The following is a 144,179-nucleotide window of genomic DNA, read 5'->3' as shown; positions in this document are numbered from 1 at the left end:
CCACACACACAATAAATAACCTATTAAAAGTTGGTCAAAAGATAACAAATGCTGGTGAGAATGTAGAGAAAATGGAGCTCTGGTACAGTATTGATGGGGATGTAAATTGGTGCAGCCACTATAGAAGATAGTATGGAGGTTCCTCAAGAAATTAAAAAGATAACTACCATATGACCCAGCAATCCCACTTCTGGGTATATATCTGAAGGAAACAAGATCACTATCTTGAAAAGATTATCTGTACTCCCACGTTCATTGCAGCATAATTCACAATAGCCAAAGTATGGAAACAACCTCAATGTCTGTTGATAGATCTATGGATCAAGAAAATGTGAGATATACTTCAGCGTTTAAAAAGATGGAAATTCTGCCATTTGCACCAACCAACTTGGATGAACGTGGGGGACATTATGCTAACTGAAATAAACCAGTCAGAGAAATATAAATACTGCATGGTACCACTTAGATGTGGAATCTAGAACAAAGGTCAAACTCGTAGAAACAGACAGTGGAATGGTGGTTACCAGGAGCTGGGGGATGGGGAAAACAGGGAGAGACTGGTAGAAGGGTACAAACTTTCAGTTATAAGATAAATAGGGTCTGAGGATCCAATGTGTAACATGGGGACTCTAGTTGATAATAATGTGTTGTATAATTGAAAATTGTTAAGAGAGTAGAACTTAACTGTTCTCTCACACACACACACAAAAGGTAATTATCTGAGATAAAGGATCTGTTAATTAACTCAATGGTGGGAATCCTTTCATAATGTCAAACCACCACAATGTACACTTTAAATATCTTACAATTTCACTTGTCAATTATACATCAGTAAAGCTGGGGGCAGGAGGGGAAATGAAAGAAACTGGGGACAAGTTGATTGTTCAAGGTCAGATAGCTAGTAAATGGTGGATCAAGGCTTGAATGCAGAAAGTCAAGGTTTGGTATTTGGATTTTCAAAGAGTATGTTCCACTGTGTATATGTCTCATTGGGACGACTGTAGATCTACATAATTCTTGGGAGGGATTGTGACAAGTGGAGCTGGGGCTGAGAACAACTGGTCATGTGAGCAAAGGTACTATGTTTTCCTTCCAGGGCTGAGGGCATGGAGATGGCATGGGACACACTGAGTGGACAGGTCTGGTCCAGCCCTGGTGCTGGTACTTCTTGGTTGTGTCATCTTGAGTTGGGTATTCAACCTCTTTAAACCTTAGTTTCCCTTCTGTAAAAGGGAATGAAAATAATACTACCCACCTCATACAGGTTATTATAGGTAAATAAAAGAACACAGTTGCAGAGTAAACCCTCTGAAACATGGAAAGGCAGTGGGGGAGGGATAAAGTAGGAGTTTGGGATTAGCAGATACAAACTACTATATATAAAATAGGTAAACAACAAGGTCTTACTGTATAGCACAGAGAACTATATTCAATATCTTGTAATAAACCATAATGAAAAAGAATATATATATGTATAACTGAATCACTTTGCTGTATACCAGAAACTAACACAACATTGTAAATCAACTATACTTCAATATAAATAAATAAATAAGTGAATATATAAATATTCTGGAAGAAAAAAGTGGATATTATTATTATCATTATTATCCCCATTTTACACATGGGAAAGCTGAGACTTAAAGAGTGTAATCTGCCCAAAGTGACGCAGCCTTTCAATGACAGAGTTGTGAGCTGAACCCACCTGTCTGATTCAAGGCCATGCTCTTCAGCACTACGCTGGCTGAGACATCAGATTAAAGCTTGAGCAGAAGTGAGAATATGAAGACAAAACTAGTTTCTCCCTCCTCTACTTTCCAATCACATTTTTCCTATATATTTTTTTATTGTATCTTGTATTTGAGTGACATTTCATTTCCCCTTCTAGATTATAAACTCTCTGAAAGCAGCCTCTGAAAATCTTAAATTCTCAGTGCCTTGGACATAAGAGGTACTCTCCTATCCAGTGAGTGAGTGAATGAATGAATGAATAAAAAGCTAGAAAGAGTCATCAGGACCAGGCAGAAAGATTTTGAAGCCATTTGTACAGATGTAACATTTCACATATTCATAAAAAGAAAACTGACAATAAGGTAGCAAATGGTATCAGAATAGTTTAAGGAAAAAGCACATTCAGACTGAGATGCAACCCTGTGGCCTGTAAGCCATCTCTTACTATTTTCTCTTTAACTTTTCACAATTGTATTAAATCTCTCTGTGTTTATCATTGAATCTTATGAAAACCAAGTTTAAGGGAAATGTCCGTCATTTGTCAAGATGCCTTTTCCTGCAACTGTTCTTTTCATTTCTCTTTTTTCTTTTATGTCTGTTTTGCACTCCCACCTAGGAAAGTTCAAACAATGTTTTTTTCTGTGATATTTGAACTTTTAGTTGACTGTTGGCATCACCATTCATCCATTTGCAACAGTCATTTTCCTAATCAGAATTATAGCTGATGAAAAACTTGACTTCATTTTTACTACAATCAAAATTACTAGAAACAAAAGAAAGTAGTAGTACAGAGTGGGAAATTAGGCTTTTTATTCACACAATAGTAATCTGTAGATTCTTCCAAGGTAGTTCAAATAGCCTTTTATGTTTAAAACCAGAAGAGGGGGAGTAAAGCGAGGGAGAAGATTGTGTGCCAGGAACATTCCTCAGTGGGAATCTGACTTGAGAACCAACTTGCCCACTTGCCTGGGAATGGCTGATCATCTTGGGTAGATCTGGACCAAGCTTCCATCTTGAATCAGGGCAGAAAAGGCCTTGTCTTCTAGAGTAATGACTCCGATCCAGAGAATGAAAAATAAATGTGATCTTTCACAGCACCCAGGCCATTTACTGGCAAAACAGTACTTATATGCAAAGAACTGAATGCCCCAGATAAGCCCTGCCTTTCCAGACATCTTCTTCAGAAGCGTGATACGAGGATACCCTCTACCGACCTGGAGCTACCTGGACATCCTAAGTTAGGGTTTCTCCTTTGGACCAGGGGGGAGTGCTATGCCTTTCATAGGTCATGACACTAATTGACATAAGCTGCTGGATGGCATGCAAGATTTTCGTTCCACCCTTCCTTCCAGATTAAGTAAAGAAATATTTTCTATCATTGGAACACAGGCCCATGAGAGTCAGGACCTTGTCTGTCGTGTTCACCTTGAGTTCCCAGATCTTGCCACAGTGCCTGTCAGAAAGAAAAGATCCTCAAGGAATACTGTGGACTCATGAATATGGAACAAACAAATGAATGAGTGAGATAATGCTTGAGCACCCAGTGTATACCGTCTAGTGTATACCTTCCGTGACCAATGCTATTCATTGTAAGACGACATTCTGTGAAGGGCACTGCTGACCTATTTTTGCCCCTTCTGGATGCCAGAATCTGACTCAGGTCCACCCACACCAGGTATCCCCTTGTGAGCACACCTGAGAGGTTCTTAATTTAAGATTTATGACAGAGATAAAAGCCATTGATAAGGATTGAGGATGACCAATCCCACACCCCTAATGAGAACAAGTTCCAGTGTCTTAAACACAGTCATACATGGGAAACCGTGAAGGAGAGACAATGGGTTCTTTATTGGTTTTTAGTTCCTTTTCACTGAAAAGCTGGTGTCCAATTTAACTGGGATAGCTAAAGCCTCTGTATGGGTCCCATCTACTTCCTTTCCTGAGGGTTCCATGTTGCTTTTTTTTTTTTTTTTTTTTTTTTAGCCTCACCCTGTGGGATCTTCATTTCCCGACCAGGGATCGAACCTTGAGAGGGCAGAGTCCTAACCACTGGACCACCAGGGAATTCCCTCCATGTTGCTTTTGTCTTCCAAGCTTCCCTTCTTGTACAAGAGCCCTGAGCATGATCACAGAGAGTCATGAGTCTTTATTTAACCTGCACTCTTTGCCCTGAAATCCTGTCTGCTCTTTCTGTGCCACCCACAGCCTGGTCCGGGGGATGCCTAATGGGGCTCCAGCTGGTGGGAAAGGTTTCTGAGCCCCTTTGCATGGAGGCAGGGGGAATCGCTTCCTGCTCAGAGCCCATCAGTGATTGCACTCCCTATTTGTCAAAAGCACGACCTCCCCTGACCATCAGCACTGAACATGTTTTGGACGAGAGCCACCAGACATTACTATTTCAGGCTTACGTGCCCAGAATCCTTGCTGACACTTTCACATATTACTTCTTTAAATCCCTGTGATCACTGTCATTATCCCATTTTTCAGAATTTGCTAAAGGCAGACTCTCCCAAAGTGTATTCCATAAAACATTAGCCATCCAGATGCTTCGGTTGGAAAAGAAGTATTTTAGGGTGCAACATGTTTGAAAAAAGATGCATAAATCCCCTTCTTGTATATTCCCAGTGCACATGAATCCCACAGTAAAGAAACTAATTTACCTTATTTTAACCCGGCATTTCCCACACTTTGATCTCTCAGTTCCTATGTAGCACCTTTGGAAATACTGGCTTAAATCACAGAACCAGTAAGAGGGAGTAAGAAAGAGGGCAGAGATGTGAATCTGTGGCCTTTGACTCTTACCCAGCCTACCACATGGTATACCTTCTTTTACTAGTTCATTAATATGTATGTTTTTCATAATATGCATGTTTGCCACAATATACATAAGTATACCACACAGTATATCACAGCTGCCTTCTTTCTTTTTACTAGTTCATTGATATTCATAAATTTATCTGAATATTTAGGTAGAATACTGAAGGGAGAAAATGTGAACTTAGAGGAAAATATATAGGACCATTTTGGAAAGGAGACTAGAGACAAACACGCAGGACTGAGAGGGATTATGTCCAGGCTGAGTGACTTAGCGTAAATAGGGGAAGGTTAAGGAAGCAGCCCAGCAGTTTGCAGGCTTTGGGCATCACCATTAATAATATCCTTCACATTTACATGGCACTCTATAGTTTGCAAAGCACCTGTAAATGTACCATGTAATTTGATTCTCAGATCCAACATGGCTGCTAGGTGTGGGGATTCTGCTTTTATGAATGAGGGAAACATCCAGAACTCACCCAATGTCTGTACAGTTTGTACTCTAGTTTGGAGTTGAACCCAAATCTTATTTTAATCCAGGGTCTTTCCAGGTCAGTGCTGTGTGATTGATGAGGGATGAGCCTCCAGTGGACAGGGAATAAAACCTGGGGACAAATTAAGATGCGAGAAAAAGTCAAAGGTCACTCATTTCACAATTTACCCTGGAAGTGGCCGCCCATGGTCAGTCCATTTAGGGAACCCCACCCTAAGAGCAGGCACCCTATTCCAACCCAGGAAGCACACTTTTCAGCTCTGCCCTTTACAGGTGTTGCCTCAGCTGACATTTGGGAATGTTAAGAATTAAATAGTTTGGAGCAAAGATTTTCATGGGTTGGTATTCCTTCCCACCAAGTGGACATGGGAGCATAGGAGAAATCGAACAGGCTGGTGAGTCAAGACATGGTTAGGTTTCCTGGGTTCAGAAGTGGGAGGACTTGAGGAAATCCTGAGCTAAGAGGAAAGAGGCAGCTTGGCGAGTGGTAAAATTAAAAGTCGGTATGTAGGACTTCCCTGGTGGCGCAGTGGTTAAGAATCCGCCTGTCAATGCAAGGGACACGGGTTCGAGCCCTGGTCCGGGAAGATCTCACGTGCCGCAGAGCAACTAAGCCCATGTGCCACAACTACTGAGCCCGTGTGCCTAGAGCCCGTGCTCCACAACAAGAGAGGCCACCTCAATGAGGAGTCTGCGCACTGCAACAAAGTGTAGCCCCTGCTCTCCGCAACTAGAGAAAAGCCCTAGCGCAGCAACAAGGACCCAACGCAGCCAAAAATAAATAAATAAATAAACACATCTTTAAAAAAAAAAAAAAAAGTCGGTATGTAAAAGGGTAAGAATTCTTCACAAGAATGAACACCAAGTGTTCAGACATCCCAGAAGGAGAACTTCAAGGGAGTCCTAATTAAATCATGATGATTGAGTCATAAATTATTTCCAGTGAAATACAATGTATTTCCTTCTCTCATGCATCATTTTCTTAGAATTTCTTTGGTATGCATTTTCCTAAAATACCAAGCATTGTGGTGAGATTAAAAAGTGGCTGGTCCCATTGACCATTACATGAAATGAAGCATAATCACTGAACTTTACCATGAAAAAGAAAAGAGTAATGATGCCTATCTTTCTGGGCTCCTGTCTCCTATGTACCATCCAAACCCCCCAAATACTTTTTTTTTCCTGGAAAAATGAAAGACGAGTTTCTAAAATCCTGGCTTTTGAAGTAGAAATAAAATTTTCCCTATATTAATCTTAACCAGATTTCTTCCTTCACCTCTATGGAGCACTAAGGTGACAGCTCCCCTATCTTTTCTGGGGCCCCACTTCTCCTGGCAGCTTGCTTTCAGGACTAGCAGACCTAGAAATTTCCTGACCGTCCTCCAGTGGCCTGTGATGCAAGGCAGGATCTACACACCATCTGAGAGTGGAGCATGTGTGTTCATGCCTGTGTTCTACCTAAAGCACTTCGATGGCTGCCCCATCACCTGCTGGATAAAGTCAGGACGTTTCAGCACGGCATGCAAGGCCTTCATCGTGTGTTCTCAATCTACATGTCTAGTCTCAACTGGCTAGTTTCCAGTCTCCAACTTACACCCTGTACCTCAGACTCCCTGAGATTTGTGCCTTTACACAAACTGGTCAGCCACGATCTCACCCCACTTCCAATGTTTGGCTCAGGATGTCACCCCAACCTGGAAGGCTGTCACCACAAGTTCCCACCCCTGTGTTCTTTGCTGGACCACCTCCTCACAATCTCAGTTCAAGTGTCATTTCCAGAAGTTTTTCCTTTATCTTATCCACGCAACAACCCTATCTGCATGGGTTTACGCTGCCATCACGCTAAATATTGTAACCATCTTCTGACTTGTCTACATTTATTACACACTCATTTTTTGAGTGTTTGCTAGATAGTCAATATTCTATGGAGCAAAAGAACATCCAGCCTATAGTCTAGTGGGGAAAACCAACAAATAATCACGTATAAAAATAGAAGCATCGACTGTGTTAAGTGCTATTAAGGAAAAGAAAAAGGATTCTGTGAGTGCATAAAATTATAGGCTGGGGAAGGAATCTTTGAGGAGGTGATAACTGAGCTGAAGTCTAAAGAGTGAATAAGAGAAGAGAGGAGGAAGCATTGCAAACAGGACAGGAAGTCCTGTCTTTATCTCTAAGACCTAAGGCACAGAGCGATGAAACATGTTTGTTGGGAGGTTGAAGGCATGAATGAAGGAGGGATTTAATAAATGAATGATATCAGAGACACTGGAGCTCTGAGAATCACCTCATGTCCCCATGTTATCCACTGAAGAACTTAATCTGAAAGTCACTGGATCTGTCCGATGAGTCTGATGTCACACACCCTCTTCCCACTGCTCTAGGATAAGGAAAGTTGATTCAACGGTCAATCCTCAAGGACCACCTGATACCAAAGGATGGTCAACAGGAAGTCAGAAAGAAAACAGCCTCTCAGAAGTGGAGACCAAAAGTCTGGGGACAGATTATCTGAAAAATAAGGGCAATGTTGGGAAAGAGGAGAGGAAGTGCAGATGAAAGAAGAGAGTAGGACTCATGCAAAGATAATTCTGGCCACAGAAAAGGCAGCAGCTGAATTCTTTAGTTTGGTCAGAAGCCAGGCATAATTATTAAGAACAAAATCCTATTCTAGAAATGGTGAGAGGAAATCTGAACCCTTGGGCTCTGCATAAGTAAAAGTTTGTTTGTTTTCTCTGTCACAAGTGTGTGTTTGCTCTCGAGCCGTAGGGCTATTTGTCGCTGTTAGACCCCCCGGGGCTGAAGGAGGAGTTTCCATGGAGAATAGGTCTCAACACTAGAAGTCAAGCTGGGACCAGTTCTACGTGAAGAGTGTCCTCAGAGGGAAACTTAGGGAACATTTGTTTATATTTTTGATAATAAAAATGGTGTTATTGTTACCCTGATCTCCTTAAGTGATTTTCTCTTTCATTTTGCTAATTCACTATGCAGGGAGCTTAGTAATTAATTTTTTTTTTTTTCTCTTAAACCTCTAAAGTATTGCCAGGAACAGATACATAACCGTTCCTCTCAGGAGGGAGTGTTACTTTCCAATCTAGAAAAACATGAAAGAGCTGGTCTGTATTGATTTTTGGTCAAAGCCATTGTCACTGGCATAATCATAGGTGGTTGCCCCACATTGAGGGGAGCCTTTTGTCCAAATACCTGCTCTCTCATGCTGCTCTGGATGCAAGTACTAATCTGCAAATCCACATTTAGTTTTCAAAAGGGACCCTCCCCCCGCCCCTCCCCCCCACTCACATCTCCCAGAAACAAGGGCATATCATCAGCATATGCTATGAAATGTCTTTGACTAGAACCCAGCCACTGACACCTCAATTTTATAAAGAAGGTTAAAAAAAAAAAAAAACAGAGAAAAAGGAAGGAAGGAGAACCAGGAAGTAAAAGTAACACAGGCAGCCAGGAGACATAGTGAAAGTTTCATGAATGGAATTTTATACACACTACTTGACGGAATACATTTCTAGATCTTCACAGAAGCAAAATGATGGTAAGGAAAGAGTACTAACTCTGAAACCAGGCAGACCTCGGTCAAGTCCCACCCCTTTCACTGATCAACCATGTGAACTCAGATCCATTTTGGTTAAGAGGCAACCCCCTAGTCCTCATTTTCTCCATCCATAAAGGGGTAACATGAAATTTAGCTTAAAAGATTGTTATGATTCGAAATTAGAAAATAAGATAGCAAAGGTAACTCTTACCTTCTTTCTAACACAAATACGGCCAGTTTCCTTCTCTGGATTTTCCCAAGTCCACCACTGACTAGCCCAAGAATTCGAAGCAGGAAGACACTCCCCTAGATGGTGGTGAGAAAGGACCTGGGGTCATCTGGTACCAAAGGAAACACTGACACCAGAACTCAAATAGTGCATCTATCTGCAGTCTTGTAGGGCCCAAAGTAAGAGAAAATAGTCCTATTCTCCTATAAAAACTCAGTAAAGTAAGAATGGTTTAGCATGACAACACCTCCACACCCCACAAAAAAGTTTACATTCTATTCAGAATATTGTAGTTAAGAAGACAGGAAGCAAGAAAGATTTTGGAAACATTTTCATCCATGATTTTTCAAGTTTCATTCATTTAATGTCTTCCAAATCTTTACTGAGCTCCTATCACATTCCAGGCACTGTTCATTACTTTGGAATACATCAGTAAACAAAACAGACAGAAATCTCTGTCCTTGGGCAGCTTAAATTTTTGCAGAGAGAAACAAGCAATAACCAATGAATACAGCAAGGAAGTAAACATATACTGTGTTCAAAGGTGCTAAGAGCAGTGAAAGAAATATAGGGCACGGGCGATGGAAGTCGGGAGAGGTTGGGGAGGAGAGGAACAGGTTACAATTTTAAGTAGACTAGTCAGGGAGGCCTCAAAAAAAGTTTTGTTCTAAAAGGAAAATCCCTCCGATGTTTGAAAAACCCAAAAGGGTTCCAGGAAAGCTAAAAAAAAAATCACAACTCTTTTTCCGTTATTAAATTCCTAAATTGAAATTTGACTGTACATCTCACTGCCCAAGTAGACTTAAATCCTTTGAGAATGAGCTCAGACGTGTCCCCCACAGACATTTACATGCCCAAGCTAGTTTGATGAATGAATGATGAATAAATGAAACACTCTCCTCTGAGAAATCATGGCTTAACATGTTAACTCATTTCTCTAACAAACTGAGTCCCTACTGCCTTCCAAGGGGTTTGGTCATCTTGTCCCCCAGAACTAGCATACGTACCTGTTTCTCCCTACTTCTCTCCCCGGTGAATTTCCCACTCACTGAACCCAAGAGAGAAGACCTATTGGGGCCAATACGGCACCTTTCACTATGGAACTCTACTCTTAGGCAGCATCATCCCAAGCTACGTCATTGTTGAATTTCCTTATGGTTCCATTCTGTCATGACAAAGACCAGAGAACCAGTCTGTTGTGGTCAGGGTGACAGAGTCCCTGGCAGTAGTCAGGGAAAAACTATAGACTGAGCCTCCCCAGACACATTCTGCAAGAAGGAGGCTGCAAGAAGAGGTGGCACAAACTGTTTTGTGAACCAGCAGGTACACGTAATTTCAAGAACAAATTAGAAAATGGGGAGAGTGAGGCTGATGTTATGAGATAAGCCCCTGACTTGCTGTGGGAATCTCCGTGTTTGTTTTTTTTAAATTAATTAATTTGTTTACTTATTTTTGGCTGCGTTGGGTCTTCGTTGCTGCGCGTGGGTTTTCTCTAGTTGCAGCAAGCGGGCGCTGCTCTTCCTTGCCGTGTGTGGGCTTCTCATTGCGGTGGCTTCTCTTGCTGCGGAGCACGGGCTCTAAGCGCCCGGGCTTCAGTAGTTGAGGTGTGTGGGCTCAGTAGTTGTGGCTTGTGGGCTCTAGAGCGCAGGCTCAGCAGTTGTGGAGCACGGGCTTAGTTGCTCCGCGGCATGTGGGATCTTCCCGGACCAGGGCTCGAACCCGTGTCCCCTGCCTTGGCAGATGGATTATTAACCACTGCACCACCAGAGAAGTCCCTCTCCATGGTTTTTTTTTTTTTTTGAATTTTATTTTATTTATTTTTTATACAGCAGGTTCTTATTTGTTATCAATTTTGTACATATTAGTGTATATATGTCAATCCCAGTCTCCCAATTCCTCTCCATGGTTTTAATATTGATTCCTTTCACTGCAAGCAGCAGACATAACTTGAGTAGGTTCACAAGGCTAGACAAAAGCTGGCCCTTAGCCAGGAAACAACCAAGATACTAAATTCTCAAATGTGGAATGCTTTCTATTATATACATTTAACATACAACAGTGCTTCTCATATTTAGACTTATCACTTTCTTATGTCCTATCGCCCATCTGCAAAATCTCAAAAGTTAAGGGTCCATATCATAAATAAATCCTGGGACAAAGGCCATACTTCAGGAAATTTGTCCAAACCAAAACCAAAACCCCAGGAACAGAGTTTAATGGAAGTGTTTGCTGACCCATGTGGCTGGGCTTCAATCAGTTCTCAAGCGTCTGAACCATATCTACCTTTTCATGCCTTGCGTGGAGGTCCTTCATGTCCGAACAGGCATTTGTTTCCTCTTTGTAACCAACTCAAGGCCCCAGAGAAGGCCTTGGGCAGAGCAGCAAGTAGCCTGGTAGGAATGAGCTGAGATGTGCTCTCATTACCAAGGGAGTGCTTAGTAGGGTGGCCTGGTGAAAACCAACCCGGTTTAAAACGGAGATGAACACCAACTGTGGTCCTCCAGCTTTTCATTTTTGAGCCGTGGTGCACAGTAGGCCTGTGTGTCTGATAACTGCCCAGCTCCTTCACTAGCGAGAATAAAGAGGCATTATTTGCAGCAGGCTTGCAGTGGAGACTAACCAACCACACCCCTCCGTGAAGGTGAGAACTGCTTCTCCTCCCCTGCGGAGACCTTCCTAGGCGCGTCTCCTTCTCAGACCTCTGGGACTGTGTCTGACTGTGTCCGTCAGCACTGACAGTCTTCTGGCCCATGGGCAGGTCGTGAGCCACAGATATATTTTGTTGGGGCTGCAGTGAATTAAAAAACATTTTTTTTTTGAGATAGTTTCCATTTGAAAACTTGGAGGTTTTGTCTAAAAGTCTTGATATCCAGCTACTCGATAAATCAGAAGCGCTGGCAATACGGACAAGAAGGGGGTGGATGTGAGGAATGGCTGCCTGTATGAGCCATTCATGCGCTCTCCATTTCTCTCCCTGATTTCACTCACGAGCCATACCTGCCTCACCCTTGAAAGCGCTTAAATTGCTGACAAATTGCTCTGACCATCTTGACAACTAGTCCGAAGCAGAGAACAACAGCCACCATTTATCGAGTGCTTACGATGGGCCTTTCTGAGCTCTTTTCCTATGTGACCTCATTGAACCCTCCACCAACTCCAAGAGGTGTACCTTGTCACTCTCCACAGATTAGAGAAGGGGAAACTGAGGCAAGAAAAGTTCAGTGATTTGCCGGAGGTCACACAGCTGTAAGTGGCAGAAATCCAAGAAAAGCCAAAGACGGTTGACTCTGGAATCACAAGAGTGACCTGACTTCCGATCTAACCCCGCCTTTAAGACTGGCCAAATACGCTATCTCTTTAGAACGTTTCCAATTTTGTAATCTCGCTTCTGTTTGATTACCTGGTTCGGTTCTGGCCTCACAAGTTTTTCTCACCTTATGGACATGCACATTGTACCTACAGGTCCATACTATACTATAAATAATGAATTTCAGTGTAATACATTGCATAAGCCACATGTTATATGTCTATTAGCAGGGGTATATATATATACACACACACACACATATATACACATATATATCAAATATTTATTCATCTGTTCAAACTCTGAGGGTCCTAAAGGAGCAGAAAAACTAAGCTACAGACACTGGCAGCCGTTGGGTGGAAATGAGCCATGGCTTGTTGCACGAGGCGGTGGCTGTGAAGGCCCTGGGGCGGGATGGATGTAGCTGTCCCAGGCAGACAAGCTCCTAAACCTCACAGGCTGCTTGGCCAAGACTGTGCTCAGGCCCAAACCACACACTAAGTCAAGCTTCTCAGATTCCTCTCAGAACCTTCTTTCTCTGCTCCGTTTCCTGGCCCTCATTTCAGGCCAGTTCCTCCCAGACCATCTTCCATAGCCTCTGCTTCATCCAAGCTTGGATTCCCCCGACTCCTCCCCACCCCCCGAACAGCAGCTCCCTTGGGTTCACTGCCTCCTTCCTGCTTCTTCCGCAATATCTTTTTTTCTGACGGCTCCTTTATTAACAAGGCCTGAAGGCTGGAACGATTTTTGTGGGTTCTTTTTTAATCAGATAAACTACTTCCATGTTATTTATTTTATTTTGTTTCTGAATACTCCCACTTCAGCGGTGGTTTTTGTTGGTGTTTTCAGAGTAGGTTTTGGTTATTGTTTGTTTAAGGAAGTCTAGGCTGAAGACACTGTGGTGTCCCCCAGGCCCTGCCTCTGGGCTCTGGAATTTTCCTTCAGCCCTGGCCAGCCACGCCCTCGGCTTCCTGTGGGCCCTGGCCTGGCCGGAGACGTGCAGCTGGAGCCTCCCGCTCTGCAGGCCTCTCTGGGAACCTTGAATACCCAAATTCCCATGCCCCTCCCCAGCCACGCTCAGGTCCCCAGCCTCCTCAGAGTATTTCCTATCTTTATTTTCCAGCACTTCATAATTTAAAGAGGTCGTTTTTCAGGGGAGGTGCAATTGATATCTTCCAAAATCAAAACCTTCTGGGGGAAGTCTATAAAATGAGCACTCCTATAATACGGTACTTCCCCCTAAAATTTATTTTTTCCTTTAAGGACAAGGTACTGTTAACAGCACTAAAAACCCTTAATGATGGGGAAATCCTCTGGATTTCAATATGCTGGAATGAAGTACCACAAAAGCAGGGCCCTCTGCTTTCTACTGATATATCCCCAGTGCTTCACATTTAATAGACACTCAGGAAGAAGTTTCCCGAAGGGAGGAAAGAACTCATTATTTAAGAGCCATTAATATAGACTAGGAAATATATGAGAGACCCACTGACATAGCTCATTAAGTATAAACACTGAAATGGTATAATCTATACCAAAGTCCTTGCCAAAAAAATAGAATTTTCTCTTCAACCTGTTGTCACACTGTGAATTTTGGTTATTTTAAGATCTATCCCACTCCTTAGTGGACTGAATTCCAACCAAGATGCCCCAACAAGGAAAAAACCCACAAGAATACAAATTTTAAGGGTGCTAATTATGAATCTGAACATTAAATTCTTATTATATACATACTCTTATAGTGCAAAAGTTACCTGAGTTTTCAAGATGAAGGCTTTTGTCAATGTTTAGGTCAGGTCTATACATAATAAAATATGTTATTTGCTTAATGTCACTAATTCCAATGTCACTAATTCCAAGTCACTAATTCCAAGTCACTCCTAATTGCCAAGTCAAGTTTTCTGGCAATAAAGTTCCCTTCTTTCTTCTAGTAAAGCTGATGTTTACACAGAAATGTTGTGTTTAATATCTTTATGTTTATAGAACCTGGTACATAACAGATACTCAATAAATGTTTGTTAAGGGAATGACTTTAGTCATACTTTGCCATAGGGTTAAAAGTACGATCTTTTGAAGGCTAAATTTGACCAAATGGTCAGTAACATTGGCATACAAACACCATGGAGCTATAATCTGTCCCTGAAGCACCCCATATTTCAAAAAAGAACTAAAAAGATAGGCCTAGTTTATCTTATTTTGCAGAAAATGGGTTATAAGTCTTTGCCTACTTCAACATCTTAGAGAGGGAAAAGGTTGTGGGTGAGATGGAGTAGACTAGAAAGTTCCCTAGGTTTTCTGAAAGCACTGGATGGGAGTGGTATTAAACAGGATTGACAAGCTCACTTGGTCTTAAGAGGGACAATGATACCTGGGGGAGGGACCTAGGAATCTACATTTTTAAACATGTTCCCTGAAGTGGATTTTTTTTTTTTTTAATTTGCACAGGTGGCCAAAATCCTCCACCTTTCCCTGTATCCATGCCACTTGCCATCTTGCAAAGTGGTACTGAAGCTCCTCCCATGAAGATGTGAAGTCTATTTCCCCACCTTGAATTTGGGCTACTCGTTTGACTTGCTTTGACCAAAACAATAGACTTGCTTTGACTTGCTTTTTCCTTGTGGCAGAAGGAACAATGGGCCAGTTCTGAGCCTAAGCCTCCAGAGGTCTTGCTTGTTTCCACTCGTTCTCTTGTTTCCTGCTACCATGTGTGCAAGCCCAGTCTGGTCAGCTGGGTTATTAGAGACACATGGCCCCTGTCACCCCAGTTGAAAACCACCAACTGTCAGACATAGGAGTGAGAACATGCAGTCTACCTGAGAGCTGACTGCACACGCACAAGTGAGCCTCCCCAAGATCAGCCCAGCTGATCTGACTGGCGGAACCACCCACCAGCCCACAGATTTGCAGGAAGTTAAGGGATGACTGGTTTAAGCAACTGAGTTTGAGGGTAGCTAACATATGCACATCTCTGCTTCTTATAATCAAGCAAGCTTGGAAATGTTAGTCTGCAAGATCTGCAGCTTTCTTGGAATAAAGAGATAAGTCTGAACGCCAAGCTCTGTAAATCCCTTGATATTTGCCCATTAATTGAACACAAATGAAAATATAATTAGGAAAAGCCTACATTAACTTTAAATAGTATAAAACTATCCACTGAAAGTTGTCAAAAAATAGTCAAGAATTATGACCTCCTGGGGAGGCTTAGGGTTAGGTTATGGAAATAACCACTGGTATTCAGGTATATGATCTATGATCATCACAAACCCTCTAAAAATATATATTTCAGTTTCTCTATCCCCTGACCAGAAATGAAGGGCAGAATTGATATCAAAGCAAGTAATGGTTCTTAATTGTGTTAATCCTAGAGTGACAGGCTATGGTGCAATCATGATTTTTCAAGTGCAGAATTTGAGCATCTGGAAATAGGTACTGAATTCTTTGTTTTCTAGCAATGGACACATTCTGCACTCCTTCTGATCCCTGGCCTAATAACAACACTGTGTATTAGTATAATGATGAATGCTTATTTTGGTGTATGCAGCTTGATGGCTTGATAACTGGATGGGAAATCCTGTGCATGTCGACAGGCAAGTTGCCTTAGTTTGTTATTAATCATCAAAAAGTGAACTGCACTGAGTCACAGCAGCAAATGAGAAAGAATAAAGGCTTAGTTATATTGATCATTTTTAATTTACCTTTAGGTCAGCTAGAACGCATAGGGCAAGGCATTATGAGTAAGTTATATCTAGTGAGGATACCAGGAGTCGAGATACCAGCCCACGTTTCCTTCTTCTTTGGAGGCTGATCAATGAGCTACAACATGATCCTAACGACCTGACAACAACAAGGAAATAGAACTTCTTTTTCAATTAGCACATGGATTAAAGATTTCACATGTACTTTTATTCTCCTTTTATCTGCTAATAAGTTTGCTTATTGGAGAAAAAGGCAGCCAAGGTTATTTAAAACCCACTCAACCACACTGGGAGGGTCCAGAAGACATGCCTTTCACCACTACTGTAAGAAGTGTTCATGAGGGGAGCATACTTTTTATTTTTTTAATTGACGTATAATTGATTTACAAAGTTGTGTTTGCATTTCAGGTATACAGCAAATTGATTTAGCTATATATATTAATTTATATATATTTTGTATATATTTTATATATAGATATAAGACTGTGCTATACAGTAGGTCCTTGTTGTTTATCTATTTTATATATAGTAGTGTGTATCTGTTACTCCCAAATTCCTAATTTATCCCTCCCCCTGACCTTTCCCCTTTGGTAACCATAAGCTTGTTTTCTATGTCTGTGAGTCTGTTTCTGTTTTGTAAATAGTTCATTTGTATCATTTTTTTAGATTCCACATATAAGTGATATTGTATGATATTTGTCTTTCTCTTCCTGACTTATTTCACTTAGTTTGATAATCTGTAGGTCCATCCATATTACTGCAAATGGAATTATTTCACTCTTTTTTTATGGTTGAGTAGTATTCCATTGTGTGTGTGTGTATACACATATACATATACACACACACATACATATATATATACCGTGTCTTCTTTATCCATTCATCTGTCCATGGACATCTAGGTTGCTTCCATGTCTTGGCTATTGTAAAAAATGCTGCAATGAACATTGGGGTGCATGTGTCTTTTTGAATTACGGTTTTCTCCAGATATATGCCCAGGAGTGGGATTGCTGGGTCGTATGGTAGTTCTAGTTTTAGTGTTTTGAGGAACCTCCATACTGTTCTCCACAGTGGCTGCACCAATTTACATTCCCAGCAACAGGGCAGGAGGGCTCCCAGGGGCGCATCCTTGAAGAGCTCTGTGATCACACTTCTCAGTTACAATGGGAACTGTGATCACTTAGTTGGGAAATCTAAATGCAGTGGGAGTAATTGTATGGCAGGGGTCAAGTGTCAGCACTCGACTGACAAGGGCAAGGTGGAAGTGGTTGCTGCATTGACCGCAGAGTGAAAGCAGCATTCAGAATGGTCTGACTCATACAGACCTAGAGTGTTGGCTAGTTAATCATGGCATTTCTAGACATAAAATAGATAGGAAGGCTTCTAAATTCTTATTTGATCTGTATAAGCAGAAAAGTTCTAGGTTAGGAGAACAAAAGTCTAACCTGAATCATAAAAATATAGAGTTACAGCCCCTCAATCAATTCCCAGACCTGAGCCAGTTTACAGACCCAGAACCCCTTGAATGAAGGAGAGGCTGCGTCCCCCTGGGGAAAGACCCTGGTACACTGCCAAAAATTTATACTGTTAACTTTTCTCCAGCCTACTTGAAAGGGACCAATGGGTTTTTACCACGGTAATGGTACATTGGGGAAATAGAAATAATCAGATCTTTTGGGGGACTGCTGGACACTGGTTCTGAACTAACACTGATCCCAGGAGACCCAAAATGTCACTGTGGTCCACAAGTTAGAGTAAGGGCTTAAGGAGGTCACGTCATCAATGGAGGTTTAATTTCAGGTATGTTTCACAGTGGGACCAGGGCATTTCTGAACCCACTCTGTGGTTATTCCCCAGTTCCAAAATGCATAATTGCAGTAGACATAATCAGCAGCTGGCAGAATCTCCACATTGGTTCCCTGACTTGTGGAATGAGGGCCATTATGGTGGGAAAGGCCAAGTAGAAGCCACTAGAACTGCCTCTACTTAGGAAAATAATAAACCAATAGCAATACCACATCCCTAGAGGGATTACAGAGATCCGTGCCACCATCAAGGATGTGAAAGATGCAGAGGAGGTGATTCCCACCACATCCTCATTCAACTCGCCTATTTGGTTTGTGCAGAAGACAGATCTTAGAGAATGACAGTGGATTACTGTAAGCTTAACCAGGTGTTGACTCCAATTACAACTGCTATACCAGACATAATTTCATCGCTTAAGCAAATTAACACAACCCCTGGTAGTATCTGGTATGCAGCTATTGATCTGGCAAATGCTTTTTCTCCCATCCCTCTCCATATGTTTGCTTTCAGCTGCCAAGGCCAGCAATACACAGCCATTGTCCTACCTCAGGGGTATATCAACTCTCCAGCCCTATATTATAATTTACTCTGATCACCTTTTTCTTCCACAAGACATCACAGTGGTCCATTACATTGATGACATTATGATGATTGGATCTAGTGAACAAGAATTAGCAACTACTCTAGACACATTGGTAAGACATTTGCATGTCAAAGGGTGGGAAATAAATCCAAAGAAAATTTGGAAGCCTTCTATCTCAGTGAAATTGCTAGGGGTCCCGTGGTGAGGACTATGTCAAGATATCCCTTCTAAGGTAAAGAATAATTTGTTTCCTCTGACCCCTCTTACATCCAAAAAAGAAGCACAACACTTAGTGGGCCCCTTTGGATTTTGGAGGCAGCATATTTCCATGATACTCAGGCTCATTTACTGAGCGACCCAAAAGCTGCTGGTTTGGGAAAGGGCCCAGAACCAGAGAAGACTCTGCAACAGGTTTAGGCTTTTATGCAAGCTATGTTGCCACTTGAGCTATAGGATCCAGCAGATCCAATGGTGCTTGAAGTATCAGTGGCAGAGAGGATACTTAGGCAGGCCTCTATAGGTGAATCACAGCTCAAGCCCTCAGAACTTTGGAGCAAAGTCCTGCCATCCTCTGCAAATAACTACTCCCCCTTTTTTTTTTTTTTTTTTTTGTCACATTCTAAGGTAACTGTGTGTTAGGGCTTCAACATAAACATTTGGGGAGGGGGCACAATTCTATCCTTAACAGTGGCATGTACTCTGCTCTGTGCTGCTGATGTCTTAGCAGTTCTCACATTTGAGCCATCCCATTTATTTTATTTATTTATTTTTGGCTGTGTTGAGTCTTCGTTTCTGCGCGAGGGCTTTCTCCAGTTGCGGCGAGCGGGGGCCACTCCTCATCGCGGTGCGCGGGCCTCTCACTGTCGCGGCCTCTCTTGTTGCGGAGCACAGGCTCCAGACGCGCAGGCTCAGTAGTTGTGGCTCACGAGCCCAGTTGCTCCGTGGCATGTGGGATCTTCCCAGACCAGGGGTCGAACCCGTGTCCCCTGCATTGGCAGGCGGACTCTCAACCACTGCGCCACCAGGGAAGCCCAACTACTCCCCTTTTGAGAAACATCTTGTGCCCTGCTATTGGTCCTTAGCAGAGACTGAACACTTAACCATGGGCCACCAAGTTACCACGTGACCTGCCCTCCCCATCATGAACTAGGTTTTATGTGAGCCACTAAGCCATAAAGTTGGGTGTACACAGCAACACTCCATCATCAAATGGAAGTGGCATAGATGTGATGGGGCCTGAGCATGCCCTAAATGCATAAGTAAGTTACATGAAGTTGTGACCAAAATTCCCATGGTCCCCACTCTTGCTACGCTGTCTTCTCTCTCCCAGCCTGCACCTCATGGCGAGTCCTCACTATCAGCTGGCAGAGGAAGAGAAGGTTCGGGCCTGTTTTACAGATGGTTCTGCTTAGTATGCAGGCACCACCCCAAAGTGGACGTCTGCAGCATTACAGCCCCTCTCTGGGACATCCAGGAGGGAAGGCAGTAAAGGGAAACCCTCCCAGTGGGCAGAACTTTGAGCAGTGCACTTGGTTGTTCACTTTGCTTGGAAGGAGAAATGGCCAGATGTGGGACTGTATTCCAATCCATGGGCTGTAGGCATTGGTTTGGCTGGATGGTCAGGGACACAGAAGGAACATGGTGGGAAAACTGATGACAAGGAAATCTGGGGAAGATGTTTGTGGATAGTCTTCTCTGAATGAGCAAAACATGTGAAGATGTTTGTGTCCCATGTGAATGCTCCCCAAAGGGTACCTCAGCAGAGGAGCATTTTAATAATGCAGTGGAAAGGATGACCCACACTGTGAATCCCATCAGCCTCGCTCCCCAGCTACCCCTGTCATGACTTAACGGGTTCATGAGAAAAGTGGCCATGTTAACAAGGAAAGAGGATATGTATGGGCTTAGAAACATGGGCTTCCACTCACCACAGCTGATCTGGCTTTGGCCACTGCTAACTGCCCAATCTGCCAGCAGCAGAGACCAGCTCTTTACCCAATATGGTACCATTCCCTGGGATGATCAGCCAGCTACCTGGTGACAGGTTGATTATATTGGACTACTTCCATCACAGAGGGGACATTTTTTTGTGTTCTTAATGGAATAGACTTTTACTCTGGATGTAGATTCCCTACATGCAATACTTCTGCCAAACTACCATCTGTGAACTGATAGAATGCCTTTTCTACTGTCATGGTACTCCACACAACGTTGCTTCTGATCAAAGAAGACACTTCACAGCAACTGCAGTGCATCAGTGGGCCCAGGCTCATAGAATTCATTGGTTTAACCATGTTCCTCACCATCCGGAAGCAGCTGACTTGATGGAAATGTTGTAAGGTTTTTGAAGATGCAGTTACAGCACTAGCTAGGTGGCATTCCCTAGCCACCTAGTTACCCAGAAGGCTGTGTATGCTCTGAACCAACACTCAATATATGGTGCTGTTTCTCCCATAACCAGGGTTCAAGAGTTCAGGAATTAAGAGGTGGAAATGGGAGTGGCACAACTCACTATTACCCTTAGTGACACACTAGCAAAATTTGTGTTCCCTGTCCCTGTGATGTTATGCTCTTTTGGCCTAGAGGCCTTAGTTCCAAAGAGAGGAGTGCTTCCACCAGTAGACAAAACAATTATTTCATTGAACTGGAAGTTAAGACTGCCACCTGGTCACTTTGGGCTCCTCGTACTTCTGAATCATCAAGCAAAGAAGGGAGTTACTGTTGGTTGGGGAGACTGATCCTGAGTGCCAAGGGGAAATTGGACTGAAACTCCACATGGAGGTGAGGAAGAGTATGTCTGGAATACAGGAGCTCTCTGAGGACATCTCTTAGGATTACCATGCCCAGCGATTAAAGTCAATGGAAAACTACAACAATCTACTCTAGGTAGGACTACCATTGGCTCAGATCCTTCAGGAATGAAGAGCTGGGTCACCCCTCCAGGTAAAGAACCATGACCAGCTGAGGTGTTTGCTGATGGCAAAAGGAATACAGAATGGGTAGTGGAAGAAGGCAGTACAAATACCAGCTATGATCACATGACCAGTTACAGAAATGAGTACATAATTGTCATGAGTATTTCCTCCTTACTTTGTTATGAATATGTTTGTGTGTATATACTAATATTTCTTTGTTTTCTTCCCTCTCTTATTCTCTTATCATGTAACATAAGATGTATTGACTCTATATCATAATACTTAAGTATACTTATCATTGTAATTATTAATAGACAAACTTATCATTGTAATTTTCCAAATAAACTTCAGAAGAGTTTGGTTAAGCTCTAAGGCAAAATCCCGTGGAAATGTTTCTTTGCTTGCAGATGGTGTAAACATCTTATTAGTGTATACCATTCACATAGAAAAGTATACAAATCACAAGCGTACACTCAAATTTTCACAAAATTAGTACTTCCCCAACCAGTTCCCAAATCAAGAGCCCCTAAAAGCATAGATTGGTTTTGCCTGATTTCAAACTTTATACACACGGAGCCATACAGTATGTACTATTTTATGTCTGGCTTATTTTACGTAGCATTATGTCTGCAAAATCCATCCGTGTTGTAATTTGCAGGTGCTGATTCTCATTGCTGTATAGTATTCCATTGTGTGAATCCACAATTTATTTATACATTCTGCTGGATCATTTCCAGATTTTAGTTATAGTGAGTTGTGTGTCTATAATCATTCTTGAAGACATGTTTTGGAGAACATATAGCCATGAGGATTTTAATTAGAATATTTATCAACTCCTTACATAACTTCAGCAAGAATTGAATACTTAACTTTCCTTGATCCAGGAACTTGATAGATCTATCCATTTATTAAAAATCCAAGTCTCTTTCAGTAATGCTTCTTCTACACTCACCTAGTTTGTTGTCCATTGGCCCTGGTCAAAGAGATGGAAAGAAGAGAGGGGCAAGGAAATTCTGACCTCTCTTTTACCTGCTAATGATCACTGTCTTGCCAAAACATTGTTCTGGGCCATTTTTCTCATGTTCTGTTCTGGGAATAGATATTATGCCTTTTGTTTCCTTTACTTTTCACAAGTGTTCATTGAGGCCAGTCATTCACTTTCACAACATCCTCTTCACTTTCAGTCTTGGTTATCTCTTGCTCATTCAATTTTTTGTACATGACCTTTTAAAATGTACACTCACTGGAGAGCTCCCTGGGGGACTGTTTGGGTTGTTTTAAAGACTTCCTTTTCTGCCTCCTGCACTTTTAGAAATGCCCTTCCCTCTTGAGTCATACTCCTGTTTAGAATCTTTTCTTCACATTTAAAAAATATCTGCTACAGTAAAATCTTGGACACATGTCTTACTATGTCTATAATTCCTTCCAGATAATGAAGTAGTCATCAAGAAATGCCAGAAATTGACCAGATATCCTGCTTTAGGCAAACAAAGCTTCTAGCTGATGGTGTAGTACTAAAACCTACTGTCACTATCATATCTTACTTTGAGCTGAGCTGGTTTCATAAATCTTTGTTAGGAAAACATCTGCTAGACCAAATAGTCTGTAAGTGATGGGGTCTCAACATGAACTGTGGGCATGTGTTTTGGGACACTCAGGCCCTTCCAACACTCTCCAGGTGGGCATCACCTCCCTTGTCACCTGGTCAGGAATGCAACTCTGTTCTTTCCTCCAACCTCTGTGCTCCTTGATCTGGAGCAACAAGAACCCCCGTGATCCTCTTCCGGGCCCTTTAAGAGCCATGGGAAATACGACTTCTCCCAGGTACACCAGACCACAGCCCAAACTCACCCCTTGGGCCCAATCTGCTCCATTAAGCATCCTACCTTCATATAATTCCAGGTGAGAAGTAGTTAATACCCTCCATGTTTCCTGATGACCCCAGGCTCCCCAGAACACTTATTAAATGTGTACAGTATCTCCCTCACCACACTCCGCTCCACTCAGACAGCTGCACTAGGGTGAACCACTCTGCAGCTCTGTCAGTCATCTCTCCAGGGAGCCAGTCTCCCCTCAGATAAAACCCCCAACTCTAGAAATAAGTCTCTTGCAGATTCCAGGGTCACTTGTTCAGGCAAGATGGTGGTGGGGGTGGATGAAGTAACCTCCCATCATTAACACAAGACCAGTGGTCCCTGACTCTCTCTCTGCCTCTCTCCGCCTCCCCTTCCTTTTCCAGAACCTCCTCCCACCATCTCCTGAGGGTAACAGGGCCATATCTGCAGCTATTTAGTTAGACCCAGGGGAGGGACCAGCCCTGATTTTTTATGGCAATTTTTAGAATTCAGGTGTATATAACAAATGATTTATCCTCAGCTTTGAACCTTAGTCAGCTATTTAAAAATAATATATAAGGTCTCACTCAATGACAGGTTACAAAGGAAACATATAACAATGATTTTGGATGGTTATAAGTGCTATGAAGAAAATGAAATAAGGCAACATGACAAACAGCGACAGGGAATCACTTTAGATATGAAGGTCAAGGACAGCCTCTTTGAGAAGGTGGTACCCGAGTACCCACCAGAATAATGGAAATCACTGAGCCCTTTAGAGATATGAGAAAAGATGATTTCAGGCAAAGGAAAGAGCATGTGCCAAGACTCTGAGGTGGGAGTAAGCTTAACTATTTTGAGAAACAAAGAGAAAGCTAATGTGCTTTACAATATGAATTTTGCCTGGATTGGGCAAGACTACACCTCCATCCTTAGTCTCCTACCCAATGACACAATTTTCTTTTCAACAAGAGCACATGGCAGTGCTTCTCGCAATAATAAAGACAGGGGATAGGTGATGTTCAGTGAAGCTGTTCTTAGAAAGAATGACCAAGAAGCAAGTTTGACATAAACACATCATTAACACTTGGACTCTTAGATATCACTAATGCAAAAATTATTCTTGTCTACTTTTAGGTAATATGTCTACTACTGGAAAGACTACACTGGAGTAATTATCCTCTGTTGGTGTCTGGACGTTCTTTAAAATAAAGAAACTAATTGAAGTCTTCAGAAAGGTCCCTGGTACATGGGAAGCAGCTGTCTGCAACACAGTAATATCATCAGGATGGCTTTAAACAACTGGATGAACAAGACAAAGAAATGTGTTTCTTGGGATGCAATTTATCAGCAATAAAGCAAAATAACATTTCATTACAACTTCTAGGAAGGAAACTGATAAAAATATTTCCAGGAGTAAAAGGTGGTAAAATAGAAATTAATTTCACAATTCCCATTCTTAGCTGGGATTATAAAATGTCATTGATAAGTCCTTAAAAATAAAATTTTTATTTAAAAAGAAGATTTTTAAAAAGCCACTCAAACTTATCTCCCAAATGTGGAGCTATCACCAGGATTCACAGTCAATTCACAGTGGTGGTGATGGGAAGCACAAGCTGAATTGTTCTTTTAGCCTCTTCCTCCACTCTTGGACACCCACTGACAAAGACAAATGAAAACAAAAGCTCTCCTCTTTCCTCCTTCAGTCAAAACAACAAGTCTCTGAGCCTATCAGCTTGTAGTCAAGTAATTCTCAAGCATAGTCCAAGTAGACTGCTTAATTGTCTAGCCTTCCTGCTCCACAAAGAGCAAAGTCTTTCAAAACTCGAATACTTACAAAGTTGTGGTACTGCTCACCACAATTCTAAGACAGTCCCCAAGGTCCTCTCCCCCAAGCCCTGTGTGCACCCTTTGCCTAGTTCCTGGGACTGTGAATACGATGGATTTTACCCTCATGATTAGATTACATTATATGGCATAGTTGACCTTAAGGTAGGGAGATTATCTGAGTGCGCTTGATCTAATCACATGAGCTCTTTGAAAGCAGAGAGTTTCTCCAGCTCATCACAGAAGAGAAAGTAAGAGGTTGGAAACTGGAAAAGGATTCCATGCACCCTTGCCAACAGGCAGATGGCAGAGATCATGAGGCAAGGAATGTGGGCAGCTTGTAGGAGAAGCCTTTGGCTGAAAAAGCCAGCAGGGAAATGGGGACCTCAGTCCCACAACTGTAAGGACCTGAATTCTGCCAAGAATCTGAATGAGCTTGGAAGTGGACTCTTCCTTGGAGCCCACAGATTAGAGCTCAACCTGACTGATGCATCGATTTCAGCCCTGAGACTCTTAGCAGAAACCCCAGCCGCACCGTGCCTTCTGACCTATATAGCACTGTGGACTAATAAATGGGTGCTGTTATATGTCAATTATATCTCAGTTTTTTTTTTAAAAAAGAAACAAATACATTATTTAAATGTTTATATTTTTCTCAAATCTTTTTCCTTCTATTCTCTGATATGTAGGTAGGTATCTCTCTCATGGTCTAATTAGATATTTCCCTCACTTATTAAATATTTCCTTAGACATAAGAATCTAGCCTGTATTCCTTCTATGTGGGCTCAATATAGGAGGACAGAATGAACAGTGATGTTGTACGGCAGAGAAGAGGAAAGAAAGATAAGAGAGAAAAGAGAAAGAATAAAAGATAGTAGGAAAGGAAGGAAGGAAGAAGAAAGAGAAGGGAAGGAAGGAAGGGAGGAAGGAAGGAAGGGGGGAGAAATGAAAGAGGGAATGTTCTGGTTATCTCTAGCTGCATAACAAATCACTCTAAAACTTGCAACTTAAAACAACAGTTATTGTATTATTATCTCATGATTCTGTGGATTGACTGGCTCTGGTGGGTGGCTCTTCAGCTCCTTATGATACTGGCTAGGGTTGCAGACATCTAGGGACTTGGCTGGGCTGGAAAGTCCAAGATGGCGCTGACACGTCTCCATGCCAACTGCTGTCTGGGAGCTCAGCTGGGGCTGTAGACCGCAGCCTCATGGTTTTCCTCCTTGTAGTGTCTCCATGTGCATTGGGTTCCTCATAGCATGGCTGCTGAGTTTCAAGAGGCTGGAAGCAGAAATGATCCATCTTGTTTAGGTCTGGGAGCAGCAGTCCAATACTGTCACATCCCCTGCATTCTACCCTGCACTAGTTTTTCTTCATATTCCATTGTATATATGTGCCACATCTTCTTTATCCATTCCTCTGTCGATGGACACTTAGGTTGCTTCCATGTCCTGGCTATTGTAAATAGGGCTGCAATGAACATTGTGGTACATGACTCTTTTTGAATTACGGTTTTCTCAGGGTATATGCCCAGTAGTGGGATTGCTGGGTCATATGGTAGTTCTATTTTTAGTTTTTTAAGGAACCTCCATACTGTTCTCCATAGTGGCTGTATCAATTTACATTCCCATCAACAGTGCAAGAGGGTTCCCTTTTCTCCACGCCCTCTCCAGCATTTATTGCTTGTAGATTTCTTGATGATGGCCATTCTGACTGGTGTGAGGTGATACCTCATTGTCGTTTTGATTTGCATTTCTCTAATGATTAATGATGTTGAGCATTCTTTCATGTGTCTGTTGGCAATCTGTATATCTTCTTTGGAGAAATGTCTATTTAGGTCTTCTGCCCATTTTTGGATTGGGTTGTTTGTTTTTTTCATATTGAGCTGCATGAGCTGCTAGTAAATTTTGGAGATTAATCCTTTGTCAGTTGCTTCATTTGCAAATATTTTCTCCCATTCTGAGGGTTGTCTTTTCATCTTGTTTATGATTTCCTTTGCTGTGCAAAAGCTTTTAAGTTTCATTAGATCCCATTTATTTATTTTTGTTTTTATTTCCATTTCTCTAGGAGGTGGGTCAAAAAGGATCTTGCTGTGATTTATGTCATAGAGTGTTCTTCCTATATTCCTATATTTTTCTCTAAGAGTTTTATAGTGTCTGGCCTTACATTTAGGTCTTTAATCCATTTTGAGTTTATTTTTGTGTATGGTGTTAGGAAGTGTTCTAATTTCATTCTTTTACATGTAGCTGTCCAGTTTTCCCAGCACCACTTACTGAAGAGGCTGTCTTTTCTCCATTGTATATTCTTGCCTCCTTTATCAAAGATAAGATCCTTTATCAAAGATAAGGTGACCATATGTGTGTGGGTTTATCTCTGGGCTATCTATACTGTTCCATTGTTCTATATTTCTGTTTTTGTGCTTGGAAATTCTTACAAACTAGGTAAGCCCATCTCCTCCTCTTCCATGTTATTACTCCTTTTCAACCTTTCAGTCACTTTTGAGCAATCTTCTCTTGTTCTAAGTTGTGGTGTTTTGATTCGGCCAACAAATTCTAAAGGTCTAATCTAATCATAGCAAATTCCCTGTGAGCACTTGTACTATCAAATGAGAAATCCCTCCTTGTGTCCCCCTTTGAGTTTCCCTGATACAATAAGACTGCTGCTCAAAGCATCGCCAGGCTCTTCTAGTGTCCTCTGAATCATTAAGAGAATCAATAATGATCAGTCAAGTTTAGATGCTAAATACATTTCCCCCTCTGCCAATTTCACAGAAATGGCAAGTCTGCATGTTGTTGGTAAGATAAAGCTCATGGACTGTAACCATGAATCATAACTCATGATGTTGATAAGCTCATTTGCTCTGTTCCCTAGTCCTCCTAGATGGATGAATGCCACTATTTTCTAGGATCATTCTAGTTGCTATTACTTAAATCTTGCCTCTCAATTTAGGGTCAAGACAGGGGCTGCACACTGATATCTCATGTAACTAATGCAGCTCCCCATCTCCCCAGTAAGTTTTGTTTGGAAGACATAGTATAAAAACCTTTTTTTTTTTTTTTTTTTTTTTGCTTTTAAGTGATCAAGTGCTCCCCGCTTCAACATGGTTCCTACCACTCTCCTTTTCATTTTTATCCACTTATGCCACTGCCTGAGGCATCTGAATTGTTGAGCCCTGGAGAGATGTAGCAATTTCACTGGAAGATGTTCAATAGTGTTGGCTAATAGATCCACTGAGGGTTCTTAACGACTCCTAGTCTGCTAGGCACACCCATGCAGAGCTGGCTTGGTCATCCTGACTCACGGATTCATATTTCAAGTTTACTCAGTTAATTGACAGATTGTTTGACTCCAAGAACCAGACGCTAAATTGCATTGAGTTATGGCACGTTGGCATTTCCTAAGTTGTGCCATAAAAACACCAGAAACAACGTGTTTGAAATTTTCCCTCAGTCGAATATTTATTTTTTAATTTAACATTTTAAACAAAATCTAAGCAGGCCCAATAAATCCCAGGGCAAAGTGAAAACTGTACCCAGGAGCTTGAGTTCTTGTGGCAGAGCAAACACTAAACCAATATATCAGTCTTTCCCACGTGGGAAACTTGGTCTCAAGTTGGTGGGTGTTCTACAGAGCAAGGGTTCCTTGGTCAAATATACTGGGCAAACTGTCTCATAAATATAGGCAACTAATTTTTTTTTTACTGTAGGACCCGTGTTGTTAGTATGTTCCAAGAGAAGTTACAGTACATGTTATTTCCTAAATTTATTTGTCGAGCAAAATCTATGCACAGAACAGCTGTTCACCAGTATTGCAAGACACATCGTTTTAAAAAGGCCAGGGCAGGCTAGTGGGCAGAATTTGTTACAAATACTTAATACTTCAGCATCATCCCTGTGACTGAGCCACCCCCCAGAATTATAAGACCTTTATGAGACCTTGAGCAAGTCTCAAAACGCCTGTGAGTCACTCTTTCTTCATCTGGAAAGTGAATAGTTTAACTTCTCTTCCAGCTCGAATAGTTTCTGATTTGCCCCAGAACTTTATGATGTTGTATTTGGTCATTTTCGCTAAATGACTAAAGGGGATGAAAAAAAGGAAAGCTAGTCTATAAAACAGAGTTCTAGGACTTCCCAGACCCACCTGACTTTGCAGAAATACAGTTAGGATTCCGAGGTTAAACAGGTTTTATTTTCCCAGAGACCCACTGCACTGCTCCTTAAGTGGCATTTCAAACCTTTGAGTGTTAAGAACACCAAAAATGTCTGCTGATGGCTGCTTCAATAGTCCAAGAATTTTTATAGAATTATCACTAGAACTCTTACTCATTTGAGTAAGGAAAATGAGAGAGGCTAAAAGACTTTATTGTTCAGTTTCTTAAATGTGATAGAAGTAGGTCTGAAGTTAGGACCCCTCCAGTGTTTCCAGTTTACCCATGTGTTGGGTTTTCTTTCTTCAGTACAGTGAACAGGGATGGAAAAGGAGGTCACATCTCCTCTCCCTCTGAGTCTTCACTTCCTGGGGTTTAAATCTAATGACTCATCTTCAGGATTGGTTTAAGTGGCCTGGCGACAACCACACTATTTTCAACATTGATTTGTCTTTTGATGGTTCAGGAAGAAGTAGAAGCAGTTTGTGCAAATCACAAATACAGGTCACCAACCTCTCCAATTTATGACTCTTCTTTCTAAATCCAAGAAATAGAAACAACTATTTCTGCTTGTTTCTCAACCTAAGAAAAAAAATTGGTTTCTGGTTATGGATGAGAACAGAGCTTTTGCCTAATGTCTAATTAGGTAATAAGGTTGTAACAAAGTACATTCAAAAGGGAAATTAATTCCCATTATGCAACTCATTCTTAGCACTGTTTGTTCTTATCACAGATGCAAACACATGCTTTGATTTTTCTACTGGATGATAATCTGTACTTGAAGAGTTGAAAGTCTTCTGTTACAAATTTGAATGAGTCCAGGAAAGCTACCTAACTGTCCTACATGAGAAATTGCCAATGTTTGGTGGTGGATGGAACACATGCATGAATGTACACCTAATTTTTCTATCAGGGTTTGGTGAAAATGAAAAAAAAAATTCGGAAGTCCTATTAATCCCTGTCTTTTGGCTGCAGGAGATGGAAATCCAACTCAAACTAGCACTTCAGCCAAAAAGACAATGTGTTGGCTGGGAAGTCTGAGACATGTATCTTGCTTCAAGTATAGTGAGGTCTGGGACTCAGTTTGTCACACCTGAACTCTCTCCCTCTTCATCTCTCCACTCATCTCTGCTGGGTTTTAATCTCAGGTTCTTTCTCCATCGGACAGCAAGACATCTGTTCATAGCCCCAAGCACAATTTGTCCTTCTATCTCCTGATTCTGGAAGAAGAAAGAGACTCTCTTCCAGTTTTCCCAGTATCAAACCTCATGGAAATGCTCTGGTGGGACTTGCCTGAGTCATGTGCTCATAGCTGAACCAATCACCATGACCGAAGTAAAAAGCTACTCTGATTGGCCAATCGTAGGTCACGTGCCCACACTAAAGTCAAGGCAAACAGAGCTGATGTTCTACCACCATGGTGGGAGGGACAGTTTTCCAAAAGAAGAGAGGCTGGCAGGCACCCAAGGATGACTAGCACAAAAGACACTCACTTCCTGAAAACCATAGCACTGGAGAGCTGAAGGGAGCTTCAGAGCTCAGCTAGCCTCCTCTTCCTACACAAGACACTGCTAAGGACTCCTAGCAGTTGTGATATCCTATAGCTATGTGATAACCTATAGGTTTTACATTTGTAAAACCTCTTCCCCAACTATCTCCCCTCTCTGAGATGCCTGCTGACAGGAGACTTGAGACCCAGACACTCAAAAATGTAATAAGAATGAAAAGAAGTTTAGTGAGACAAAGTGCCTAGAATTGAAAGAAAACATTTTTTAGATACACTTATTGAAAAATTATGTTTCATTTAGACTTCAGGAATTTCCTTTATCCCCCCACCCTCTAGTTTTTGATTGCTTAAAATAGGTCAAAGAAAATATTTTAAAAACACTATCCTCCTGTCCTACTCAAATGTCCCCCAGCCCAGGAAATAGTCAACTGGTATGAGAACTATAAATCACTTGAGAGTGAACACTCAATGCCTGAAAGCATGTGCTGGAGATTTTAGATAGTGTCAATGATTCATGGTTTAACATTCTTCTTAAAATTCCAACTTGCCCTCTGAGTCATGGTTTTCACACTTCCTATTTCCCTGCCTGGAACACCCATCTCCCTTCTCCCTTTCCTTTTCACCTCCACAAAGAAGCTCTCCTGCCTGATCTATAACAATAGATCACTCATCAGTTATTCTCTATCATAGAGCTTCATTTGCTTCCCTCATGGAGCTCATCACACCTGATTACAGTTTTATTTATTTGCCTGTTTCCTGTTGGTGCTAGATTTTAAGACCCATGAAGGCAGGGGCATGCTTTATTTGCTAACACCCATCCAGCAACTAGCACAATGCCCGGCACATTGTAGAAAAATAACTGAATAAAGTAAAAAACAGAAGAAAGAAGTAACTTAGGACTCCTTGGTTGTTGTCCAGGCTGAGAAAAGTAGGGGGAGGCTAACCTAGAAGGCACCAATCATTTCTTTCTGGCAGAAATTGAGAAGGTGATGAGATGGAGAATAGGGAGGGGACTGGAGGCTCTGCCTTATCCATCGTGTATGATTCCTCCCATCTTCCATTTCCCATTTCAGTATATATTCTCCACTCTCTGCACCAGCAAAACTTGCTCTTAGGAAGGAGTAAATAAACTCCTTCACTGTATTGCATGACTAAGAACAGCTTAACGTCAGAACTTTTTAATACAAATTAAGCCTCAAACTCTTATCTATAGATTTCAGCCATGGAGGCAGGGGAAGGTAGGCAATACATGAGGTGTCCTTGATTCCGACTCTGAATTGTTCCTAAGATGAGTCTCCCTTGCCCTTTGAGAAGTGGAAAAGTTGAGGGCCGGGTTAGCATTGACGTGAAAGCCGCCCTGAGCAGGCTTCTGATCACAGCTTTCCCATCTCCAAGCTCCTCTACATCCTCCTCCAGCAGTTAACAGTGATACTGGCTTTGGAGCCAGACCACAAGCTTGGAAAACAGCATCATTCCCAGGAGGTCAACAAAATGTATACGTCAATCGACATAACTGAAAGCAGCATTAGTCACTCCTGGCAAATGCAAGATGACAAATAATTTTTGATAAATTTTTTATTTTGGAAAAGCTCTTTCTACTCATTGCAACTGTTACTGGAGCTTTATAGGTTATAGCAACATTGAGATAAATTTGTGATAAACTTTAAAAATATAAATTTTGGGTTGTTTGGCCTGAGGCAATCCAGCAATGGAGGCTACAGGCTCTTTCTTGGGGCTAACGGTGGACTCTGGGAGGGCTCATGCCAAGGAGTACTTCCCAGAACTTCTGCTGCCAGTGTCCTTGTCCCCGTGGTGAGCCACAGAAAACCCCACCTCTGCAGGAGACCCTCCAACACTAGAGCCGTGTGGCTGACAGGGTCTTGGTGCTCTGGCCGGGTGTTAGGCCTGAGCCTCTAAGGTGGGAGAGACGAGTTCAGGACATTGGACCACCAGAGACCCCCTGGCCACACATAATATCAATTGGTGAGAGCTCTTCCAGAGATCTCTGTCTCAAAGCTAAGACCCAGCTCCACTCAACTACCAGCAAGCTCCAGAGCTGGACACCCCATGCCAAACAACTAGCAAGACAGGAACACAACCCCACCCATTAGCAGAGAGGCTGCCTAAAATCATAATAAGTTCACAAACACCCCAAAACACACCACTGGACACAGTCCTGTCCACCAGAAAGACAAGATCCAGCCTCATCCACCAGAACACAGGCACCAGTGCCCTCCAACAGGAAGCCTACACAACTCACTGAACCAACCTTACCCACTGGGGGCAGACACCAAAAACAACAGGAACTACCAACTGCAGGCTGAAAAAAGGAGACCCCAAACACAGTAAGTTAAGCAAAATGAGATGAAAGGGAAATAAACAGCAGATGAAGGAGCAAGGTAGAAAACCACCAGACCAAACAAATGAAGAGGAAATAGGCAGTCTACCTGAAAAAGAATTCAGAGTAATGATAGTAAAGATGATCCAAAATCTTGGAAATAGAATGGAGAAAATACAAGAAACATTTAACAAGGACCTAGAAGAACTAAAGAGCAAACAAACAAGGGTGAACAACACAATAAATGAAATTAAAAATTCTCCAGAAGGAATCAATAGCAGAATAACTGAGGCAGAAGAACGGATAAGTGATCTGGAAGATAAATAGTGGAAATAACTACCACAGACCATAATAAAGAAAAAAGAATGAAAAGAATTGAGGACAGCCACAGAGACCTCAGGGACAACATTAAACGCACCAACATTTGAATTATAGGGGTCCCAGAAGAAGAAGAGAAAAAGAAAGGGTCTGAGAAAATATTTGAAGAGATTAGAGTTGAAAACTTCCCAAATATGCGAAAGGAAAGTCAATCAAGTCCAGGAAGTGTAGAGAGTCCCATATAGGATAAATCCAAGGAAAAACACGCCAAAACACATATTAATCAAACTATCAAAAATTAAATACAAAGAAAAATATTGACAGCAGCAAGATAAAAGCAACAAATAACAAACAAGGGAATCCCCATAAGGTTAACAGCTGATCTTTCAGCAGAAACTCTGCAAGCCAGAAGGGAGTGGCAAGACATATTTGAAGTGATGAAAGGGAACAACCTACAACCAAGATTACTTTACACAGCAAGCATCTCATTCAGATATGACAGAGGAATTAAAACCTTTACAGACAAGCAAAAGCTAAGAGAATTCAGCACCACCAAACCAGCTTTACAACAAATGCTAAAGGAACTTCTCTAGTCAGGAAACAGAAGAGAAGGAAAAGACTTACAATAACAAATGCAAAACAATTAAGAAAATGGTAATAGGAACATATATATCGATAATTACCTTAAATGTAAATGGATTATTAAATGCTCCAACCAAAAGACATAGACGGGCTGCATGGATACAAAAACAAGATCCATATATATGCTGTCTACAAGAGACTCACTTCAGACCTAGGGATACATACAGACTGAAAGTGAGGGGATGGAAAAAGATATTCCATGCAAATCGAAATCAAAAAGAAGCTGGAGTAGCAATACTCATATCAGACAAAATAGACTTTAAAATAAAGACTATTACAAGAGACAAAGAAGGACACTACATAATGATCCAGGGATCAATCCAAGAAGAAGATATAACAACTGTAAAAATTTATGCACCCAACATAGGAGCACCTAAACAATATGCTACTAAATCACCAAGAGATCACTGAAGAAATCAAAGAGGAAAGAAAAAAATACCTAGAAAAAAATGACAATGAAAACACGATGACCCAAAACTTCTGGGATGCAGCAAAAGCAGTTCTAAGAGGGAATTTTATAGCAATACAATCCTACCTCAGAAACAAGAAACATCTCAAATAAACAACCCAACCTTACACCTAAAGCAATAAGAGAAAGAAAAACAAAAAAACCCAAAGTTAGCAGAAGGAAAGAAATCATAAAGATCACATCGGAAATAAATGAAAAAGAAATGAAGGAAATGATATCAAAGATCAATAAAACTAAAAGCTGGTTCTTTGAGAAGATAAACAAAATTGATAAACCATTAGCCAGATTCATCAAGAAAAGAAGGGAGAAGACTCAAATCAATAGAATTAGAAATGAAAAAGGAGAAGTAACAACTGACACTGCAGAAATACAAAGGATCATGAGAGATTACTACAAGCAACTATATTTCAATAAAATGGACAACCTGGAAGAAGTGGACAAATACTTAGACAAGCACAACCTTCTGAGACTGAACCAGGAAAAAATAGAAAATATAAACAGAACAATCACAAGCACTGAAATGGAAACTGTGATGAAAAATCTTCCAACAAACAAAAGCCCAGGACAAGATGGCTTCACAAGTGAATTCTATCAAACATTTAGAGAAGAACTAACACCTATCCTTCTCAAACTCTTCCAAAATATAACAGAGAGAGAAACACTCCCAAACTCATGCTACGAGGCCACCATCACCCTGCTACCAAAATGAGACAAAGGTGTCACAAAGAAAGAAAACTACAGGCCAATATCACTGATGAACATAGATGCAAAAATCCTCAACAAAATACTAGCAAACAGAATCCAACAGCCCATTAAAAAGATCATACACCATGATCAAGTGGGGTTTATCCCAGGAGTGCAAGGATTCTTCAATATACACAAATCAATCAATGTGATAAACCATACTAACAAACTGAAGGAGAAAAACAATATGATCATCTCAATAGATGCAGAAAAAGCTTTCGACAAAATTCAACACCCATTTATGGTAAAAGCCCTCCAGAAAGTAGGCATAGAGGGAACTTACCTCAACATAATAAAGGCCATATATGACAAACCCACAGCCAACATTGTTCTCAATGGTGAAAAACTGAAACCATTTCCACTAAGATCAGGAACAAGACAAGGTTGCCCACTCTCACCACTATTATTCAACATAGTTTTGGAAGTTTTAGCCACAGCAATCAGGGAAGAAAAATAAATAAAAAGAATCCAAATTGGAAAAGAAGAAGTAAAGCTGTCACTGTTTGCAGATGACATGATACTATACATAGAGAATCCTAAAGATGCTACCAGAAAACTACTAGAGCTAATCAATGAATTTGGTAAAGTAGCAGGATACAAAGTTAATGCACAGAAATCTCTTGCATTCATATACATTAATGATGAAAAATCTGAAAGAGAAATTAAGGAAACACTCCCATTTACCATTGTAACAGAAAGAATAAAATATCTAGGAATAAACCTACCTAAGGAGACAAAAGACCTGTATGCAGAAAACTATAAGACACTGATGAAAGAAATTAAAGATGATACAAACAGATGGAGAGATAAACCATGTTCTTGGATTGGAAGAATCAACATTGTGAAAATGATTATGCTACCCAAAGCAATCTACAGATTCAATGCAATCCCTATCAATCTACCACTGGCTTTTTCCACAGAACTAGAACAAAAAATCTTAAAATTTTTATGGAGACACAAAAGACCCCGAATAGCCAAAGCAATCTTGAGAAACAAAAACGGAGTTGGAAGAATCAGGCTCCCTGACTTCAGACTATACTACAAAGCTACAGTAATCAAGACAGTATGGTACTGGCACAAAAACAGATATATAGATAAATGGAACAGAATAGAAAGCCCAGAGATAAAGCCACGCACATATGGTCACCTTATCTTTGATGAAGGAGGCAAGAATATACAATGAAGAAAAGGCAGCCTCTTCAATAAGTGGTGCTGGGAAAACTGGACAGCTATATGTAAAAGAATGAAATTAGAACACTCCCTAACACCATACACAAAAATAAATTTAAAATAGATTAAAGACCTAAATGTAAGGCCAGACACTATAAAACTCTTAAAGGAAATCATAGGCAGAACACTCTATGACATAAACCACAGCAAGATCCTTTTTGACCCACCTCCTAGAGAAATGGAAATAAAAACAAAAATAAACAAATGGACCTAATGAAACTTAAAGGCTTTTGCACAGCAAAGGAAACCATAAACAAGATGAAAAGACAACCCTCAGAATGAGAAAATATTTGCAAACCAAGCAACTGACAAAGGATTAATCTCCAAAATTTACAAGCAGCTCATGCAGCTTAGTATCAAAAAAGCAACAACTCAATCCAAAAATGGGCAGAAGACCTAAATAGACATTTCTCCAAAGAAAATAGACAGATTGCCAACAAACACATGAAAGGATGCTCAACATCACTAATCATTAAAGAAATGCAAATCACTACCATGAGGTATCACCTCACACCAGTCAGAACGTCCATCATCAAGAAATCTACAAGCAATAAATTCTGGAGAAGGTGTGGATAAAAGGGAACCCTCTTGCACTGTTGGTGGGAATGTAAATTGATACAGCCACTATGGAGAACAGTATGGAGGTTCCTTAAAAAACTAAAAATAGAACTACCATATGACCCAGCAATCCCACTACTGGGCATATACACTGAGAAAACCATAATTCAAAGAGTCATGTACCACAATGTTCACTGCAGCTCTATTTACAATAGCCAGGACATGGAAGCAACCTAAGTGTCCATCGACAGAGGAATGGATAAAGAAGATGTGGCACATATATACAATGGAATATTACTCAGCCATAAAAAGAAACGAAATTGAGTTATTTGTAGTGAGGTGGATGGACCTAGAATCTGTCATACAGAGTGACGTATGTCAGAAAGAGAAAAACAAATACCGTATGCTAACGCATACGTATGGAATCTAAAAATAAAAATGGTTCTGAAGAACGTAGGGGCAGGAAAGGAATAAAGGCGTAGACATAGAGAATGGACTTGAGGATGTGGGGAGGAGGAAGGGTAAGCTGGGATGAGGTGAGAGAGTGACATTGACATATATACATTACCAAATGTAAAATAGATAGCTAGTGGGAAGCAGCTGCATAGCACAGGGATATCAGCTCGGTGCTTTGTGACCACGTAGAGGGGTGGGAGGTAGACGCAAGAGGGAGGGGATATGGGGATATAAGTATACGTATAGCTGATTCACTTTGTTATACAGCAGAAACTAACACAACAATGTAAAGCAATTATACTCCAATAAAGATGTTTTAAAAAAAATGCATGGGGTGTCCTTAGAGTCTGGGGGAAAAAAAGGCAAATATGCAAAATGTTCTCTATGAGATCCTCAATTTATAAAGAAATAACATAATATTATCTATGTTTCTTTACTTAATGGACATCCTGTATTTCCTATCTATATACATATTTCCTATAATATGTATATGAAGGGCAGGGCATCTTTAAAGCTAACACTTTTAGAAGGTTCTGGGGCTGAGAGAAAATAGATTCTTCTTGACTAAAATTCAGTAAGAAGCAAGGAAAATAGTCTAGCACCTGCAGAAATTTTCATAAAAGTCTATGGGTTAAGGGAGTGAGCAAAGTGCGAAAACACAAGACAAAGGGGAAAGAGGAGGAGGAGCACAAAGCCCTCTTAATCTTGATGAGTTCTAAAAGGAAGGCTGGAAGGAGATATTTTTGCCTGGAGCAGATCAACCAGAGTTTAAAGTGTATTTACTTACATGCTGGAACATTTTTTTCCTTTGATCTTATGGAGACTTGAATCTGAGGTCTGAATAAATCCATCCTTAACCACTGGCTCAAAGAATTGTTTAGCCAGTATCAATGGAATTCAGGTTTCTAAAAAAGTCTGCTCCTTCCGGGACACGCCCTATTGGTTTATAGGTTTTGTTAATCCCTTTTCAAATGCAGAAATATATTGAATCTCTCTCTGGGTGTGAGTCCAAACTGAAGGCCCTATCATAGTGCACTATTAATAAAGGCACTAAGTCATCCATGTTCATGTGGATGAAGTCTTTACACAGTAGCCTGGCCAGTGGTGTAGGGAATCTCATTTCCAGACAGCCATTCTCAGCTAATGTGGTCTTTTGAGTCCTTGCAGCTGAGCTCACTTCCACCCTGTTACCTACCTCTCCAACTCAGCAGTTCAGTGCGCTGAGTACATTCATGCCAGTAAGTCAACTAAATGCTTGATTCCAACTTACTGAGGAAAATGTAAATAATGCTACTAACCATGATAGATGTTGGGACTTGCTTTTCATTTTTTCCTTCTGGAAGCCACCACTAGAGTTTTAATGGTGATGAAATGAATAGCTGGGTCCTAGCAAACATCTCGATGCCAGAAAAGACTTGCTGATACCACAGACACCAAGAGAACCAGACATGATTTCCTTCTACTTGTGGTACTGATGCAAATGACATTGATCTGTACAAAGGAACCTGAACCTGATGCTCAACTGGCAACTTGTGTCTGGGTCATGTGTTTCCGTGAACCCTGATGACCACTTCTCTGTGGTCAAAGTATAAATATAGTGGTAATTTTATGCCTTTGTCCTCATCAGCAAGTCTGTCAAAGGGATTTCTTAACTCTTCAATACATTTGTTTTTAACATGAAAGAACAAGTTGTAGATACCTTAGTAAATACTGCCATTGCTTCAAGCATTTGAAATATTTTGAACAGACCACAAAAGCTTTGAGTTTCCTGTATATTATTTGTAACCATTTTGAATGGACCCTACTGCTTAATTTAATTTGTATTGGGAATTTCTACACTGACTGACCATATTCTCTCTGTAAAGTGGTTTTAGAAATCGTGAGTACTGGAATTTAATTACATGAACGTTTTTTCCAATAAGGGCTTGTTCAGTTTTGGATATAGATATGCCTTGGGTCAAAACAAGCTGCGCTATGAAAAATAAGGTATATAAATCAGTTAGAAAGAGAAACTCCTGAGGTGAAGCTACAGTGTAAACTAACACACTCATAAAACTCCAAAATGTACCCAATCAGCTTCAGTTCTAGTCACATCACTGTGGAGTCAGAATGAACCTCTTCTAACCTTTCATTTTACAGACAAGGCCCAGAGAGATTGAAAGTTGTATCCAAAGTCAGGGAGCTGATTAATGGCAGAGCCAAGACCGACTCTATACCTTGGCACTAAAATGAAGCACTGCCTTTGCCTTAGGATCCTTTTCAAGCCAAACCTGTTCATTATGATTTATTCAATCGATGTAAGTTTATTGGCTGATCACGAGGTACCAGGCACTGGGATTTGACTGTGAAATAATGCAGAGTTTGTCACTGCCCTCATAGAGCTTACATTCAAGTGGTTGAAATAGATGAGCAGATAAATAAGATGATTACAAAATTAGGACATAAGCTCTAAACAAAAACACTTAAGGGGCTGAAAGAGAATAACAGGGAGGTATCAACTTACCTACCAAATAGTAACTCCCACCTTTGGACAGAAGAGGCATTTAAGCTCAGAGATCTAAAGGAAGAAAAGGAGATAGCCAAGAGAAGAGTTTGAAGGGGCATGAGAAGAAGATTCCAGGCATACAGAGGTGCTTTCAATGTTGCTGAGCATGAGGTTAGTCTAGACTCTTCTCTGATAAAGGACATATTTATGATGTCCAAGGATGAACCATGCCTGACCCCCATACATACCTGGTTCAACTCTTCACTCAACTCAACACAATGCTTCTTGTATTCATAAGAAGGGGTCTCCTCTTTTTATCTAGAATGAGACTCACACGCTTATCCATCCTCTCCCCCATCCCAACCATCTGCCACAAACAACAGAAGGAAAGAGGCTGAGGTTGCTCAGATTCCTACTCCTAGTCCTGCTCAAACAAGCTAGGCTTCCTCCTGATTAGACTGAGAGCAGATCTTCCTGGCAGGGGCAAACATAATCAAATATAGGACTTAGGAAGTTATTCACATAGTTCATGAGCAGATGAGAATCCCACCCGCTCTCATCAGTTACTGTATGCTCAGGCCACTCAAGATGGCTGTTTTCTTGCTCTTTGTACATCCCTGCTCGACCAGCCCCTGCTTCACCTGCACCCTACTCACATGCACATGTTTGCCCCTTGTCGCTTAGACCAGAATAGCTCTACCTGCTAGTTTGTTAAAGGGAAACATCTGGCCTCGTGATGGTCATTAACCTGAGGGGCTGTGAGGGACGTGACCCTTCTGCTGATTTCCCTGGTAGCTGATGAGCCAATCTGATGTCAATTCCCCCTATAAATGGTAGTCTCCTTCTCCCCCAGGTAGCGAAGACTTCTGCTGTGTCCTGCCCGCTGTCTGCTGCACACAGTGTGGGGTGTTTCTCCCGGACTTGCCTCAGCTGTATAAGATCCCCATCTATTAAATCATTTGTGTCTCTGTCGCTGTCTCAAGGCTCTTTCTTCAGTCTCGAGGCTGGGCAACTGCAAGGCTTGCAGGTCTGCAGGGTGCAGCCCAACAGTTATATTTATCACATAATGAGCTTGGTTTTCCATATTTTACACACTAAACAGATGTGTAACAAAAATGATGCCTAGAAAGTATAGTTGCATTGGACTTGCTCATTTGATAACATGGAAGTTTCTGATTGCATCTGAATCCATTGATGTTCTTCAGATTTGTCCCATTAAAATATCCCAGTCACTTATGTTCATTTAAAAAAAAATCTATTCTCCCATTTGGGCATAAATAGGATTACTTCCTCAAAGTTTCAGTCAAACCCCACTAGACTGCCTAGTGTCCGACCTCACACACTATGATATAAAAGTTTTGTAGATAACAAGAATGTGAACCCACCCTGTCTGTCTGACTCAGTCAATAACTTGACCTCCCAGATAATCTTGGATTTGACTGCTGCAGCTTGCCCGAAGCCCAGTTGCTCTCCAGCCAGTTGATTCAGCTGGAATGGAAGTAATGAAGCTGGGGCTACAGATTCGGCTCTCCTGAGGACTAATTAGTTTCACACAGAGAAAAAATTCTTCCAAACTTCCCTCATAATCCCAGCCATCTATTTTGGAAGTGCACTTACTGGGGAAGGAAGGACATTCTGACTCACTCTCTCCAAATCTACAGATTCCCTCTTCTTCTCAACAAAGTTTCTTGCAAGAGATGTTTAGACTCATTAGCTCAGCCTCCTTTTCTCAGTTACTCCTTAAATGTCTGGATTCCTTCCTCCTCCCAACAATCCATTGAAATAATTCCTGCTAAAACCACCGACAATCTGCTAACTGCTCTGAGTAAGGACCATTCAGAGCCAATCCATTTCTCCAGGGAGGAAAAACAGTGGCAAACATAGTCTCACTCATGGAAGACAAATGAGCCCTAGTGGATGCTCTGTTGCCAGATCCTTCTCCAGCTGCTGGCACCGTTGGGGACTGAAGGCTTTCAGCTAGATTGCTCTTTGGGAATCTGCATCAGCTGAAAGCAGCTGTCTGTCCCAAAGTCTTTACCTTTCTGGGGACAGCCAGCATGCAATGACTGGTTGGTAGGGGGCCGTGAATATAAAGTTTCAGCCCTTTTGCCTTAGATTAAGACAACCCTAAGGGGTCATCCTTTTCCCAAGCTCCCTGTGGGATTGACTGAAACCTTTGTTGCAAATGCCGTGACATGACACCATCTCCTGATGAGAACTACATTGGACTCCCCACCGTAGAAGGGACAGAGATTGATTCTGACAGACATATAAACATATTTTGTGGGGTCTGAGTTTGCCATTTCTTCCCACAGGACCTCAGCCAACAACGCTGTCTGAGCATCTGATCCACTGACATGGGTCCTACATAACATCATACTGGACCAAAGAACCCACTTTATTTTATTTTATTTTTTATAAATTTATTTATTCATTTATTTAATTTTTGGCTGCATTGGGTCTTCACTGCTGCATGCGGGTTTTCTCTAGTTGCGGCGAGCCGGGGCTACTCGTCGTTGTGGTGTGCAGGCTTCTCACTACAGTGGCTTCTCTTGTTGCGGAGCATGGGCTCTAGGCATGCGGGCTTCAGTAGTTGTGGCGCACAGGCTTCAGTAGTTGTGGCTCGCGGGCTCTAGAACGCAGGCTCAGCAGTCGTGGTGCATGGGCTTAGTTGCTCCACTGCATGTGGGATCTTCCCGGACCAGGGCTCGAACCCGTGTCCCCTGCATTGGCAGGCAGATTCTTAACCACTGTGCCACCAGGGAAGCCCAGAACCCGCTTCAGAGCAAAGAGATGTTGTAGTGGTCACGTGACCATGGGCTCTACTGGTCCCATGACTTACTACACCACTCAGAAGCTGCTGGCCCGATAGAGCAATAGGATGGATTTCAAAGATAAAATTAAGGCACTGTCTTGAAGATGATACCCTGAAAGGGTGCTGCCTTCCCTCCCCACCCCACGCCCCAGGATTCAACATATACTCTAAATCAGTCACCATTACATGGTGTTGGCCCACAGAAGGTAGAACACAAGTATCCATAACCAACGGGGGTAAGTAGGAGTGGTCCCATCCACCATCATGCCCGGTGACTTGCTCTTGGTCTTCAAAACTCTAGTTCCTATGAATTTAAAGGTCCTAGTTCCCAGGGTAGAAACATTTGCACCGAGGGACAAAGCAAGGGTCCTATTAAAATTTAAGCTACTGGGCTACACCCAGTCACTTCAGTCTTCTGGTGCCAAGAAACAAGAAAGTAATAGAGCAAGTTGTCCACCCTGGCAGGAGTGATTGATTCTGTTACTCCGAGGAGGTGAGGCTCCTGTTACACAGTGGGGGGAGGGAGGATTACGTTTGGTACCCAGGTGAGCCACGTGAGCCCCTCTTGGTACTCCCCTGCCCGGTTTTGACAGTGAATGGATAAACATAGCAGCCACAGCCTGAGAAGGGCAGATTGACCAATGTTCAGGCTTCTCAGTGTTGAGGTTCTGGGTCATCCCACCAAGTAAACCACCTGAACCAGCAGAAGTGACAGCTGAGGGTGAGAGAAATCTCGAATGGGCAGATAATTTGCAGCTTTAGGAGCAGTTCCACGTGTAGATGTATTTCTGATGTATCTGTGGGGAGGAAGGTGATCTCCGCGTCTTACTCTTCCACCATCTTCTGAGGGGTCTTCCTCATTTGCAGCTTTGAGATGAGCTACAGTGATGGGTCCCATAGTTCATCCCACTATCCATTTTCTTATAATCCTGGGAGAGTTGGTCCCAGAATGTCTTATATGAAAAAAACTGGATCCAAGCGGTGTCAGGGGTAAACAGCAGTGCACGTTTTAGCGCACCACGCAGATCCTCCCTCTCAAGAGTCTGGTAACCTTTCCTCCAGTTGCTGCGAGTGTTGACAGCAGAGGACTTTCAGATGAGTTGTCCTCCAGAAATTGCCCTCGATTAAGTAAAGCCACCTCACACAAGACCATGTCTTCTTCTGACTGGCAGCTCATGTCCAGTGACTGGACAGTTCTGGGAGGGTATAAAGAACCACCCCCTTTGCCTCAAGGCAAGATGACCCTGGAGGACCACCTCAGTTTCTGAGCTCCCCATAAAACAGGATGAGGTCTTTGTGACCGTATTACAGCCCAACTTCTCCCTCTGGCCAACACTGCTTTTGTCAATCCCCCATGAGTACTGATATTGGTGACACTCCCCAATGAACTTTCTACAGACCAGTCTCCAACTCAGAGTCTGTCTCCTGAGAAACCTAAGACAGAAGCTTGACTATAGGAAGAAGGTATCACATAGGGTTTAAGGAGAGTATGGATTTCGAAGTTCCATAGAGCTAGTTCCAATCCCAGCTTTCCATGTACTACTACCTGTGAACTTGTAAGCAAAGGCTTACATTCTCTAAGCTTCTGTTTCTGCATCTGTAAAGTGATAATAATAATATGGCCCTCAAATGGCTATGGTTGCATAACAGAACTCCTATATGTTCTCTGATGTTAATGATTATTGTGATTTTTATGATAATTACATCTTTGCTTTTACTAAAAAAAAAAAAAATGGCTATGGTTGATGTGTAAATTAGCTATGATAAAGTTCTTAGCCCAGTGTCTCGCATAATAAGCACTCAAATGAAAGCAAATATACTTAAGTGTGTCTTCTGCTGGGTTCCTCCTGAAGCAGACCCTGAGCCTAGTATTTGAATGCAGGTAGTTTACTGGGGAGGTGACCCACAGGAAGCACTCACAGGGGGAAAAGGATATGAGATGGAGAAAGGAAAGAAGTCGATCCTGGGTATGTTAATGAGAAAGTTAAGGATGTGGGCAATTAGGACTCAGTCTCACCAGGGACCTCTGAAAGATTGGGTAGAACTTGCTCTCCTCAAGATGGGTAAGGAAATTGGGGTATTTGCCCCAAAATCCTACCCATCATCTGTTGAATGCTTTTCCGCAGAGGATTAATTCCTTGATCATTTTAGTTCTGCCTCACCTGCTCTGGGGGAAACACAATCCAGCAATGAGAGAAAACTCTAAGGCAGAGACGGAGAGGTGCCTTCAGGTAGGAGCCATTGGTTGTGTGGGAACGGCAGCTCTGTGGGGATGCGGCCAGGGCAGTGAGAACATTTGTTGCCGGCTGTGTTTGCACATATTATACACTAACAGCAATCTCCTTGCACATTTTCACTTTATTCATACACTTCCATTTTCCCTTGATCCTCTCACTGTTTTGTGTTTTGGAGAGTATAGTGGATTGTATGTTGTCCCCCCAAAAGATGTGTCAACATCATAACCTCTGGGACCTGTGAATGTGAATTTATTCGGAGAAAGGGTCTTTGCAGATGTAAGTAAGTTAAGGATCTTGAGATATGGATCATCTGGGTGGGCCCTAAATTCAATGATAAATGTCCTTATAAGAGAGGCAGAGGGCTTCCCTGGTGGCGCAGTGGTTGAGAATCTGCCTGCCAATGCAGGGGACACGGGTTCGAGCCCTGGTCTGGGAAGATCCCACATGCCGCGGAGCAACTGGGCCCGTGAGCCACGACTACTGAGCCTGCGCGTCTGGAGCCTGTGCTCCGCAACAAGAGAGGCCGCGACGGTGAGAGGCCCGCGCACCGCGATGAAGAGTGGCCCCCGCTTGCCACAAGTGGAGAAAGCCCTCGCACAGCAACGAAGACCCAACACAGCCATAAATAAATAAATAAATAAATAAAATTTTAAAAAAAAAAGAGGGAGGTCAGAATAAAGACATTTCAAACTCACAAGAACTCAGAAATTTAAAAAAAAAAGAAGAGAGGCAGAGAGTTTTGAGACAGAGGAGGAAGAGGCAGTGTGACCACGGGGTCAGAGATTGGAGTGATGCTGCCACAGCCAAGGGACACCTGGAGCCATCAGAAGATGGAAGAGGCAGGGAAGGATTTTCCCCCTAAAGACGGGAGGGGCCACAGCCCTGCCGACATCTTAGTTTTGGACCTCTGGCCTCCAGAACTCTGCAAAGAATCAATTTCTGATGTTTTAAGCCTCCCAGTTTATAGTAATTTGTCATAGCAGGCCTAGGAAATGAAAACAGGGAGTGTTCCATAAATTTGTTTCTGGATGTGTTTGGCATTCTTCAGAGAATGTCAGCAGCCATGGCCTTAACTTAGCTTTTCAGTAAAGAAGAAAGAGGCTTGAATGCAGACCAGTCCTCCAGCCCAAACCAGCCTCTCACTTGGAGGACCTATGCTGACTGCATTTCCCAGATTGGCAGATGCGCTCCAGGCCTTGGGAACCAGGGGATTCTCACCTCTGGTCCCCTCTGGTCCCCTGGCTCCAGACTATAAGCACAACACTTCTCTGAGGTTCTCTGGCTGTTTCAGAGAAGCCACAGGGCATGAGATCTCTTCTGTACTCACTTAGGCAGTCTGTAAAAAATGAAAACTAGATTAAATTAAAGCTAATTGAGGAAGCTGATTACTCTATTAGAAGCACTTCAAAATGCATTCTGCAAGTTGATGTGCAAGTTGGATATTTATTCCACAAACATTTATCAGTTTTTCTGGCGTACCAGGAATTTTTCTGGGTGCTAACAGAGATAGGAATCCTTAGGGAAAAGCAATGATTGTTTCATAAATTACACATTTATTGGAGTTCATATTCCCACTCCAGACAAGGTCTGTGCATGTGGTGTGTCAGCGTGGCAAAGATCCGTTTTTGACTCTGTTCAGAGTTCTGGCCCTCTGACTTGTTAGTTGGGGATTGATGATCCTCCTGTGATCCATTTTGTTCTGGATGTGCTGTCTTGGCATGATGTAGTGGGGGAGAACTGTCCCTAGGGGACACTGGATGCAGAGGCTACAATGCCCCCCTAAGCTCCTTTCACATTCTAGAGAACAACATCTACAGGTTTGAAACAGGAAAATATGATCCGGGACTTCCCCTGTGGCGCAGTGGTTAAGAAACCACCTGTCAATGCAGGGGACATGGGTTCGAGCCCTGGTCCGGGAAGATCCCACATGCCGCGGACCAACTAAGCCTGTGGGCCACAACTACTGAGCCCGTGCGCCACAACTACTGAGCCCGCATGCCTAGGGCCCGTGCTGTGCAACAAGAGAAGCCCCCGCAATGAGAAGCCCGTGCACCGCAACGCAGAGTGGCCCCTGCTCACCGCAACTAGAGAAAGCCTGCGGGCAGCAACGAAGACCCAACACAGCCAAAAATAAATAAAATTTTAAAAAATAATAATAAAAAAAAAGAAAAGAAAATATGATCGTTCCCACCCATCCTTCCTGGATCATTTAGTCCACCTCCTCCAAAATGCTTCCCAGACTTTTCTGGCCCAAGTAATCCATCCACCTATGATACTCTGGGTTGACCCACCCATGCCAACCCAAATGTCTATATTGTTACTTACCACCTTGTTAAGTGTTATCTCCTTGGAAATCAGGGACAGGATCCAAACATTGTCCTAGCCCAGGAAATCTAATAGATATTCAATAATTTGTTTGAATGAGTATTGAAGAAATTCATTAAACAATTGGAAAAAATGAATGAATCTTGACACTTCTGCTCAAAGCCTCCTGCTGACTTCCTATCACGCTCAAAGGCCAAAGCCAAAGTCATTATAGTAGCCCAAAGGCCCCCTGTGACCCAGCCATCTGCCACCTGTAGGACCTCATCTCCTATCAGTCTTCCCCTTGCTCATATCTCTGGTCTTCTGTTTCCTTGAACACACCAAGCATACTCTTTCTTCAAGCCCTAACATGGCTTCCCAGATTTAGCAAATAAAATACAGCATGCTTAGCTCAAGTTTAATTTTAGAATTTTTTTTTAGTATAAGTATGTCCCATGCAATATTGGGGATATACTTATACTAAAAATTTTTTTTTTATCTCAAGTTCCACTTGAACTGGGCATCCTGTATTTTATCTGGCAACCCTATGTGGTGATTCCTCTGCACGGACCACGCTTTCCCAGGGCATCTACATGGCCCAGTCCCTCACTTCCCTCAGATATCACCCCATTAGAGAGGCCCACTCTCGGCACTCTGTCTAAAAGGGCATGTCACCATCAACTCCATCCCTCTCGATCCCCATTCCCAGCCTAATTATTCTTAGTACTTATGACAACCTGACAGAGAGTATTTTTATAGGCTATTGTTCATCTTCCCCACCTTGCACATCCACCCCATATGAGTGGGAACTTGTTTCATTTACTGACATTTTTCTCATTCCAGGGACAGAGTCTGGCACAGGATAGGCCCTTAGTAACTACTTGTTAAATAAATAAATTTTAATAGCTTATAATTTGCTTTAAATTGTTGATTTCTATAGAGACGATTTGCAGGTAAGAATTTAAGTTTTAATTTTTAATATTGTTCTCCTTCAAGAATAATACTCCCTCTCACCTCCCCTTCACTCATCATGACAGACCCTCTCAATATGAAAATGTCTCAAGCAAGAAGGGGATTTACCTTGATTCTTGGGCTTCTTCACTTGAATCTTTTCCCTTCTTTGTTCCATGCTGAATGCCAACTTAGAAACATGGAAGTTTTTTTTTTTTTAAATATAGTTGATATACATTATTATGTTAGTTTCAGGTGTACTACGTAGTGATTTAACATTTGCATACGTTATGGAATGATCACCACAGTAAGTCTAGTAGCCATCTTTCCCCATACAAAGTTATTACAACATTTTTGACAGTATTCCTTATGCTGTGTATTACATCCCTGTGGCTTATTTATTTTATAACTGGAGGTTTGTACCCCTTAATCCCCTTTAATATTTTGCCCACCCCATACCCATCCTCTCTGGCAACCACCTGTTTGTTCTCTGTATCTATGAGTCTCTTTTCATTTTGTTTTGTTTTGTTTTTTAGATACTGCATATGAGTGAGATCATACCATATTTGTCTTTCTCTGTCTGACAGTCAAGTCCCACTGATACTTGAATTAGAGGACTCGTTTGACCTTGAGTTTTCCTGAGGTGTCCTGTGGACCAATTTACCTGTTATTGACAATCTGGGGAAGACAAAAATGAACACTAGTAATTAAGGGGATGACCCATGTTATTTCATCCCATGTTCCACTTTTCTATTTGTCCCTTGCCTGGGGATAGGGAGAGAATTGTCTTTTGTTTTATTATAGAGTTCAGGTAGAATGAAAATTGTAGCTGTTATACCAGCTGCTGGCTAAGGCCTACTGTTCTCATTCCTATTTGTCTAGCACTTGAAGGATGAGGCATTGTTTGGAAACATCTAATAGGCAGGTACCCTGGGTTCTGCAAAGTTGACAACAAGGAACGAGAATCTCAGTTCATCTTTCTAGTACCCAACAGGACAGCTTTCACCTTCTGAATCTTTACCCAAAGCAGATATTCGAGCCAAGATCACACTGGTGGTCAGTTGACTAAATGGGGCTCAGAAGAACCCAAAACTCCAAAGCTCTCCAACACTCCAATAGTGAAGAGTCTCTGTGACTTTCTTCTGCCCCTACCACCACTACATTAGGCAGGGTTCCATCATCATGTACCTGACTCCCTGCCAACTGACACTTGATTCCAGGCTCTGCCTCAGGAATCTGGAGGTCCCTGCCAGGCACTAATCTTCACGATTTCTTTCACTTGTTCAGAAATTGTAGTGATAATTTAGCCTTGGCCCCAACAAGGGTCTTCTGCCTGGCTTTCAAAACCTTCCATCATCTACTTTTTCCCCACCAGATCAGCCTCCACCCACCCATCTCTCTAATTTCTACCTTCTTTTCTGGTCTACATCCCCCTCCAGGGGCATTCTTTTAGATGTTCCCTTTGCCATTTCTATACCCTGAAGCTCGCCTCACTTTCAAGATCCTCTTAAACCTTTATTGATCTTTCCTTAAAGGCCCCAAAATTCCAAATTTAGCATTTCATTATATACTTACTGCATTTTAAACATTTCTGTTGTCTTTTTTTCCCAAGTAAATTGTAAGTGCCTTGAGATCTTGAACATTTGTATGGAAAATGAAAACTAAAGCTGATGATTTATTTGTAAATGGCCCCAGTGGCATAACACTTAACACTAACTCCTAAGTTCATGGCTATACCTTTGGTTCTCTCTTATAAGCAACTAGAAGAAGAGGGGTCTTTGTTGGTTCAGTGACTTCCTGACACTGGACTTTAGACAAGTTTATTTGACCAAAGTTGGGAAATCTGTAGTATCTTGACACTGGCACAATAAGACCTGGTTTGTAGTCTCTTTCTGAGGAGTCAAAAATAAACATGTATGTGCTTAACACTGATAATACATTATCTTTAATCCTTACTACAAACTTATGTAAAAGAATTGTTATCCTCATGTTAAGAGTTTAGAAAAGCTTAGTCAGGTAAGAAATGTGCCCAAGTTCATGTAGTTAGTCAGGATTTGAATTACAGGCTGGGCTAACTTTCAAAGCATCTCCAAGTCATTCTGTAGGTATTAGAGATCATAAGCACCAACACCATTATTATAGACATGGGTGAACAAAAGGGCGTGGGCTCAGAGGAGCTGACTGTCAAATGATCAAACAAGCTGGCAGCATCATACGACTAGGAATTAGTCAATACATTATTTCTTTACATTCCCATGGATATTTGAAAAAACTCAAATCACAAAGTTTTCAGAGAACACCACATTCACTCAAAATTTTGGCTTGCTGAACCTAAGAGTGCTCAGGAGATATTCAACATCGAAATATGATTGATTGTCTTCTCTGGGGGGGCAGGGGAGAGAGAGTAATGTTTTACTTTTCCTCTAGTTTGATAGAGCCTTTTTTTTGTTTTAAAGATCTTCCTTTAGAAGTCTAAATGCTTAATCAAAATAAGTCCTGGGACCCCGCAGAGCTTCATCTTACACAGTTGCATTTAAAAAATGCATGGCTCAATAGGCAAAAAAAATCACTTAATGGAAATTTCATTCTTTACTTGCATCTCTTATAGAATATCAAAAGAGATCAAATTCCTAAATCATGGGAACACATATCCAAATCTTATTTCCTCTTACACCGATTTCTCTTCTACTCTGAAGCTGTTTTGAAGCCTCTCATTTACCAAATCCTGAAATTCTTTCTGACATTCAACCCACATGAACTCTCTTTCTCTTCCACCCTCCTCTCTGGTCCACTATTCCTCTCCACCCATTCTTCTCATTTGACACCACACACATACACACACACACACACACACAAAACCAGACCAGCAGAGTTGCAACATTCCTAAGTGTGGGAAATTAAAAATGGCCACAACTTTTAAAAAAAAGTATTTTATTTATTTATTTGGCTGCGCCGGGTCTTAGTTGTGGCATGAGGGATCTTTTATGCCACATGTGGGATCTTTAGTTGCGGCATGCAAACTCTTAGTTGCAGCATGTGGGATCTAGTTCCCTGACCAGGGATTGAACCCGGGCCCCCTGCATTGGGAGCATGGAGTATTAACCACTGGACCACCAGGGAAGTCCTGGCCACAACGTTTTATGCCTCTCTATATCTGTACCTGTTGCAATGTGATTTTGTAGCTCCTCTTGTTGAGGTAGAAGTGACTGTGTGCCAATTCCAAGTTTAGACTTCAAAAATTACCTTGTCTGTTCCCTCTCTCTCCCTCTCTCTCTCTCTCTCTCTCTCTCTCAGCCCTGACATGACTATGTGAACAAGCACAGGCTAGCCTTCTGGAAGATGACTGGAGGAGAGCCTTGTTGTTCCATCTGAGAACATCCTAGACAAACATACAGCCAACCAACCACCAAACATGTGACAGTATAGCCAATATCAGCAAAGCCAGCCAGCAGCCAGCCCACCAACCCATCACCTACGCATGAGCAAGCCCAGCCAAGACCAGAAGAGCCACCCAACGAACACACAAATTCATGAGCTAATTAATGTTTGCTGCTTTAAGCCACTGCCTTTTGGATTGGTTTGTTACACAGCAATAGCTAACTGATGCATTAGTGAAAGAGGGAAATCAAAGCTGGAAGCAGAAGGGAAATAGACAAGACTCATAAATAAATTTTGTTTCCTTCTGGTAGAAGCTGATATTTATCAGTGAGAATTTCTAACAGTCAGCGATACTGGCTTCAGTGTTATCATTTTCTTTTTCTTTTGGTCCAATCTACCAAAATAACTCTGGTCAAAAAGAAGTATCCATGGACTTCCTATTACAAATGTAAAAAGCTTCTCTAGCCTCCACTTGATCATAACAATTTAATCTGCAATTTTCCTTATAATCCAAAGCAAAGGTCTTTTTCTATCACACACATGGCTTCTGGTCAGAGTCCGCTGCTTGAGGGTTTTGCTGAGAGTAGTGCCTACATATCAAAGAAGCATTTATCATAATCTGCGAAAGGTTCATGTGTGAGCAACAGCAATGTATAAGTCATTGGTTCCTGACAGAGCTGTAATAAAATCTACATATTGGCTGCATCCACTTAGGAAATATTCCCCTTCTAAGGATATTTGTTTGCTTTCAGACATTTTGGACATAAATTATTTTGAAGTTAGGGTACATACCTCTGAGATATTGCCAAAGAACTGCTTCCATCACATCCAAATTCTATCCCCACGAGATATTCTATAGCTAGTTTTTTTTAAAAAAAAGCAGAGCTATAACATAGTAATGATGATAAGGCATTTCCTCAAGATTTAACAAACACACATTTCAAGTTAAATTGGGTTAGAAAATAGTATGTAATGTCACCATCTGGTGACTTCCTCAAAATGTTACAACTATCTCCATGCCAATAATCAACATTTTATTAGTGCCTTAAAGCAAGAAAAGATGATTTTTTAACAAGACATATGGGAATTGTTTTGTAATATTTGATAATCTATTAAAGAACAGTGTATTGGAGTGTCTTTGGGAGTTCTTTGCTTACAACACAGAAATCAGCTGTAACTAAATTAAGCAAAAAGGAACTTGTTGAGAAGAATATGGGATGACTCTCACAATCAAAAGTAAAGCTAAAACAAACAAACAGAAAAACCCCACAGACACCTGAAAGGACAGGGAACAGAGCAGGCTCCAGGTATGAGGTGTCAGGCACTACTTAATGAGTCACCTGTTCAAATTGCCATTGTCATGATGAACAACCTCTGGCTGTTTTCGTCTTTTTGTGCCATTTTCTTTATGATTTCATTTCCAGGAAGAGAGTATCTACTTGGCCTAACCTGTGTCACCTACTCAATCTTGCCCAAGGGAGGGCTAGGCCATGTCAATTGACAGTCCCATCAGGACTGCATCCAATGGGACAGAGTATGTGTAGAAGGAAAGGAGGTAGGTCCCCAAAGCAACATCAGGGTTCCATAATCTGAAGAATAAAAAATAGGTGCTGAGAGATCAAACAATAGACGTCTACACAGATGTCCATGCTTAAAACACTTTGGGAAGCTGAATAAAACCTAAAGATCCCTCCCCATTGCTCTATCCTCTTCAGCTCTATGTAGAGGCTTACAAATATTGTTAAAAACATTCCATAGACAAGGCCTGGGGTGAAGGTGGGAGATATAATATTTTAAGGGCAATTTGAAAGGAGAGAGGGTATTAGCTTTCAGCTTAATTGGGCATAAAAAAGATCTTGCTTTAGTCACTAAGGCAAAGTGAAAAAGGGAGGAGAGAATATGGGGAAGCAAAAACACACATAAACAATGAGAATCGGGGCTTCCCTTGTGGCACAGTGGTTGAGAATCTGCCTGCCAATGCAGGGGACACGGGTTCGAGCCCTGGTCTGGGAAGATCCCACATGCCACGGAGCAACTGGGCCCGTGAGCCTCAACTACTGAGACTGTGCGTCTGGAGCCTGTGCTCCGCAACAAGAGAGGCCGCGACAGTGAGAGGCCCGCACACCACAATGAAGAGTGGCCCCCACTTGCTGCAACTAGAGAAAGCCCTCGCACAGAAACGAAGATCCAACACGGCTAAAAATAAATTAAAAAAAAAACAATGAAAAGCGAAGTAGATAACAAAAAAGAAGCAGACTCATAGATATAGAGAACAAACTAGTGGCTACCAGTGGGGAGAGGCAAGTGGGGTTACCATTGGGGTAGGGCATTAAGAGATACAAACTATAAGGTATAAAATAAGCTACAAGGATATATTGTACGACACAGGGAAGATAGCCAATATTTTGCAATAACTATAAATGGAGTATAATCTTTAAAACTTGTGAATCACTATATTGTACACCTGTAACTTATATAATATTGTACAGCAACTATAATTAAACTTAAAAAATAATTTAATTTTTAAAAAGCAGAGGGGAAGGAAATAAATCTGTTATGAAGGAAAAATATGCCATGATAGTTACTCCTTCCCTATGCGACCACCCAGAATGGGTGCTTGCCTGTGGTAACATTGCTGTACTCTGCTGCCTAAATGTGACTTCAGAGATACCTAGAACAACCATGAGTTTTGTATTTTCTAAACTGATTCTCCTAGAACTATCTCTGTCCTCGCTTCTTTGTACCTAAACTGACTTTTTCCTCTTATAATTAATTTAACTTAATCTTGTACTATTATTAGTGATGGTAGAGAATAATATGTTACTACCCTTCCTAGAAACATCTCCTCATATGCTTACCATTCTTAAACCAATCCCAACCCTGCTGTGAACCAAGCCGAACGATCAAACGACATTCTCCCATCAGTCCTATGTACTCAGCCCTAAACAAGCTTTTCTGAAAGAAGAGGTGTCACCTTCACTGGGTTCTCAGAAGAGACAGAGGTCTATCTGTTCTCCGTTCAGAGTGGAAATGATTGTTTTTTAAATATTTATTTATTTGGTTGTGCCGGCTCCTTAGTTGTGGCATGGGAACTCTTAGTTGCAGCATGCACATGGGCTCTAGTTCCCTGACCAGGGATCGGACCCGGGCCCCCTGCATTGGCAGCGTGGAGTCTTATCCACTGCACCACGAGGGAAGCCCTGGAAATGATTTTTTTAAAAGGAAGAATCAGGGTTTCCCTGGTGGTGCAGTGGTTGAGAGTCTGCCTGCTAATGCAGGGGACACGGGTTCGAGCCCTGGTCTGGGAGGATCCCACATGCCGTGGAGCAACTGGGCCCGTGAGCCACAACTACTGAGCCTGCGCGTCTGGAGCCTGTGCTCCGCAACAAGAGAGGCCGAGATAGTGAGAGGCCCGTGCACCGCGATGAAGAGTGGCCCCCACTCGCCACAACTGGAGAAAGCCCTCGCACAGAGATGAAGACCTAACACAGCCAAAAATAAATAAATAATAAAATAAAAAAATAAAAAGGAAGAATCATACTGAACTGATGGAATTTGATCCCCATCCTTCCTTTAAAATCTATGCATGTGAATATCCTCTCACACAAATGCAATGGCAGAGCTTCTCTAGAGCACATTAAGGCATCTCAGCCTGAGATATGTTAGCATCTCAGCATCCTAGTTTGGTGGAGAAAGGACAGAAGCCATAATAAGAAGGAGCCGGGGCAAGGGCAGCAAGCAGCCCCAGCTGTAAGACCAGCCCCCAACCAAATCAGCCAATCATGAAATATAATAATAATATCAGGTAGTATTCACATGTGCTGGACCTCAGGTCAAGTGACTTACATGCATGGTCTCATTTAATTCTCTTATCCACCCTGGCTTTCAGGTTATTTTTCTCACCTACAGATGAAGAAACTAGGGCTCAGAGGGTGAAGAAATATATTCAAGATTACACTTTGTAGGAAGTATCAGAGCCAGAATCCAGACCAGGTAATCTGGCTCCAGGACCCAGATTAGAAATGGCTGTCCCCACAAGGGTGATACCCAATGTTGGAGGTGGAGACGGAGTGCCTACTATGGCGTGCAGCTGCCTGAGGGTTCTGGGGGAAGGAGGTGAAAGGCCAGCACCACAAGAGGAGGATTTCTGGACTGGGCAGGCTATGGGAAATCCTGCAGGGAGGAGGGTCAAATGGCTGGGGGGCCTGGTGTTAAGTCTCAGCAAAAATCCATATGCCAGGGTCCATGTATGACTGCCACAGGAAAGTCCAGGATGAAGACCAGAGACTTGTTACCTGATGGGTGTGGTTCAGGCCAAGCTCACAAGCCAACGAGAGACGAGCCTGGCAACATATCCAGTTGCCAAACCATTAGGGCCATGCTCAGTGTCTGGCCCCGAGCCTAGATAAACAGTCACCTAAGAGACCAGAGCCAGAACCAGAACCTATGTACTCCCTCCAGCCCTGCTCACAGCCAGTACCGTGTGTGCCCAGTCACCGTATCCAGCCAGGTCCCGATCCATTCCCTGCTGACCAGAACCCTAAAAACCTGCTCAGCCCCTTCCTGTCCTCTTTTCTCTCCAGTGAGCTGAACTGTTCCTTAACCCAGCATCTATTTGTCAGTAACACTGTTTCATTCCAAATACATCCCCCCCGGATTCAAAACACTACTAACCATTGATGCTGCTTCCCACGACTACTCAGAGATCTTATTACTGTACTCTCAGTCCCCAAACTGGACCAGTTGGCTGCTGATGCCAGGCGTGATTAAACCCAGTCTTTCTGGTGATTAAGATGGCTGGCTACCTTCTTGGGCAGGAGCTCCCAAATGGTCACTCCCAATTGTATCCATCCCTGCAGCTCTAGCCCAGTCTGAGTCTGCTTACTCCCCTTCCCTACCAGCCTATGGATGGGGTCCCCACATACTTGGGAACCAAGCTGGAACACGTCATCATAACGCAGGTTGCAAAACAGAAGCCCGGCCTGATGCCCTCTCCTGCAGCACAGGTCACCAGGATAAAGGCCATGGTGAGCTAGCTGGCTCCACAAAAGCAGGGCTGTGAGTCACGGGGCCTCACGTGACCTCACTCCCTCTTGCATGCCCTCCCATTTCTCGGCATTTGTACTGGATGTTCTATTATTGGGGACCTGCCTCCTCTTACCCTTGCCCAGAACTCCCCTAGATGCCCACCGGCTTTTCCCATTTTGAAACTGCATTTCTTCAATGAGTATTGTTTCTGGAAAAAGAATAGTTATGAAAACCCTTTCTGTGGCTGTCCCCTTGGACAGGGTCTCCACGCAGGTGGGGCCCTGGTACTTCAGGCACCGGGCTATTAAAGCTGATGGCTTCACTCATGTCAGGCAACATTGAACCACTCCAGGCAAACCTCACAAAGAATAACGTCAGCTTGGCTGTTGCTTAATAGCTATCAGAAGCTCGGATGAAGGAAGTAGTTTTTCCAAAGGTCTGTAACTCTTCCCCTTGAGCCAAGACTGTTAACCTCAGGAATGAGAGTGGGTTTCAGGAGTCTGCAACAGGAATAATTGTATTTATATAAAATGTTTTGAATGCGCATTTTCCTGAAAACAGGGTCCACAGCTTTGATCAGATTCTCCCCATCACCCATCCTTCCTACGTCCTGTCAATATTGTTCCTGGACTATACCCGCACCTGCATTCCTTCTCCATCACCCTAGTCCAAGCTATCAGAACTGCTGCAATAGGGGCTTCCCTGGTGGTACAGTGGTTAAGACTCTGTGCTTCCACTGCAGGGGGCATGGGTTTGATCCCTGATCGGGGATCACGCCTGCCACGTGGCATGGCCAAAAAAAAAAAAAACAAAACCTGCTGCAATAACTTCCCAGTGGCCTCCTGACCTATGGTCTTGCCCACGCTCAACCATCAGACTCAAGCTAGGGCCAGAATGATGCTTTAAAATGCAGAGTTGATGGGGGCAGCCTGTTAACTTAGAGGGTTCTACCCTTCCATTCCCAGTCATCCACTAAAATATTTTGCTTTTGCTGCTTTATTTCTTCCCTTTTGCTCTACCCTCTAAGGGTGTTCTCCTTTTGCCAGCCCAATTCTGGTGATTATTGTGATCCTGAATCAAGATGAATATTTGGAGAGATGGTACATAGAGAGTAGGAGAAAAAGGTGAGGTCATGGTAAAGCCGTGGCCCTGTAGGCTGAAAGCTGGGGAAGAATAAGGGTGAAAGAAGGAAGGGGGAATGAAGAGGTGAGGGGTTCCAGAGCTGCTCTGGAATTGTGGAGGACAGACACGGTGGTTTTAAGAAGGGCTGCTGTGTGTTATAAATGACACGATGTATTAGTCATTGTGGTGGGTTGAACAATGTCCCCCCAAAATGCATGTCAATCCAGAACCTCAGAATGTGACCTTATTAGGAAATAGGGTCTTGGCAGCTGTGATTAGTTAGGATGAGGCCATGCTGGATTAGTGTGGGGTCTAATACAGCACTGGTGTCCTTATAAGAAGGCCATCTGAAGACACAGAAAGATGCAGACACACACAGAGAAAGAGACCATGTGAAGATGGAGGCAGAATTTGGAGTGACGAGCTACAAGCCAAGGAGCACCAAGGATTACCAACAGCTACCAGAAGCTGGGAAGAGGCAAGAGAGAATTTGTCCCTAGACCCTTCAGAGGAAGCCTGGCCCAGCTGACACCTTGATTTCATACTTCTAGCCTCCAGAGCTGAGAGTATAAATTCCTGCTGCCCCTGGGTTTGTGGTACTTTGTTACAGCAGCCCTAGGAAGCTAATACAGTCGTATTACACTGCGGCAAGAAACAAACCCTGAAGCCTCAGGGCCTTAAAAGGGGGGTGATTTCTCACTCACCCAAAGTCTGAGGCAGGTCCCCAGCCCTCTTCCATCTTACATTCCAGAAAGATGACCTCCAAGATCATTGTTGCTGGTAAAGCGAGGACTGAAAGATCACACAAAATGTTTTTGAAAACCAGACCTGAAAATGACTTCCATCATTACTGCCAAATCCAGTCTCATGGTCCCAGCCAAGCTGCAAGACAGGCTGGAAAATGGAGGAGAGCATATAGATACCGGATGACCTCTAATGCTCTGCCAAAGATCCCCCTTAAAGGCACAAGTAATGACTAGAAGAACCTTTGGTTGCATTTCATTGACAGTGTGTTGCATTTCATTGACAGTGATTTGCATTTAAATGAGGTGCTGTGGCAAGACTGAGCCCTAGGGTGCCCAGAAGAGACTGGTTAGGTTATATAATCACGTCATTCCCAGATTAGAGCCCTTTATTTTCTTTCTTTTTTTCTCTTAGGAGAAAGAGAAAAATCATTATGCTCTCCAAGATCTACCCTATGCCATCTGGACCCTGCCGACCTCTTTGGTCTTAGATGTGACACTTTCTCCCCCAGTCTCTCTCCCGCATCCCATAGATCTTCTTCAGTTTCCTCCAGGGCATTATGCTGCTGCTTTGCACACACAGTACTCCATCCCCATACCTTCCTCCTTCTACACCTGCTTTCAGACCTCAGTTCACACACACCACTTGCTAAGTAAAGTCTTAACCTTAATACCACTCCTTCCCAGTCTAAATTGTATCCTTCAGTTATTCTCACATAGTTTCTTATACTTTCCCTTCTTATTACTTATCTTAGTTTGTCATGCTATGTGCATGTGATTATTTAATCAATCTCTCTTTTTTGCTGCCATTTCTCAGTAATATTGTATTTATTAAAAATGAATGAATGAATGGGTAAATTCTGAAAAAGACTTTGGATTCCCCAAAAAGTTAATTGCTTTAAAGTATTCTAAAAGATGTATTCATTATGATGCTTTTGGCTGCAAGTAAAAGAAATAACAATTCAAAATTCCCAAGACAACAGGGGCTATTTATTATCTTATATAATGAGGGTTCCCTAGATAGGGGACTGCCTGGGTTGGTTAATTCAGCAGCTCAGTGACATCATCAAAGACCCAGGTTCTTCCCATCTTTTGTCTCTTCCACCCTCAGCATGTAACTTATTTCTGCCCATAGTCACAAGGTGGCTGCAATAGTTCTGGGAAACAAGTAGAAGAAGTGATCTCCTCTTTCAGTACGAACCTCTTTTATCGTCAAGACAACCTTTTTCAGCTGCTTCCCTGCCAACTGACTTCCCTACAGGTCATTTCTACCTCTAAACCAAGCATTGGCAAAGAGAATAAAATTATTATTACTGGTCAAGATTAATGAGGATTTACTCCTAAAACAGGTATCAGAGAGATGGATGGGTGTCTGACCAAAATCCAGATTCTGCTAGCAAGAAAGAGGGATGGCATTAACAGAGAACCATATCTGCTACACATTGGTTGGCAGCTTTACAGATGTATTGCCAAATTTTGATCTGAGTATAGAATGTATTATATGAATACTTATCTTGATATATTAATAGGTGTCAGATAAAAATGCTATGTTGAGCTAATTGTCTTGCTGTGGTACGGTACAGGGTATATTTTCACATGAATAAGAGTCAGGAGGCATCAAATGTTACAAAGATATGTGTGCTGGAACACATGAAAACCTTTTCTCATGAGTAAATCAGAGTAAATGTCCAGGACAATGGAGACATAGGTCTAAAGAGGCACCAAGTGGATTATTTCATATCTATGGTGTTGGGCTGCACCCCACAGGCCTGCAAGCTCTACTTGCCCAGCCTCAAGACCGAAGAAAAAGCCCAGAGTCAGCGACAGTTTAATGGATAAGGAGGATCTTACACATTGGAAGCAAGGTCTCGGAGTGACACTTCACCCGTGTGTGGCAAATGGTGGGCAGGACATGGCAGTAGTCTTTGCTGGGGAGTGGGAGAAAGGGGAGAGGGAAGGTACCAGTTATAGAGAGAACTGATGCCAGGGAAACCAACAGAGAGGCACGCCCCTTTGATAAACTATCCTGGTGGAGATAGTTCTGATCTAAAGTTTAGAACAATCACTAGCTGAGGCCAAGGGCAAGTATGTTGGCATTCACTGATTAGGCTCTATGATTAAGAGGGAAGGTCAGTCAGGTGAGTAGAGAGTAGAGTGTAGGTGAAGCAGGGGCTGGTTGAGCAGGGGATGTACATTGAGCAAGAGAACGGCTATCTGGGTGGCCTGATCATACATATGGATATAACTTATGCACTAAAACTTCAGCATAGGGGCTCTGGGAGTGTCCCATGCCTCAGTAGCAACAAACATACACAGTAACCAGATCTTGGTTTCTACAATAAATGCCATTCCCTAATAAAAGGAATCAGGGCTCCTTCAAGAAATGACTGATTCTAGGGCTGTGGAGAGAAAATATAAGATGAGCCTACAGCATCCTGTAATTCCAGAAAGCAAAGAAGTAATCAAAAAACAAAAAGATGGAGGCATATCAAAGGGGCACAGGAAAAGCTCCCAGGAGCTAAGTCTGGAGCAACAAAATGACTAGTGTGGTATTGCATTATGATCCAAAATGTAAAATAAACATACATAAGTTCATTTGATATAAATAAGTAAATGAATTAAATAAATACCTGGGGAAGAAAAGATAAACCTTCCCTTCACAAGAATCCCATTTAATATAAGGAGACATTCCCACCTCCAGAAGGTGGACTTTGACTTCCTTGAGTGCGAGTTGGACTTAGTGAATTGCACCCTAATAGTACATGGAAAGGGGGAAAATAGTAACTTTTCAGTGGAGAAAAGGCAAATAACACCTTAACCACATAATCAAGGTTAACTTCACTGATGATATTGAAGAATGCAGCCCTGATCTAATGTGATGAGAAGGGAACTTGGCCTATGTGTTCCTCTTCCTCCAAACCCATAATTCCAATCTAATCATGAGGAAAACATCAAACAAACACAAGAAGAAGTATATTCTACAAAACACCTAACCAGGGCGCCTCAAAACTGTCAAAGTCATGAAAAGTAAGGAAAAACTGAGATCTGTCACAGACTAGAAGGGACTAAGGAAACATGATAACTAAATGCAATGGATATCCTGCATGGGATCCTGGGACAGAAAGAGGAGGTGGGGGGAGGTGTGAAATCCAAATAAAGTCTGGAGTTTAGTTAATGATAATGTGCCAGTGTTAATTTCTATGTTTCCACAAATGTAAGATGGACTTTCCATATTATCTCTGCAACTTTTCTGTAAACCTAAAATTATTCCAAAATTCAAAATTAATTTTTTAAAAGTGTAATTAAAAAACCAAGTTGAGGGCTTCTCTGGTGGCGCAGTGGTTGAGAATCTGCCTGCCAATGCAGGGGACACGGGTTCGAGCCCTGGTCTGGGAGGATCCCACATGCCGCGGAGCAACTGGGCCCGTAGGCCACAATTACTGAGCCTGCGCGTCTGGAGCCTGTGCTCCGTAACGGGAGAGGCCGCGATAATGAGAGAGGCCCGCGCACCGCGATGAAGAGTGGCCCCCACTTGCCGCAACTAGAGAAAGCCCTCGCACAGAAACGAAGACCCAACACAGCCATAAATAAATAAATAAATAAATAACCCAAAAGTTTAAAAAAAAAAAACAAGTTGAGAACAATTGCTCTAAAATCTATGCTTGGATTAAGCAACAATATCAAAGAACTGGATTGCCTGGGTTCCTGAAGCAAATGGTGTTGCTACTCTGCCTTCACTCTCTCCGTTATACAATTTTCTGATGGTGATTTGGTATAATTCCATCAACTCATATTAAAGGGTATTGCTGTTGTCTGAATGTTTGTGTCCCTCAAAATTCATATGTTGATTGCTAATTATTAGAGAAATGCAAACCAAAACTACAATGAGGTATCACCTCACACCAGTCAGGGTGGCCAGCATCAAAATCTCTACAAATAATAAATGCTGGAGGGGGTGTGGAGAAAAGGAAACCCTCCTACACTGTTGGTGGGAACGTAAATTGGTGCAGCCGCTATGGAGAACAGTATGGAGGTTCCTTAAAAAACTAAAAATAGAACTACTGTATGATCCAGTGATCCTATTTCTGGGCACATATATGGAGAAAGCTATAATTCAAAAAGATACATTTGCCCCAATGTTCATAGTAGCACTATTTACAATAGCCAAGACATGGAAGCTGTGTAAATGTCCACGGATGTGGCACATGTATACATATATATATTATATATATATATATATATATATATATATATATATATATATATATAATGGAATATTACTCAGCCATTAAAAAAATCATGAAATAATGCCATTTGCAGCAACATGGATGGACCTAGAAATTAGCATACTAAGTGAAATAAGCCAGACAGAGAAAAACAAATATCACATGATATTGCTTATATGTGGAATCTAAAAAAAAAAAAAAAAAAATGATACAAATGAACTATTTACAAAACAGAAACAGACTCACAGACATAGAAAACAAACATATGGTTACCAAAGGGGAAAGGTGGGGGTGGGGGAGGGATAAATTAGGAGTTTGTGATCAACATATACACACTACTGTACATAAAATAGATAACAAACAAGGACCTACTCTATAGCACAGGGAACTATACTCAATATCTTATAATATAATGGAAAAGAAGCTGGAAAAGGACACACACACATATATCTGTGTGTGTGTGTTTATGTATAACTGAATCACTTTGCTATACACCTGAAACTAACACAACATTGTAAATCAACTATACTTCAATAGAAATTCCTTCGAGGTTCAGTCACTTGTTCCTATATCATTTAGGGTAGAAGTGTACAAAGTGTAGACTGGAGAGACTAAAGAGGGTTCTCCAGTGGCCCTTTATGGAATTATTGCTTAAAAAGTGACAATGGATCTCTATGTCTGGGCTTTGGCTTTTTCTTTAATAATAACCAGTCTTTTCTCAAGGTTTCATAAGGATGGGGCATGGTTATCTTCATTAACTCTAAAACGGTGTGTAAGGAGAGGCGATAAGGGGAAGCTGAGAAAGGGTGGAACACAGGGTCCTTCCCCACAATGGAGATGTTGGGGGCCTGGAACAGCGAGAACCACTCTAAGGGGAGACAAGATGCAGAGCATATCAGCTCCTGTCCTGTAACCACCACAAAGATGATTAAGCAGGGACTTCCCTGGCAGTCCAGTGGTTAGGATGCCGTACTTCCACCGCAGAGGGCATGGGCTCAATTCCTGGATCCTGCACGCCGTGCCGCGTGGCCAAAAAAAAAAAAAAAAAAAGATTAAGCAACCTGTGATTTAAAACAATTTTTTTTTTTCTTTTTCACTCAGAAGCCATTCTTGAGATTTCAAAGCCTGGTTATTCTCACTCTGCAATCTGAGCCGCCTTTGATAATTCAGCGGTCTTCCTGAGCATTTGAAGACAGCTTTCTAACCTGGTATGAAGTTGGGAACCTAAACAGACAAATTCATTCCTTCTGTTTAGAACTGGAAATCTCAGAACCCTTGTCTTTACTTTCCACTCCCCCAACATCTGTCCATAGGGACTGGGAAAACAATAATAAATGCTATTAGCTATTGATAATAGATAATAGCATTTCTATGATGTGCCAGGCACTACAGAAGGCCCAGCAGAGGGGTTGGTATAGAGCAGAAGCTGCAAGGAACCAAGATAGACCAATGAAGATCAATGGTGTGCTTCAGAATTAACAACAGTAGTGTTATGGCTGAATGTTTATGTTCCCTCAGAATTAACAACACTAAAGTTATGGAATGAATATTTGTCCCCGCAAAATTTATCTGTTGTAGCCCTATCCCCCAATGTGACAAAATTTGGAAACAGGGTCTTTATGGAAGAAATTAAGGTTAAATGCATGCAGGTGGGGCCCTGATCCAATAGGATTAGTTTCCTTATAAGAAGAGACATCAGAGTTCTCTCTTCCTCTCTCCCATTCATACACACGAAGAAGAGGTCATGTGAGTACACAGTGAGAAGGAGGCCATCCAGAACCAAAGGAGGGGAGAGTCTCTCCAGAAACTGACCGTGGTGGCACCCTGATCTTGGATTTCCAGCCTCCAGAACTGGGAGAAAATAAATTTCTATTCTTTAAGCCATCCAGTCTATGGTACTTTGTTAATGACAGCCCCACTAGACTAAGGCAAGTAATAATATCTGTGAAGCTCTTTGGATTTCACAAAGTGCTTTCACCTAAATATCATACTCCTTCCTCATGACAACCTTAAAAAGGTATTATTCTTCTTCTATCAGACTGAGCCTTGGAGACATCAAATGACTTGCTCACAAACACAGTTAAGAGGTGGCAGAATGGGACAGTGACCTAGGCATTTTGGCTCCCAGTGTCCGGTCTTCTAGTTCTTCCACGTGCAGTTGTCTAGAGAACCGGAAGAGGTGGAGGACTGCGGACACAGAAGAAGCAGTGAAGTGTGCAAACTGCCCAGGTGCTAAACCTAGTTGATCTGTGAGTGGCTGTCACTTTGGGGAAGAGTAAAATTAATTGTATTTTTCTTCATTCAATAAACATTTATTAGGGCCCCCTCTGTGCAAGGCACCACATGAAAACTTAAAGATATGAAAAAAAAAATGGCTACTGCCTTGAGGTTAGAGCCTAAACCAAATGCTTACATCCAAGGAAGGATGTGGTCGTGTGAAGTAAACAACCCATACTTAGAGCTACAGGAGTGCCGAGTGAGGAGATATCAACACCGGCGAGGCTGAGAGGGGAAAATTGTGAAGCATGAAAATTATTATTTCAGTGGCAGAGAAGGGTGGTGAATTAAGTCCAGAAATGGGTGCAATGATCCCTCCCTTCCTGCAGCCCCTTCTGTAATGTGATTTTTCTACTCCTCTTGTTATAGACTAGACTGTGTTCCTCCAAAATTCATATGTTGAAGCCCCAACCCCCAATGTGACTGTACTTGACAATAGGGCTTTCAAGGAGGTAATTAAGGTTAAATGTGGACAAATGTGTGGGGCTCTTCTCCAGGAGGACTAGTGTCCTTATAAAAAGAAACGACACCAGAGATCTCTCTCTCTCTCTCTTTCTCTCTGTGTGCACATGGAAAGACCGCATGAAGACACAGTGAGAAGGCAGCCGCTTACAAGACCGGAAGAGAGGTCTCACCAGAAACCAACCCTAAGGGTACCTTGATCTCAGATTTCTAGCCTTCAGAACTGTGAGAGAATAAATGTCTGTTGTTTAAGCTACCGAGTCTGTGGTGTCTTATTATGGCAGCCCTAGGTGACTACTACATGTCTCATCAAGAGGTAGAGACTACATCTCCTTCCTCGTTTGAGATAGTTCTGTGACCTGCTTTGAATGCAACAGATATGACATTATACTAAATCCAAGGCTAGTCCTTAAGAGGTCTTGCAAGTTCTGGTTTTACCCTCTCAGAGTCTTGAGCTATCCTGTAAAGAAGTCTGTGTAGGGACTTCCCTGGTGGTCCAGTGGTTAAGACTTTGTGCTCCCAGTGAACGGGGCATGGGTTTGATCCCTAGTTGGGGAACTAAGATCCTGTATGTTGCACGGCGTGGCCGAAATATAAATAAATAAATAAAACAGTGGCTATGTAAATTATACTGAGAAGATTCTCAGTTTATACACTGTTGGAAAACCAATGCAGAGAGAATCTTCTCAGTTTGAAATATGACAAGGGGGGAAAAGGCCCATAAAGATGAAAAAACTGGAGCAAAGAGAAGACAGAGTTCCAGCCATGCCTGCTCAGGGTCCACACATGTGAGTGGAGCCATCTTGAATCCTGCAGCTGTGCAGGTCAGACAACACTGGGTGAATCAGAGATGAACCATCCCAGCTGAACCCTGCCCAGCTGACCCATAAAATCATGAACAAATAAAATAGTTACTTTAAGCCATTAAAATTGGGATAGTTTATAATGGAAGACTAGATATTGATACAGGTGGAGTGAAAGAAGGGATATTTGGGGCAGAATGGTCTAAACAATGGCACAATAGTAGAAGAATACAATAGAAATTTTGATGAGTAATTCTGGTTGGTAAAGCCTTTATGAACATATTAGAGAAAATGAGAGGACAAGGTTAGCAAGGTAGGTTAGAGTTAGACTGTGGAGAGCTTTCACTGTAATAATTTTTTATTGAGCACCTACTATTTACATTCAGCTAAACCCTTTTCACAGATTAACTAATTGTCACATAACTCTATGTGTAGGTTATACGATTAGTATCCCCCATTTTACTGATAAGGAAACTGAGGCTCAGAGGTTTAGTTAATTGAAAAAAAAATTATGTAGTGATGAGGCTGGTATTTGAACCCAGGCAATCTAACTCCAGAACCTGTGACCCCAACCTCTACAAAAGACTGCCTAAGCCAAGGAATTCAGACCTTAGTGATAAACATGAAACTATTTTAAGCCTTGGAGTGGCATACTGAAGCAATGCCTTAGAAAGATTAAGCTGGCAGGGGTGGATAGAATCTGGAAGCTGAAAGAATAGTTAGGGTATATTGCAGTGGTCCAGGGATGAAGTGATAAGGGTCTGAACTAATCTGAAAAAAACAAAATAGGAAAGGGATGAATAAGAGGGACTTAGGGAAGGAATTATTAATAGCACCAGGTAATGGCTGGATATAGAATAAAGGGAAGAGGAGTCATCAGAACTCATTCCCATCCTTCTGGTTTCAGTGACTGAGATGGCACTCCTCCCTCTAAAATCCTTATGGAGTTCAGGAGGAAGAATTGCTTCAGGAGGGAGATAATAAATTGCTTTAGACTTGTTAGGTAGGAGGTGATGGTGGAATATTTATTTATTTATTTATTTGTTCATTTATTTGTTTATTTGGGCTGTGCTGGGTCTTAGTTTTATCATGCGGGATCTTCGTTGCCCACGCAGGTTCTTTTAGTTGTTGCATGCGGACGTCTTAGTTGCGGCATGCAGACTCTTAGTTGCGGCATGCGTGCGGGATCTAGTTCCCCGACCAGGGATCGAACCTGGGCCCCCTGCATTGGGAGCATGGAGTCTTACCCACTGGACCATGAGGGAAGTCCCTGACAGTGGGATATTAAGTAGAAGTATCTGCCAAGCATTTGGAGATATGTGAGTAGGAACTTGAACAGGGGTCAAGGCCATCTGTAAATACAGGCTTGGAAATCATCCAGAACTAAGCAAAGTTACATGCATCTAGGATGTATCTGTTAAAGATTCTTGATTACAAGCAACAGAAACCAAATCTGGCTAGAAAAGAGTCCAGTGTGGACTTCTACTCAGAAGAGGCAGGGACCATGGTGGTTCTGGGGATCCAGATGGGAAGAATTCATAAACAATCTTATCAAGTTAGGATGAGTCAGCTCCAACTACTTTCCCCATTCCCTTCAAGTATTCAGAGTCCTGGGAGGGGATCCAGTGAGCTTGGTCATATGCCCATCCCTTGACTAGAAGAAGTAAAGACACCTTGTCTTCCATTCCCAACAGGGTGACATAAAGCAGGAGAAGTGATTCTCCAAAGGAAAACAGATCTTGCAATCAAAAGACAGGGAATAGATGCTGGGAGGCCACAAACCAATCAGTGGTCACTCCACTGGGAGAGAGCGTGTGAAGGAGAGGAGAGAGCTGAGGGCAGACAATAATATAGCACCCACATGTGGGAGGAGGAGGATTTGATGAGGGAAAGATAAAGGCTGGCTAAGGAATTGGAGAAGAGAGAAAACAGGCAAAGGAATTTCAAAAATGGGCAAAACACCAGAGTTATATGCTGCCAAGAGATCAAGGGTGATAAAGAATGATGAAAAACCACTGGGGTTGGCGTTGGACGTGATTGGTAACTTTTGAGAGAGAGAGAGGGTGGGAGGGGTGGAGGAAGAAAGAGAGGGAGGAGACACAGTGATGCAGGTAAGAAGCGAGGGCAGAGAGAGGATAAAAGAAAGGGAGGCGGCATCCGTGTTTGGTGGTAAAAGGAAGAAGAGCTGGGTTGTTGTTTGAAGGGGTCAGCATCACAGTGATCCTCAGCACCTAGGGCTTTGCATCTTCTTTGGTCAAATATAAGCAGAAAATAATCCTCAGCCCAGCACTTACTGACGTCTTTTCTCGGAAGCCCTTGGTGAAAAGTAGCGACGATAGTGGGAAAGTGTGAACTGATGCTCTGGTTGAATCTGTTTCAGAAGTTACAGAAAGAAGAAACTGGATTTATTTGAAAGCCAACTTGAAAGAGAAATGAAAAGACAAAAAATACCTATTATAAGCTTAAAAAAAAAAATCATACCAATGCAACAGTCCCAGAAACTAATTGTCTAAGTGAACTGTTATAACCAGTCTCCTTTCCCCTGGTTGAAACAACCTTACGAAACAGCATTTGCATCTATAAAGTTGTGTAACAAGTCGTCTTGTGGTGAAATGTATTTTAAATAGGGGTTAGATAGGAGAGGAGCAACTATTATTATCTTATTATAGAAATATCAGTACCTCTTCCAGACAAAACACCATCACCCATTGGGAGCTAAGGATAGCTTTTACTTAAATACAAGGTCATACTGTTTGGGTGTATGAGGGAGTAGTGGGGGTGGGGTGGGGGGATTTTCATCTTCTTCCAAAGCACTCGAAGCTGGACCTCTTCCAAGAGAGGAAATGAGACTAAATAGATCATTTGTTTTATTCTGTTTGGGCATTTCTTGCGTTTCTCCCAACTGCGGCTTATGGACACAAAGCCAAACTCAGAGACCGGCTGGAGCTGGCTAAACTCCAGGTCACTTAAAAAAAAAAAAATTAAGGAATAAACAATTTGAAGCTCTATCAGAGGATTAAGGCAAGCCACACAATTGAAGGACAAAATGAAATTCTGCTGTGAATGTGAAGTTGTAAAAAAAAGAAGCAGGTAGGAGCGTTAAACGATTTGGATTTCTCAAACAAGACAGGAGGGAAACACCAATTGAAAGCGCACACCTATGACAAATCCATTTCACCAAGGGTCAAACACCCTCTGGTGTTTGAACTGCCGCTTAGGGGCACCAAGTGAGGTAGGAACACAGCTTCTTTGGGGCAGCCCCTAATGATGGGGGTCAAAGTGCCTGGTCACTTGAATGTCGTGGAAAGCTTGGGAGATTGCTTCTGTACCCTCTTGCTGGCATCGGGAAAGCCGGTCAGCAGTCGCCATGCACATTCTGTAACAAGCATAGTTGGTATTCCCAGCATAGCCCACTGGCAGAATGGGTCTTTGTCTTGAATCACTTCCCTCTGGGAGACACTCAGTGGCAGTCCCATCCAATGTCCAAGGAGAGAGAAAGGCCCATTAGTGGTTAGGCATAGTTTAGCATATTAGTTAACACTGCATCCTGTCTGATTTCAGAACTGACAAGTCATGTAGAGTATTGCTCAAAATGTTCCTTCAACAGTACTGGGTAGGGCAGGGAAGTGAACAGTCAGAGGTAAGTCCCAAAGATTTCTGACTGTCTTTTACAGATGAAGAACCTGGACCCTCATTATGCTCTAACTGGAAAATAAAACATCCTTCCCCTTTAAAAAAAAGTTGGTTCCATTAAAACAAGAGACTTAAACCCTTTCACATAATATTTGTTCATTTCTGGGCTTCCCTGGTGGCGCAGTGGTTAAGAATCCGCCTGCCCATGCAGGGAACATGGGTTCGAGCCCTGGTCCGGGAAGATCCCACGTGTCGCGGAGCAACTAAGCCCGTGCACCACAACTACTGAGCCTGCGCTCTAGAGCCCGCGAGCCACAACTACTGATCCCACGTGCTGCAACTACTGAAGCCCATGCGCCCTACAGCCCATGCTCCACAACAAGAGAAGCCACTGCGACGAGAAGGCCGTGAAAGGCAATGAAGAGTAGCCCCCGCTCTCCACAGCTAGAGAAAGCCTGAGCACAGCAACAAAGACCCAATGCAGCCAAAAACAAATAAATAAAATAAATTTATAAAAATAATAATAATATTTGTTCATTTCTTTCAAAATTTTAGAGTAACTTTACTAAAAATTTAAAATGGCAAATAATTACCCAAAGTGTTTGAGACATGAATCAATGTATACATGTTGATATACTGATTGTGATATTACACAGTAGTCTTGCAAAATGCTACCCTTGGGGCACACTGGACAAAGCATACAAGGGACCTCTCTGTGTTATTTCCTACACCTGCATGTGAACCTACAATTATCTCAATAAAAATGTTCAATTTAAAAAAGTGATAAAGATAGAAGTGGATGCAGGGAATCGGGCAGGCTTTCATAACTTGGCTTCACCCACTTCTTGGTTCTATAATAGTTTGTTTCTCCACTAGTCCCCTGAATGACTCCCTTCCATCTGGAAGACGCTGATCCTAGCTTCTCAAACACACCAAGCTCAATCCCACCTCTGGGCTTTCTCCTGCAGCTTCTCCCATCCCCACCTCATTCTTCCCAGCTCCAGCTTGCCTTCCCAGATGAGAACAAATGATAACACTCTCCCTGGAGCAGTACTTACCATGTTAACAGTCACTTGGCACTTGTCCACAAATATTTCTTGAGCAAAGACTATAGGTGGAGTATTGGCTCCAGGCACTAGGAACCAGGTGAGTTAGAAACCGCATTCAACTGGTTTCTCTTCCTTCCTTTCTGGGAGCATACATTCTAATGAGGAAGTGTGGAAAAACTAGTCAAGAAACAAGTAAAAAAAAAAAAAAATCAAATCATGCTGAGGACTATGAAGAATGTCATGGGTTGGAGAAAGGCGGAAGTGACTTTAGCCCAAGCGACCAGGAAAGGGTTTCTAGAGGTGACATCTGAGTTGTTGACCTGAAGTAAAAGGAAGCAGTCATCAGGAAGATGGTGGGGAGAAACAAAGCATTTCAGGCAGAGGGAACAACAAGGAAAAAGGATTTTTATCCTGCCTGTAACTGAATATGAATACTGGGCATGAGTGTAAAGCAATGAAATGGGTTTTCTTTCTGTGGGCTGTGTTTCCTTTTAATTTTAGGGCCAAAACTCCCATAGCATGTTTTCCTATATGAGAGGCTGTGAATACCCTTCCAAGATTCCAAGTTGCTTTCATGAGTAGATGCAAGCTTAATTCAAGGCTGTGTTTTAGGAGATTTACCATATTTCTTTCTCACAGTCGGGGCCGTGGGCCTGTTGGTGAGGGTTCTGCACTGTCTAAGGGCAACATAAATTATGTCATTAAAGTTGGGTACCTACAAAACTAAGCTGATGCAAAGGCGGGCCGCATACGGGAGATCTGGGTCATACAGCTGGGAGCAGGACGGTAATTTGCCGCCTGCCTCTGGGGTCTGTGCTTCTCTGCGGCGCACGAGGTCCCATCGGCTGTAGTAACCGGTTGGGAAGGGCCGGATTCCCAGGTCTCTGCGGGGTACCTCACGCTGTCACCGCAACCAGGAATCCAGTTTTCTGGATCCCCTGGTCTGCCTTTTGCCTAAGGCGACCAGCTGCGGCTCCTCTGTTCGCGAGGCCGGGAGAAGTCGGCTCTGGGGCACCCGGCGAAGCGCTTCGAGGGGTGATCTGTCCCTCCCCGGCCGCGACCTGGCACCGTTATCCCCATCATCCGGACCGGTAGGCACTGTCCCGGGGCGTCCCCCTGTTTCTCCCTGGGAGGGGGTCAGCCCAGACGACGCGTCCCATGGACGCGCCGCGAGCCCTTGGGTCCCTCCCCCCTCCCACCCCCCCACCCCCCCCCCCCCGCCTCGCCTCCGAGCCCGGCGACCCACGTGCAGCTCGGGCCGGGCTGGTGCCGCAACTCGGGGTCGGCGCGTCTCCCGGCTCTTTCTGGGAGCAGCCCCGGGACGGGGACCCGCGGGGGGCGGCCTCGGCGGGACGCCGGCGGCAGCGGGGGCGCCCCGGAGTGCGGGCGCGGAGACGCGGCGGCCGCTGGCACACAAAGGAGGCGGCGGGAAGGCGGGGCGGGGCGGGCCGGGGGCGGGGGCGGCAGGAAGGGGCGGGGGCGGCGCGCGCCGCGATAAAGCCCCCGCCGCCGGGGCCGGCCCGCTAGCGCTGTGGGGCTGCCGGGCTGCTCGGGCTGCGCGGCGTGAGCAGGCGTCTCCGCCTCTTTCCTCCGCTGCCCCTCCTCGCCGCCGCCGCCGCCGCCGCCGCTCTTCCTCCTCCGACTCCCCCGCCCCGCCGACACCCGGCTCCGGCTCGGGCCGCGCCGCGCTCCGCGGCCGCCACCTGGGGATCCCGAGCGAGGGGCGGTGAGTACGGGCTGCGCGCCCCACGGCCGATCGCGGGCGCCCGGGGCGGGAGGGGCGCGGCAGGCGCTGCCCGCCGCGCCGGGGACGGTCGCGGGGCTCGGCGCGCCGCCGGCTCCGCGCGGCGACCTTGCGCCGGGCCGGGAGGCTGCGGGGCCAGCGGGGCCGGGGGCGCCGGTGTCGAGGAGGAGGAACTTTCTCAGCCTCCCCCGGCCGGGCTGGCTCGGTCAAAGCTGCGTGCGCGCCCGGCACCCGTGCCCGGCCCGCGGGGAGCCCGAATACGACCCGGGCGGGGCGCGGAGAGGCCGCGCCGGCGGGCCAGGTGTCCCCGCGGCCGGGAGTCCTGGGGCCAGCGTGTCTGCTGCTGCCGGTCCATCCTAGCGGGCGCCCGTGACCCTGAACCTGGGGTACCCAGGTACTCGCGGGCGTCCCCTTCCCCGTACTTTGCGTGTGCGCCGCCTGTTCGCGAAAGACAAACGGACTCCTACTTGTTGTTACCGCTGCCTGAGCGGGCTGGGGGTAACCGGTGGTTTGGGGGAGAGCCTTTAAATTGGCTTCTGGCAACCGATGTAACCCCATGGAGCTGATCTTTGCCATTTTCATCGTCTGTAGAAATGGGAATTGCAATGCTGATCAGTGCCTACAGGTAAGGTGAAAGTACTCAGAAATTCTGGGCGGAATTAGGTGTTTAATTTGCCTACAAACTGAGTGCGGAGGGAAGGCTTCTATTACATAAGACAGCACTCCACCTTCAGGTATTATGGAAGATACTATTGACGGTTTTAGTGTTTTAATGAGCAAAAAATAGTCTTCCTGTGTGTCTCTCTTGAGAAACCTCGAATGCTGCTGTGTCTTGCTTTGACTACTTCGCAGGGAACGTTTTTATATTTATATTATTTATATTTAGCATCAACATAAAAAGCTGTTTGAAGGTTTGACTTCCTCTTTCAAGCCAGGAAGCAGTTTGCTCCTCTGAACTGTTCAGGAACAATTTACGTGATAATTTTATGCTTCGGAGATTTTATATCGGAAAGTTGAACACAGATAACTGGGGAAAAAATGTAAGCATTGCTAATTTGTATATCTAAAGCACACTTCAAAAACTGAAGATACTTTCAATGCTGACTGCATATCTAAATCAGTAATTATGTGCTGTTTGCAGTATTTCAGCAAAAATTTTCTTCAGCTATGTAAATGAAGGTGTTAGCCTAAATCATCGAAGGCTTCTCTCAACCCCAAGTTTTGAGGCTTTCTTAAAATCATGTTCAAAAATATTGTACAGTGCAGGGCAATTACTGAAGGTCATCAAGATGTCACCTATCTTATTCTTTACAAAAACGAATCTATGCAGAAAATTTCTGCCTCCCGTGAACTTCACATATTAGTGTAATTTGAAAAGGACAGAAATGATTCAATCTCCAAAGGACAGTCATTTTCAGTTCCAGACATGAGTGATTAAATACTAGTCAGAGATTGTTTGAGGTGGCAGAGTGGGAAATGAGGTGGTCACCTAGCCAGGTCCCGGCTACACTTCTCTGTGGCCGTTCTTTGCCAGCCAGTCACTCTCTCGCGGCATGGGAGACTTTGGCCTGTGGGCTTTCTCTCCTCCCCTAGTCCCACAGTCCATGTAGGGGATGCTTCCGATTCCTGCTTCCTTGACCATCTCGACTCCAGGGACCTCCACCCACTCCAGCTACTGGGTCCTCTACATCCAAGTCTTGCTCTCACCCAGAGATGCTCAACTTCTGAAATCAGCATCTCAGTATCTCTGCACCACAGGCGCCTTCCTTCCAGGTTGCAAACTGGTATTCCCATGGCAACTCTTCTTGAACACCAGAGATCTGTTCCCTTCCCTCCTTCCGGTTGGCAGGTGACTTTCATGGCCCACTCTACTGAGAAAGTAGGGGTCACCGGATTGAAGTCTCCCCACGTCCTACCCCATTTCCTTCCTACAGACTTTTCCAAATTTACCCACATCCAGGAAATCTTCTTAAGCATCTGTTGTGTCCAGGCACTTTGCTAGGCCCTGGTGTATGGTAAATATAGCAGGTCGCTGTTCTCTTGGAACAGTCTTTCCTGTGGCAGCAAGCAGACACAAAGAAACCCAACTATGCTCTGATAAAATAGGAATAAGGCAGAATAATAGAAGAGAAATCAAGTTGGGGCGGGGACTTAGAGAAGGTTAGAGAGAAGACTTTCCTGGGGCAGTGCCTCATGTCTCCCAATGAACTCTTTTCTTTTTTAACAGTGTTTTTAAAACGCCATAACCTCCCTTGTCCATGCATGCCCAACTCACCTACGGCCACCACCTGTCTCCCAGGCTTCTTAAATGAGTTAACACTTCCCCAGGCTTCCCTTGCTTCTTAACTCTCTGCAAGCTGGCCAGAGACTCCCCAGAGTAGGAGAAGACCCCACAACTCCTGAATGAGTGGTCCTGAGCATGTGTTCTAGACCTCTCTGCAGCATCGGATACGGATCTTTCCTCTTTTTCTGATAGATGCTTTTCTCCTTCCTTAGTTGCCACCTCCTCCTGGTTTGCCTTCTGCCACCCTGGCACCTCCACTACCTCCTGGGGTGACCCAGGGCTCTGTTCTTACCCCTCTTCAGCTTCAAGCGGAATGTTTGGGATACCACATTCCCACGGCTTCCACTTTCACCAGTACAAAGTGAGTCCCAGATTGGTATCTCCAGCTAGTTACCTGCAGTCTATGCCCTTTAGGCAGAAAAACCCACAGTAAGTCGAAAACTGATTTTAGTTCTCATCACCCAGTCCGTACCTGCTTCAGCCTTGACCAAAATTTGTCCTCTTTTTTTTTTTTTTTTTTGCTGGTGACTCGGCTGTTTACCAAGGTGCTAAAGCAGGAACCTCCCAGTGACGCTGGACTCCTCCAGCAACCGCCTGCCGCCCGCATCCAGACACTCACCGAGTCCTGCTGCTTCTCGTGCTGTGAAATCCCATAAACCTCTGCTCTAGTCACCATGGCCCTGCCCTGCTTTAGAGCCCAGAAGTGGCAAAATGGTGGCCAGTGTGCCAATTCCAGCTGGCAGATGTGTTGTTGGCTTGACCACAAGTATACAAAAATCGTGTGAATATTTGGAAATGTTAAGATATCACTTGGATTTATAGCTCCTCTTAAAAATCAGGAGGCCTGGAACAGGAGGCCTACATTCCCACGTGGCAGCCCTTGGCCGGCACGGAGCTCCCCGTGCCTGGCTATGCTGGAGGCTGCTTGCTTTCCGCGTCCCCTTGCACCTGTGGTCCCCCTTTACAGCAGCTTCCTAGCTCCCGCGGGCTTCTGACCATAGGCTGGGGGCCCAGCAGCAGCCCGGGAATGCCGAGCGGCCGACTGCACCGTTTCCTGCCTGGTCTGTTGCACTAGCTTTGCACCCCTTTCAAACCGTCATCCGCATGGCTGCTGGGGCTACTTACCCCAGGGCCCTCAAACCCGAATCTGCTTGTGTCCCTCCCGATAAAAACTCAGCGCCTCCCTCTTGCCTTGGGGACAGACCCCGACTCTGAAGGAGTAGCTGTGTTGCGTCACAAGCTAGGTATCTCAGATAGAAAGGTGGGCTTTCTATTGACTTTAAGGTGATGTACCTGCATTTCTCAAAATGCTTTTGAACCTCTATAAGGAGGGTCGCGAATATGTAATTCCAGTGTTATCTCACCTTTACTGAGGTGCAGTCTCTGCTGTTTATAAACCGTTTCCACAGACCTCACCCCCTTCCCACTGCCTCATAACCACTCTGGAAGGAGATGGGGCAGGGGTGACTCCACATCCCAAGGCACGGGCTGCCCCAGAAGACCTCAGCCCTTGGAACGTGGCGGAGCCCATTTCACATGGTGCCCAGAGTCATACAGTATGTTCCCAAGGTCACTCAGCTGCCTTTGGGCAGTCCTGTCCCAGAAGTCCTCAGCACTCAGCCAGGGAACTTTCCACAGTATCCTGCTCTCCTCCCTAGCAACTCCTCAGACTGCTGGCCATTTGTAATGACAGAGTCCAAGCGTTCTTCAACCCTTTCCCACCTCCCTGCCTTGTACCCTTCCGCAAACTTTATTCTCTTGCAAAACTGAACTCCCTGCAGACTTCTCACACCATGGCGGTGCCCTTCCTCCCCGCCTTGTCTCCTATTGGACCTCTGCCTGGAATTCTCTTTCTCCATCTTCTGCATTCATTGTCTGGCCAACTTCCCCTTTTTCAAGACTCATGTCTAGTATCACCTGTTCCAAAAAGTCTTTCCTGAAGATCAGTATCTCCCAGTCCTCTGTGGCACACGTGTGGTGTGTGCACACACATGTACATCCTACCAAGTGGATGCCTGTCTGATGGCGGTTACTGTGTCATAGCAACATACCCTACCCACCGGATTCTTAGTGCCGTGAAGTCGTGCCTGTGTTCTGGTTTCATTCGTACCAGCAGTGGTGCGTGACCCAAAGGCATGTAATGGATGTTGAACTAAACCATATTCATATTTTTCATAAGTTTGCTGCACACTTTATGAAAGAGAGCTTGTCTTTGGGGCTTAAAGAGGAGCTCTCCTCCCAGACCTCTACCCCTGGTGCCGGGTACTTCTGCAGTTAATATATATCTTCACATTTTTAAAAAAAATCTTTGATCAACCATGGCTTCTAAGACAGAACATTACTTAGAAAAAAGCAGAAGTCTAATACAGAAGTGCTTCTGTGTCTGCGTTCACTTCAGTTACCCTCATCCGAGCCCTCTTTGGCTTCATTCTGTCTTCCTTGAAGTCCACTGACTGTACTTCGTATTTCACAGTTTGTACAAGGTAGGAGAATACCTTCTGATTTATTTCCATTAACCTTCTCAGTGAGGGTGATACATGCCCTCTTGCTGACCCTTGTTTTTCGTTTGGTTTTTAAATTTTTGCCAGGGCAGTTTTTTGTCTAATGTCTTAAGCCGGGTTTGGTGGAAAGAGCCCTGGGTTGGGAGAGGGTCTGGGCTATGCCACAAATGATCTATATAGTTGACTATCTAGAACTTAATTTCCTTGCCTATACAATGGGTGTGTTGAAATAGTGATCTCAAAGCTGTCTTATTTTAAAAAACAATTTAACTTCTTGGCTTATTTTCCTTTCTGATCCAGCTTTCTCATAAATATCAGGCCTAGATGAAATTTTTTCTTAAATGCATTGTTTTATGTTTATCTACATGAAATTCTTCTCTTTCATTTTCTCTCTCTTTTAAACCTAAGAAATATATATTCAGTTTGGTTCTTCAGGACTTAGAAATAGCATTGAGGCCCAACATGAAGATTTATTTAGTTTGTATTCCCACTTGGAGGCATTTATAAAAATGTTAAATAAATTGGGTCCCGTATACTTGGATCTTCTTTGTAAACCACTGTCTCCAATCATAAATGTGTCCGTCTTCTCTTTCCAAAACCATCTTTCCTCGTGAGTAGATTGCACGCCTGATCTAAAAATCAATATTGGGTTTTAAAAAAATACCCTTAGATATGAAATGGAGTGAAATGCAATAAACTACATCTTTAGGTTATTTCTTATCTATAAGTTCACAGTTTGTCTAAGAACACTGAAAGACTAGGACAATTTTATTTCTCTTTTGAGAAATGCTACCTTTCACCCAATGGGCCAAGTCAATTTACACAGTAAATGATTCTCCCCTTATTCTGCTGTTAGATTTCTAGGTCTGGATGTAAGCCCAGCCCAGAGAAGTTGGCGTTCCTTCTGTGACTCTTTTTGTGCATGGGGATGGCCACTGAGCCTAAGCAATCCTCTGTTTGTAATTCCATTCATGCATCTGGACAAACATTTCATCTCCACTTCATCCTTGAATTCCTTCAAAGGTTGGGGTGGACACCCTAATTCAAGATCAGATGAGGAATACCCCATGCTCCTGCTTCAGTCTGACCTCAGACTTTGCCCTTTGTCTCAGAAGATAATTTGGAGAATTGGAATCCACTGTGCCTTTCTATTTTTATCAGTTAATTCTTGGGAGAAAGATAATGTGGAGGGGTCTTAATATAAAACAGAAAAATTCCTATGAAAAGGCAGAAAGGATTTCTTATAGTGAGTGCAAATCTTGGTGCATGTACTTTGTTTTGTTTTTGTGATGCCTTCCCCCACCTTGCAGCAGTGAGAAGTCCGGTAACCTGGGGAATTTCTAAGAACATGCTAAAAACAGCATCAGTACTTTCTCCCCCTTCCCTTCCCCGCTCCATTTAGTGCCAACTAATACAGCTATAGAAAACTTAACTACTTGTTTTTGGCCTAAGTTTTTATGGACCAAATCTTGAAAGTGGGTGTGGGTATGTGGGAGAGTTTAACCCCAAATACGAAGCCCACTGGAAAATGTATACGGTGACTGCAAATGAAAATAGATTTTTCTTCCTTTCTTTTGAGAAATCCATGCTATATGGATAATGGCAGTGTTTGCATCTTCTACTAAAGAGTTTTTTCTTTTTTTAACTGAGGAATCCACTTAGGAAGAAATTATTTTCATTGAGGATTTGGTCACTGATTGGATTATATGAGCTTTAACTACTGTCTTATCTTTTGGTTATAAGGGCAGAAACCCCAATCAAAATAACTGACTCAGAAACACGGAGAGCATGGGGGGAACTACTGGCTTATGTCGCCGAGCCCGAGCCATGGCGGAGGTGCTTTGGCCTTGGAGGTGACTGGAACTAGAGACTCAGGGCCTTGGGCCTCTTTTCTCTCCCTCCATGTCTCTTGTCTCTGGACCGCGACATGACTGCAGGCACCTTCAGGCTTATCTCCCTACAGCCTTAGGATCAAAGAGGAAAAATGAGCTTCCTGTCAGTTCCAGTGGGAAAAATCCTATGGAGGCACTCTGATTGGCTCAGGTTGGGTCATGTGTCTTTCCCTGGACCAATGGCTGTGGTCAGGGCAGTGGGATGCTATGACTGGCCAGATTCTGAGTCACGTGTTCAAGCCTGCAGTCAGGGGAGGAGGGAGTATTGAGAGGGTGTGTTGGACAGGCAAGTTACCTCAACTGTCATTAGTATTTGTTTGCAGTTGACAGAGGCACTGTGTTATCTCCTCCAGCCTCATGTTTGCTTGTTGGACAGATACTAATATTCCCAGTCGGACAGTTGTGGAGAAGAATGTGGAGCTGCCCAGGTGTCCATGGTAATTCATACAACCTCTTTGTGTCAATGCCAGAGCCTGAACCCAGGACTGTAAATGTGTGAGTTGTGAGCTGGTACCATGAGCTGTCAAAGATTTATGACTCGTCAATATTTATAACCTCTCAAAAGGAAATTCCTGTCAAACAACGGGCCTCCTTTCAAGAGACCAGCTTCTCACTTTGCTGTATGATCTGCTTCAGTAAGACAACCAAAACAGAGATGGAAAGAGACTAATATTTTTGTGTTATGTTTGAACTAATGTTTTTATGCCTTTTGGCCCCTGGGCCCAGTTTTTCCTTAGATACTTGTTTTTTTCCTGGGACTCAGATGCTAAAATTAGTACTGACCTTTGGATTGAAAAGGTAGAGTACATATACCCAGAGTCCAGGGGAATAACTTAGGCTGAGCTGGATAAAACTCAACTGAAGAACAAGTGTGACATGATTTTTAAAAGATGTCTAATTGAATTCCACGAATGTGTGGAGACTTAGCTTAAAACATGGAGGTTTAACTTTTCTTTTTATAGTTTTTTTACATTTAACTTTATTTCAAAGTTTGTCACATCAAATGGTATGTGCTCTCCTCCTCCTCCTCTTCCACCTCCTCCCCCTCTTGCTTAGCATAGTGTAGTAGTTAAGAGTATGGAGGATGTAGAGACCAACGGGCTTTGGCCTGAATCTAGATTATATCGGTTACTAGTTGGAGACCAGGAGACCATAGCCAATTGACTAGACTTCTCCAAGCCTCAGTTTCATCATCTGTGAGTTGGGCATGGAGGTAACCACATCTTAAGTGTTGTGAGGGTGCAGTGGAGAGTATGCTTTAGGTGCTGAGCACAGGGTCTAGAATGGAGCTGGCTTCCAGGGCACGAGGTGGCAGTGGGGTTCCAGGCAAACATTTAACTCCTCTGCGACTGGTGTTTTCATTGTGCCTTTGACCTGATGAATGAGTGACTTGCTCTCTGTGTTTGCATACTTAGTTTCCAGACCCCTATTCTGTAAAACTCTCAGTAGGCAGCACTCCCAGTGATCAGCTGGTCATCTGTCCTTTCCACAGGCTTCCAGCTCCTCCAGTACTGGCCATGGAGCGAAGGATGGCTGACGCATGAAATAAACTCCCTTTTACTCCACCTTATGAGGAAATGTAAGCAGCAGTGTTACCGGAAGTTCTTTCTAGAGGCACATTGCAGGCTACCCCTGTCAGGCTGGGCGCTGTGTTTTTTTTTGTTTTTGTTTTTGTTTTTTTTAATTAATTAATTAACTTATTTATTTTTAGCTGTGTTGGGTCTTCGTTTCTGTGCGAGGGCTTTCTCTAGTTGCGGCGAGCGGGGGCCACTCTTCATCGCGGTGCACGGGCCTCTCACTATCGCGGCCTCTCTGGTTGTGGAGCACAGGCTCCAGACGCGCAGGCTCAGTAGTTGTGGCTCACGGGCCCAGTTGCTCCGCGGCATGTGGGATCTTCCCAGACCAGGGCTCAAACCCGTGTCCCCTGCATTGGCAGGCAGACTCTCAACCACCGCGCCACCAGGGAAGCCCTGTTTTGTTTTTTTTTTAATGTTAGTTATGAAGAATGAATAAATTGTTCAGTAAGAAAAATGATCTATTTAGGTTTTTGCAAATGTAGCATCCAGAGTCTTCTCTTTTTGTTCTCATTTTTCTGATTGTGAAAAAGTCATTCTACTGTATCCAGTGATGTCCATATACCTAGAAATAACCATTTTAAACACATGCTGAATGTATTTAAAACACGTTTAATTATTCCTTCAATATACAAAAGAGTTCTATGAATGTTGGATTAACCACTGCCAACATCGTTAGATAGGAAATGTATTTTCTGCTGCCATTAGTATGATTTTTTTTAGGATTTTACTGGCAGATATCCATATGGGACTTTATACAGCACTCAGTGTATGCCCACACATGAATTATTGCTCAGACAATGGGATGGGAGATGCCAGGGAAATTCTATGTGATGACTTAATTATAAAGAGAGTTTTCTTTCTAAAGGTGTGGATTTTCTCTTTGAAATTAATTTACTTGATAGACTCATATCATCTCTTGCCAAACCTGTGTTCATTTCTAGCAACTTGGAGGATTGGCCAGAGATGCCGAAGTATTCATAGTGAACCTGTTCTTGCGCAGCAAGGTGGTAAATCATGACTATCCAAGTGCTAATCATACTAATGTGAATTAATTCAGCAATTGCTGAAAACAGAGTTGTTCCATGCGTGTATATCACTTATTAGTGTAAAATTTCTTTGAGAACAATATATTTTTTATGTATACAATGGCAAAAATGTGCTTTTCTCTTACTCTCTACCGTGTGTTCTAGTTATGTGTGTGTCTTATCCACCCCCACTAGGAAACCGCCAGGACTTTGTGGTCTCTCTTACTCCTCTGGGCTCCTTTCACAGTACCTGACACAGAGGAGGCCAAAAGATGCTTGAAAGGGGAGAATGAAGTGCAAGATCATTGGATCATCAGGGTGTCAAGGGCTGTGAGGCACATTTTATACATGATCTTGTTGAATCTAAACAGCCCTTGTAAGGTAGAAATTAGTCCTAGTTTACAGGTGAGAAAACTGAGATTCAGGTGTGTGGAGCACCCCTCTGAGATTCCCGCCCATGGGGACGTTCTCTCCAGGGCTGGGTGTCTTGCAGAGGAGATTTTTGATTCTGAAACATTTTTTTCAGGGACTGACTGATCCTAAACAGTGGTGATGGGGCAACAGCACAGGGAACCGCAGACCATTGCCGGATGGAGGATGACTTGGGGAGTCAGGTGGACCTGGGTTTAAATGACTATTCTATGCTTAGTAGTTTTGTGTCTGCAAAATACTACCCGCCCCCAGTGTGCTCCATTTCCAAAGCTAGAGAATGGAGGTGATGAGGATTCAGCTTCCTTGCAGAGAGAGATAGTATTGTTCCTGTCTTACACACAGGGAAATAGGAAGTGTCATGAATTAGGTCACTCGACAAGCCTGAGGTCATTCTGTAGATGAGGAACTCGGAGGCTCCATGAGGGTCAGGAACATGGGCAAGTGATGGACTGTGTCCAGGTCTCAATTTCCTCCCATGTGAATTGAGGGCTTTGATGCCTGGCTTGCCAGGAGCCCGAGAGGGTCAGCCATGCTGATGCGAAAGCCCTTTACACGTAGGAGTTTCTTAAATGTCAGTCACTGGGTCAGGGCTGTGACTTAGGTCACTTAGCAAGGTCAGGGCTGTGGCCGAGTGAGGATTCACCTCTCTGCTCCTATCATTTGTCACCTCCCCAGACGCAAGTCTAGGTACAGTTTGGTAACAGACCGCCATGACCTGTCACTCACCCCTGGTTGGCCCCCAGATCACCCCACCGACCTGCGGACTGTTATCGCTCATTCCTTAGGGCCACTGGCTGGATCATGTCTCCCTTTCTCTTTGTTGTTCCCACCCATGTTCTCAAAGAGGATTATTCCCCGAGAGAAAAGGGGTTTCCCAACGCTTACTCTTGATGAACCCGCCCCACACAGGACTTCAAAGGAGCACGAGGTGGCAGCCCTGTTGTATGTGGGTGGCATTCAGTTTGAGAGCTAGTTTTTGAGCACTTACTCTGTAATAGGTGCTCTGCGAGACCCAGAAGTAAACACAACATAGGTTGACCTTTGAGGATCTTCTCTATGTAGGTAGAAAAGGCATACCCGTGAGACTTTAGCAATTGAAGGTAGTCTAGAACAGCGGTACGCCGTAGTGGGGTGGCAGCAGGGGCATTCGGGGGAAGCACTGTCTGTAGAGGATTTAAATGTAATAGGAAGTTACCTCAGGCTTGGTTTGCTTTTTATTATCACTGTGTGGCATGGTGATAAACTATGCCTCCCCTGGACCAGACCATCGCCCTGCCCCTCAGTACTGTTCTGGGTCACTTATCCGCTGCTGTGTAGTGAGTGCCATGGATGAGATGCTCAGGACGTCCCACTGGACTGGTCAGTGTGCACTGAGTTGCTGGTGTGAAGGGACTCTAGGAGCACAGCGTGTGGCCCTGGAGACCGGAGCGGCCACTGGTGCCAGCCCAAAGCCACGGCCGTGCACTGCCTCCCTAAATCCACTTGGCAGCCCTGAAAGGCTGGAGGCCCGAGGTCGTTCTATGGATGAGGGACCCGGAGCCTCCGTGAGGGTCAGGAATGCAGGCAAGTGAGGGACAGTGTCCAGGTCTCGATTTCCTCCCACGTGAAATGAGGGCTCTGATGCCCACTTTCTAGCAGCCCAGGAGGCTCAGCCGTGCTGATGCTAAAGCCCTTTACACATAGGAGTTTCTTAAATGTCAGTCGCTACTAATCATGTGTGTTCGTGTTCACGCGCAGGCGTGTGTGTGTGTGTGTGTATGTGTAGAGGTAAGTCTGTGCACAATGTGAAGCGTTGGCTCGTAGCTGATAAGCACAAATGTCCAGACAGCCCTCGGGGGTAATGCAGTCCTTTCTTTTTCTTTCATGTGACTCTCCATGAAAACCATTTTGATCTATATTGTGTAGAATTGCTATTTACTGATTTGTATCAATAATAATGAGTTGGCCGGTTAGTCTCTCATGTGCTCTCTATGACTAAAGATGTGGAGATAACTTCTCCATGGGGGAGAAATCAGATCTCATAAAAAATATGACAGTTTTAGTGCACAGCTTTGGAAAGAGTGAAACATTACTTGCATGTAACTTTTACTTTCATTAAATACTCAAGACTACAAGACACTGGAGGGTCCAGAACTGCAGTAAGGCTCGCTCTCTTCTGAGTCAGGCATGCACACTGAATTGGTGCCTGAGAGAGATGCCTTAATGGGTCACTAAAAAGCACTAAAATGGTGGAATTTTGTCTGTGAAAAAGAGAGTGTCCTAGTTTAAAAACCGTGTACATGAATATGAAGTGAAAAATTTATCTGAAATTGTCCCTCAGAGAAAGAGAGATTTGCTATATATTAGGGTCTTTACAAAATCTTCCATTTTACAAAGATCCTGATATGTTTTTGGTCAGAGTTCACCAAAAGCACTGGATGGACGAGGCTCATGAGAACACGTGGGGGTGGCGCATTAGCCTGAAATCCCCTGTGTCAATTCTTACTATGAATGCTTTTACCGATTGCATGATGAAAAAGGGATTTAAAAAAAAAGGCAGAGAAGATGGCGGACGAATACGAAGTGGAGATCACCTTCCTTCTCACAAATACATCAGAAATACATCTACATGTGGAACAACTCCTACAGAATACCCACTGAACGCTGGCAGAAGACCTCAGACCTCCCAAAAGGCAAGAAACGCCCCACGTACCTGGGTAGGGCAAAAGAAAAAAGAAAAAACAGAGACAAAAGAATAGGGAGGGGACCTGCACCAGTGGGAGGGAGCCGTGAAGGAGGAAAGGTTTCCACACACTAGGAGCCCCTTTGCGGGCGGAGACTGCGGGTGGCAGAGGGGGGAAGCTTCGGAGCCACGGAGGAGAGCGCAGCCACAGGGTTGCAGAGGGCAAAGCGGAGAGATTCCCGCACGGAGGCTCGGCGCCGAGCAGCACTCACTAGCCCGAGAGGCTTGTCTGCTCAGCCGCCGGGGCAGGCAGGGCTGGGAGCTGAGGCTCGGGCTTTGGTCGGATCGCAGGGAGAGGACTGGGGTTGGCGGCGTGAACACAGCCTGAAGGGGTTAGCGCACCACAGCTAGCCGGGAGGGAGTCCGGGAAAAAGTCTGCAGCTGCCGAAGAGGAAAGAGACTTTTTCTTACCTCTTTGTTTCCTGGTGCGCGAGGAGAGGGGATTCAGAGCGCCGCCTAAACGAGCTCCAGAGACGGGCACGAGCCGCGGCGATCAGCGAGGACCCCAGAGACGGGCATGAGACGCTAAGGCTGCTGCTGCCACCACCAAGAAGCCTGTGTGCGAGCACAGGTCACTCTCCACACCGCCCCTCCCGGGAGCCTGTGCAGCCTGCCACTGCCAGCATCCCGTGATCCGGGGACAACTTCCCCGGGAGAACGCACGGCGCACCTCGGGCTGCTGCAACGTCACGACGCCTCTGCCGCCGCAGGCTCACCCCGCCTCCTCCGTACCGCTCCCTCCCCCCGGCCTGAGTGAGCCAGAGCCCCCGAAGCAGCTGCTCCTTTAACCCCATCCTGTGTGAGCGAAGAACAGACGCCCTCAGCCGACCTACACGCAGAGGGGGGGACAAATCCAAAGCTGAACCGCAGGAGCTGTGCGAACAAAGAAGAGAAAGGGAAATCTCTCCCAGCAGCCTCAGGAGCAGCGGATTAAATCTCCACGATCAACTTGATGTACCCTGTATCTGTGGAATACCTCAATAGACAACGAATCATCCCAAATTGAGGAGGTGGACTTTGGGAGCAATGATATATATTTTTTTTTCCCTTTTTCTCCTTTTGTGAGTGTGTATGTGTATGCTTCTGTGTGTGATTTTCTCTGTATAGCTTTCCTTTTACCATTTGTCTTAGGGTTCTGTCTGGTTTTTTTGTGTGTTTTTTTTTTTTTTGTATAGTTTTTAGCGCTTGTTATCATTGGTGGATTTGTTTTTTGGTTTGGTTGCTGTCTTCCTTTTTTTTTATTTTTAAATTTTTAATAATTATTTTTTATTTTAATAACTTTATTTTATTTTATTTTATTTTTTCTTTCTTCCTTTCTTTCTTTTTTTTCTCCCTTTTATTCTGAGCCATGTGGATGACAGAGTCTTGGTGTTCTGGCCAGGCATCAGGCCTCTGCCTCTGAGGTGGAAGAGCCGAGTTCAGTACATTGGTTCACCAGAGACCTCCCAGCTCCACGTAATATCAAATGGCGTAAACCTCCCAGAGATCTCCATCTCAACGCCAAGACCCAGCTCCACTCAACAACCAGCAAGCTATAGTGCTGGACACCCTATGCCAAACAACTACCAAGACAGGAACACAACCCCACCCATTAGCAGAGAGTCTGCCTAAAATCATAATAAGGTCACAGACACCCCAAAACACACAACTGGATGCAGACCTGCCCACCAGAAAGACAAGATCCAGCCTCATCCACCAGAACACAGGCACTAGTCCTGTCCACCAGGGAGCCTACACAACCCACTGAACCAACCTTACCGACTGGGAGCAGACACCAAAAACATTGGGAACTACAAACCTGCAGCTTGCAAAAAGCAGACCCCAAACACAGTAAGTTAAGCAAAATGAGAAGACAGAGAACACACAGCAGATGAAGGAGCAACGTAAAAACCAACCAGACCAAACAAATGAAGAGGAAATAGGCAGTCTACTTGAAAAAGAATTCAGAGTAATGATAGTAAAGATGATCCAAATCTTGGAAATAGAATGGAGAAAATACAAGAAACGTTTAAAAAGGACCTAGAAGAACTAAAGAGCAAAGAAACAATGATGAACAACACAATAAATGAAATTTAAAATTCTCTAGAAGGAATCAATAGAAGAATAACTGAGGCAGAAGAACTGATAAGTGACCTGGAAGATAAAATAGTGGAAATAACTACCACAGAGCAGAATAAAGAAAAAAGAATGAAAAGAATTGAGGACAGTCTCAGAGACCTCTGGGACAATATTAAATGCACCAACTTTAGAATTATAAGGGTCCCAGAAGCAGAAGAGAAAAAGAAAGGGTCTGAGAAAATATTAGAAGAGATTATAGTTGAAAATTTCCCTAATATGGGAAAGGAAATAGTTAATCAAGTCCAGGAAGTGCAGAGAGTCCCATACAGGAAAAATCCAAGGAGAAACACACCAAAACACATATTAATCAAACTATCAAAAATTAAATACAAAGAAAAAATATTAAAAGCAGCAAGGGAGAAGCAACAAATAACAAAGAAGGGAATCCCCATAAGGTTAACAGCTGATCTTTCAGCAGAAACTCTGCAAGCCAGAAGGGAGTGGCAGGACATATCTGAAGTGATGAAAGGGAAAAATCTACAATGAAGATTACTCTGCCCAGCAAGAATCTCATTCAGATTTGATGGAGAAATTAAAACCTTTACAGACAAGCAAAAGCTAAGAGAATTCAGCACCACCAAACCAGCTTTACAACAAATAATAAAGGAACTTCTCTAAGTGGGAAACACAAGAGAAGAAAAGGACCTACAGAAACAAACCCAAATCAATTAAGAAAATGGTAATATGAACATACATATCGATAATTACCTTAAATGTAAATGGATTGAACGCTCCAACCAAAAGACATAGACTGGCTGAATGGATACAAAAACAAAACCCGTATATATGCTGTCTACAAGAGACCCACTTCAGACCTAGGGACACATACAGACTGAAAATGAGTGGATGGAAAAAGATATTCCATGCAAATGGAAATCAAAAGAAAGCTGGAGTAGCAATTCTCATATCAGACAAAATAGACTTTAAAACAAAGACTATTACAGGAGACAAAGAAGGACACTATATAATGGTCAAGGGATCAATCCAAGAAGAAGATATAACAATTGTAAATATTTATGCACCCAACATAGGAGCACCTCAATACATACAGCAAATGCTAACAGCCATAAAAGGGGAAATCGACAGTAACACAATCATACTAGGGGACTCTAACACCCCACTTTCACCAATGGACAGATCATCCAAAATGAAAATAAATAAGGAAACACAAGCTTTAAATGATACATTAAACAAGATGGACTTAACTGATATTTATAGGACATTCCATCCAAAAACAACAGAATACACATTCCTGTCAAGTGCTCATGGAACATTCTCCAGGATAGATCATATCTTGGGTCACAAATCAAGCCTTGGTAAATTTAAGAAAATTGAAATCGTATCAAGTATCTTTTCTGACCACAACGGTATGACACTAGATATCAATTACAGGAAAAAAAACTGTAAAAAAATACAAACACATGGAGGCTAAACAATACACTACTTAATAACCAAGCGATCACTGAAGAAGTCAAAGAGGAAATCAAAAAATACCTAGAAACAAATGACAGTGAAAACACGATGACCCAAACCCTATCGGATGCAGCAAAAGCAGTTCTAAGAGGGAAGTTTATAGCAATACAATCCTACTTTAAGAAACAAGAAACATCTCAAATAAACAACCTAACCTTACACCTAAAGCAATTAGAGAAAGAACAAAAAAACCCCAAAGTTAGCAGAAGGAAAGAAATCATAAAGATCAGATCAGAAATAAATGAAAAAGGAATGAAAGAAACAGTAAAACTAAAAGCTGGTTCTTTGAGAAGATAAACAAAATTGATAAACCATTAGCCAGACTCATCAAGAAAAAGAGGGAGAAGACTCAAATCAGTAGAATTAGAAATGAAAAAGAAGTAACAACTGACACTGCAGAAATACAAAGGATCATGAGAGATTACTAGAAGCAACTATATGCCAATAAAATGGACAACCTGGAAGAAATAGACAAATTCTTAGAAAAGCACAACCTTCTGAGACTGAACCAGGAAGAAATAGAAAATATAAACAGACCAATCACAAGCACTGAAATTGACACTGTGATTAAAAATCTTCCAAAAAACAAAAGCCCAGGACCTGATGGCTTCACAGGTGAATTCTATCAAACATTTAGAGAAGAGCTAACACCTATCCTTCTCAAACTCTTCCAAAATATAACAGAGGGAAGAACACTCCCCAACTCATTCTATGAGGCCACCATCACCCTGATACCAAAACCAGACAAAGATGTCACAAAGAAAGAAAACTACAGGCCAATATCACTGATGAACATAGATGCAAAAATCCTCAACAAAATACTAGCAAACAGAATCCAACAGCACATTAAAAGGATCATACACCATGATCAAGTGGGGTTTATCCCAGGAATGCAAGGATTCTTCAATATACGCAAATCAATGTAAAACACCATATTAACAAATGGAAGAATAAAAACCATATGATCATCTCAGTAGATGCAGAAAAAGCTTTCGACAAAATTCAACACCCATTTATGATAAAAACCCTCCAGGAAGTAGGCATAGAGGGAACTTACCTCAACATAATAAAGGCCATATATGACAAATCCACAACCAACATTGTCCTCGATAGTGAAAAACTGAAACCATTTCCACTAAGATCAGGAACAACACAAGGTTGCCTGCTCTCGCCACTATTGTTCAACCTAGTTTTGGAAGTTTTAACCACAGCAATCAAAGAAGAAAAAGAAATAAAAGGAATCCAAATCAGAAAAGAAGAAGTAAAGCTGTCACTGTTTGCAGATGACATGATACTATACATAGAGAATCCTAAAGATGCTACCAGAAAACTACTAGAGCTATTCAATGAATTTGGTAAAGTAGCAGGATACAAAATTAATGCACAGAAACCTCTTGCATTCCTATACACTAATGATGAAAAATCTGAAAGAGAAATTAAGGAAACACACCCATTTACCATTGCAACAAAAAGAATAAAATACCTAGGAATAAACCTACCTAAGGAGACAAAAGACCTCTATGCAGAAAACTATAAGACACTGATGAAAGAAATTAAAGATGATACAAACAGATGGAAAGATATACCGTGTTCCTGGATTGGAGGAATCAACATTGTGAAAATGACTGTAGTACCCAAAGCAATCTACAGATTCAATGCAATCCCTATCGAACTACCACTGGCATTTTTCACAGTACTAGATCAAAAAATTTCACAATTTGTATGGAAACACAAAAGACCCCAAATATCCAAAGCAATCTTGAGTAAGAAAAACAGAGCTGGAGTAATCAGGCTCCCTGACTTCGGACTATACTACAGAGCTACAGTAATCAAGACAGTATGGTACTGGCACAAAAACAGAAATATAGATCAATGGAGCAGGATAGAAAGCCCAGAGATAAACCCACACACATATGGTCACCTTATTTTTGATAAAGGAGGCAAGAATATACAATGGAGAAAAGACAGTGTCTTCAATAGGTGGTGCTGGGAAAACTGGACAGCTACATGTAAAAGAATGAAATTAGAACACTCCCTAACACCATACACAAAAATAAACTCAAAATGGATTAAAGACCTAATTATAAGGCCAGGCACTATCAAACTCTTAGAGGAAAACACAGGCAGAACACTCTGACATAAATCACAGCAAGATCGTTTTTGACCCACCTCCTAGAGAAATGGAAATGAAAACAAAAATAAACAAATGGGACCTAATGGAACTTAAAAGCTTTTGCACAGCAAAGGAAACCATAAACAAGACAAAAAGACAACCCTCAGAATTGGAGAAAATACTTGCAAACCGAGCAACTGACAAAGGATTATTCTCTAAAATCTACCAGCAGCTCATGCAGCTCAATATCAAAAAAATAAACAACCGAATCCAAAAATGGGCAGAAGACCTAAATAGATATTTCTCCAAAGAAGATACACAGATTGCCAACAAACACGTGAAAGAATGCTCAACATCATTAATCATTAGAGAAATGCAAATCAAAACTACAGTGAGGTATCACTTCACACCAGTCAGAATGGCCATCATCAAAAAATCTACAAACAATAAATGCTGGAGAGGGTGTGGAGAAAAGGGAACCCTCTTGCACTGTTGGTGGGAATGTAAATTGATACAGCCACTATGGAGAACAGTATGGAAGTTCCTTAAAAAACTAAAAGTAGAACTACCATATGACCCAGCAATCCCACTCCTGGGCATATACCCTGAGAAAACCATAATTCAAAAAGAGTCATGTACCACAATGTTCATTGCAGCTCTATTTACAATAGCCAGGACATGGAAGCAACCTAAGTGTCCATCAACAGATGAATGGATAAAGAAGATGTGGCACATATATACAATGGAATATTACTCAGCCATAAAAAGAAATGAAATTGAGTTATTTGTCGTGAGGTGGATGGACCTAGAGTCTGTCATACAGAGTGAAGTAAGTTCAGAAAGAGAAAAACAAACACCGTATGCTAACAATATATATGGAATCTAAAAAAAAAAAAAATGGTCATGAAGAACCTAGGGGCAGCATGGGAATAAAGACACAGTCCTACTAGAGAATGGACTTGAGGACACGGGGAGGCGGAAGGGTAAGATGTGACAAAGTGAGAGAGTGGCATGGACATATATACACTACCAAATGTAAAACCGATAGCTAGTAGGAAGCAGCCACATAGCACAGGGAGATCAGCTCTGTACTTTGTGACCACCTAGAGGGATGGAATAGGGAGGGTGGGAGGGAGGGAGACGCAAGAGGAAAGCGATATGGGGATGTGTGTATATGTATAGCTGATTCACTTTGTCATAAAGCAGAAACTAACACACCATTTTAAAGCAATTATACTCCAATAAAGATGTTAAAAAAAAAAAAGGCAGCGAAATCAAATACAGGCTTAGTCATTACTGCAGAGGTCATGACTTCACAGTCACCAAATGTTGAATGTTGTATTAGTTAAGGTCATGCTAATTGCCGTAACAAATAAACCCAAACGTGTACCGTGGTTCAAACATGATGGAAGGTTATTCTCCATTTGCATAAAGCCCCATATGAGTGTGTCACTTTCCTGGTGCGGACCTGGTGATTCAGTGACCCAGCTTCCTTCCATCATGTGGTCCACTTCATTTAACATGTGGGTTCCCAGGGCATGATGCGTGTCAGCAGCAAGCTGGTGGAAGCAGAAAGGTCCTGGCAGATTGCACACGGCAGGTCCTGATGGGCCAGGCCTGAGGGCAGCATACATCACTTCCACTCCCATTTCGCTGACTGCGTTTCAGTCACACAGTCACTCCCATCTGTAGCACAGGCTACAGTCCTATCTTCAGAAGAAGAGGAAATGGGTTTGCTGAGTAGATAGCTATTCTGTCAGATGAAATTTTATCAAAACCACAAAGGGTCACTTTAAAATGGAACACAGTAATGTGCTGTGGGGATCACAGATATATTTTTTACCTATGAGGGCCACTGCCCTGATGCTCTGTGAAGAGCTTCTTATGGCTTAGGATAGATTTTTTCCATGGCAGTGTCACACATAGATTTGGAAAGTGCGGTATCACAGGCAACTTGGAAGAAAAGTGGGTAATGTGCTCGGGGAAATCGTTAGACAACACAAAAAGCGATGACAGGCATGTAGAAGATGTCTGGGGAAAATGCTGAACTAAATTGCTTCACAGAAGGTGGAAATGGAAAGAAAGGTTCTATTTCTAGAGTCACATAATATACGTGCTTTCACTTATTAGTCATAAAGTTTACTTAGTCCTGTGGACCAAAACTTGGGTCGGTTGGGGAGGAGGTGTCGGGATCTTCTTGTTGGGGAAGAGGGCTGTCGTCTTTGGGAGAGACCATATATTCAAGCACATATTAGAACATAAAAAGTAAAGACTTTCATGATGGAAGAAGGGGCGCCTCTTGCAGCTTGGGAGAGGGTCGTCAGGCGTGCTCAGAGCACCATTCTGCAACCGGGAGCAGAGGGCGACGCGAAGCTGGGGGATGGGATCAACGCCAGTCCTGAGCGCTGACGGGGGTGGGGGGTGGGGGGGGGGAGATGGGTGAAAGAGGACCCGGAGGGATAGGACAAAGGGGGAGGCAGTTGACAGCGTGACGGGAGCATCTCTGCCCTCTCTCTGGAAGAAGCCTCTGGCAACATCTGTCGCGCCGAGGTGGGCATATCCACGTGGTCCTCGCCTCTTGCTTGCTGTGTGACGTGAGGCAGATGCCTCAACCTCTCTGCGTTTCTGTTACCTCAACCGTATCCCGAAGGGCTCATGTGAGATTCAGTAAGACGATGTGCTCCCAGGGCTGTACACACAGGAAGAGCTTTATAAACAGCCTCCCGTCTCCTGTGCAGCGACTCGCCGGCTCCACTGTTGGTGAACATCATCTCCATAACTGGCCCTGAGAACCTGGGGAGGCGTTCTCCCCCTGCAAACTGTGACTCCGTGACAAAAAGAAGCTCAGCCTCCTCCATCCCGAAAGATTCCTCAGTGCAGTGCCTTATAGTAGAGGTTAGGCAACGGTGAGAACTTTCATGGTCATTGTTTTTTTTTTTTTTTTTTTGGTATATCTGGTATTGATTCTTTTTTTAAAAAATTTTATTGGAGTATAGTTGATTTACAGTGCTGTACACCTGAAACTAAAAACTAACTTAACGTTGTAAGTCATTGATTTTTTTTTTTTTTTAAAGTTTTTTTTGTTTTTTTTTGTTTTTTTTTTTTTTTAATTTTTTTTTTTTTTTATAGCTACTTCATTTATTTATTTTTGGCTGTGTTGGGTCTTCGGTTCGTGCGAGGGCTTTCTCTGGTTACGGCAAGTGGGGGCCACTCTTCATCGCGGTGCGGGGACCGCTCTTCATCGCGGTGCGCGGGCCTTTCACTATCGCGGCCCCTCCCGTTGCGGGGCACAGGCTCCAGAGGCGCAGGCTCAGTAGTTGTGGCTCACGGGCCCAGCTGCTCCGTGGCACGTGGGATCTTCCCAGACCAGGGCTCGAACCCGTGTCCCCTGCATTAGCAGGCAGATTCTCAACCACTGCGCCACCAGGGAAGCCCAGTCATTGATTTTTAATTCCTGAAATCCTTGTTCTACCTGAGCATTGTATAAAGGCCGTTCCTATGAGGAAGAGTTCTGTGGGACCTGAAAGCTGTCATATCGCTTCTCAGGACAGTGTTTCATGTGTGTACCTTCTGAGGTACAGAATGGGGGAGAGGCGTAATCACTGATTTGATAGATGAGGAAGCTGGGACACAGAGCAGGGATTTATGCTACACAGGCAGGCCTAGGGCTAGACAATCCTATTGCACCATCATTTCAAAGTGGACACAGGTTAGAGCAGCTCCCCTCCCCCTACCAGATCCCTTTGGAAGGCACCAGCGGAGACCTCAGTGAGAAAAATCAAGTCAGGCTAAAGGAAGAACCTTGGTATTTGAGTAACTAAAGCCAAGTTTGGAATTGTGCTTCCCATAACTTCAGGTGGTTTCTAAGCTTTGCAGAACTTTGCTGGTTAGATGGTTGCTTGCTGGGAAAAGAAAAACCAAAAACAACAACAACAAAAACATGTAAGTATAGAGTGGTCATCTTCTTAAATATTCCTTTGGGATTTTGTTTACAAACTCATCTCTCTGCCTTTTGGGAGATATTCTCTGGGCCACAGAAGTTTGAATTGGTCAAGTCTAGGAGTGTTTGTATTCCTTTTAAATCCATTGTTTTAAAAGTTACTTGGAGCAATAAAAACCTCAATTCCTAGTGTGAAAACTTAGGCATGGTAGAGGCCCAGCAAGCAATATTGACTTAAGTGTGCAGAACACTTTGTGACAACGCTTGATTGTACATTGTAAAACAGGGGATGCATGTTGAAATTCCTCCTGGGTGCTTTAACTCGTGCATTATATGTGCAGTATTTTCAATTAGCTACAGAAAAAAGTACCTTCGTTGTGAGTCTATTTTTACAGCTGGGAATTGCCCTGAAAACACAACTGACTATTTCATACATGTGAGATTTATTTCAATGACTCATGGGGCATTTGCAGTTTAACCAATAATTGAAAATATTATTGCAGTGTGGCAGGTAAAAGTAGGAAGTCATTTTGCATTCCTCCGAGCTCAATAGGCTTATGTTAGTCCAAGGGGCGGGCAGTGGACAGCGGGTGAGGGCAGTGTTGAGACTCGATCCTTCCCATTTCATTCTGGGCTGTGCTACACCATGGAAAGAAAGAGACCGCCTGGCCTAAGGATGCTGTGAGAGGGCGTTCTCAGCAAGGACCCAAAGCACTAAGGTGTTCTCTTGTCTCTCTCTCCTGTTTTCATGTACCAGACACAGATGGAAGGTCCGATCATATGTGAGGAGCCCCATCCTTCCCCTGATTCTTCGCCGACTACCTGTTTCTTCCCTACCATGCTTTTGCCCCCTGTTTCACATCAGCTGTCACCCAGCTCACCAAGGCAGGAAGCTAGCTTGAGACTCTCAGGATGGACCAACCAGCCCCTCCATGGTGGTTCATAAACATTACTAGGGATTTGGAATATGTGTTCCCGCTGAAAGGATGTTGTATGGTGGTTAGGTAACGCTGTATTAAAATGCATTCTTGCTCCTGTGATTCAATCAAAGCATGGCTTAATTAGGTATTCTGTGGGCAGAATTAAAATCCTAACCACCAATTTTTAATTTTTCTCTGGATCAACAGCCAGGGGCTATCCCCCTCTCTCCCAGGAACGTTTGTCAATGCTTGCAGGCATTCGGTTGTCACAACTGGGTGAGTGGTGCTACTGGCATCTAATGGGGAGGCCAGAGATACAGCTAAATATCTCACAATACACAGGGCAGCCGCTACAACACAGAACTAGCCAGTCCCAAATGTCAATAGTGCCAAGCTGTGAAAGCTTGCTCTAGAAAAAAAGAAATAACTTCCCCAAAGGCTTTACGATCCCAACCTGCTTGTAAGATGGTGGCTTCCGCAATCGACATTAGTACGTGAGGTGAATTCAGGTGCTCGCCAAAGGGCTGGCTTCTTCATCGATGCCCTGGTTACAGAGTCCCTTGGTGTCCCTTGTGCGGCGCTGGACACTGGGGAAGCTTGGTGAACAGGACGGAAAATGTCCCGCCCCACCCACAGCAGAAAGAGCAGGATTATGGAGGCTGGAGGTGGGAAAGAGCCTGGCAGCTTCTGCAAACTGCCAGGGGGAGAGTGTATCTGTCAAAGGAAGCCAAATCTGAGCAGGCTGGCCAGGTCGCAGGCTGTGGGAGGGTAAGAGCTCAGGGAAGCCACTGCAGGTTTGATGCAGGTCTTGGTGCCGAAAGTCGAGGTCAGCCTTCCCTATCAGCAAGGTCACTGAGCAGTGCAGACGGTGAGTTCAGTGTAGGAGACTGATGTCTTCTTCCAGGAATGTGGGTGGCTTGCTGAGCACAAAGAAGGCAGAGAGAGTAGACCGTTCAGGAACCGTCTCCGAGGTGGAGAGATAGAGCTTGTTGATGGTTCAGTGGGGCCAGGGAGAGGCTGGAAGATGACTCCCAGACTTTCCGCTTAGATTCTTGAGTGGGTGGAGAGCCGCACTTACGGAGATGTAGATCCTGGAGGAACAGCACGTTTAGGGAGGAGGAGTCCTCTTTCCTCCCATTGCAGAATTTCTATGAAGTCGGATAAGGGCACTTCTCTATATCTTTCTACCCAATGTTTCTTTTGAAAAGAAGCATTGGGCTTTAGAGTCAGCTCTGTTAGCTAAAATCTAAGATATTTCTCCTGGATTACCTCTTCTCTCCAGTCCCCATCATAATAGGCTTTCCACTGTAGCTCAGAGTTATTTCTAAATGGCTTTCTTGGGCAGTCATCAAGCATTTTCTGTGTGAGATATTCTCTCCATCTAAGCAAATAAAACAGTAATGAGACTCCGATCACCATCCAGGCTTCTGAGACACAGCTTGTCTGGTTTCGCCACACTAAAACTTTTTAAAAACTGTGATAGTCTAATCCTGCCCTATTTCATTTTCAGCTGGTAGGAAACCCTTTTCCTTATTCATGAGCCTGGCAGTCTCGGAAGAAGTGCACCAGGAAATCATCAGAGCCTGATGCCCGTTTCCTGGGTCCCTCAGTGACCATTGGTCCTTTCCTGACGCCAACACCAGGGCCATTCAAGGAGGCTGCACGGGGCCCAGCTGCTGCCCCGGGAGGACAAGGCCGCTCAGGTCACCTTCCCTGAGGACTTGTGACCAGAGGTGAAACTCTGATAAAGTCACATGGTAGACCCTTGAAGCCCACCTGCAGCAGAAACATGAAGGAAATGGCCCACAGTTGAAAAAAGACCACGAGTAAATAGAAAAGGCAGCTTAAAAATTCCCTTTGATTTTCAGAAATTGGAATTTGGGGAAATTTTGCCTCTGAGGAAACTGTTAGGATGGGCTGGCGAGTCCACCTTCAGAGGCTGAGGAGAGAGACCCCAGGACTCCTCGACCCTCTGGGATAACGACAGTCATGGCAGAGCCAGCTTGGTTGAGCCCTTGGTGTTCAAGAGCTGTCCGAAGAACCTGAGATGTATCACCCATTTTTATTCCTCACATCAGCTCATAAGGCAGGGACTACTGTTTTACCTGTTGTACAGTGGGCACAGTGAAGTGTAGTGCTTGTCAAAAGTCATGCAGTGAATTGGTGGGGAACCTGGTCTGAACTTGGGTAGTTTGTCTCAGGAGCCTACAGAGGCCAAGATGCCTAAGAATTGGTGCTCTCTCAAAGAGTTATTAAAAGGCACAGTTATGCAAAAACATATTTTTGGTATCTTTTTTAGAATATTGACATTTTTAGTGTGCCTGCAGTAATTGGGAAAAGAAAGTAAATAATAAAAAGATCTGTCTTAAGGTGTATTTGTTTGCTGACCAAAAGTTTTAAATAAGGGTTTTTATTTTTTACTTTTTATTTGAAGGTAGTTGTAGATTTTTTTTTCACATCTTTATTGGAGTATAAATGCTTTACAATGTTGTGTTAGTTTCTGCTGTACAACAAAGTGAATCAGCTATATGTATACATATATCGCCATATCCCCTCCCTCCCACCCTCCCTATCCCATCCTTCTAGGTCATCACAAAGCATCGAGTTGATCTCCTTGTGCTATGCATATGACCCAGCAATCCCGCTCCTGGGCATATACCCTGAGAAAACTATAATTCAAAAAGATACATGTACCACAATGTTCATTGCAGCACTATTCACAATAGCCAGGACATGGAAGCAACCTAAGTGTCCATCGACAGATGAATGGATAAAGAAGATGTGGCACATATATACAATGGAATATTACTCAGCCATAAAAAGGAACAAAATTGAGTTATTTGTAGTGAGGTGGATGGACCTAGAGTCTGTCATACAGAGTGAAGTAAGTCAGAAAGAGGAAAACAAATACCGTATGCTAACACACATATATGGAATCTAAAAAAAAAAAAAAAAAGGTTCTGATGAACCTAGTGGCAGGACAGGAATAAAGATGCAGACGTAGAGAATGGACTTGAGGGCACGGGGGGAAAGGGGAAGCTGGGATGAAGTGAGAGAGTAGCATTGACATATATATACACTACCAAATGTAAAATGGATGGCTAGTGGGAAGGTAGTTGTAGATTGATATGCAGTCATAAAAAACAGTAGAGGGAGATCCCATATAACCCTTCACCTAGTTCCCCCAAAGGTATCATCTTGCACACCTAGTACACAGCAATAAATACCACAACTAGGACATTAACATTGTATAATCCACCTCGTTCAGATGTCAACAGTTTGACATGTACTCGTGTGTGTGTGTGTTTGTGTGTGTACTTATTTCTATGCAGTTTTATCATATTGTGGATTTGTGTCACCACCACGGTCAAGACGCAGGACAGTTTCATCACCAGGACCCCTCATGCAAGCTTTTTATAGTCACATCCATCCACCTCCCTCTCAGCTCCCCTAATTCCTGGTTGCCACTAATATGTTCTCCATCTCTCTAATTTTGTCATTTAAAAAATATTTTATAAATGGAATCATACAGTATGTAACCTTTTGGTTTTTTGGGGGGAGGGTTTGTTGTTGTTGTGTTTTGTTTTGTTTTGTTTGGCAGTGCAGCAAGGCTTGCAGGGATCTTAGTTCCCTGCCCAGGGATGGAAGCTGGGCCCCGGCAGTGAAATCGCCAAATCCAAACCGCAGGAACACCAGGGAATTCCCCAGTATGTTACCTTTTGGAACTGACCTTTTTCACCAGCATAATTCCCTTGAGAGGCATCCCAGTTGATACATGTATCAATAGCTCATCCCCTCTTCCTGCTGAGTGGTGTTCCATGTATGGATGTGCTACAGTTTATTTAACCAGTCACTTGTTGGAGGACATCTGGGTTGTTTCCAGTTTGGGGCTATTACAAATAAAGCTGCTACCAACATTGGTGCAGGTTTTCGTGTGAAGATGAGTTTCCATTTCTCTGAAATAAATGTCTAAGATTGCTGGATCATATGGTTAAATGCATGTAAGAGACTGCCAAACTGTATCCTGGAGTGGCTGTACCATTGTACATTCCCACCAGCAATGTGTGAGTGATCCAGTTTCTCTGCATCTTCTCCAGCATTTGGTATTATCACTAGTTTTTATTTTAGCCATTCCAGTAGGTGTGTATTGACAGCCAATTGTGGTTTTAATTTGCATTTCCCTAATGGCTAATGATGTTGAACATCTTTTCATGGGCATATTTGCCCTCTGTATGTTCTCTTCAATGAAATGTCAGTCTGTGTCTTTGGCCCATTTTCTGATAGACTTGTTTGGTGTTTTTTACTTTATGTTGTGAGAATTGTTTGTATATTCTAGATAGTGTATCAGCCTTGTGTCAGATATGTGGTTTGCAAATATTTTTTCCTAATCTGTAGCTTGTCTTCTCATCATCTTTGCAGAGTCCTTTGTAGAACACATATTTTTAATTTTGATGAGGTTGATTTATCAGTGTTTCCTTTTTGGGGGTCAGACTTTTAGTATCAAGTCTAAGACAAAGTAGGGTTTTGATTCCTGCCTCCTCTAATGTGCAGTGTCTGATCATGAGAAAGAAGGCGGTGGGGCAGGATGGACACTGGAGTGTGAAGGGTTGTTCTTCCAGCCTCTGTCTAGTTTGGACTCTGGTGTGTGTCATGGTGAGTTGCTGCTCAAGGTTATGGCCCAGGGTAGACCTGGTCCTACAAAGACTGTAAGATGATGATGGTGTAAAGCAAAACTCCCAAAATCTCAGTTTCCAGAACCATACGTGGTACCTTCTAACACAAGGCCTTTTTGCACATGAGATCCTCTGTCTGGAGCACTCTCCCCTGCCCCCAGCCCTCTCCTGCTTTGTCATATAAAGTTCTTCCTCCAAAGCTGGCCTACCCGGCCCTTCCTCAGAGTACCTCCTCAACCCCTGCCTGCCCCCATCCCCCCAGGTGTGTCTCGGCTCCCTCTGTTGTAAATTTCACTTGCTGTCATACCACTTGGGAAGCAAATGTGTCAAAATGAATGTCAATATCCATTCAGTATTTATGATGATTTCATTAAAGTCTGTTTCCCTCTAGACCAAGGTTTCTCAGTCTCAACCCTATTGACATTTTGGAGGCGACAGGTCCTTGTTGTGCAGGGATGTCCTGAGCCCCGTAGGGTGTTGAGCAGCACCCTTGGCCTCCGTCCACTATATGCCAGTAGCACCCTCCCCATACGCCCAGTTGTGACAACCGAAAATGTCTCCAGATGTTGCCGGATGTTCCCTGAGGGACAAACTGCCCAGATGGAGAACCACGGCCCTAGACTCTCAGCTCTGGGAGAGTAGGCACCAAGCCCATTTGTCCTTGTTCTCTCCCCAGCCCTGTGCCTGACACACTAGTGCTTCATTAATATTTGTTAATGAAATAAATGAATGGACGAACAGTACCTGCTATCGAACAGTTCTTTACGTGGCAACCTTGGAAAGACCACCTGATTCTTTCAAAAGAATCAAGTGGGTTTCATTGTGAATTTAAGCCTCAAAATCTAGAGTTCCTTTCTTCATAGTTGAATACAGTTTCCTTGCCCTCTTCCCCTGCTACCTGAAATAAAGATGCAGGAGTCTTCGAGTTCCTGCTTGATTAAAGCCCACATCCTCTGTTAACACTGCCAGAGCACCTCCATCACTCACAGGGCTGGGAGGCCTCCCACTATCTCTGAACGCTCCTTCTTCCAAGAAAAAGAGGCCATCCCTGCCGGCAGAATGGGAACCTCGTGCAGGTGGCATTTTGCCGGTAATTTGGCTCTGCTGGAGACGCAATTCAGCATTCGTCTGTTGAGTCTCCTTCCCTCTCTGGCCTCTGCTCCCTTTTCATGAGGAAAGGGAGGAAAAGAGAGATTTGGGCTCAGTTTTGCTTAGCTAAGCATGTAACTGAATATAATTAGTTCAGAAAGTTCCCAGGGAGTAAGTACAGTAGTCGTAAGAATAATTTAGGGATGTGTGAGCATTTTAGGTTTTTCTCTGTACCTGGCAGTTTGGTTCCCTGAATGATAGAGCTGACTTTGCTTTGGGCGGGGGGTGGGAAGGGCTGCTGGGCATGGGGGAGCAGGCAGTGGGTGGGGAGGAGAGGCTGATGGGGGTAATGGCTGGGTATGCCAGCCTCAGCTCCCTACCGCTGCTTTATGGGAGGGGTCTCATTGGTGCTCAGAGGTGCCGCAGCAGAGGGAGGCCGGGGCTGGTCCTCCCCCGCACCGTGGAGGAACAACTGGGCCCGCTGTAAACGCCTTCCCTGCCCATCCTTGCGGGAGGCTCGGCATGACGCAGACATTCTCCACTCCAGCCGCAGAACATCTGCGCGCTGTAGAAGAGCCTGATTTGATAAGGTGGGCTGACAGGCCAAAGCTTTAACTACTGGTACCACAAACCTTCCCTTCTGGGATTCACAAAAGGGATGGACTGGATCCCTTCCTGTCTCGTGGGTCAAAAGTTCCAGGGAGGACCACTGTGACGGTGTCAGCACAGTTGTTGCTTTGACAAGAAACAGTCTGTGACTTCAGACTGAAGGCTCGATGCTAAGTTAAGGAAAGTCAGTTGTGACGCATTGGGGAAGAGTGGAAATGTGTGCTTTTTTGTGCTCTAGAAGAGCCTTCCTTATCCTCAGCACAACTAGCGTTTGGGGCTGGATAATTCCTTGAGGTGGTGACCGTCTCCTGCACCGTAGGACGTCTGGCAGCATCCCTGGCCTCAACCTGTGAGAAGCCAGTAGCACCCCGTCCCAGGTGTGACAACCCAAAACACCTCCGGACGTTGCCAAATGTCTCTTGGGGGGCAGTGCCGCTCTCCCTCCCAGTTGGAACCACTGCAGTGGAGTAACAAGCTTTCTGTTCAATTCCTGTGCCCTGTAGAGCTGTGGTCACTTGTTTACTCCAAGTATTTGGTGATTTAAGCACAGGACAGAGAGGTAGAAAGAAGGCAGTGTTTCTTTACTTTTTCCTTGGTTGACCCTTTAAACTCCTGCACAAGAGTCACCATGATGTATTGACTAAAAGTGTTGGTTTTCAGACATCTCTTCACCTTGTATGATCTGTATGATCTGGGCAGGTCATTTAATTGGGCCTCAGTTTTCATTATCTGTAAAATAAAAGTACTAATGCCTACTTCTTAACTTGAGGATTCAGCTAGACGTTGAATATATAAAGCTCCAGGTACAGTGTCTGGCATATAGTAGGCATTCCATAAATGATGGCTAGTATTCTTGAGTACTTAAGAATGTATTTTACAAGTTTTAAACAAATTGGATTTTTTTTTGAGTTAGCAATAGCAGTTGCTGCTGCTACCTAAAATAGTAATGGGAACAGTTAATTTCCATAGAATTACAGCTTATTTCATAAACATTATGGAGTTCCAACTATATAGTAGGTACTATGCTATATGCAGGGAATAAAAAAATTAACTGTAATCCCTGCCATTAAATATCTAATATGTAGATTTAGCCACATAAATGGGTCAAATCATGTTCATCAAAATAAAGCCATCACTTACTGAAAAAGCTCAACATGAAATGGTCCATGGTTTGTAATGGGGTGTAGCATTCATTTTAGTGTAGATAAAAGGATCCCAACATATTTCTCAACTCTCTCCTTTTCCAATAAGTACCATTTTTTATTCAAGTTTTTATGATCCCGTGATTCAACCACTGTGATTTAATTGTGTTCTGTAGCCTTCTCTGCTCCCTCTTAGTACACATCTCAGCTGAGCTATCTGGAATATATTACCATATCTTTAAGTTTTCTTCAAGGATAGTTTCCTAGCTTCTGAACGATACTGTGTTGGATGGATGTCATGAACTGTCCTTTACTGTTGGGTGTTGTAAGTTGTGCCCTCCCAGATGTAGTCCCTGAGTCAAGGATAAAGTGTAATTGATTCGTTGAGGAAGTGCTCCCAGGTGAAACAGTAAGGGAATGGAAGAAATGGGAATTAGAAAGGGAAGCAGCCTATCAAGGGGCAATATCAGGTGAAGTCCTACATCAGCCTAATCCCACGGGGAGCTCTAGAGAGTCTGTTGCACCTTCGGGTGGTCTGTGCCACCTTGAGGCAAAGAAGCTGGGCTTTTGTACTCCTGACCAGTAGTCAGTGGCTGTTGACCTCCCGGATGGCAGAATGCTGTATGTAAACTCCCAGCCACTTAGAACCCACTAAGATCGTGGGCTCCAACTCACAATAGCAAGCCTCTGAAAATAGCAGGTGCAAATGATTAGCAACAAAGAACACAGACGCTAGAGGAGAAATGCACAAAGCTGATAAGAGGTCACCCACGGTGTCCCTTCATTGGAAATTTAGGTCGCAGTGATCATTGTTATTGCAATTTATCTATTGCAAAGAATATTGCAGTGATTTTGCTACTAGAAATAACTCCACAGTGAACATTTTTAGACTCAAATCTTTTTTTTTTTATTATTACCTTAGAACTGAGTGATAGAAGGAATATTACTTTTCCAGTAGGTATATACATTTTAAAGAATATGCATATGAAAAATTGCCTTTCAGAAAGATTTTTATCAATTTACACTTCCAACACTTACTGTTCATTTTCTTTTTTAGCAACAATCTAGAGAGCATTGATTTCTCACCTATGAACTGAAGACCTGTAGACAACATCAGAGTTATTCTCAGGGGTCAGAAAAGTCATGTTCCTGGTCTAGCTTTGAGTAGAGACTGAATAAATGATATCTCAAAATATGATTGTTTTGAAATGTATCAAGATGCTGTTATGTATAGCTAAAAAGCATTTGCATTTTATTAGTGTTTATGAATTCATGGTAGCATTTTATCATGTATTTTCACCAGTACTAAAAATATAACTAGTCATGAAGCATCTGTAATACTTTTTTTTAGGTCTCAAAAAGGTGCTACCTTGTTTTAAAGATTGAGAACCACGAGTCAATATCACTATGATGTCTTAGGACATGTCTTGACTATTGATTAGAAAATCACCCATATAAACTGTTTTGTCTTAAAGATTTGTCTGTAAGAAAGTCTATACGACTTGGCACCATACATAATAAAGCAGATTTAATGACCCAAGTCAACAGACTAAAAAGCACATCTCAGAACCATGAAAGGTTTTTTGGAACATACCTACCTACCTCCACCCCCGCCATAATAGAACCCCTTCTTTCTCTTATAGGGGTAAGGGAACACACCAGCATTGTCTTATTCTGTGTTTTAAATAGTCTAAAGAAATTATAAAGACACAGACAGGGCTATATCAAGGTGGAAGTATTGTTTGGCCTGTTTTCTTAGCTCAATCCTTGAGGCTTTCTACATAGCTGTTGAAGTAAAAATCAGAGACTGTTTCGGGTCTTGAGCATTGAGGAAGACAAGGGCGACATTTACTGAGCCCCTACTCTGAGCCAGATACTGTGCTAGTTCCTGTCTGCCTTTCTGTTGTGAATATGGAATTCCCATGACCACCCTTGAAATTTGATTTCTAATACAGTAAAGGAGAAAGCTGAGGTTGATAAAGATCGTGACTTGCCTTGGATCTCTTGGTTAGTAAATGGTGAAATTGGGATTTGAACCTTACATGAATTTCCCCTGACACTTAGAGGAAAATAGAATAAATGTCCCATAATCTTGTATTTTAAAAGATGGACAACTCTCAATTTAAAAAAGACCATTAAAAAAAGGATGGACAACTAACAAAGCCCCAACTGCCTTCTTCCTCATAACCTTCCCCTTTCACCTCAAAAGAGATTTCAGAATGAATGGTATGTGGATGAAAGACACTTGGATGTCAGTTAGAGTGTACTTACAATATGTCTCTTTGTTGAAGGAACCTTTTAGACATTGTTGCCATACATTTCAGTAGCTGAACATTTCTTTCCTGGGTATTTTTAGGTTCCTTTCTGGCAAAATTAATTAGTGTCATAGATCAAGCATATACTTCGAAGTCTGATAAAAATGTAAGAAAAAATCCAAAGAGGTCTCTAAGTCTCTCTCCAGTAACCTGAAAGAAGACATTTTAGAACCACCAAGCTACTGTCACTTTGATCAGTTGGCATGTCCTGTTTGTTCTCGTAAGTCTTAAGAATGCTAACTCATTCAGATAATACTCTGTACACTTCCCAAGGGTATCAAGAGGCCCTTTAGTTTTGCTTGTTCATCTCATTTTCTGGCTTAAGAGAATGTGGTAGATATTTGGAAATGAGGACAGGTTCTGGTGGATGTAGTTCAGTAATGTTTGTAGAGGCTAGAGGGACTAGAGTCCTCCTCTCTCCATTATAGGACCAGACCTGAGGCTTAACCACAGTTATTTGTTCATTAGCAACTGCAGTCACTTTGCAGATACAGCCTTCACTTCCATAGGTCAACTCCTGAAGTTCTCCAGAATGCCTATTGCCAAACACCCTTAACAGTGTTAGGCCTTTGCCTGTCGGCAGAGTGTTGGTGAGAAACATTTGGCCTGACTGCTGGGCAGCACAGTCCTACTTAAGGCCACTTAGAAGTCTCAGTTTGGCAGCCTTTCCTTCACATTTACTTCTTTGGGAAGCTCTGTCAAGAAAGCTGTTGGGAGAGGTCATGATTCTAATATAATCTGATGTGCTATTTTTTCTCCTCCTCCTGTAGCCCCCCCCCCCAGAAGAACTGGTTAATCCAGAGGTAGATTAATAAAGGATCTTAGTTTCCAAGAACCAGGATCCTAGGAACACAGAGACCAGAAGGATATCAACAGTTTCCCAGTGCCTGAGAACATGTCAGCTTTCACTGATGGGAGGGAGCTGGTTGTCACACCTTGCCCCCCACCAAGATAAACTGGGGGACTGTCCTTGTTATGCTGTGGGCCAGTTTTTCATTCCAGGAGCTTGCATTGTTAGGACCTCACTCAGGATGGGGTTGATCCAGGAGACTCAGTGCCTTCACATGAGGGTGATTCATTTTGATTATCCTAGCCCAACTTTTAATGCCCAGCTCACTCCCCCATATTTTCATTATCTAGTGTGCCTCCCCTATGCCATACAGCCCTGGGAGGCAAACCAATTCACAGGGTAGCAGTCTATCTTCCATCACTTGAATTTCAGTATTTGGCTATAGTCCAGAGAGGGATGTAAGTGGATTTTGGATTTTTCTACATGTCTGTTGCCCAGTATCCCCACAGTTAACTTAGGGTTTATTTGGTCAAGATACTCAGATTGTGGTCTCTAAATACTGTCTCCCACTAAAAGGAACCAGAGTTCCCTAGAGAAGTGTCTGATTCCAACTGGGTATGCAAAATGAGCCTGGAACATCTTGCCAAACCAGAAACAAGGAAGCTATTGAGACTACAGGGTCACATAAAAGGTTCAGGAGCCAACCTGAAGAGGCTCGTTCTGAGCTTCAATAAAAGTAATAACATTTTAGTAGATCAAAACCCTTAAAATATGTTGAAAAACATGAGTTCGTAATTATACTAAGCAGACAAACAAAGAAACCCCCTCTGGTCAACACTAAGAATTCTGGGTAACCAAGTCATTATTTGGAGAATGATACAGGGAATGGATCTTGCCTTTGCTATACAAACTGAACCTCAAGACAACCAAATCGTTGGTTATGGGAAATTTCTTTTTATAGAAATATTCCAACCAATAAATGGAGAAAGAAAGAATTACAAAAGCACCATTTGGCAAGCCATAATAAAACAATGCACTTAGGCAATGATCATGAGTAACTGCTAACGTCACAGAAAAGAGACAGACAGCCGCTGTTTCCTGATTCCAGCCTCCTGGGCAGTACCTCTGTGAAATACTCTTGCAAAAAAGAAATTTGAATCTGATCAGCCTCTAGAGCAGAAGTTGGCAAACTTCCTGTGAAGGACCAGGTAGTAAATGTTTCCTGGCTTTGCAGTCCAACTGGGCAGCTGTCTGTTCAACTCGCTGTAGGAGCCTGAATGCAGCCAGAGACAAAACAAAAACTGTGGCCAGATCTGGCCCAGGAGTTTGCAAACTGCTCTTCTAGGTCTAACTACCAGTTTACAGAAAGTAAGGAAGACAGAGGAGCTTGCTAAACAGCATCACATGAGTGCAATTAGCAAAATCTAGACTGGGAATCTCTATAGGACAAGTAAGCTGGTTTCTTCAGTAAAAAAGTTCCAAGGAAAAAGGTAAAAATAAAGCAACTAGGGGAAGATTTTTTAAAAGACAAGAGACATATAACCAGTTGCAATGTTTGGAGCTTATTTAGATCCTGATTCAAATAAACTGTAAAACAGAAGGCAATCAGGAAAATTTGGACACTGACTAGATATTTAACATAATAAAGAGTTATTAATTTTTGAGTGGGATAATGATATTATGTGTGTGTGTATTCCTTAGGTTTAGAGTATATGCTGAAAATATTTCGAATTATATGCTATCTAGAATTTGCTTCAAAATAACCTTTGATTTTGAAAGAAATAAAATAAGCCACAAGTTGATAATTATTTTTTCTGGATGTTGGGTATTGAGGGTTTATCTTGCATATATTTGAAATCTTTTATGACATAAAAAATGTTTAAATATATACATTTTACAAAATATATCACTTTACACATTTTTTAGAGAAGAAGAAGGGATGGAGTATTTTCTGTTAGGCACTCCTGGGTCCTCCTAAAACTGGTAGGAATCATCTGGCTAAGAGTTGACGCCAGAAGAGTCTTTCTAGTGTTTTTTCCCCCCAACACTGTTTTCATACATCTTATTTGTTATTCTAAATAGACTCGACAGATATCATATTATTTATCATTTGAGCCGACAAATATCATACTATTTATCATTTGCTCATGTGTTATATGTAACAGACATTTTGTTTTGTAAAAAAAGAATTTATAAGGTTGAAAGTAAGCTTCATCTTTTGTGACCAACTATACTAGGCTCCCATTGTTTAATGGATGAGCGTTTGTTCAGTGCAGGAGTCTGGCCACAAGTGCTTTTCACAGCCTGGGGAGGTAATGTGAGTGATGGCAACTGGTGGGGAGCAGAGGGGGCATGTAGGAAAGCAGGCACCCAGCTCCTGGGGCAGTTGCTATGCAGGATGTCTGCCGTGGGAATGAGGGCCCTGTGTTACCAGAACACCCATTCATTTTCCTTTTTCCTGAGAAGAACTCTAAATCTAGATTGTATGTGACATTATCTAACTTTTAGTTGCTTAAAATATTTCTGCAATGCCTTGTCTTCCAAACCAAACACTTGCACAGCTGGAGTAGACCTCTGATTTAGCGTCTACCCAATGTCAGGGCCCTAAATGAGAGCCTGTGGGCACCAGGATTCTAAAGTGCCCTGGCCCTGCTTTCTGTGAGCTTCCAGTCTAGTTGGGAGGGGAAAAAAATACTTGAAAAACAAAATGAGAGGTGTAGATAGGAAATGCTATGGGAATTCAGAGAAGGGGGTGGCTAACCCCATCTGGAGAAATTAGGGAAAGCTTCCCACAGGCCATGGAAGGAGTTGGGGGAAGCCCTGGTGTTCTAGGTGGAGAACCAGGGAGAGAAGCAATGTCATGGACATGGGCAAGAGCAAGGCCCAGCAACAGGAAACCAACCCTTTAGGAGGAGAGTCAGTGGCCCTCCATAGCCCACCCATGAAGGTTGTTTCAAGACAAGATTGTATTCTGTACAATCAGGTGAAAATAGGCAGCAAACAGTGGAAAGCATGGCACTGAAACTCAGCTGAGGATTTGAGCAGCAGATCAGAGTATCATCTGTCTAGAAGTGATGGTTGAAGTCATGGGGCCTGTAGAGTGTGTTTCTTTAATGCCTGCCATTGGCAGGTGGTACATTTGTATAGGTGGTAGGGATGCTCTCTGAGTCTGACATTTCAAAACTACCAACCCATTGTTTATAACACTAAATCTTACTTAAAGCTCAGAGCAGCACCCAAATACTTCAAAAACGTTCCCCACACTGGAAAGGAAAGGTTTGGAGTAAGAGAAACTAGACGTCCATGGGGAAAGAGAAGCCCACATATGGAAGGATATGCCTGTGGTAATGGCTTTATTTATAGGTATATGATCTCCCTCCAAGGATGGCCTAAAGTAGAGACTTTTTCAGTGTTAAGAAAAGATTATTCAAGAAATTGAAATATTATATAGATTATGATTGTCCATATTAATGCTATGTAATACATTTGAGCAACATCTTTATCCCTTCCCTTATTTGAAAGTTTAAAGTATAATTTCTCTTAAAAAATAAAACAGGATGTTATTATGTTCTTCCCATAATGAGAATCTCTTCGTTCTAGAGAATAAGCATTTCAAACCTGATAACTCCAACAGTTATTTCATGTAAAAGACTATCTATTTGGACATGAATATGTGTTAATATTAGGAATGTTATCAGCCTATAATAATGTATGGATTAATACCCACTTTCCTGGCTACTGAACTTTGGACAGAAGTGAAAGCTTAGTCTTGGACATATACACAAGCCAGGTGAGTTTAGACCACTGAGCATTTAGCCTAGGAAACTGAGGCCAAGAAGAAGTTATGCCCAGAACATCAATCAAAAATAGCTCTGATGATTCATTCGGAGATTGGTTCAAGATGGCGGAGTAGAAGGACGTGCACTCACTCCCTCTTGTGAGAGCACCAGAATCACAACTAACTACTGAACGATCATTGACAGGAAGACACTGGAACTCAGCAAAAAAGATACCCCACATCCAAAGACAAAGGAGAAGCTGTAATGAGATGGTAGGAGGGGTGCAATCACAATAAAATCAAATCCCATAACTGCTGGGTGGGTGACTCACAAACTGGAGAACACTTATACCACAGAAGTCCACCCACTGGAGTGAAGGTCCTGAGCCTCACGTCAGGCTTCCCAACCTGCGGGTCCGGCAATAGGAGGAGGAATTCCCAGAGAATCAGACTTGAAGGCTAGCGGGATTTGATTGCAGGACTTTGATAGGACTGGGGGAAACAGAGACGACACTCCTGGAGGGCACACAAAAAGTAGTGTGTGCATCAGGACCCAGGGGAAGGAGCAGTGACCCCATAGGAGACTGAACCAGACCTACCTACCAGTGTTGGAGGGTCGCCTGCAGAGGCGGGGGGCAGCTGTGGCTCACTGCAGGGACAAGGACATGGGCAGCAGAAGTTCTGGGAAGTACTCCTTGGCATGAGCCCTCCCAGAGTCCACCATTAGCCCCACCAAAGAGCCTGTAGCCTCCAGTGTTGGGTTGCCTCAGGCCAAACAACCAACAGGGAGGAAACTCAGCCCCACCCATCAGCAGACAAGTAGATTAAAATTTTACTGAACTCTGACCACCAGAGCAATACCCAGCTCTACCCACCACCATTCCCTCCTATCAGGAAGCTTGCACAAGATGGCCTCATCCACCAGAGGGCAGACAGCAGAAACAAGAAGAAATACAATCCTGCAGGCTGTGGAATGAAAACCACATTCACAGAAAGATAGACAAAATAAAAAGACAGAGGACTATGTACCAGATAAAGGAACAAGATAAAACCCCAGAAAAACAACTAAATGAAGTGGAGATAGGCAACCTTCCAGGAAAAGAATTCAGAATAATGATAGTGAAGATGATCCAGGAAAAAGAAAAAGAATGGAGGCAAAGATCAAGAAGATGCAAGAAATGTTTAACAAAGACCTAGAAGAATTAAAGAACAAACACCTAGAAGAATAAAAGAACAACGAAACAGAGATGAACCATACAATAACTGAAATGAAAAATACACGAGAAGGAATCAATAGCAGAGTAACTGAGGCAGAAGAACAGATAACTGACCTGGAAGACAGAATGGTGGAATTCACTGCCATGGAACAGAATAAAGAAAAAAGAATGAAAAGAAAAGAAGACAGCCTAAGAGATGTCTGGGACAACATTAAATGCACCACCATTTGCATTATAGGGGTCCCAGAAGAAGAGAGAGAAAGGACCCGAGAAAATATTTGAAGAGATTATAGTCGAAAACTTCCTTAACATGGGAAAGGAAGTAGCCACCCAAGTCCAGGAAGCGCAGAGTCCCAGGCAGGAAAACCCAAGGAGAAACACGCTGAGACACGTAATAATCAAATTGACAAAAATTAAACACAAAGAAAAATTATTGAAAGCAGTAAAGGAAAAATGACAAATAACATACAAGGGAACTCCTGTAAGGTTAACAGCTGATTTCTCAGCAGAAACTCTACAAGCCAGAAGGGAGTGGCATGATATACTTAGAGTGATGAAAGGGAAGAACCTACAACCAAGATTACTCTACCCAGCAAGGATCTCATTCAGATTTGGTGTAGAAATCAAAAGCTTTATAGACAAGCAGAATCTAAGAGAATTCAGTACCACCAAACCAGCTCTACAACAAATGCTAAAAGAACTTCTCTAAGTGGGAAACACAAGAGAAGAAAAGGACCTACAGAAACAAACCCAAAGCAATTAAGAAAATGGTAATAGGAACATACATATCGATAATTACCTTAAATGTGAATGGATTAAATGCTCCACGCAAAAGACACAGGCTCGCTGAATGGATACAAAAACAAGACCCATATATATGCTGTCTACAAGAGACCCACTTCAGACCAAGGGACAAATACAGACTGAAAGTGAGGGGATGGAAAAAGATATTCCATGCAAACAGAAATCAAAAGAAAGCTGGAGTAGCAATACTCATATCAATAAAATAGACTTTAAAATAAAGAATGTTACAACAGAAGGAAGGACACTACGTAATGATCAAGGGAACAATCCAAGAAGAAGATATAACAATTATAAATGTATGTGTATATATGCACCCAACATAGGAGCACCTCAATACATAAGGCAAATACTAACAGCTATAAAAGAGGAAATCAACAGTAAGACAGTAATACTGGGGGACTGTAACACCTCACTTACACCAATGGACAGATCATTCAGACAGAAAATTAATAAGGAAACACAAGCTTTAAATGACACAATAGACCAGATAGATTTAATTGATATTTCTAGGACAGTCCATCTGAAAACAGCAGATTACACTTTCTTCTCAAGTGCACACAGAACATTCTCCAGGATAGACCACATCTTGGGTCACAAATCAAGCCTTGGTAAATTTAAGAAAATTGAAATCATATCAAGCATCTTTTCAGACCACAACACCATGAGATTAGAGATAAGTTACAGGGAAAAAATGTAAAAAACACAAATACATGGAGACTAAACAATACGTTACTAAATAACCAAAAGATCACTGAAGAAATCAAACAGGAAATCAAAAAATACCTGGAGACGAATGACAACAAAAACATGACAATCCAAAACCTACGGGATGCAGCAAAAGCAGTTCTAAGAGGGAAGTTTATAGCTATACAAGCCTACCTCAAGAAACAAGAAAAATCTCAAATAAACAATCTAACCTTACACCTAAAGGAACTAAAGAAAGAAGAACAAACAAAACCCAAAGTTAGTAGAAGGAAAGGAATCATAAATATCAGAGTGGAAATAAATGAAATAGAAACAAAGAAAACAATAAAAGATCAATAAAACTAAAAGCTGGTTCTTTGAGAAGATAAACAAAGTTGATAAACCATTAGCCAGACTCATCAAGAAAAAGAGGGAGAGGACTCAAATCGATAAAATGAGAAATGAAAAGGGAGAAGTTACAACGGACACCACAGAAATACAAAACATCCTAAGAGACTACAGCAAGCAACTCTATGCCAATAAAATGGACAACCTGAAAGAAATGGACAAATTCTTAGAAAGGTATAACCTTCCAAGACTGAACCAGGAAGAAACAGAAAATATGAACAGACCAATCACAAATAATGAAATTGAAACTGTGATTAAAAATCTTCCCACAAACAAAAGTCCAGGACCAGATGGCTTCACAGGTGAATACTATCAAACATTTAGAGAAAAGCTAACACCTATCCTTCTCAAACTCTTCCAAAAAATTGCAGAGGGAGGAACACTCTCAAACTCATTCCACTAGGCCACCATCACCCTGATACCAAAACCAGACAAAAATACTACAAAAAAAAAAAAAATTACAGACCAATATCACTGATGAATATAGATGCAAAAATCCTCAACAAAATACTAGCAAACAGAATCCAACAACACATTAAAAGGATCATACACCATGATCAAGTGGGATTTATCCCAGGGATGCAAGGATTATTCAGTATATGCAAATCAATCAATGTGATACACCATATGAACAAATTGAAGAATAAAAACCATATGATCATCTCAATAGATGCAGAAAAAGCTTTGGACAAAATTCAACACCCATTTATGATAAAAACTCTCCAGAAAGTGGACATAGAGGGAACCTACCTTAACATAATAAAGGTTATATATGACAAACAAAGGAAACTATAAACAAGACGAAAAGACAACCTTCAGAAAATATTTGCAAACAAATCAAGGACAAAGGATTAATGTCCAAAATATATAAACAGCTCATGCAGCTCAGTGTTAAAAAAAACAAACAACCCAATCAAAAAATGGGCAGAAGACCTAAATAGACATTTCTCCAAGGAAGACATACAGATGGCCAAGAAGCACATGAAAAGCTGCTCAGCATCACTAATTATTAGAGAAATGCAAATCAAAACTACGAGGTATCACCTCATACCGATTAGAATGGGCATCATCAGAAAATCTACAAACAACAAATGCTTGAGAGGGTGTGGAGAAAAGGGAACCCTCTTGCACTGTTGGTGGGAATGTAAATTGATACAGCCACTATGGAGAACAGTATGGAGGTTCCTTAAAAAACTAAAAATAGAATTACCAGACTTCCCTGGTGATGCAGTGGTTACAAATCCGCCTGCCAATGCAGGGGACACGGGTTCGAGCCCTGGTCTGGGAAGATCCCATATGCCGTGGAGCAATTACGCCTGTGCGCCAGAACTACTGAGCCTGCGCTCTAGAGCCCACGAGCCACAACTACTGAGCCCACGTGCCACAACTACTGAAGCCCACGTGCCTAGAGCCCTTGCTCTGCAACAAGAGAAGCCACTGCAATGAGAAGCCCGTGCACCGCAACGAGGAGTAGCCCCCGCTCACCACAAGTAGAGAAAGCCCTTGTGCAGCAACGAAGACCCAATGCAGCCAAAAATAAATAAATAAATAAATAAATTTAAAAACTAAATAAATAAGATAAAAATAGAATTACCACATGACCCAGCAATCCCACTACTGGGCATATACCCAGAGAAAGCCATAATTCAAAAAGACACATGCACCGCAATGTTCATTGCAGCACTATTTACAATAGCCAGGTCATGGAAGCAATGTAAATGCCCATTGACAGATGAATGGATAAAGAAGCTGTGGTACATATATACAATGGAATATTACTTAGTCATAAAAAGAACAAAATTAGGTCATTTGCAGAGCTGTGGATGGACCTAGAGACTGTTATACAGAGTGACGTAATTCAGAAAGAGAAAAACACATATCGTATATTAACGCATATATGTGGAGTCTAGAAAAATGGTACAGATGAACCGGTTTGCAGGGCAGAAGTTGAGACACAGATGTAGAGAACAAACGTATGGACACCAAGGGGGGAAAGCCACCGGGGGGGTGGGGGTGGGGGTGGGGGTGGGATGAACTGGGAGATTGGGATTGACATGTATACACTAATATGTATAAAATAGACAACTAATAAGAACGTGCTGTAGGGCTTCCCTGGTGGCGCAGTGGTTGAGAATCTGCCTGCCAATGCAGGGGACACAGGTTCGAGCCCTGGTCTGGGAGGATCCCACATGCCGCGGAGCAACTAGGCCCGTGAGCCACAATTACTGAGCCTCCGCGTCTGGAGCCTGTGCTCTGCAACAAGAGAGGCTGCGACAGTGAGAGGCCCGCACACCGCGATGAAGAGTGGCCCCCGCTTGCTGCAACTAGAGAAAGCCCTCACACAGAAACGAAGACCCAACACAGCCATAAATAAATAAATAAATAAATAAATCAAAAGTTAAAAAAAAAAGAAACTGCTGTATAAATAAATAAATAAATAAAATACAAAAAAATTTAAAGAAAGAAAAACTGCTCTGATTCCAAGTTCTGCACAGCCCCTGACACTGTCCCAATGCACTGTTATGAAACTACACACAGACATCTCACAAAAACTTCCCAAATCCAAGGAACTAAGAAAAAAAACACCCCTGGCAGCCTTCCCCCACTTTATAATGAAACTGTTCTTTTAGCAAAAAATTCACAACCAAGAAAAATTCTGCTAAATAAGGTGGGTATTTATTTGGGAGACTGTCTTTGCTGATTCCAAGACCTTGGAACTTAGCTTTCTCTCGTTACTGTTGTTTTCTACCCGTTTTACAATCTTCTGCATAAGTCTATCGTATGTGGGTGAATCAACTTTAAGCTATCAGAGGCAAAACCAATTTGATGTCCTTTATGAGTATGCAGATTCCAATGTTTATGCAAATATTTGCTGACCCAGGAGGATTTCTTTGGGAAGCTGGGGGAGAATAGCTAATGGCACACTGAAGGCAGATGCCAGAAGCCATCGTAATGCAAGAGTCAACAGTTCAGATTGATGAAGTTGGTGCCCGTCACCGAATTTGGCCATTTGTAACAAAGAAGGTACAAATTGTTTTATACTTATGATGGCTTTGTAGTATATTAAATGTTAAAGAGGAAGTTTATTTCCAGAAAGAAAGAAGCAGGGGAGCGGACACAATGTCTAATTTTTAGACCAAATGAGTAGAACTTCCATTCAGGATTTGGAAGCGCTCCATTATCCAACAGGCTGAAAGTAACTCAGGGGATTGTCATGGTTTTAGAGACAGTCCAAGGTGCCAAAGTCAAAACAGGCCACGCTGGCCATAGGAAAGCCCCAAGTGGCAGTGTATGTAGGTCACTTACATGTTTTGAATTTAGACAGGCTGTGTTTATACAATCATTTTACAATTAAGCGCTGGATAAGTTCTGAATGTTCTAAATTTTTGATAATGTGCTTTTTTCCCAACATATAAGAAAATTGCACCATCACCTTGAACAATGATGTCTTTAATGGTTCACCTTGGGGCCCTGAGTGTTTGGTGGAGCGCGGGCGGGGAACTCCGCCTCTGCTGACAGGCCTCTTCCCACCCCAGTGAATTTCACTCTGCTTGAGAAGTGTTTGGAGCTAAGAGTGAGTGAGGCTCAGGACTAAATTAGTCATGCTCAATAAACATTATTTTGATGCAATGAAAAAGAATGAACAAAAATAGAAAGTGTATCAGCCATCAGGTTTAATCCCACACGTATTTACTGAACATCTACTTGGGTGGGAAGAAGGCCAAGTACATAGAGAGGAAGGCAAGGGAACACACATGCCCATTTTGCCCAGTGCTGTCCTGGTGCCCTTTCTTTACCTGGAGCATATGGACGTTATTTCCTCTTGCTCCAGGTCTCCTCTCTAAAAGGCTCCCCTCTTTCTTGTTCTCTGCAGACACGCCCAACCTCCCCCATGTAAATGCACATAACAGGAGGACAAGTTGTTTCCTGGGGAAACTTGTGCTCATCAGAAGCTCGGGTCTATAAGGGAGGGACCAAATTAGCCACATCTCAAATTCTGCTTTTGTTTTACCAGCTGCTGCTTCTAAGGTCTTATTTAATGAAAGTATTTGCTTTTCCATAAACACATGTAAATTTCCTACCTCTTGCTTGTCACAGCCAGAGAAAGCTCAGTAAGTGGTAATCAAGGAAGAAAGCATATTTCAAAAAAAATCACTGTAATTGAGAATATCAGTGTAAACAACGCCATCTTCACAACTGATGAATTTGCCAATTGTTCTGCCCTCTTGTAGATTTAAGGGTGTCACTTAAATTTATTTTCATTAACAATTCATTAATTAAGAAAGTTATATATATGGTAAAAAAAAAAGAAAGCGTGTAGTTATAAGATAATCACAGCAACCCAAGGGATTCACTCCCTTATTTCAAACTCTCCAGTGCCTTCTTTCTTTTGTTTTTTTTCTTAATTTATTTGATCGCACTGGGTCTTAGTTGCGGCTCACCAGCTCCTCAGTTGCGGCACGTGGACTCCTTAGTTTTGACTCGCGGGCTCCTTAGTTGCGGCTCACCAGCTCCTTAGTTGCGGCACGCAGCCTCCTGAGTTGTGGCATGCGAACTCTTAGTTGGGGCATGCATCTGGGATCTAGTTCCCTGACCAGGGATCGAACCCGGGCCCCCTGCATTGGGAGCGCAGAGTATTAACCACTGCACCAGCGGGGAGCTCCCTCCAGGGGTTTCTCATGACCCCTAGAATGAAATGCAAGGGCCATACCTGGTGTGACAGGCCCTTCAGGATCTGGCCCCTTTTTCTTCTTCTCCTCCTCCCCCACCTCTCCCCTCCATGTCCCTTACATCGCTGGGACACCAACCTCCGACAATCCACCTCTGTTCCCACCTCAGGGCCTTTGCACGGCCGTCCTTCTGCCTGGCACATCCTTCCCCCCTTTCTCGTCACTCAGCTCTCAGCATGCGTGTCCCTCTGCAGAGGTGGCCGCCCTGCCTGTCCTGTCCCATGCTCCCCCACTCCCTTCACTCACATCACCGTGTCTTATTGTTGTGGCCTGATCCCTCTCTGAAATGACTTTATTGCCTCCTGGTTTACTTTCTGTCTCCCCTCTAGAATATAAACTCCAGGAGGGCAGGGGTCTTGGCCATCTTACTTATATTTCTACGCTCAGCACTTAGACAAGTGCCTGGCACACAGCAGGCTCTCAGTAAATATAGGTGTGATTGGATGAAGGGTGGTAACAAGGATGAAATAATGATTAGAACTGTGTCTGGCACAGAGTTGGGACCAGCAAGTGGAAGTTTCCTTCCTCTCGCTCCCCATCCCCCTAACAAAATATACATAAAGGAAAACAATCTAATCTACACTCTTGTGTCTTGAATACATTAAAGACATTCAGTTACACTGAGTATAGTAAATCATATCTAGCTGAGTACAAAGTAGCCTCCAAAAAAGTATTCATTAAATGTAGAATGTAAATATTTTCTTGATTTCATTTTTCAGGTTATCCTTGCCAGAAGGAACCATGAATTGGCATTTTCCCTTCTTCCTCGTGGCCACCGTGACATTGCCCTTTGTGTGCTCCCAGTTCAACCCCCTGTCTCTGGAGGAACTAGGCTCGGACACAGGAATCCAGGTGTTCAATCAGATTGTCAAGTCCCGGCCTCATGACAACATCGTCGTTTCCCCCCACGGGATTGCGTCCGTCCTGGGGATGCTTCAGCTGGGAGCCGACGGCAGGACCAAGAAGCAGCTCACCACGGTGATGAGATACGGCGTGAATGGTGCGTGCGCCTGGGCCTGGCTGGCGGGCCTTGCAGGAGTCCCAGTCTGGAGGGCTCCTGGCTTGGTCTTTGCTTACCGCACCGAGGAGCAGAGCAGCTGAGAGGGGTCTTGCTGGTGCCCCCTGGGCTTGAGGGCCAGTCTCCTCTAAGGGACAGTGGCAATGCTAGGAGTTAGGAGAGCTGGGTTCTGGTCTCCATTCGGTAGCTGTGGAACTTTGGGCAGTCACTTGACCTCTTGAATGCCCCTGTTTTCTCATCTCTAACAAGAAGACTTCCCGTCTGCCCCCTCTCTATGTTGTACAGGGCTCAGAATGCATCATGGCTGTGAACGTACTTTTAAATCCGTAGTCTGGGGAGGTGGGTGTGTGTGACCATGGAGGGCAGCCCGGGTCAGCCTTATGCTGATGGAACCGCTCTGCGTCTCAGTTGAGGTGGCGGACGCACGAATCTCCATGGGGGGTAAAATTGCATAGAGCCACACACACACACGCACACGCACACAAACGCACACGCACACGCATACGTATGTAAAACAAGTGAATGAGCTCTGGGGACTGCACCAGTGGCAGTTTTCTCGTTGTGGATCTGTACTACCATCATGCAAGATACTACCATTGGGGAAACTGGGTGAAAAGTGGAAATATACAGGACCACCTTGTATATTGTTTTGCAACTTCCCGTGATTCTATCATTATTTCAAAATAAAAAGCTATAAAAGAAGTTTGTTTAAAAGTAAGGCCCGGGGCTTCCCTGGTGGTGCAGTGGTTAAGAATCCGCCTGCCAATGCAGGGGACACGGGTTTGAGCCCTGGTCCGGGAAGATCCCACATGCCGCGGAGCAACTAAGCCCGTGGGCCACAACTACTGAGCCTGCACTCTAGAGCCCGCGAGCCACAACTACTGAGCCCGTGTGCCACAACTACTGAGCCTGCGCTCTAGAGCCCACGAGCCACAACTACTGAGCCTGCACGCCACAACTACTGAAGCCCACGCACCTGGAGCCCGTGCTCCGCAACAAGAGAAGCCCCAGCTCACCGCAACTAGAGAAAGCCCGCACACAGCAAGGAAGCCCCGACACAGCCAAAAATAATAAATAAATAAAATAAATAAATTAAAAAAAAAAAAAGTAAGGCCCAGTAGGAATGGTTTCGTTTTCTTGAAAGAAAGCCCCGTTTTAATTACCTGTTTAAGCTTAAGAGCTTACACCCCCTAGTGCTGTCCCTCAGCTTTAGCTCAGGTTTCTCAGCCGAGTCCCCTCCCACCGCCCCCTCCACAGTGCTGGGCATGGGCCACCGCTAGCCTTGGAGCCCTTCCTTGGCACCAGCCTGTGCCGTCACCTTGACAAGTCACATCTCACATCCAGGTTTTAGTTGCTTTACTGGGAAGCGAGGATGTTTTCCCACCCACATTCCTCCACTCCCACTGGCCATAAAGTTCTAGGAATCTTGACCACATTGGTGCCTTTGCTGGGAGAGGAGGAGAGATGGGGGTTTGTGTACTCCAGGGCTCCCCTCTGTGCCCCAGTTAGATCCTTCTCAGTGTAGCCCCCGGGGGCTGCCAGCGCCAGATGCCCACCCGCCCCGCTCTGTTTACAGGGCATTAAACTGTTGCGTGAGTTTGCAGTTTGTTCACCTGTTGGAAGCACTGGGGGACTAAATATTTGGAACACACCATTGTACCCTTGCTTGGAAGCCCACAGAACTCTTGGTGATTTATAACCTCATAGTGAATCACCCACGGGGTTCCTGGCCTCTCCCAGCGCCACCCAGGCCCTGTCGGCCAGCACCATTCCAAAAGAGCAACTAGATTGTCGTTGTTTGTCTTCCCGCTGAGCCACATTCATTTTAAGTAGTGTTTCTAAAGTTTTGACAATATTGGTCTGTTGGCAACTCCCCCCAACCCCCATCTCTTCTTCCTCCAAAATCACTAGCAGTCGAGTTGTGGAATGACTTCAGTTCACATGACAGACTCACCGGGGGAGCCTGGGTGGGTTTTCAGGCCCTGCTTTGGGCTCAGCCTCTGAGAACTCAAGACAGTGGCACTCTGGTTGAGGGCAGAGGCAGGACAGTCTGGGGCACAGGAGGAGGATCTGCCCTGATCTTTTCTGGGCAGGAGACTGGGGACCGTGGAGGAGTTGAAAGGGACAAGTGCCGCGATTGGGCTCTGAAGTCTGCTGGTCCCTTCATTATACAACGTGCCTGCCCACTCCTGCTGGGCCTGCCCCACAGAACCCATGAGGAGTGCAGGCTCCGGAGACCTCACAAAGGGCCAAACCGTGGGGCTCTTACCTGCCATTATTTAAGAATGACAGGTCAGCTCTCCAGGGGACCGTCAAGGTGACTCTGCCGGTTGTTTTAGGACAGTGTCATTTTGAAAGGACCCCAAGTGAGTAAGACAGATCTGTAATTCGAGCTCTCTGTAGGAACACATTTCATCCTTTATAACATTTCCCTCTTTTCCATGCTCTGAAACTAAATGGAGCGTGTATGAATGGCCTGTGTGAAATAAAGCTTACGTTGCCATAAAACTAATTCACTTACTTTGTGAGCTTCGTATCAAGTAAAAATCACCTTGTTCTTGGATGGTGGCACATGGCCATTTTTTATAGTCTTTCTGATGCTCAACTTTATGCCTTTTTTTCCCCAAAATAGAGAAAAATCGTGTTGTTAAATCTTTGGCAAGAAAGGAAATAGCGCTTCAGATTGTTAAGAAAGAGAGACGGGATTAGGAAGAGTCCTTTGGTTTCTTCCCCCATGGCTACATAACTGAAGAGTTTTCCAGTCTCCCTATTGACCTGGTGCCAAGAAAGTCTTCCAGGAGAGCGAGGTCTGCTTGGGGAAGTTGTGGAGAAGGCCTGGAAGATGCCTGCTTTGAAGCTAGAAGCGCAATTGATCTTTAGGGGCTATTAATAGTAATACTTCATTCTACGCCCTCCCTTTTCTTAACAGAAGGCCACTGAGAAAGCAGATGACTTAGTCTCTTGCTACTCGTACTAGTTTTGCTTATACTGTTCTTATTTGCCATAATATAGAAGATATTAAAAAAAAAATAACATTCTTACGGAAATATTGCTGCATTTTCTCCTTCAGGAGTTGGTAAAGTGTTAAAGAAGATCAACAAGGCCATCGTCTCCAAGAAGAATAAAGACATTGTGACGGTGGCCAATGCCGTGTTTGTGAAGAATGGCTTTAAGATGGAAGTGCCTTTCGTCACGAGGAACAAAGACGTGTTTCAGTGTGAAGTCCGGAACGCGAACTTCGAAGACCCCACCTCCGCCTGTGATTCCATCAACGTGTGGGTTAGGAACGAGACCAGGGGTGAGTGGCCACGGTTCCCGGGAATGAGCGGGCGTGATCTTCCACTTTGTGAATGAAAGCGTGAGTTGGGCTCTGAGACCCTCACTGGGGCCTGCGTGTCCAGTGGCCCTTCTGTTGTGAAAGGCCTGGGCCCGCTGACTGCTCCGCCCTTTCTCTCTCTCAGGGACCCCACGGCTCAGTCCGCCTTCCTACCCTTTTCCTGCCCCCATCCCCTGTGCCCCCTGGGGACTTGTCTCCCTGTGGCTCTCGGGCAGCAGGGCGGAATACAGCTCTGCAGACTCTCTTCTTTCTCCGCAGAGTCTCATCTCCAGAGTCCCTGCCCACAGGCCCTTGTCTGTTTCGAAGGTTTTAGTGCTCATTCCTTCCTACTTCCGTATCCACATTCCCTTTGCCCAGAATGTGCTTCTCAGCCTTTAAGATTCGGGATTGAGCTCTCCCCACACCTTCCTTGCCTCTTTCTTTTTACATTGAAGTATAATTGACGTACAATATTATATAAGGTACAGGTGTACAATGCAGTGATTCACAATTTTTAAAGGTTATACTCCATTTATAGTTATTATAGAATACTGGCTGTATTCCCTGTGTCGTGCAATACATTCTTGTAGCTTGTTTTATACATAATAGTTTGTTCCTCTTAACCCCCTGCCCCTGTGATGGCCCTCCCCCTTCCCTCTGCCCTCCCCTTCCTCATCTCTTGCTTCTGTCCTCCCAGGAAGTAAGTGCCTCCCCCGGTTATGATGGGCATATGCTTATCCACGACTGCACCCTTCGTTAGAGCACATCCACACTATGTAATTACTTGTGTACGTGCATCTCTCCCTCCACGAAACTCAAGAAATGTCTAACATCAGTGTTTTTAGCCTGTTAATTTGTAAACTTCAGGTTCAGGTGGAAACATTCAGAGGGAGAGGTAGGTCCAGAACATCAGAGGAGAGTTAAGGCTAGAAATAGAGATTTGGGAACCGTTTTTCACCGAAGGGGAGAGTTGAAGTCACAAGAGTGGAAGCAAAAGAGACTCAATAAGGAGAGTAAGCCCAGAGACAAAACTTGGGGAAACTCTGGCTTTTCGGGTCGTGTCTCTCAAAGCGTGGTTCCTGGGGCATGTGTTTAGAATGCAGATCTCTGGGGAATTCCTTGATGGTCCAGTGGTTAGGTCTAGGCGCTTTCACTGCTGAGGGTCCGTGTTCAATCCCTGGTCAGGGAACTAAGATCCCAAGCAAAAAAAAAAAAAAAAAAGAATGCAGATCTCTGAACCCCAATCTACTGAGGCAGAATCTCTGAGGCAGGGGCCTAGCATTCTGCACTAAAGCAAGTCCTCCCCCAGTCTCCCTCCAGACTTGTAGATGTGCATATTTGCAAACCATGTGAGGGGCTAGAGGAGAGCCGGATGGGGAATGCTCTGGAGGGTGGAGGAGAGCCAGAGTGTGGTTTTGGTAAACCTGTGACATCCCTTTTCAACAGGATCCTGCACGGTGCAACCTGGGCTCCCTTCCTGAAACCACGAAATGATCAGGAGACCAGCAAATGGGAGGGGTTAGTGTGTTTTTCTGAGCCTGTAGGGCTAAGAACAGAGGTAGGAAGCTGATGGCCCTCAGATGCGGGTAGCTGTATGATGTGACGTGTCAGCGCCCACCCAGCCTTCTTCTTTGCTGTGTCCTGGGAGTAGTAAGTCCCTCAGGATGCCGCCCGACCGTTTCAAACCACTTGAACACACACTGACTCAATGCATTTCTCACAGCAACCGGGGAAGGGAAAGCGATGAGACTAGAAAAGTGATTTTCAACCCTGCAGACCTAACTCCCGCTGTTAAACAAAGATTTTCACTCTGTTTACTCTCTTGAGATGAAACTCGTAGCTCATATAACCTATGCACATGTACACAAATTTTTAAAAAAATAATATAATGCCAAACTGTAATACCAGGACAAACAAAAGTTATTTACAGATGTAGTTCAGCAGGTAAACCCTGGGGTACAGCCATCCCTGAATACGTAACAGTCAGATTCTTAGAATAAGAATCGACATTCACATTGCCTGTGAATTGACAGCCACAAAAGCAGACCGAGACAGGCACACTGCACTGGCGACACGAAAACCACGGGCTGTGTTACCATCGTTGAGGCAGTTTTTTCTAAAACGCTGCAAAACTCTTGGTAAATTTCCGAGCAAAACAAGTACAAGCTCCTCTTGGTTTGCGTGGTAGTCGCATTCCTGACAAATTCAGCATACATTAAAAGTATCCAAAATAAAAGATACTTTGTGTTTACACCGGAAAAAGAATAAGGTTCTGGGCTCAGAAGACAAGGAGCAGGTTTCTCACGAACGTGACTACGCAGCGGGGCGTTTGAAAGCAGGATAGTTCATTGTTTGGGCTGTTTTGAACACTGCAGGACGTGTAGCATCTCTGGCCACTGTCTTTGCAACCAGAAACACTGCCACAAATTTCCAAACTGCCCGCTCAGAGGCACTTGTGTATATGCGAGGTGTCAGAAGGACCCTGGTGATCAAACTGTCCACGTGTGGAAGACTGCTGCGTGATGACAGATCTTGCCCTGCAGAGAGTGGGGGGAAGCCTTTCCAGTGTGCTAGGGATGTGGTGATGGCCTGGCTGGGACTGCCCTGCCACCTCTCTGCGGCCTCAGCCCCAACCACGCGGGCTTCCTCCCAACTCTCATACTCGCCAAACTCTCTCCAATCACAGGACCCCCCTGCCCCCCTCCCCCGCCCCGGTGCATCCTGCTACCTGGAATGCTTTCCTTCCCCGTTGCCCCTTGCCGATTCATTTCACACTATCTCATGAATGGCATAATAGTTACAAGCGTGAGAGCCCAGTTTGAACCTCAGTTCTGCCACCTGCTGGCTGTGTACCATTAGGCAGGTTACTTAACCCTGTGCCTCAGCGTCCTCGTCTGTAAAATGGAGATATAGCAGTGGTACCTACTAGAATTGTTATAATAACATTAAGGTTGTTATGGGACTATAAATAATAAGCATAAGTCATTCAGCAACGTGGTTGGCACTTTGCAAATGTTCAACGAATGTGAGCTATTTTTATAGCTATTGGCTCAAGTAATACTTCCTCAAGGAATCCATCCATCCCTGACCTCATCCACCAGATCACATCCCCCTCTTATTTGCCCTCACATCCTTAAGTACTTTCACTTGAAGATATTTATTACAATTGCATTTCCAAGTCACTTATATCAGCCTCCACTTCCCTCTAATCTATAGCTTTTGGAAGGGCGGGTTTTATTTTTATTTTGTTTTGTTTTCTCAGGTAGACATCAAAGACTGGATACATGGATGGATGGATGAATAGGTGGGTGGATGGATGGGTGGATGGGTGATGGACGCATGTTTATGGCAGTTATTGATGGCAGGTCCCCCATGTGCCTCCTTGCCTCTAAACCATGCATTTCTTACACTTCTCTTTTATCCTTTCTTTTTATTTCTTTGTGCCCCCTTATTATATCTTAGTTCTACCAGTGGCAATAAGAGGCTTTATTTACCTTAGGAAAAAAGGGCAGAAGAAATTCCTTCAGACTCTCGGTGTGCAACAACAGAATAGTGAACATAGAATCTTAGGTGTGATTTTTAAAAAATGAATGACAGGGTTCTTGCTTTTGTGCAGCTCACAGTTTAGTTGAGGGAGACAGATGCTGCATTTGGCTAGAATAAAATACCGCAGTGTAACGATGGTGCTGAGCATTGGGCTTTATGGAAACTCCAGGAGACAGGGAGGAGTGACAGAGAAGAGATATAAGAAGAGGGGACCACTGAGCTATGTCTCAAAGGCAAGTAGGAATTGGACTGGGTAATGGTCCCAGCAAAGGCAAAACACAGCCTTCGCTATTGGGAAACCAACTCTGAAGAGCTTGCTATCGCTGGAGCACAGAGTTTTCACTTCCTTCCCACAGGACAGAGTCTGTTCACAGAAGCCGCTTTGCTTTGAGCGATGGCTATTTATATCGCATGTATTTTCCTTCCAGATCCTGATGTAAGGTGGCGTTGGTGCCCCCTTGTGGAAGTAATGAGCAATGATGACACTGTCTTGCTGGGCGCCCTGTGGGTCAGGGAATCCTCCGAGTGTGCTTCTTTACCATGACTGACGTAAACATCTGTTTATTGTACCTCCGAATCTTCTTGAGCTTCATTTCAAAGAACTTAAAGCTCTCTCTGCTGAATCAGATATTCTTGCTTCTTCAGAAGCTGTTGGTTTTATTCTCACCATTTAATGTATTGTAACTTGCATTTATATTATGAACAATTTTAAAAAGTTGGACTAAAAGCTACACTGAACTAATTTTTAATAGCTTTAGTGTTAGTGATCTCTCTTAAACCCATATACACACACACACAGACACACACACACACACACACACACAAACGCACAGTTGAATCTTCAAAAACCAAGCAAAAGGAACCTAAATGAAAATTCAAAGCTTCAAGCACAGGTAGCACTTTAGAAGGGTCTTTGTGACTTCACAAGAACATCCTGAAATTGCAACAGTTATGTGTGCTTCATTCCTGCACAAACAAGCTGGACCATCCTGATATCTTGTGAAGAGCATCTTCCTTAACAATTAATTATTCTAGGAGAGACCCCATTTCTTTTTATCTCTATAATATGAGCCTAAATGGATCCCTGACCCATAAATATAGATACCAATTTTAGTCTCAACTCTTCTTTAAGTAACTATATAATAATCAGGGATTCCAAACTAATGCTCAACATTCCTAAAATCTTAAGAGAAATTAAGCATTTGCCTTTGATCACATTACACAGGCTGAAGTGTTCCTTTATTTTTAACTGGGATTAAATCAACCCAGTGGTTACCACAAAGCAACATGACAATTGTTTATCTTGTGCCGACCAAAAGCCCTCATTGGCAGTCATACATGTCAGTTATTATCAAAAACAGAGAAATTAATTATGAATTAAGTATAGCTTATGCAGATGAGCAAAATGTTCTTAAAATATGGGGTTTATAGGGAATTAGTTATAAAAGAATTTCTTGATGAAAAGTTTGGTAACCCTAAATAGAGGGTCTCTGAAGTCTTTTCTGGTTCTCTGATTTTTAACTTGTTTTCAGCTTTTAATTTTTAGTGAGGAAAAAAATTAGAAGGGACAAGAGGATATTGTAAAAGTTCTTTTAAAAATGTTGGAAATTTTAAATTTTACAAATCTTTGAATCTTAAAATTTTACAAATCTTTGAATCTTAAAATTTCTCAGATTTTTCATTCCCCCCGACCCTGCAGCTGCCTTTTGCCCCCCAAGCGGACTGCCAATCCTGGGTGTCCTCTGTGTCTGTTCTCTGACTGCCCAGGTATGATCGACAATCTGCTGTCCCCGGATCTCCTCGACGGTGTCCTCACCAGACTGGTCCTGGTCAATGCAGTGTATTTTAAGGGTTTATGGAAATCACGGTTTCAGCCTGAGAACACAAAGAAGCGCACGTTTGTGGCAGCTGATGGGAAGTCCTACCAAGTGCCGATGCTGGCCCAGCTCTCCGTGTTCCGGTGCGGTAAGTTCACACTCGGTGAGGCTCAGTCCTAGAATGTGCCAGCCGCAGAAAGGCCCTCGGGTGCTGTCACTTAGCTCAAGAGCAAATCTGCCTTTTTATTTTTTATAAAGGGCAGGGGAGGAGAGGGCAGGATTTTTTAAAAGCTCATGGTAAGTCTTTGCATTATTTACAAAGGTTATGGATTAATGTATAACACATGTAACGCTTTTAGGTTGAAATTTAAAGATGACAGGACAGTTCACAAAATGAGAATTATCAATGGACATGAAACATATTGCATGCATTGTCAAGTCATCGTTAGCAATCTTACATTACCAAATCGAAAATAAAAGTAAAAATTAGATCTCTTTTCCACTGATCAGATTAGCAAAATTTACGAAGATTGACAAAGCCCAATCGTGGCTCTGGTGTGGGGGGCATGTGGGCACCCTTGGGTGCTGTTGGTGGTGGGGAGCCGTGGTCTGGAGGACTTTCTAGAAGCCCCACCTCAGCAGTCTCACGCCAAGGAACTCATAATATGAAGATAATCATACACTAACAAATAAACAGAAGCCATATACGTACATGTAGTGGAACACACGTGATAATTAGATTTATATAAGTAGAGAGTTATATAATATGTGGTTGATTTCAGAAAACAAGTTACAGAACAGCAGATGCTGTTTCATCTCATTTATGTAAAATACTTTCTATATATTCATACAGACATGTCTTAGAGGACGTTCAATAAAATGTTAAGTGGTAGTATTTCAAATGATTATTTTTCTTTGTTTGAGTTTGAAATTTTTTTGAAGGAACATGTGTCAGTTTTACAGTTGGGGGAAAAAGAAAATGACCCATCTCTGCAGTCATTACCACACATAGGTAACTAAGGCTGGTGACTGTTTTTTAAACTTGCTTTCACTGAAGTATCAGTGGTCCAGTTTAAGTTAAACTTCTTTTTCCTCTATAAGTTAGGCTTTATATCTCCAATCTATATGTGGACATGTGGGTCCCAAGTATTCCCTTTGCATATACAGTATATATTAGATCAAGCACTGCTCAACATTTCTCCAGCTGCCTAATTCTTTAAATTAAGAAATGACTCATGCGAGGGACACAATAAAGTCACTCTCCTTCTCCCATGTCTTTCATCAAACGTCCAGGTAGAATTTTGTCATTCACTCAATAAATTTTATCAAGATAATATGTATTTAAAAGCCCTGCAGAGGGACTTCCCTGACGGTCAAGTGGTTAAGACCCTGCGCTCCCGACGCAGGGGGCCCCGGTTTGATCCCTGGTCAGGGAACTAAACTAGATCCCGCATGCCGCAAGTAAGACCCAGTGCAGCAAAATAAATAAATAAATATTTAAAAAAAAAAAAAAAAAAAGTCCTGCAGAAAGGTAGCATGCTAAGCAACTGAGACCAATGAAAGGCTCTTTTTGTCCAGAACTCATTCTCAGGTTACGTTGCCCAGGAAGACGTCATGGAATGCTAGCGTGGCCACCAGCTCCTATCCGAAGCACAGTTATTTTATTTTAGGTCAGTCTTTGTACACATTCTAATAAAACAAAACGCGAGAAGGCCTCATTTACTGTATATTTCTGTTGCTGAAAAATAATGAATAAGTCAGTAAAGAATAAATCAGCAAGGCTTCTGTAGGCATTCCCATGAAAGATTAAAATGTTTGTAGGAACGGAAGATGCTTTTCTTGAGTATATAGGATGTTCCCAGAGAGGGAGTTACATATCCAGGTGGTTTTTCAATTAAGAACTGATTTGTCTAAGAATCTGTGGTGTGCCTTATGGAAAGTAAGACGCACATACATTCTTATGGTCCAAGATTCAAACTCCACAGCTCCACAGTGTGGGAGATCTCTTCCCCCGCCTTCCCTGATTCATGCCCTCCCTTCTCCACCCTCTTCTGAAGCCCCAGGAGACTGCATCAGTGGGCTCCCTTTTCCCCTGGCTTCCCGTTGGCTGGCTAGTGCGGTGAACCAGCAGGTGATGGGGTAAGGGAAGGGAGCGCGCTTGGGCACTGGCTTCCCAGCCCTCTCCCTGCATCACCAGGGCCGCAGCATCCCTCCACCCAAGGTCTCCTGCCATCAGGACCTGCCCAAAGGCTCTTTCTCTCTGGGCCACCAGCCCCTACCCTCGGCCCTCCCAGGCTAAGGCTGGTAATGGTGCCCCACTGTTTGTAGCCCAGGGTACCATCCTTAATGGCTCCTCTGTACCCTATCCTTGCTTTATAAGTGGTCCCTTCATTAAACTCTGCTGAATTGACCCAGTTTGGTGTCCTGTGTGTTAGCTGTCAGGCCTTGATTGATCTGTACTGAATTCAGAACAGAACGTGAAGGTCCCCTTGCTCTCATTCCCTGCCAAGTACACACTGTTAAGTGGTCTGGGACCATCCTTCCTGCCCCCCCTTTCTACGCTGTCATGGGTTTTTACTGAGTAACTTGGGGTTGGAACCCAGCTCCTTCGTGGGCCAGGAGACAGAGTCTAGTGGTGTCGTCTGCTTCCAGGTTTCCCTCTTTGGCCGGCAGAGAAGTTTTTCATGGAAAGACGAGGCAGGTTTATCTTCTGGAGAAAGCTCAGCAGTCTGTGGTGGCCCCAGGAAGTCATTTGTTTTCATGACCATAGACCACACAGCCGGTCACCCATTTTCGTCCTGTCTCATCGCAATCTGCCCCACTCGACCAGCCAGCGATGGGAGGCAGGTGGTTCTGACAGCTGAGCCAGGCCAGGCTGCCTGAACTCACTCACTCAGGCTCTGGTGCCACCTGCCCAGTGCCTCGTGGGGCCTCAGCCAGGCCTCGCCATCTTTGGTCACTTTGCTGAAACATTGTCCTTCCATTTACCTGTTTTTCAGCCTTCCTGACTTTTCCTCCAAGATAATCATCAAGGTCTCTGAGAGGATTTCCTTAATAACATTAAGGGAGAGGGTAGGAAATAGGAGGGGAAAACTCTTCTGACTTAAGCCCCATAAAGTGTAAGCACTTTGAGGGCAGAGACTTTTCCATTAAAAAAAAAAAGCCTTAAAAATTAGTAGAAATGTATTTCATATTCATTGCAAAGTCCTCAAATACAATGGTATATAAGGCAGAAAGTAAATGTTACTCTATATTCCCATTTCCCAGCATAAAAACCCCTATTAAGTGCTAGGCATTTTGAGGCATTTTCTATGGATATCATTTGAGGCTTTTTCTGTGGATATGTAAAATTTGTCTATCCAACTTTTTTGCATACATAGGATTACACTATAATTTCTATTCTGTAATCTGTTTATTCATTAGACAGTCTATCTTGGAAAACCTTTTATGTCAATTCTCGTGGAACTGCTTGATCCTTTTATCAGCTGCATAACACTCCATAATGTTATAAACGTATCATAATACCTTAGGGATGGCCATTTACTTTTTTTCCTATAACAACACTACAGTGAGCATTCTTGTACGTAAATCTTTAGATATTTGTGTCAGAACTTCTAAAGGTCATGTCCTTGGATAGGAATTGCTGAATCAAAGTTGTTACAAATTTTCTGTTTTTATGGTTATGGATTTAGATGTAAGAGACTTTGAAAAAGACCACAAAGAATTCCAAACACACATATGTATGTGTATATACATGTGTGTCTATGAATATACAGTATGTTTCTAGCTTCCACTCTCCTCTGAGCTTCCAACTCATACCCACATATCCATATTACGTCTCTAATTAGTTGTCTATTAAGTTCTGGTTCCACAGATAAATACACTCTTGCCCTTGCCATCTAGCCGTCCCCACAGTGTTCCTTCGCCCAGCAAATGACACCAACACTCACCCAGTTGCTTAAACCACTCCTCCTTCCCCATTAACTCTCCCCAAACTCCCTTTCCACTGCAGCCTGAATATAGACTACTATATACAGTGGGTCTACTTGTTGTGGTTCTTTTTTTCAAATGTATATTTCCATTTCTACTTAAGTATAGCCTGAACAGTTCCTTAAGACTCAGAAATCCACAAAGCTGCTTGTAGTAGAAGGTAATTAAAGGGACTTTCATCTATCAGGCTTTCCTGATACTGAATATTTAAAATACTGTCTCTGATTTTACAGGCTGAGAAGAGTTCTTTGCACTGCAGCAAGCCTAGCTATCAATACAGCCTCCCTTGTAGGACTTAAAATAGGAATCAGAGTACTTTAGGGGGATTTCCAGAAAAACTGGACCATCCCCAAAGCACCACCTACAGAAAGTTTTACATCTTCTCCATATTTTCAATACTTGATTCTTTGCCTGTTATGTCTCATTAAAGGTTTTTGTTGAACATGATTCATCTAAGAGAAAAGACCGATTTTCCCCTTTCACCTCTTCCCTTCTTTTTAGAATGAATGGGCCTGCTCCATTCACATCTCTATATATTCCAGGAATTATCCTCACTAAAGAACACTCAGTCTGCTTCCCAGATGTTAAAGGATGGAGGGCCTGGGGCTGGAAGAGGTCTGGCATGATGACAGGCTTCCTGCTCTGACACAAGGTTCCCAAATACTCCTTCCCTGCCTGGTTCATTCCGCCCGGGATCTGTGCCCCAATGCAGCGGGTGTGGTTTCTCTTGGTGGATCGATTCTGACACTCAAGAAGCAAAGTATCTTACAAAGCTGCTCACACCCATAGATGAAGGTTTTTTGCTGTGTGCAGCCACTGGGCTGAGCTCTGGGAGTGCATTTTCTCATTTAATTTTCACAACAGCTCTGTAAGGTAGGTACTAACATCCCATTTTACAGATAGAGAAACTAAGACTTGGAGTTCAGGAACTTGCCAAAGTCCCAGAGCTAGCGTGTGTCTGAGCCAGGATTTGAATTCAGGTCCTGTAACTCCAAATCTTGTGTCTTTAACCCTTGTCCTCTAAAACCATGCTGTGAAAGCAGTACCTCTGTGATTGGGTGGACGGAGAGGAAAGGGGTTATTTTGTAAAGATAAGCATGGAAGGGGCGCGTGTACGGAGTCAGCTGAGCCAGCATTTGTCATCAGCTCCCGTGATCAGAAGTAGACCTGGAGCCGGGGAGAAATGGACCGTCAGGCAGATGCGGGTGACGAGATGCAGAATGGTGAGCAGTTATTCACCTTACTGACCAGTTAATGATGGTCCCGTCGAGGCTGGGTTCCCTGGTAGAAGGAGCAGCTCTCGCCCCGCCTCGAACACACCCCAGCTTCTAACTTCATTTTTCATGATCCTGACCTTTCAGAACAGTAAACATTTCTAGAAGTGGCTAATGAATGCTTCCAGGTCCTTATTTCATGCCCCGGAGCAGTCATTTATTAACAACTTCCCGCATTTCGCAGTTTCTTTTTTTTTAAATTAATTAATTAATTTTGGCTGCATTGGGTCTTCGTTGCGGTGCACGGGCTTCTCATTGCGGTGGCTTCTCTTGTTGCGGAGCACGGACTCTAGGCATGGGGGCTTCAGTAGTTACAGCACGTGGGCTCAGCAGTTGTGGTATGCAGGCCCTAGAGCGTGCGAGCTTCAGTAGTTGTGGCTCGCGGGCTCTATAGCACAGGCTCAGTAGTTGTGGTGCACAGGCTTAGCTGCTCCGCAGCATGTGGGATCTTCCCAGACCAGGGCTCGAACCTGTGTCCCCTGCATTGGCAGGTGGATTCTTAACCATTGCACCACCTTTTTTGCAGTTTCTAAAAATGAGCTCTACAAGTGTAGGAACCTAATGTTTTCTTTGAGGATTAAAGGGCTTATTAGGAAGTGGGGTTTTTTTCTCACTTTTCCATCAGTTTTTCAGTTTCTGCTGAGACCATTTTATCATGCAGGGTAAAAGCAAAGGTAAAGACTCCCAACTTGGACTCTCAGGCAGCCCCAAGACGGGACCCGGGCGAGAAGGAGAGTCCACGTGTGTCTGGAGCTGAGGTCAGGCACCCTGGGTACCTGAGCAGCCCTGCAGGCGAGGGTGGCACATGGGGACAGGAGATATCGAGCACCCCCATGAATTGCCCGCATATTTCTTCCTCAAGGAGAAGCTGTCGTGTCATCCTGTAGTGTCATGCATTCTAAGAGCTTCACCATTCTTACCATATTTTACAGCTAAAAGTGTTTGTTACGTAACGAAGACACAGTACGCTCTCTCTCTCTCTGTCTCCATCAGTGCCTCCCTCCCAACCCCTGTCTATGGACAACTGGCTTACTGAAGTTCCTTGTCTCAGATGCAGTGATCAGCAAAGTCATCCTCAAAGAAAAGACAAGTGACAATCATGAGAGAAACTCACTTTCTCTTTTCTCTCATTCTTAAATATGTTGTCCTTCCGGGTCATTCAGAGGAGGAGGGAGAGGGAACCAGCGTTCACTGGGCACCCACCATGGGCCAGGCCCTGCTGAGTACCTTATACGTATATGTCTTCTAATTTCATCATCACAACAATCCTGTGAGCTACACACTTTCAATATCCCTGGTCTCTCCATTCTCCAAACCAGGAGGCACACAGAGGTTAAGTAACCTCAGCAAGATCACCGAGGTCTTCTTCAAAAGTTGCAAGTGTTTCAGAAAACCTTTCAGACATCCACCGTCATCTAGAAATGCTGGTTTTCCATTCACCTGGTTAATTCTTACAACTCTCCCATCGCATGTCTAATGTAAAGGTTCCGTGGGCTCCTAAGGCATGCTCTGTGGAAGGCTTTTACTCCTGGGAGTTCATGGCTTCTCTGGGCCCCATGCTCACACCCTGGGCTTCTCTCCAGCGCCCATCATGTCTGCACTTGCGTCCACTCGGATGGACAGTGCTCAGCTGTGCTGCTCAGTTGTTAAATGTTTTGAATATTTTACATGGGGATAAAAGGGTTCTAAGATCAAATTAGTTTGGGAAACCTGAGAATAACTAGAGTTAAACAGTTTTCTTCAGGATATCTCAGAGCCTTACTAGCATTGGCGTATATTATGAATCTGCAGGAAGAACCAAGTTTCTGGTGCTTCCTCAACTTCCTGGGGTGTGGAATCCGTTTTGTCTACCGGACGTCTTGCAGGTTGTGTGTTCTCTAGATGACATTCTGAGAAATGCTGGTTTAAATCCTTCTTGGGTTTTCATCAGTAAGCACAAGTACCATAAGGTATCAAAAAGCCCTAATGGTAGTTACTGGAATGAATGAAGAGTGAGTAGAAAGTCAGGCAGTGAAGGAGGATCATCTTTGGCATTAGACGTAGAGTCCGTACTGAGTCCTGGTCCACTTTTTAGCCATGTGTCCCTTGGTAAGTTACTTAAGTCTCTAATTGTAGCCTCCCCAGCTGTAAAATAGGACTGCATATACCTACCTGGTGGGGCGCTGTAGATGCTAATTGCGTTGGCGTGGTTGGTGTGGGCCTGGCACAGAGTGGACCCTAAACAGTGGAAGCTGTTTACCCCCTCCCTTCCTCCCTCCTCTTCACATGCATTCGGAGACACCACCAAAAGAATCATTCTTAGGCAGCTCAGATTCATTCCTCCATTCATATGATAAGGGTCAACTTGCAAAGCACTGTATTCTAAGTGCCTTGTGATCTAGTTAAGTTCTACTCAACAGAATTAGTATGACTTTAGTGATGGCCAAAGGCATTCTGTTAAGACATGTCTAGACTAAAGAATTCTTTACCAGGGAAGGAAGAAATAATTGCCCTTATCTTTGACTTTCTAAGCAAGTTATTTTTATTTTTATTTATTTTTTTGAATTTTTGAATTTTATTTTATTTATTTTTTTATACAGCAGGTCCTTATTAGTCATCAATTTTATACACATCAGTGTATACATGTCAATCCCAATCGCCCAATTCATCCCACCCCCACCTCCCACCCCCCACCGCTTTCCCCCTTTGGTGTCCATACGTTTGTTCTCTACATCTGTGTCTCTATTTCTGCCCTGCAAACCAGTTCATCTGTACCATTTTTCTAGGTTCCACATATATGTGTTAATATACGATATTTGTTTTTCTCTTTCTGACATACTTCACTCTGTATGACAGTCTCTAGATCCATCTACGTCTCTACAAATGACCCAATTTCATTCCTTTTTATGGCTGAGTAATATTCCATTGTATATATGTACCACATCTTCTTTATCCATTCATCTGTCGATGGGCATTTAGGTTGCTTCCATGACCTGGCTTTTGTAAATAGTGCTGCAATGAACATTGGGGTGCATGTGTCTTTTTGAATTATGATTTTCCCTGGGTATATGCTCAGTAGTGGGATTGCTGGGTCATATGGTAATTCTATTTTTAGTTTTTTAAGGAACCTCCATACTGTTCTCCAAAGTGGCTGTATCAATTTACATTCCCACCAACAGTGCAGAATGGTTCCGTTTTCTCCACACCCTCTCCAGCATTTGTTGTTTGTAGATTTTCTGATGATGCCCATTCTAACTGGTGTGAGGTGATACCTCATTGTAGTTTTGATTTGCATTTCTCTAATAATTGGTGATGTTGAGATTTTCATGTGCTTCTTGGCCATCTGTATGTCTTCTTTGGAGAAATGTCTCTTTAGGTCTTCTGCCCATTTTTGGATTCAGTTGTTTGTTTTTTTAATATTGAGGTGCATGAGCTGTTTATATATTTTGGAGATTAATCCTTTGTCCATTGATTCATTTGCAGATATTTTCTCCCATTCTGAGGGTTGTCTTTTTTGTCTTGTTTGTAGTTTCCTTTGCTGTGCAAAAACTTTTAAGTTCCATTAGGTCCCATTTGTTTATTTTTGTTTTCATTTCCATTACTCTAGGAGGTGGATCAAAAAAGATCTTGCTGTGATTTATGTCAAAGGGTGTTCTTCCTATGTTTTCCTCTAGGAGTTTTATAGTGTCTGGTCTTACATTTAGGTCTTTAATCCATTTTGAGTTTGTTTTTGTGTATGGTGTTAGGGAGTGTTCTAATTTCATTCTTTTACATGTAGCTGTCCATTTTTCCCACCACCACTTATTGAAGAGACTGTCTTTTCTCCATTGTATATCCTTGCCTCCTTTGTCATAGATTAGTTGACCATAGGTGTGTGGGTTTATCTCTGGGCTTTCTATCCTGTTCCATTGATCTATATTTCTGTTTTTGTGCCAGTACCATATTGTCTTGATTACTGTAGCTTTGTAGTATAGTCTGAAGTCAGGGAGTCTGATTCCTCCAGCTCCGTTTTTTTCCCTCAAGATTGTGTTGGCTACTTGGGGTCTTTTGTGTCTCCATACAAATTTTAAGATTTTTTGTTCTAGTTCTGTAAAAAATGCCATTGGTAATTTGATAGGGATTGCATTGAATCTGTAGATTGCTTTAGGTAGTATAGTCATTTTCACAATATTGATTCTTCCAATCCAAGAACATGGTGTATCTCTCCATCTGTTTGTATCATCTTTAATTTCTTTCATCAGTGTCTTACAGTGTTCTGCATACAGGTCTTTTGTCTCCCTAGGTAGGTTTATTCCTAGGTATTTTATTCCTTTTGTTGCAATGCTAAATGAGAGTGTTTCCTTAATTTGTCTTTTTGATCTTTCATCATTAGTGTATAGGAATGCAAGAGATTTCTGTGCATTAATTTTGTATCCTGCAACTTTACCAGATTCATTGATTAGCTCTAGTAGTTTTCTGGTGGCATCTTTAGGATTCTCTATGTATAGTATCATGTCATCTGCAAAAGTGACAGTTTTACTTCTTCTTTACCAATTTGTATTCCTTTTATTTCTTTGTCTTCTCTGATTGCTGAGGCTAGGACTTCCAAAACTATGTTGAATAATAGTGGCAAGAGTGGACATCCTTGTCTTGTTCCTGATCTTAGAGGAAATGCTTTCAGTTTTTCACCATTGAGAACGATGCTTGCTGTGAGTTTGTTGTATATGGCCTTTATTATGTTGAGGTAGGTTCCCCCTGTGCCCACTTTCTGGAGAGTTTTTATCATAAATGGGTGTTGAATTTTGTCCAAAGCTTTTTCTGCATCTATTGAGATGATCATATGGTTTTTATTCTTTAATTTGTTAATATGGTGTATCACATTGATTGATTTGTGTATATTGAAGAATCCTTGCATCCCTGGGATAAATCCCACTTGATCATGGTGTATGATCCTTTTAATGTGTTGTTGGATTCTGTTTGCTAGTATTTTGTTGAGGGTTTTTTAAGCAAGCTATGTTTAGAATAGGGAAGTTCTCAACCTGAATTGCTGTCTTCCCTCTGAAGCTACCCTGGCGATCAGCAACCATTCATGCCCCTTCTGGAAGTCACCAAGGATGCACTGAACCTGCCTCTGATTTCTTTAGGGTCTACAAGCACCCCCAGTGACTTATGGTACAACTTCATCGAGTTGCCCTACCACGGGGAGAGCATCAGCATGCTGATCGCGCTGCCGACAGAGAGCTCCACCCCACTCTCGGCCATCATCCCGCACATCAGCACCAAGACCATAGACAGCTGGATGAGCACCATGGTGCCCAAGAGGGTGCAGGTCATCCTGCCCAAGTAAGTAGCCCCTTTCCCTAAAAGAGAAAACAACAGGACTACTCGATCCCTGGGAGTGATTGTGTCAGATACTGGCCAACTGAAAGCTGAAATAGACTCATCATGAAACCTGCCTTATTTTGCAGAAATTGCATGGTGGGACTACAAGGCTGTGCTTTTGTAAAAGTTGGTTTTCAATCCCTGTGCCTCTTATATGGCAGGATAGTGATGACGGGGAAGGAAAGAAGGCAGCCTGGTCTCTAAGCCTCCACAAGACTACAGCTCTTGTGCCACTACAAGGGCTTTTAATATAGGTCACTATTCAAAAGACTGAAAAGCAGATGCAAATCATCATCTGATAGCATGCTGAAAATACAGTAAAGTTTAGTAGTGCTCTGTTTGTTTTGATAAGGAGTTTCATTCTAGGTACTTAAGTTTTACCTGGAAGTTGCTAAAGACCAAGGTCCAAAAGGTAGGTAATAAGGAAATATTTTGAAGCCACCCAGGCAGAGTTCTTACATTAGTATCTAGGGCAGTTTTTCTATTATACCCTAAAAGTATAATATAGATGAAACCTGAACTGTTAGGACTTGAAACCAAGGGGAAAGGAATCCCAAATTCTGTCTGATTCCTAAATTTCTAACAGGTCAGAGAATACTTTGCCCAGATCTGTGAAGCAGGCAGTGAATGTCCCCTTTTTATAAACTTTTCAACATTACTGTTTTGTCAGTATCCAGGGCTTTAAACCACCCAGGCCTCAGTGGTGGTGGCAATACCTTCCAGTTCTAATAGCTTTTAATTCTCTAGGCACTGAGTTAAGTAATCAGAAGAGTACATTCATAATAAATATTAGTAATTCTTATTAGTATTAGTATTAGTAATTCTCCCAAGAGTATTTCTTTTTGTTGTAAAATAAGCCTTCACATAGGCAGTGCTTGCCATAAATGAAGAAGCTGGTGATGTACATAAATTATAGTTATAATGGTAAATTACCATATAAATTACCATAATAGCCCATCTGTGATGAGAATCTGCTCACTTACCCTTGCTGCTTTCCCATAGGATGTGATAAAATCTGGTAAAACATCCTCTGATGATAGATTTAATAACTGACATTTACATATCTATAGCTCTAATGCCAGATAGTCCACAAATATCCAAGAAATCCATATCAAACCCAAATGAATACCATTCCTAATGTTTTCCCCTGTTTTAATGGTTAAATGCTTCCAGAATCCCAACACTAACCAGCAGGAATGTATTTCCTCTCTTTTGACCATCCCCAATCCCAGTAAGTATGGTGGCTCTTACAGCAGCCAAGATCATGGCTCTGTGGTTGGGTATGGGGAAGAGCCCATAGATAGATATTCCAGAATACCAGACACTCATCAACACCCTGTTACCGAGTCCAAGCTTGTATTTCTCGCCGCATGACAGACCAGTAAATCAAGAAATATCAAGGAATAGCGACTTTATTCAGAAAGCCAGCAGACGGAGAAGATGGTGGACTAGTGTCCCAAAGAACCATCTTCCCCGAGTTAGAATTCAGGCTTCTTTTATACTAAAAAAGGGAGGGAGTAAAGTCAGACCTTTCCTGGTTCCTGTCAGCCTCCAGAGGGGATGTGTTCATTTCTTCCTTCCCACAGTCATTCACAGGCGGGCCTGGTCAGGATAGTTACTGTGAGCTAAACAAAAGTATTTTAGCTTAATGCTCATTACCTGGGAGGCGGCGTTCCCAGAGATGGGCCATTTATGTGTAATTTAAGCTTCTAGGCAACATCCCTTTAATGATTAACTTGTAATAGCATACAGAGGTTCTTCCCTATTGCAACCCTGCATCTCCACATCAGCATAAGAGAAGGTGCTTCTGTAGATCTTCCTAGGACTGGAATGGGGAGCCTATTGCCCATGAGGGTAAGGACACCCCTACTTGCTGATACTGTGCTATTTTGCCAGGTATGTGTTTGAGAGACGAGTTGTTCTCTACTTACCTGGTACTTAAATCTTGGGATTAAAATTAAAGATATAGGTGTTCAGAGTGTACTTTAAAAAGGATCTCTTTGTAAACCTTTTTTCCACTGGCACTGAGTATATCATTTTATATCATTTATAGTGTATTGATTTTCCCCCTATTTTCTGCTTTCGTGCTAGGTTCACAGCTGTAGCACAAACAGATTTGAAGGAGCCGCTGAAGGTCCTTGGCATCACCGATATGTTTGATCCATCAAAGGCAAATTTTGCAAAAATAACAAGTATGTTCAATGTAAAACTTGCTCTTAAACTTGTGGAGTATGTTACAGATTGAGTCTCTGATTTGTTCAGAGAGAAAAGGTCAAAATTAGGAATGTGCTGCCATAAAACTCTCCAAGCTTTAATCTGATATATCACCAAAGGATGCTGTTGAGCCTTCATCACTTAAATCAGCATAAGTCATCCATCCCTACATTTCACATGTACATTTCATGTGAAGCCCACACGATCCCACACATTTAAAGAAGCATTTCATGTGTTGTCTCTGTTACCTAAGAATTTGGCTCTTAATTAGATATTAGTCTCTTCCTTTTCCAAATGCAAACTTTTCCCCTGTATTTTCAAATTTTCAAAATCAAGATATTTGAGCTCTCAAATGCTTACTTCCACCAAACTACAGCAGGCACCACTATATTCAGATAGGTATTTTGGCATCTCATCACCCATTAATCTGAAATAATATAAATTCAAAGGAGTCTGATTAGAGCTTTCCTTTGCCAAACCATCTAGGACACAGCTGGTATAATATCCCTTCATTTGCCAGTACACGTAATTTTTTCCTAGAGTCATATTTGAATGGTCGGTCCTTTGTCTTTTTAAGTTAGAGCATAGCCACCTCCTGCCAAAGGCATGGCTTAAACATGATTTGTGCTCCATGTTGTATTTTTCCCCTGAGTGATAAGGAAACAGTTCTTTACCAACCTCAGTTGCCTGCTAGTGAACACCTGAGTACCTGTGCTGGGGATTAAGGCGACTTCCCTGGTGAAACTGAAGCTCCATGGATGTTCTGATACTCTCATCCCTTTTGAACCAAACTCTCTTCCCCCATCCAGCGGCATTAGCATCACCTTGTTTGAAATTCACAATTTTGGGTCTGACCCAGACCTACTGAATCAGCGTCTTTGCTTTAACAAGATTCCTCATCCCAGTGAAGTTTGAGAAGCACTGTTTTGTTTTGTTTTTTAATAAATGTATTTATTTATTTATGGCTGCATTCGGTCTTCATTGCTACATGCGGGCTTTCTCTAGTTGTGGCGAACGGGGGCTACCCTTCCTTGCAGTGCACCGGCTTCTCATTGTGGTGGCTTCTCGTTGCAGAGCACAGGCTTGAGGCGCACGGGCTTCAGTAGTTGTGGCATTCGGGCTCAGTAGTTGTGGCTCACAGGCTCTAGAGCGCAGGCTCAGTAGTTGTGGCGCACAGACTCAGTTGCTCCGCGGCATGTGGGATCTTCCCAGACCAGGGCTTGAGCCCGTGTCCCCTGCACTAGCAGGCGGATTCCTAACCACTGCACCACCAGGGAAGCCCTGAGAAGTACTGTTTTAACGTGCCCTTTCCCCTTCAGGATTAGCTTTGTAGCTTAAGTACTAGATAGCAGTCGCAGGGCATTCACAGGTGTTCAGAGGGAGGACCAGGTGCCAGAAATTCTCCTGAGATGTTCTGTTTAACCGTGCAGGTGACATGGTCCCTGCAAACGTGCCTCTCATTCATGATTGGTCACATTAGAGCCGAGCATCGGTGCAGATGACCCAAAAAGCACTTTCTCCATTTGCGTCAGACCTGTGTCCCATCAAGGTCACCATTAACTTCTGTTTGCATTCTCCTCGAATGCTAACCCCAGTGGGCGTTGCTGGAATGGTAAGATTCGCTGAGAAGGAAAGTGAATTCACTAGAAGGTCCCAGAGGCATGGCTGCATTTCTGAGCCTGGCCCTCCAGAGCAGCCTAAACTCTGCTTCTACTCTTCACTAATACGCCTGTAAGATGAGTGACTTTTGTGATGAAAAGACAGCACTGGGCTTCCCCTGGTGGCACAGTGGTTGAGAATCTGCCTGCCAATGCAGGGGACACGGGTTCGAGCCTTGGTCTGGGAAGATCCCACATGCCGCGGAGTGACTAGGCCCGTGAGCCACAACTACTGAGCCTGCGCGTCTGGAGCTTGTGCTCTGCAAAAAGAGAGGCCGCGACAGTGAGAGGCCCGCGCACCGCGATGATGAGTGGCCCCCGCTTGCCGCAACTAGAGAAAGCCCTCGCACAGAAACGAAGACCCAACACAGCCACAAATAAATAAATAAATAAATAAATAAAATGAAAAAAAAAAGACAGCACTTACCATGCCACTAATTAGCCACTTGATTGGGGGACAGATTTCTTAACACTCTGGGCCTCGCTTTCCCCATCTGTAAGTGCCATATTTTTTCTGGATCTGACATTCTGTAATTGAAAAATAATATTGTTGGCTTGCTTCTTCTGGAAAACTGGGCTACCTTTTTAAAGCCCTGCTCTTTTCATTTTTTAATAAAATCCTTAGTGATCAGAGTTGAATTGATAAGAGTCACTAACACATTTGGGGTCCGGGACTCCCTCCTCTGAAGTGATGTCACAGTTCACTTAGCAGAGACTGAAATTAACCGTGGGTGACCCTACATACAGCCTTCGATCACCAGGACTGTAAGAGGTCACTTCTTCTGACACCTTTTAAGAATTGGAGCTTGCCGTGGCTTTGAGGTTACTTCCCCCACTAACCCGATGGCCTGCATATCAAATAAATGCTGTTTTTGTTTTATTTGCTGGGAACAGGGTCAGAAAACCTTCATGTTTCTCACATCTTGCAAAAAGCGAAAATCGAAGTCAGTGAAGATGGAACCAAAGCTTCAGCAGCAACAAGTAAGTATGCCCTGGGTCAGCAAGTAAGTAAGGCCTGGGCAGGACTGGTCCTGGTGAAGCGAGCAAGTGTACCCTGGTCCACTCATCAACTAATGTGTCCTGAGCCCTATTTCTAGCCAGGCACTGTGGACTGACCCTCGGGAGACAGTGGTGACTTTAGGAGGATCTGCATCCACGAAGCTCAGAGTCTGTTACATTAAGGAAAGCACTTCAGTAGAAATTCCTCTAGGACAGGAGTTGGCAACCTTTTTCTATAAAAAGCTAGATAGTATATAGTTTCTGCTTTGTGAGCTATACAGGGTCGCTCACAACTTCTCAACTCTGCCCTTGCAGTGTGAAAGCAGCATAGACTATACAGGCAAATGGGCGTGGCTGTGTTCCAATAAATCTTTCTTCATAAAAGCGGGGCCCCTCAGACTTGGCCTAAGGATGGTAGTTTACTGACCCCGCTCTCAGAAGGATGAAGCATATTGTGGATTCTTATCGACAGAAAAGACCCATCTTCACATTAAAACATAAAATAGTAGCAACTACTAATAGGAAAATAGCCAACTGGGTCTGGACGAAGGACGAAGTGAAGAATTAACAAGCAACTATTGAATTACAGCAAGATTGCTATGCAGCCTTCCTCGATAATTAGAACATCCACATTTGCTTTCTCCTCAATAGCTTATATAATGGAGAAAATAGAACAATTTTAGGTTGGTTTTTATACCCCCTAATTATCCACATGAGATTGGATGAATAGATCTGGCCAAACTCTGTGAATTCGTAAAGTGAATATCTTAGCTATACCTGTAAGTAGGTCAAATATTTCTGGTCATTAAAAGGTACCATTTATACTCAAAATAGACATTTTATTGCCTTTCTAGAATAAACATTTAATTTTTATTCCTTTAAAATAGGGTTTAAAACAAAGACCTAGAAAGTGACCTCTAAATTTTGCCAACGTTATTGAGCAATTTTGCCAAATTGGTATAACTATCAGGACTGACTACTTAAGATGCAGGGCCCTATGCAAAATGAAAATATGGAGCCCTTTGTTCAAAACTTATTAAGAATTTCAAGACAGCAATAGCAGAGCACTAAACCAAGTGCAGGGCCGTTGTGAGTGTGGGGCTCTTGTGACTGCCCCGGTCACATGCCCTTGAAGCCAGCCCTGCTGTGTTAGTCTGCTAGGGCTGCCATAGCAAGGTACCACAGACTAGAAGGCTTAAGCAACAGAAATTTACTTCTCACGGTTCTGGAGAATAGAAGTCCAAGATCAAGGTGTTGGCAGGGTTCCTTTCTCCTGAGGCCTCTCTCCTTGGCTTGCAGACGGCCACCTTCTCACTGTGTCCTCAC

At 43.2% G+C, this 144,179-nt stretch overlaps 1 protein-coding gene and 1 long non-coding RNA gene across 4 annotated transcripts; one reads left to right on the top strand and one right to left on the bottom strand.

Annotated features, from left to right (window-relative positions):
* Nucleotides 1-68,653: 68,653 nt before the first annotated feature.
* On the bottom strand, nt 68,654-72,118 carry LOC130708717 (uncharacterized). 3 transcript variants are annotated; one of them, XR_009009058.1, is made up of 3 exons: nt 71,948-72,118; nt 70,711-70,878; nt 68,654-69,468 (listed from the first exon to the last, which is right to left on the bottom strand). It is a non-coding gene; the product is annotated as an uncharacterized LOC130708717 (long non-coding RNA). The 3 variants fall into 3 exon arrangements; XR_009009057.1 differs by having other exon boundaries at nt 70,711-70,856; XR_009009056.1 differs by lacking the exon at nt 71,948-72,118 and adding an exon at nt 71,421-71,871 and having other exon boundaries at nt 70,711-70,856.
* Nucleotides 72,119-72,214: 96 nt separating this feature from the next.
* On the top strand, nt 72,215-142,966 carry SERPINE2 (serpin family E member 2). Its single transcript, XM_057551458.1, has 7 exons — nt 72,215-72,427; nt 118,401-118,681; nt 121,770-121,997; nt 127,329-127,526; nt 137,745-137,943; nt 140,074-140,174; nt 142,749-142,966. The coding sequence occupies exons 2-7, from the start codon at nt 118,423-118,425 to the stop codon at nt 142,949-142,951; spliced, it is 1,188 nt and encodes a 395-aa protein (XP_057407441.1). The 5' UTR covers nt 72,215-72,427; nt 118,401-118,422; the 3' UTR covers nt 142,952-142,966.
* Nucleotides 142,967-144,179: the final 1,213 nt, after the last annotated feature.

Source organism: Balaenoptera acutorostrata, chromosome 8 (assembly GCF_949987535.1).
Source record: "Balaenoptera acutorostrata chromosome 8, mBalAcu1.1, whole genome shotgun sequence".
Lineage (NCBI taxonomy): Eukaryota > Metazoa > Chordata > Mammalia > Artiodactyla > Balaenopteridae > Balaenoptera > Balaenoptera acutorostrata.
The sequence above is the reverse complement of the archived record's forward strand: the minus strand, read 5'-3'. Positions and strand labels throughout refer to the sequence as shown.

Coding starts and splice junctions, on each gene's coding strand:
- SERPINE2 (XM_057551458.1), top strand. CDS start 118,423: ATGAATTGGCATTTTCCCTTCTTCCTCGTGGCCACCGTGACATTGCCC. Junction 137,944..140,073: donor GTGCAGGTCATCCTGCCCAA/GTAAGTAGCCCC, acceptor CTTTCGTGCTAG/GTTCACAGCTGTAGCACAAA. Junction 140,175..142,748: donor AAATTTTGCAAAAATAACAA/GTATGTTCAATG, acceptor TGCTGGGAACAG/GGTCAGAAAACCTTCATGTT.